This window comes from Pituophis catenifer, unplaced genomic scaffold (genome assembly GCF_029215685.1).
Source record: "Pituophis catenifer annectens isolate HBS135680 unplaced genomic scaffold, rPitCat1.0.hap2 SCAF_3, whole genome shotgun sequence".
In the NCBI taxonomy this organism is placed as follows: domain Eukaryota; kingdom Metazoa; phylum Chordata; class Lepidosauria; order Squamata; family Colubridae; genus Pituophis; species Pituophis catenifer.
The window spans coordinates 163,779,029-163,911,120 of NW_027256883.1; the positions used below are offsets into that span (position 1 = coordinate 163,779,029).

General features: G+C 38.3%; 2 protein-coding genes across 3 annotated transcripts in view; both read right to left on the bottom strand.

The window, feature by feature from the left end:
- Positions 1 to 7,414: 7,414 nt before the first annotated feature.
- Positions 7,415 to 102,347, bottom strand: TEAD3 (TEA domain transcription factor 3). Of its 2 annotated transcripts, XM_070941453.1 has the most exons (14): positions 102,193 to 102,347; positions 43,815 to 44,069; positions 26,682 to 26,746; positions 23,568 to 23,630; positions 23,377 to 23,439; positions 18,509 to 18,520; positions 17,893 to 18,030; positions 17,005 to 17,048; positions 16,023 to 16,084; positions 12,715 to 12,848; positions 12,027 to 12,200; positions 11,242 to 11,382; positions 10,964 to 11,116; positions 7,415 to 9,541 (listed from the first exon to the last, which is right to left on the bottom strand). In XM_070941453.1, exons 2-14 carry the CDS (start codon positions 43,948 to 43,950, stop codon positions 9,428 to 9,430), a joined length of 1,299 nt encoding a protein of 432 aa, XP_070797554.1. In that variant the 5' UTR covers positions 43,951 to 44,069; positions 102,193 to 102,347; the 3' UTR covers positions 7,415 to 9,427. The 2 variants fall into 2 exon arrangements, with proteins under 2 accessions (XP_070797554.1, XP_070797553.1); XM_070941452.1 differs by lacking the exon at positions 23,568 to 23,630.
- Positions 102,348 to 125,154: 22,807 nt separating this feature from the next.
- TULP1 (TUB like protein 1) overlaps positions 125,155 to 132,092 on the bottom strand; it is a 32,103-nt gene continuing 25,165 nt past the window's right edge. The window contains exons 10-12 of the mRNA XM_070941097.1: positions 129,988 to 130,006; positions 129,145 to 129,306; positions 125,155 to 125,288 (exon numbers count right to left, since the gene is read on the bottom strand). Coding sequence (XP_070797198.1) covers positions 125,155 to 125,288; positions 129,145 to 129,306; positions 129,988 to 130,006 — 315 coding nt within the window. The remainder of the gene's footprint in view (positions 125,289 to 129,144; positions 129,307 to 129,987; positions 130,007 to 132,092) is intronic.

Below are 132,092 nucleotides of genomic sequence, written 5' to 3' on the forward strand. Positions count from 1 at the left end.
CAGCTTTATATTTGTATTTGTCAACATAACCCCTAAATATGTCACCTTTTTCCTGACTTTTTATTCAATATATCATTATCCTAAGAAGACATATTCTTGGTCAGCATTATTTTTTTCTGCTTATTTATCTTGAAACCTGCCAGAGCCCCAAACTCATTCAATTTCCTCATCAAATATTCTATATTATAGAATATACTATATCCTGTAAAAATATAACCAAATCATCAGCAAATGTCCCCAATTTATAAGTTTTTTCTTAATATTTATACCCCTTATTTTATCATCTTGTCTAACACTTCTATTCAGGACTTCCAAAACCAAGGTAAACAGCAGAGGGGCAAAGGACACCCTTGTTGTGGACCCTTTTGAATTTCACATGAGTTAGTTAAGTCACCATTTACAACAATTTTGACATTCTGGGACATATAGATCACTTTAATTTCTTGGATAAAATTCAACCCTAAATCCATGAAGTAAGGATAATTTCGAAGGGGGAGGCACAGTGAATGATGTTGGTCTAAAGCAGATTAAGTTAGATTTCATTTTTCTTTAATCTCTGGTCTTTACTTTCTTTGACTTTCTAGTTATTTTGCTTTCCTGTGTTTTGCACATTGCTTATCCCAAAGGTTTTTTTTTGCTTTAATTTATATGCCGCCCTTCTCCGGAGACTCAGGGTGGCTTACAATGTGTTAAGCAATAGCCTTCATACTTTTGTATATTTATACAAAGTCAGTTTATTGCCCCCACAATCTGGGTCCTCATTTCACCTACTTTTGAAAGGATGGAAGGCTGAGTCAACCTTGAGCCTGGTGAGATTTGAACTTGCAGTAATTGCAAGCAGCAGATGTTAATCTGTTAATAACAGTGCTTTAGTCCACTGTACTACAGGCTCTGCAATAAGTTGATTTATAGGATGGGATGTCAAATTGAGGGCATAGACAAAACTGTGACTTGGAACCAGTGGTGAAATGTAAAATTTGTTACTACCGGTTCTGTGGGCGTGGCTTGGTGGTGGTGGGGTAATATGACTGAGTGGGCGTGGCCAACTTTTTTTTTTTTAACTTTTAAAACCATTTTTTCTACAACCTCTTCGGCTGAAGAGGTTGTAAAAAAAATGCTTTTAAAGCCTCTGACGATCTCAGCTGACTTGCCTGATTGGCAGAGGCTTTTTTTTCCCTTTAAAAACATTTTTTCTATAACCTCTTCGGCCGAAGAAGTTGTAGAAAAAATGCTTTTAAAAATTAAAAAAAAAGCCTCTGATGATTGCATGGCTCAGCTGGGCAGTGGGGGGGGGCCGGGATTTTTGCTACCGGTTCTCCGAACCACCCGCCTCCATCGCTACTGGATCGGGTGATCCGGTCCAAACCGGGAGTATTTCAACCCTGCTTGGAATGTGTTGCATTTCCTGAACCAATGTCAGCAATGATAATTCAAAATATGAAGAGAGCTGTCCCTCTAGGGAGGATTTATTTTGCTCATAATTTAGAAAAGAATATGTGGCATGGTGAATAATAATTTTTAACAACAGGTGCATTTCACTTTGTGATGCTGCTTGTAAGAGGGGTTTTATTAAAACCCCATCAAAGTGGAGCATTTTTTGCAAAGCTTTGCACAGACCAATCCTTGTAGAAAGGAATCCGTTGTTATCGTCAGCCATTAAGTCATGACCATCATATCTCCACCTCTCTTCCTCTTTCCTCCTCATCCCAGTTTAAATTCTACATCAGTCCAACTATTCTATGATGCATATGATGAATCTTAAATCTAACCTATCAAGACCTAGGGAGTTGTGCTTGACAGAAGAGTACAGTGAATGAATAGAGGGTATAGATATTAAAAAAAGCAGATTAAACTTGTCTACCCTGTGGAATATTTACTGAAGATAGGGAAATTAATGGAGAGCAATTAAGGTATGTGCTGTGCTGGTAGAAAGGTTTGGGTAGTGTGCTGTTTTTTGTCAGAAATGAACGCTTATCAAAGGAAGCTAGAATGGCTAGAATAGAATGTGTATAAGAATACTATATGGAAGATAGATTACAATTATGTTCCTATTTAATAATTGCAATATGTGAAAAACCCTTCTTGTCTGTTGAGACCTTTGAGATAGCATGAAAACCTTTTGATCTACTGCAGATAAGTCCAACTTTCATTCCCTGGTGCTGTTTTATTGAGATCTACAATAGATTGTCTCAGAAGACTAAAATACCCTAATGTTATTTTGACCTTGTTTCAAGTCCTTGACTTTTGTTGATTAATTCTTTTGGGTAAAGCTTGTCTCATTTGTCTTAGGTGGAATCCAGAGGGGTATTACTTGCAAAGGTGGGCATATATCACAGTACATACAGTACGGGAAGTACGGGAAGAACTTGTGAAGGCACCTTGAATCTTGCGTGAATACTTGTTGGGGCCTGCAGTGAGAACTACCTGTAAAAGTAGGATTACTTGTATTCTTATATAACGTTCTGAATTTATCAGAAAGAATACATTCAGGATTTATCCACTTGTTTAATTTTAAATCAGATTTTTATCTTTAATTCCATTCACTCTGCTTTGGGAACCTGGTTAAGCTGTTTTCAATTAAGTCAATAATATATTTATTTGTTCATTTATTTATTTGTTCAAGAGCCTTGGTAGTACAGGGGTTTAAGGCACCCTGTTATTAAGCTGGTTATTAAGACCAGCTGCCTGCAATTACTGCAGGGTTCGAATCTTGCCAAGGCTCAAGGTTGACTCAGCCTTCCATCCTTTCTAAGGTAGGTGAAATGAGGACCCAGTTTGTGGGGGCAATAAGCTGACTTTGTATAAATATACAAAAAGGATGAGCACATTGTAAGCCGCCCTGAGTCTTCGGAGAAGGGCGGCATATAAATCAAATTTAAAAAAAAAATAAATTGAAATTTCCATCAAAATTTCTCTGCATTATCTTTTAACTATATTTTTGCAATTATTTTTCGCTATGATGCAGTATCTTTTTCTAAATTTTGAACGTTCTTTTAAATGTATTTCTCCTCATGTAGATCTTCTTCATCAATCCACCAAGCATTTTTCATATTTCCAATTAGCAAATTTCCACATTTCTGTGACACTATGATATAATTATTACTATGTTCAAGTAGCTTCCATATTATCTTTTTCCTAGATCTATATGCTGTTCATTTCAAGGGAAGACAGATAATTTTTTGAGTATTTTTTCATTCAGAACTTGCACTTTCTCTTTCTTCAATTATTCAATCACTCTATTTTCATTCCATTCCTCCCAACTGTTTCTATGATCTATAGATAGTCCTTGACTCACAATCGCAAACGGAACTGGAATTTTGGTCACTAAGCGGTGCAGTCATTAAGTAAATTATATGATTGTTAACCAAATAACATAGTTATTAAGCAAAGCCAGCTTCTTGAATTGACTTTGTCAGAAGCCAGCTGGGAAGTCGCAAATCACGATCATGTGACTGCAGAAGGCTTCAATCTTTGTAAATGCGAGCTGGTTATCATCTACCCAAATTGCGATCATGTGACTGTCTTTTATTCGGTATAAAAGCAGGATTCAACCTGTTATAAAATTTTATTGGATAGCTTGCCCAAACCATGATTTGTGAATTCACAAGGTTAAATTATTAGACCATGAAACAATTAAGTTGCAGATGCCATGAGCAGAATGAACTGTGAAAGAGCATTTGAACGCAGTCTTTGGTATGGCTTTATCAACTTTGACTGAATACATAATGCAGAAATATATGCATTTATTTTACACCAGAATTTACAGAGTGGGCTGCAGCATGCCTATATGCGTTGCCCATTACCATTTCAAACAAACAAAAAAATGTGTCATACAGAACTTGAATTATGGCATACACTTTTATGGGCTGTCCCAAATGTGCTTTTCCAAATGACAACTGAAGAACTGAAGAAACTTTTTGAATGAGAAGTAAAATGTCTTCAAGGAAAAAAACCAAGGAAGTCCAATTGCCTTTTGGAAAAGCACCTTTTGGACAACTATGACCTGGATGATTTGACAATCTCCATATACTTTTACGGGCTCATTTATTAGCTTATCTTCTGCATGCTACATACAGTGTAGATTGTAGAAGGGCAAAATCTGAGATCAGAAATGACCACACTAAAATTGGCAAGTATTCCCATATGTAATGGTGATTCAGTCTCCAATTATTGAAGTAGTTTATGAATTAGCATAATTTTGATTGGGCCAGAACTGGATTCACTATTTGCCTTTAATGCAATTACCACTGTATTTTTGCTACAGGTAATAATTCCGTCATATACAAATGTGTGTATATGTGTGTGTGTGTGAAATTTCTTGCAACTGATGAAGTGATGCCATAATTAACACATTTATTGTAAAAACCTAAAATGTTAAAATATTCTTTGTTAGTTTTGCTGCAACAGATTAATGTAGCTACCCTTATGGAATATGTCAAAAATTCATCAGTGGTTCAGTATTGTATGTGTTCTTCTGTGCTCTGCTTCCTCTACTTGTCGGTTAAATTTTAAAGTAAAGAACATTTATTCAGTAATTGCCATATTAATAAAATAAGATTCAGAAACTTTAATAAAGTAAATTGCATTTGGTTTGAGAATCTGAGGATGGGCAGGAAATGAAACAATTACGATGTTTGTCAGCCAGTATTTTACTTTTGCAGCAAACTTCACAGACAATTTTGTCACAGCCTGATGCTGTTGTAAGGCTGCTTCCAGAGTTAAACAACTCTATGGCCAGAAAACGAAACCTTCACTTGAATATTGTAGCGATAATCTCTTCACACAAGTTTTCATATACATTTTTTGTTACAAGTAAATATTTACAAGAACTGAATTCTGAATGCAGTGCATTTTTTTCCCTTGTGCAGGAAATTGAAGCCTAAACGGGATACACACAGAATTTTACAGAATGTGCCTGGTAGAACATTATGGATAAAATAGTACGGTAGCTTGAGACTTACTTATATATAAAAGCAAACCCATTGAAATCAATGGAACATACAAAACACAAAGTTAAATTATGTTATGGCTAAATGTGGATCAAATCAAGAGTCAGACTAAAGCTGTTTCTTGAAAATATGCTGTGAACAAACAAGAAAGCAAAAATACAAATGCAAAAAGGTTTTTGAGCCAACCCATGAACAATAAGTTTAATAGTTTTCAGCAGACCATAGCTTTCTAGAAGCTCCACTGTCTCATCTAGTTGAAGATGGACATACAGTAAACACAATAATATATGATACAACCCATCACAACTGGATTAAAAAAAATACACAAAATATAATACATAAAAATGGTTTTACATTGTGGACTGACAGAGCTCTAAAAAAAGGTGACCATAACCCTGGTAGGTTTTACAAAGTCTTTAAAAAAATAAAACAGTACTTCATGTGAAATTCATAAATACATAGGATGTGGGGGAGAGTTGGTTGTTGAGATTTGTGGTATATCCAACTAAGAAACATTCATGAAGCATTCTTGACATTCTTTCCTTAAGCTTGCTGTCACTATCTGAGGATACCAAATAGGCACTTGTAAGTATAAATCTACCTGAAAGTTGAGGCCAGGGGTGGAGGGGAATCTGAAGAGGAAAGCTGAGGATAGAAAATCTAATATTATAGCATGGGAGGACTAAAAAGGAAGAGAAATGTAACAGTCTGGTTTAAGAGGAGGCCTATTTGAAAGGCTTTAGCTGATGATTGTCAGTGTAATACAAGAACCTGCGTTTACATAAAGACCTTTGTTCTCCCCACATCTTTTTTAACAGAAGATTATTTTATTATACATGAGCTAATGAGAATAGGGAAAGTTTAATCTTAATTCCTAGAATTTTTCATTTAGGAATGAAAAATGCTACATATAAATCAGCCAGCACTCCTGTCCTTATAGATGCTGAGGGCTGAAACAAAAAGGAATTCAACATCCCAGGCTCTATTGATTTTACCTTCTCCCATATTAGCTGTAATAGCTATTATTTGATACCAAGGATGCTGTACCTCTCTCCCCAAATGCTTGAGGAATCTCAAAACGTACCTGAATGTCAAAGCTGGCATTTATTGTCCAGTCAATTCTTCCTAAGGGTAACATTTAGGACTGGAAGGTTGTGGCATCACAGTGACCAGTTTGCCCAAACAACACATGAGGAACATTCAATTTACCAAGGACAGTGGAGCAGAATTAACATGAGGCGAGGAGGAAAGGAGAAACATGATTTCCACTTGGCATTGCTTGATATAATTTTCAGCACGTTATGTTGCTCATCTCTCCAGAACACAACACGTTGCAAAATAAGGCACAGTTCTGAGCAAATTGTGACTTGATTCTCTACAAATTCCATTTCTGTGTACCATTCCATTAGTGTGACCACCTTGGGAACTCCTTAATACAGAAAGGAGTGTTTGTTCTAACATTGTAATGGAGTTATCCAGAAGTTCTTGGGTGGAATCAATTACAATCAATTCATGGGGGGGAGACCCCACAATCTTACTTGAATTTAAAACATCCTTCAAAGGGTTGGGAAACGACTCTGTCAGTTTTTCTTACGTTGCCACCTTGGAGTTGCATGTGTAACTCAAACAACAGTCCAAAGGCTCTTAGGAACATTCTTACTCTTCTGATCAAACACTGAATTAGCCAGTGCCTTTGCACTGGTCCTTCCAGCAAAAGCTGACCATTCAGGTAGTGAAAATGGTACTAGATCAGTAATGTAGTGGTCATACAGGCCAATAGTGAAAACAAGGCCCACGTCAGTTATGAAAAAGAGATCATGATTTTATGAAAACAAATCTACTATCTACCCTCTCAGACAGACAGACAGACAGACAAACAGACAGACAAACAGACAGTGGCAAAAACAACACCTCCCCCCCAATCACAAAACCCCTTGAAAAAGAAGGAATAACCAATGTTAAGGCAGAAGTTTAACCTGAATATTATGTGACCCAGTGCCATGAACTAAATTCACAACTCATCTGTTTTAACGTATTTTTATTCTGAAATTTCCCATCTACTTTTCACAGTCTCTTTGGGGGCTGCCCTCCATACATGCTAATAATACTATGGTGAAAATAACATTTCATTGTGATGAAATGTCTCCTTACAGCACCTTAAAAAAAACCCAACCCTCCATTTAAAGTGGGACAGATACCCAAGCATGAAAAAATAATAGCGGCAGGCTTTGACCTGTGCATTCCAAATCGTTCTAGAAAGGAGTAACCTCCTGTGCTCCCTTTTCCAACAGCCACACCCTTGCCTTGCCTTGTAGTGTGCCCCTTTCCCAAGTACCTGCTTGGGAATTCCTCCATCAGAATTCTACTGGCTTTGAGAAAGTTCAATGGTCTAGGGCAGTGTTTCTCAACCTTGGTAGCTTGAAGATGGGTGGACTTCAACTCCCAGAATCCCCCAGCCAGCAACGCTGGCTGGGGGATTCTGGGAGTTGAAGTCCACCCATCTTCAAGCTTCCAAGGTTGAGAAACACTGGTCTAGGGGTTAGTCTTGCTAGGTTGATCAGAAGGAATTGGACAAGAAGAGGTGCTTTTTGTTTAAGTAAAAAAACAACAACCCGTAGAACAAGTTAGGAAAAGCTCAGTGATAGAGACTCAATGGTAGGGACAGGCAAAAATCATACATTCTGTTAAATCCTCTACTACTCAAAACTACATGCTAATAGTTTAGACAGGGTATAGTTGAAAGTTATGGGCCTCAGTCCAGGAGATGCCATGCATGATGATCTTGACGCTATTTCTGTAACAGAATTCCTAAAAGCACCAATCTAAATTAGAAGGCAACTATGTTAAACTCTATGTTTAAAATCAGAGGCCTGTGTTTAGACTTAAACGTCAGCATTTTCAGCAAGAAACAATACCGCTTTCAAGTGACGTGGGACTGCATTTAGTCTTTCAGTATCTCCTTAATTATTTTGATACTAGCAAACCATCCAAGGATTTGCCAGGGAAAGATATGTAATACAGAATAGGGAAAATGTACCTGGATAATTAGATTCTGCCCCTTTTTCTGTGACTAGCACAGAAGCAGAAGAGAAATTAATACCTCACCAGAATAATGCTTTGGTCTATGCTTTTCCCATAATGTTTTTGGCAAGGCAAATGTAAAAACAAAAAGAAAAGAGAAATAGCTTATGAGAGTTGTTAAATTCCCACAGACGTATCGAAATATGTCCAAATTACTCAGCCTTAGCCAGCCCAAACATTTCCCTAGACCATTATGCCAATGTTTCTCAACCTTGGCAACTTTAAGATGTGTGGACTTCAGCTCCCAGATTTCCCCAGCCAGTTGTTTGCAAAATCTTGAAAGTTGTTAAGGTTGAAAGACACTGCCTTAAGACAGCTATCTCGCAATTCCCCTAGCCTAGTCAGACTGTTAATTTCATGATTACCTGATCTGCTTTTCTCCCAGTGCCCTCCTTCTTCTAATACATACTCTAACTTATAATATCCCACAAATACTTTTAAGACCTTCTTTTGCTTGCTGGGGTTCTCGTTCTTTTTTTCCAAGTCAGTCAGTCAGTCAGTCAGTCAGTCAGTCAGTCAGTCAGTCAGTCAGTCAGTCAGTCTCTCTCTTGCAAATTCATACCCTTGCCTTCTTCCCCTCCCCCAATCTCATACTACCATTACTCATCTCTTCTATTCAAGCATCTGGGACAAAATTGCCACACTTTTTGTCATAATCATCAACAGAAGCCTTCCACCAGCTTCTCAGCTTGGGTGGGGAGGTGGGACGATGCAGTAATCCTGTATTTAAAATGCCCAGAGTATTGAGGGAATAAAGTTATTTCCTTATAATTAACCAACAACTCCCCATGTTGCCCCAACTCCCTATGTTGGCACTGCACACAGACTGAATCAAGAGATTTTTTTTTTTTTTAAAAATTCATTATCTTCCTCAGGGACTAGATTGGTTCAAAGGCAGCATCAGATTTCCCACCTTTCTTAGAACAAGCATCTTCAGCCTGCCCATGTTAATTGTTCTCGGTAGATCAAAGCCACTAGGACAGAATCTGGAATTTGGCATGGAAAACATAGGCACATATGGATATTAACAAGAGTCTCGTTTCACCAGATGCTGTTAGCATTCTGTTGCTGGGAAGGCATCAAGAGGTACCAGACCTTGGCACCGACATCTCCTGAAATACTGATGACCTAGCCCCCAAGATCCGTTCTTCCTGCTGCCTCCAGATACAATTCTCCTTTCACTTTATGCTTTCTTGTAATGCTTTTTTTCTGTTTGTTTGTTCAAAATGTTCCTAAGTAGAAAACATCTGTGATTGTGAAAGTCATTTTTTTGGCATTTTTTTTCTTTGTTCATTTTCAAAGGATGTGTGTCAAGGCATCCTATAGAGGTGGCTTCTCTGACAAGACTTCTCTTTCCTCCCTCTTCTTTAAATTGTCCAGTCAACCCAGAGGGGCCTTTAGTCTTTGACCAACTTGTACACATGATGCTGAGCTCCATGCTCACTGGTTGATACCTCGAAAACAAACGCTATGCAAAGTAATGTTTCCTGGGTATCTCTGTTTGTAACAACCTAGTTAAAAAAGAAACACATACAGGGAGATCAGAGAAAGTCAAACTGAATGGAAAGTCAAGTTATAAATCCAGAGAAAGGGTAACATATTTTGCATAAAAAACAACCACTGAAATTTATGCAGGAATTCCTCTATCCAACTCAATAAATTTAGATTAAGTTAGAGAACTCAATTTAAATGATAGCATTAGGATGATGTTTTCCACAATTTTACTAGACACTTATTTCTTATTCCTAGGATTTCATGTCCCTACAGTGCCATTTTATGTGGACAGGAACTTTTATTTGGGTTTCATGTTTTCTTGTGAACAGCTTAAGGCTTAATGTATATGGAAAATGCTAGAGTATAGTGGAACCATAATTATCCCTACTAACTAATCAATTTCCTGAACTGTTATCCATTTAGGACTGAGTATGAGGAGTTGTTTTATTTTAGGAATTGTTGCCAGAGTTTACTTTTTTTACTTTTTTCTGCCTGTCTTTGTCTCTTTTGAATGAAGTTTTTAAATTGTAAACTCACAGGCAGAGGCTGATTGGTATGAGTGGATGAGAAATAATATAATTTACAGAACAATCATGTGTGTTTCTAAGAAACCATAGATAGTTATAAGAGTTGCAGAGCTAGTGACTTTCATTAGATTAGCTATCACATAACAGATGCACACCTGCACTTTAAATGAGGGGAAAAAACTTAAAGAACTTGTTACCAATAAATTCATAACATCCTGTTTCAAACAGGGAAAAATGTTTCAGAACATATTAGGAGGTGCTGTCAGAGATCATGGGACTACTCCATCATGTCCTGAATCTCAATGGCTACATAGTCCTAGGAAGTAATCATGTAACTTGCCAATCATTAAGCCATCCTTTTTTTTAAACAAAAAATAAATAATGAGCACTACAAGAGGAAAACTCTTGAGTGGAAAAGAATGAAACTATTATTTATACTGGTAGTCCTTGACTTATAACTGTAATGGAGCTTGCCTGTTACAGTCGTAAACTGTGACAGTCATAAAATGGGTCATCCACATGGCTGACCTGATTTTACAATCTTTTTTACGGTGGCTATTAAAGCAAACATGGTGGTTATATAGTGAATGTCTAGGCCATTAAACAAACCCATTGTACGCTATAGAGTAGTTTTGCTGAAAACTGGAAGTAAACACTAGTTTTCAGTAAAAACATAGTAAATTGGGGTCATGTAAAATAGAGTCAAGGACTACCTGTAAACCAAGAACAAACCACTCTGATTCCCTAGAGAATTTAATTAATCTTGATGTGCTTCTTGTCTTTTTATAAAGATTAGTTTTAGTATCTGGACAGCAATAACACTGAAATGATTGAGAAATGCTTTATTGAGCATCAGTGAGAAATGAAGGGGCCAGCTAGGAAACAAAACAGAAGAAGGAAGAGATTCTTTACCTGTAGGATGGTGAAATTCTCCAGGACACTATTCATCATGTATTTTTCTGGAAGATGTTTCAGTTTATGGATGAAGTTGATCATATACTCGCACATGGGAGACCGATGGATTCGATACACACATCTTCCATTCTCCATCCGAGCAAATTCAGTCTGCAGAAAGACATGTAGAGATCGTGTAAGGCTATCAATGCTGAATCTGAGAATACCTACTCAGAATGGCAAAGATAATCAATGGATTATCTCTTCGTTCCCCATAGAGAAAGCATAGGACTCACCTCCACCTTTTCAACAACTTGTTTTCCAAAGGAGCACACTTTAGTGGAGACTGTGATGGTCATGTTTTCAGCACTGCTATATTGACTGCTTACACCATAAAAAGCACCAGGACCATCCTGTATAGTGCTGTTCAGATCCGCCTAGAATAGAGCAAGAGGTTCATGCAAATTAAACATGGATTAGAATGACTTATTGGCTCAGAATAGTGACCTAATTCATGCTAGTTAAAAGAGCATGTTGATCAGTTGGACAGGGGAAAAGGTGGCTGGGGTCCACCTTTCACCCAAATATAGATGTCAATTCTACCTAGCATACGAAAGGAATAAAACTATAGCCAAATTAAGATTGAGAGGTCCTTGATGCTCTTTGAGTTTGCTAGAGCACCAATGAGGTTACCTAGTTTGAGTAATGAAACAGCTGCAAGAAAACAAGCAAGCTCAGAGAGCACCAAGGACTCTCATTTCAACCCTGAGCTACAACTATTCTCCTTTATTGGTACCAAATTAAAATTATTTAATACTCCGTGGATACTACATTTGATACTGCTTTAATAAGGTATCTTCTCCTATCTAACTGTATATTACACCCCCAATTATATCAGCCTTCTTCAATGTTGGATGCCAGTTATGGGAATTGGTCCAACTTTCTGGAAGATTGAGGCTAGAAAAAACTTATTACAGGAATAGGCTAAGAAGAATAGCAAGATCATCTGCCATATTCTCATATAAAGAAATATTTAACAATCGCAGACACTGCTTAACTTCAATCTGCATGAAGTTCTTACCCAAAACTTGACAAGGAAAAAGGAGTTTTGGGGTCCTCTCTCATAGAGTTCTTTCAGGCCACCTTTTTTCTCAGGAAATTTGTCATAAATCTGGCGTATGTCCACTGCTTCCAGGAGTGGGTCACTGTATGAAGGATTCGTCTGTCCGATATGCACAAAAAGGTGTTTGCTATACTGTAATGGGAAAGAGAACAGAGGGCATCGTTACTCACTATGTAGGTTGAAACATTGCCAAAACAAAAATGGGATACCCTTGATGAATTTGCCCTGGATGACTCAAGTCTTTTTTTGCCAATTGCTACCATCTGAGCAAAAGCAGACCAAAAGGAGCCATAGTAGCATTTATATTTCACAAACCATTAAAAAGAATTTGGAACTCAAGTTCTGGGCATCACTTTTTCAAAAGACCAGATAAATGGAAGCTCAGACACTATGTAAGCATGAAATTATGATACAAATCTCTCAGGATACCGCTAGAGTGAAAACTCAGTTCTCTGGATCTTGATGCAATAGACCAAATTAACTTTGTGTGTTATGCCATTTGCGTAATAAAGCCATCACAGAAATTGGGATGGTATGGGAATAACAGATAAGTCTTAAAAATGACACTTCATTGCATTCTGTAGAATAAAGCAAGATCTATCGTTCTCTCCTCCCTCTTGTATGAATTTCCACTCTGAAGAGTTACCGTTTCAGGGTCACGCTGTACTTCCATGAATGCTGAATACTCAAGGAGCCGCAATTTGGCAGAGGCAATCGTTCGGTCCTGCCAGACTGGCACAGCTGAGGCAGAAGGTGGAAGAGGAGCCAAGGGCTCATAGCCTAGAAGAATGGACAGATAAAAACATTCTTGAACATTTTAGAACCAAATTTTAGTTGCAGGAGAAGAGTATGGAAAAAAACAATCTTTAACCACTGAGAAGAATAGGCAACTGGTCCAGTTTAGTTCAGTTTGGTTCATTTGTCAATCTTTCCAGGCTCATTGTTATTCTGATTACAATAATATTGCATTACATTATATTCTCTTAAACCAAGAGGTCTCCCCCCCCCCAATTTCTGGGCTGTCTATGGACTTAGGAGATAGCAACATGAAACACGTTATCTCTTAAACAATGAAGAGGCCATCATTAGACGTTTCCATTCTGGACAATTACCATTCAGTTTATTCGGGAAGGTTATGGAGAAGGTTCTCTCTATTATTTGCTGCCACCTTGTGGGTCGGAGGAAGCATGCCTTCTTTTTGCTGCCCTTTCCCTCTAGAACAGCAGTCCTCAAAGGATATGAATGGCCCCATGTTCTTGGGGTTCCAGAGAGTCCTTAAAATCTGCCTTAATCCCAAACCTGGGGTTAACGGGTTTACTGATGTATTTGTGAGAGCTCTGTTGTATCTATACATTTTATTGTTTTGGTTGTTTTAGTTTAAGCTGCCTAAACAGGGAGCTAAACAATGTGTCTGCAATTGTTAATTGTTTTTTTTATTATTAATCAATTGTATAATGCAACAAAGTGAGCAGCCACAACAAATTTAGTAAATTAAATTAAGGGAAGGTTATTCATGAACAAAATAGAGGTATTGATTAGAAATCTCAGACTTAAGAACAAACATGAAGAGTGCTATAACTTCCATGTATAAAACACAACTTAAATTCTCACTTACTGCTATAATAATACAAAAAGTCAGTGTTCTGCTTTTACTAAGTCCTTAGAGGATCATAGAACACAGAATAAAAAGGTTGTAAGGGACCTTGGAGGTCTTCTAATCCAACCCCCTGCTTGAGCGGGAGACCTTATGCCCTTCTGGACAAATCTCTTCTTGAAAACCTCCAGCAATGGAGCACCCACAATTTCTGGAGGTAAGCCATTCTGTTGATTGATTGTTCTCACAGTCAGGAAATTTCTCCTTACTTCTAGATTGAATCTTCCTTTAATGATCTTCCACCCATTATTTCCTGTCCTGCCCTCAGGTGCTTTGGAAAGTATATCAACCCCCTCTTCTCTGTGACAACACCTCAAGTACTGGAAGACTGGTATCATGTCACCCCTAGTCCCTCTTCATTAGGCTAGAGATACCTAGTTCTCTCAACCATTCATTATATGGTATAGCCTCCAGACCTCTTATCTTTATTGCTCTTCTTTGTACTCTTCCTAGGGTCTCAGCATTATTTTTTATCAGAACTGGACGCAATATTCCAAGTGGGGTCTCACCAGTGAAGTATAAAGCGGCACTATTACATTAAGTAATCTTCATATTATCCCTCTTTTGATGTAGATTGTTATGGATTACACCAGAGAGGATAAACGAATTTCGTTGTAATATGATGTACAATGACAATAAAGGTTATACTACTACTACTAGCCTAGGACTGCATTGACTTTTTTGGCAGCTGTAGTACATTGCTGGGTCATACTTACCGGTAAGTTCTAGTCCATTAGGATACCAAATCTTCTTCAGGTATACTGTAACCTATTGAGCCAGGTATAACCTATTCCAGTGATGGCTAACCTTTTTGCCATCGTGTGCCAGGAAGGGGGGGAGTGAGGGAGGTTCGCACGCGCACGTACCCACACCCATAATTCTATGCGCCCCGCCCTGCGCATGCACGTACAACCCTCCCTCCCACCCGCTCTCTAGGATTCTCTGGAGGCTGGGGACAGCAAAAAACGTCACTTCCTGTCCAACCGGGAGTTGGGAAATGGGCCGTTTCAGGCCTCCGGAGGGCCTCCAAGGGAGGGGGGAGGCTGTTTTCACCCTCCCCAGATGCTTAGAGAGGATCTGGAGCCAGGTGAGAAAGAAAAACGGGCCTTCCCCACCGCCCCAGGCCCTCCGGAGGCAAGAAACAGCCTGTTTCCCTACTTCTGGAGGGCCCAAAAGGCCCTAAAATCAGTTGGCCGGCATGCGCATGCATGCCACAGCTGAGCTGGCGTGCCCACTGATATGGCTATGCGTGCCACCTGTGACACGCGTGCCATAGGTTCGCCATCATGGACCTATTCTATACCTGTGCATTTGGGTTTTGTCACCTAAGTGTAGAACCTTAGTATTCTCACCACTAACGTGCATTTTATTGGAGAGGACCCAGTGTTCAAGTCTGTCAAGATCCTTCTGAAGCTTCAGTTTATCTTCCAAAGTGTTAGCTACTCCTCCTAGCTTGGTGTCATCTGAAAATTTAATGAGCTCCCCTTCTATTTCCACATCTTCATCATTTATGAAAATGTTGAAGAGTACTGGGCCTAAAGCAGAGCCTTGAGGTACTCCCTGTATGGAATGTTCTAAGAATCTAATAGCTGAATAAGTACTAAATAATATAAATTATTTTTTCTGTTGAATTGCATCACTTCCTTCTCTCAACCAGTTCATTTTACAGAAGAGTATCTATAGAATAAAACCAAGACATCAAAGTGCCACCTAGAAAAGTAATATAAAGACACACATAATAGGAAGCTTTTGTTCCAGCTGTCAAAACACAATTCTAGTCAAAGCCTGAGTATAACTATGGCCCTAAAGCATAATTCTGTAATTTCTTGACTTACTGGCTCAGCATTCCTTCAACATCAATTTGATTTTAGTGCAAAAAGTTATGTTTCCATATGTATAAGTGTATTATGAATGTCACTGTGAACATATTGTCTTACATGCTGATTCTGCTTTTATTTTGCCTACAGGTAAGTGAACTGAGGACAAGCAAAAACTCATTTTAGAGAACATGTAAATTGGATGAGCAGTCTGCATTCATATCTGCATATAAATTACAAAATACACAGCCTAGTGGCACTATCACTTTCATTAAGATGATAATTACTCCAATTAAATTCACTATTGCAGTTGGTTAAAAAAAAAGTTCTTGAGAGCAGCAATAGAAGAAGAGAGCTATACCGTGTAAACAAATATTTGAATCACATGCAGATGGTGGTAAAGGAGACAGGAGACAAAAAAAAAAAATTAGGTTGAGCATCAAGAGGGTAAATTGGAGAAATCAAAAGAGACAGACCACTTACTGGCTAGTGATGGAGGCATGGGTGGCTGAATGGGGTAGGCTGGTTGTGCAAAAGGTTTAATGCTGAAAAACAAAATAACATCGAATAGATTAAATTATTTTGACAAACCTTCCTCTAATCTGCATATCTCAGGTACAAGCTTTACTCTGAATACCAGATGCCAGGCAATACAAGCAATAGCAGAAGGTGCAAGGATGAGGGAAATGATGAAATGTGTGATGGTACCATAATATAAATATCATGTATCACATATTTACATCAGATGTTGGGGTACAGGTATAAAATTGCAGCATTTGTGTGACAATGTCTTTGGCTGCATGTCATTATTTTGCCAACATTGGGATTTGCTGCATATGTGACTGGGCAGAAAGGTGCTAGTTCATTCATATCGTTGGGCTTCTCATAGTCACAGGTCAGTCAATGTGGAAGCACAGTGCTGGACCTGATGGATCTTTTGATGTGATCCAGCATAATCCTGTGTTTCTGGGATTATATGTCTAAAAGTACTGACTCTCCAGTACTTCTATATCTATCGTAAATTTAATACAGTTGATAAGGAAATATTGGTGGGCTTTGCTAGGGCAGGGTTTCTTAAGTGGAACATTATCTAAACAATGGAAGAGTTCACACAATGTCTTCCACATTTGAGTTGGAGCAATCTCTGCGTGCAACTCGTAACCAGGATTCAATTATTCTGTTTTAGAAAAATAGAACCGTGTTCCCCCCAAAATAAGACAGTCTTATATTTTTTTGAACCCTGAAATAAGCGCTTGGCCTTATTGCCATGTGCTCAAAAGCCCAATTGGGCTTATTATAAGGGGATGTCTTATTTTTGGGGAAACAGGGTAACAAGTTTGTTTGAAAAACATAATCTTGCATCAGCACTAAAAATGTACCATTAGCATACAGTTCAAGCACCTACTTTACAAAAGTCATGTTCAAGACTATCCTATCCCATCCCATCCCATCCCTCCCTACTTACTCCTGAGAAGATCCAGACTGTCCTGGGATAGGCCCACTCCAAAACTGAGAAAGCAAAAAGGACAAAAAACATGAAGTTAAAGATATTCTCAATGGCTGATGTCATCACTCAATGATTCACAGCATGTTAAGGGTGAATATTTAATACATTTTCTACAAAATAGTTTGAAACTTCTGCCACCAGCAGTTAAAAACTGGGACTACATCAGTGGGGAACTCTACACAAAGCCAGAGGATTTTCTTAATTTTAGTAAAGTAACCGTTAGATAGAGGTAGGCCAACTGTGAAGGAATTAGTGGCTGTAACTGAGCTTCCAGATTTTTAGAAAAATCTTAGGAGCCCACCTGTTGGTTTAGCACAATCACTGAAGAAAATGAGACTGAAACTTATATCCATTTTGGGGGGATGGTGGGAGAAGGGATGAGAATGGAGGGGAGGCTTTTGAGGGGCAAACCAGTACTATTTACACCCTTAAAATTCATAATCTCAAAATTGCCATAGGTAGTCAGTCCTTGGTTAATGACCACTTGTTCAGCAACTGTCAGAAGTTATGACTCCCACAGTCATATGATCATGATCCTATGATGGTCGCAGTGTCATGTGGTCACATGATCACCATTTGCAACCTTCCTTGCCAGCTTCCCACGAGCAAAGTGAATGGGGAAGCCAGAAGAGAAGATCACAAGTCACTCCAGTAAGTAACTCCCATTCCTGCTGCTTTTTCTCCTGGGGAATCTGGCTATGGAGTATAAGATCCCAGGGATCCTATACCACTCTATAGCATGTGCCCACCTGCAGTCTGAAGTGCATGCCCAATCACCTGGCCATACTTGTGTGGTGCCTACCGACAAACCCTCCTGCACCAGCATTTCTGTAGGGCATTTCTTACCCTGGGAGCAGCAGAGAAGACAGCCTGAGGGAGTGGAGGAGGAGGACTCAGCTTGTTCTGCAGGACACTGGCAGATACAATCTGTGCCGAAGACATGGAAGCCATACTCTGCAAAGCCTTGTCCTTTGAGACTTGATCCTTCAAAATAGGATAAAAATGAAATAGAAGGAGGGCTTGCTAATCCATACCTTGAGAGCGCACAAAAATAACAAGCCACCTGAAATTAAGGGATAGTTTTTATAGTCTTTGTTAGTTACACTAAAACCATTTTCTGTCTGAGCTTCACCTACTGTACACTAACTATAAACCATTCATCCAAGTTGTTTCTGAAAAGTAATGAGATAGTCGCCACTACTTTTAGAAAGGAACTGTGTTAATCAGAGACAGTCAAACTTCTTTGGTTCTGTACAACTTAAGCAGAGTCAGAGAAGCAAACCACAGGCAGCTTCTTAGCACAATGTTCAAATTCTCCAAACAGCAGCTTCTAATTTTCTCTTTCTAGCAGTATCAGAAATCATTTCGGGTTTTACTGAGATTAAGGATTTTTAAAATCTTGTCAGGACCTATATGGTTATCTAAAACTAATGGAATAAAGACGGGTCTGGGTGGTACTTACCAGGTTCATAGCCTGCATGAAGGGAAAAAGAAAAAGAGAAATATGATTAGAACTCAGGTATGGGTGAAGGCTGAGGAAAATCTTCATAGTATCTATAATCATAATGGGATTTCAAGGTATTGCGATAATCTACCTTTACTTTGTCCCAAAGATGCTATTTCAAAAGGCAACTGGATTTTGTTTTTCCTTAAGCTTCCTATCCAAGAAGCTTCTTCAGTTCTCAAAGTTCTTCAGTTTCTTGGATGAGAAGCGAAACATCTTCAAGGAAAAACAAAATCCAATTGCTTTTTGAAAATCCTTTGGGACAACCATGACCTGGATGACTGAGAATCTCCATAGACAGCTACCTTTACTTTGTAAATAAATTATACCTGAGCAAGGCCAATTTCCAATGTATCCTACTTCACAGAATCCTGGGAACTTTGGCTAAAAAGGGAATGGGTGGAAAATCCCACCTGGCAGGATGCTGATCTCAGTGGATATCTTCTTCATGTTCACAAATGAAGTGAACAAGCAAGGTTTTTTTTAAAGTCAAAAATTGAGCAGGCTCTCCAGTTTTGCTCTTCTGCAAATTAGTCTAGGTCTACATATGGATGGTAACACTCTTTTGCACACTAGACAGATAACAAATGAAAAACAATGCTCAAGGCTCTCTTCTATCATGTCCTTGCACAATTATACAGAAAAGGTAAATTAGGACTATCATATCTAGACTGCAATAGTCTGGATGATCACTAGATGGCAGCACGAACATACAGAAAACTTATCCAGGATTTTTGCAGGCCATATATCCAACCTTAAGTAAGTACAGCACTGAAGTATAGATATAATTTTTATGCTATATATTAAAGAATAGCAATGTATTCTAGCATTAATATTTGGTATTTTTAAGAATACACTGCTTGCATGCAGACAATTGTGCGAATCATTAGGTCTTCTGCACTGTTTTTATATTTTCTTTGTCTCCCTCCTTAAAGTTTAAAGACTAACTGGCTGTGAAGCCATTTCTCCTTTCAGTCCCTCTTCTAAAGATGCCATGAAACATCTTTAGCAATCCAGAACTGAAGCTGAGAGAAGTTTATCAATACTGGACCAATCTCAAAATCTCAGTCCTGAATTTGCAGGGACAGAATTAAAGATCATCTCAAGTAGATTCCAATGTCACAATTTGGCTACAAAAGGAGGATTTATTTTCTGAGTATTCTCCCTCACCCCAAGGCACAAGTTGCTAGCAGTGGTGCCTAATGAGTTGGCTAATTCCAGAGTCTGAAAAAGGTCATTTTGTCATGAAGTAGAATATATACAGGGCTTCATTGTTAATCGCTTTGTAAGTCTGTTGCAAATGAATATACTTTTGTTCATCATATAACATTTCAAAACAAATCAGAAATGCAGTATTGTGGACAACTATCTATTAAAGCAGGCTACAAAAGCCATGTTTCGGTATAAGAATGCACACACAGCCCCAGTTACGGGCATACAAAGGCACATGCAGGAACAACATGGCTTAGCAATGTGACTGCACTGCTGCATACTCAAGGTCCAGCATTTTCTTCCAAGTATCCCCCTTATATCAAAATTAAAGTACCATCAACAACAGGATTAATTTGGGCATGCATCCTGTAAAAAAGCTGTCAAGTATATCTCAAACCTAAGGGTTACAACAGCAATTTTAAAAAAACCAATGAAGATACCAAATCTATTGTTCGATATGTATTCAAAAGATTAAATAATAATTATTATTATGAAGTAATGACATTAACTTCAAAATAATGTTGATAAGTGATTCTATTCTATTCTATTCTATTCTACTCTATTCTATTCTATTCTATTCTAGGTATGAATACACTTCCTATTTTATTCTTACAATAACGTGGGAGGCAGGCCAGATTCACGGTGTATACCCAGCTTGTCTTCTAATGAGCCACCTAGCATATCCACTCAGAAGCCAGTTGCACTGAGTTCAGTATAACCTACTCCCACATATGCCAGTATAACATCATGGAAGTATAACATGTAAGAGGTTTTGCCTCTGGTGACAACATTAGCTAAGGTTTACTCTGAATACGGAGCTTAAAGGGAAATTTGCCCTTTTCTTGCTTACAAATAAGAAAAAGTTAGATGTGCTGCACATAGTGGCATTTCTAGAGTATTTGACAAAAATATTCCTTGGCTTCAATTGACTAGCATGTCAACCTCATTTCTGTGGTAATGTATTTTCTAACTTTTGTGGAAGGTTTCCTACAGGGTCAGAATGAATGAAGATAAAGATGCTCTAGAGCAGGGGACTCCAACCTTGGCAACTTTAAGATTTGTGGACTTCAACTCCCAGAATTCCTGAGCCAGCAAAGCTAAAGTTGAAGTCCACAAGTCTAAAAGTTGCCAAGGTTGGAGACCCCTGCTCTAGAATTATATCCAATTACTGCATGCAATACACTTCTATATCTTTTTTTTACTGTTCTATGCCACTCTTCAACTGGAAGTATTTACTGAATTCTATGGAAAGCAGGGATTTGACAATAAATTTAGGCAATGTAGTCTGTTTGTAAATAGTCAAGATTTTCTTTCTTTTTGGGTCAAAAGATGGGGAGACAACCATTGACAACTTTCCCAATCCTTTAAATCCTATTTAAATATATATATATTCTACCTTGGGAAATCTAGAAAGGGAAGAGATAGGCAATTTGGTAATTTTTTGTTTCTTTCCAGGGCATATATTCACCAACAAAAATGAAAAGTTAATCCAGATCAGTTTAGAATACTCTCTGGCTTCCTTTAGAACCACCCCAACTCTCCGTGCTCCATCTTCAGACATTTTATTCAGCAAATCACAATACACAGAACACACAGAAGGGAAAGGGATCAAGTTAGTCAATCTCCAGTTACAGAATAAGGAGAAAAAAGCCAACCACAGAAGAAAAGGAAAGGCAATCACAGGATAAAGCTCTCCAGTTGCATCCTTGCCCAGTTTCCATAGTTCCTGGTTTCACGAACTTGTTCTACATATCCTGATCCAACCACAGATACAGTATCTTATGTCCCTTTCTGGTTCTGTGCATCTCGGTTGCAACCACTGCATAGGCCTCCTTGCCAAATAACTTACTCGATTCTTAAACACATCACACAATAGCTTCCGTAAGAGAGGCTAGGGTAACAACTGTTTCATTTGTTTCTTTCTGTACCTGGCTATGGTAACAAGTAAATTAACTCAAGCCTAACCCACTCGCACTAATAACTTAATAACCGCATATTGCCATTGTAGATAATTGTTATATAATTAATAATAATAGTACGCCTCCTATTTAACTTTAATATGCAATAGCTGGTTAAGATTATCCACTGTTTGGAATTGGGCATCATCAATATGCAGATGATGCTCAATTGTACATCCTGAACAGATGTACAATTGCTCTTGGTCACTTCGTCAGTGGATTACTGCAGTGTATTTTCTACTTGGAGATGTCCTTCCAGAAGCTACAGCTGGTCCAGAATACAGATAGCCCTCAACGTAAGACCACAATTGAGCCCAAAATTTCTATTGTTAAATGACATATTTATTGAGTTTTGCCCCCCACTTTATGACCTTTCTTGCCCCAGTTGTTAAGTGAATCACTGCAGTTGTTAAGTTAGTGAGAGGGTTGTTAACTGAATCTGGCTTCCCCATTGACTTTGCTTGTCAGAAGGACCCAAAAGGGGATCACATGACCCCAGGCCACTGCAGCTGTCAAAAAAAGTATCTGAATTCTGATCACATGACCTCAGGAACGCTACAATGGCCGTAAGTGTAAAAAAAACGGCCATAAGTCACTTTTTTTCAATGCCGCCGTAACTTTGAATGGTCACTAAATGAAAGGTTGTAAGTTGAGGACTATATGTATAGCAGTGTGGACAGTAAAGGAAGCGCTGTGTCATGCATGCATGATCTTGCTGCTTTGTGAGCTGCATTGGTTACCATTTGACTTCCAAGTGCAATTCAATGTGCTGGTTATCACCTACAGACCCCTCTACAGGTAGTCCTCGACTTACAACCGTTCATTTAGTGACTGTTCAAAGTTATAACGGCATTGAAAAAAGTGACTTATGACTGTTTTTCACACAATCCTTGCACCATCTCCATGGTCACATGATCAAAATCAACACTTGGCAACTGGAATGTATCTATGATGGTTGCAGTGTCTTGAGATCTTGTGATCCCCTTTTGCGGAACTTCTGACGAGCAAAGACAATGGGGAAGCCAGATTCACTTAACAACTGTGTTACTAACTTAACAATTGCAGTGATTCACTTAACAACTATGGAAAGAAAGGTTGTAAAATGGGGCAAAACTCACTTAACAACTATCTTGCTTTAGCAACAGAAATTTTGGGCTCAGTTGTGGTTGTAAGTTGAGGACTACCTGTGTGCGCTTGTCACACCACTTCATAGGCCATTATTCATTCTATACAGCTAGCTTTGTTAAGACTTTTAGGGTTATATAGTTAAGAGTTCAGGTGAAGGCATATTAACAAATGTCACCTGATAGGATTAACAATATTACTAGGTGTTTATGGAAAAACAACAGCCAGCTGTTGAAAGTCCAATCTGGAAAGTTCTTACTGGAAATTTTCTCTCCTGTTTTTCCACTGACCTGACACAAAATGAATTCTTTTAGACACACAGCCCTATTCAAATCCTGCCACCTAGAGATGCCCCATGACATCTACCAACCTTTTCTCTCTCTCTTCCAAGATTTCTAGCTTTGATCTGATCCCAGGATCAAAGGGAAAGGGGCAAGGACATAAAAGGAACAGAGTGGCAATAACAGAATGCAGTATGTTAGCTGCAGCATGGCCATGGCTTAAAGGTGAGAAAGCTGGGAAAGCGCGTACCTTCAGCTTGGACTGAATCTCACGAGATTTCCGTCTTGCTAGAACCTGCAAGTGGCTAGAGACCTGCAGAGAGAAAAGCAGAAGGAGAGGGGGAAAAACAGCAGAGCCGTCAACCAGAGGAAAGGAGAGGAAGGAGAGGGGGCTGCCCATGCTCACATACCATGGATGCATGGGCAGGGTCTCCAACGTACCTTTATGCCAACCTGGTACTCTCGCACCTTCTTCCGAGCTAGAACCTGTATATGGCTGGACACCTAGGCCCCGCCAAGTCATTCAAAAAGGAAAACACAAAAAGAATGAAGGTATGACCCCATATCGACAACAGTGCTTCAAGCACCCATGTGAAACACACTGGCCTCCTAAACCAGTTGAAGTTCTGACGGAATAATATCGGCTTGCAGAGTAAACCGCTTACTGGGTAATATCGGCTTGCAGGGTAATGCTTACTGAAAGAATCAGTTGAAGGAAGTTGCTGTAATCTTGCTGAATGAAACATTTGGAAATATTCCCAGGAAATACCATTTTTAGGTTTCTTGGCAGCAACAAGTACTTTCAATTTCAAATTTATTATTTCTCATGGACTTCTATACATTATTAATCTTAGTGGTTTCAGAAACTACTTGAATTCTGATTTACAAGTATTTTGCTGCTTCAGGCCCATGCACTCTCCTCAACTACGCAATCCCCTGTTTACTTATTTGATTTTTTCTTAATCAGGTAACTGAACTGCCTTTCACACAATCAAAACTATTTATGGGAAGGTTCTTCAAAATATTAGTTCTTGATACATATAAATATTGATACCTGGAAAATATGAAACATTTCTCAGCTCTTTGCAAAACTGCTTTTAGGCAGCAATACGGTAGATATGAGGTTCTTCTTCAGAATAGAAATGAGTTTATGGTTTGAAAACTGGTTCAATATTTTGGATAAAAATTAAATTTATGGTTGATTATAACTGACTAATGAAATAATCTTTTCAGGATGTCATAACGCATAGTTTTCCATTAACAAAATATTGGATATTATATACAAAGGACAGGCGAAGGAATTCATTACCTAAACAGCTACATTAACTTTAATCGGTGTTAAAAACAGACAATGGAAATGGCCTTTTTCTCACTCTATATACATTCATTCATTTATTTTATTTTAAACTTTACATTTCTGTACAGACACAGCTCTATACAGAGCACATCTCCAATGATTGGGAGAGCTGATGAAATAAAATAAGCCAGGCAATAGGGAAAACCCCCCAAAATAAATCTGTTCTGTTTTATAGTGACATACTTTGCAATCCATTCCAATCTCTCAAGACAGTTTGCAGTCCCATTAAATATGCTTAGAATTGTCTTATAAACCATTTCCTGGCTATATATGATTTCAGTTTCAGCAGAAAGTTATACACTTTCGGAGCTGAGAATCATATCTGTAAAGATAAACAGCTCAACATGAAAGATGTGCTTTCAGACAGTCCAATAAAGATGCCTAGAGAAATCAGCACAGATATAGGACTGGCATTTTCAATTTCATTGTACTGTGGAAGGACATAAACCACAGTTAAAATAGGAGGAATGGATTGGAACTCTAGAAACAATCATTTTCCTAGACAGCTTTCATTAATATGTCACGCACTGTAATCTAACATAGCTAACATTTCTTCCATTAAAGAATTCTGCTGCTCTCCACTAATGAACCCTAATTATTCTAAAAGCTACTCCTATATGTTTGAAGAGGAAGAAAATGGAAACAAAGTTAAACTGAAGTTTCATTCATGAAAAGCTTTTACAACACACATGACATGTCTGCCCTTTCTCGATTCATAAAAAAAATTACCTAGAAGACCATCGGATAGGTATACACATGGTACATTCCCCATCCCAATTGTTTTTTTATACTGTACTTCAATTTTTATTGAGAATGAAAGTTTCGGATTCAATTAGGGAGACTTAGCAAGTAATAACAGTCAAGATTCAGTAGTCATCTTGAGACTGTTCACAATGTGATATGCAATCTCACTTGGAAGGAAGAAGTACAGTCCAAGATTTGTTACTGTTTGTTCAAAATTTCTTACTAGCATAAATGCTCCCTCGCTAAAATAGAAAACCCCTTTAATCTTTCTCTTATATTTTCCATTCTTGTAGTTGTTTTTCTTTATTTATGGCTGTGAATTTCAAATGTTCACAATCCAGAACTTGGCTAGTCAGAACCCTTCCCTCCGCTCCTGTTTTTAAAAATTTCCATCAAGCTAAATTAATGAGGAAGAGTGATACTATGGGCAAAGGAATTAAGAATGAAAAAGTGAAATGAAATTAGTTTGGTAGAAGTACTTACATAAAACTTTAGCCTTTACTGAATTAAAATTTAATAATAATTGTTAATTTTTAATAAAACCCCTTCATTGTTTCACTGACATGTTTGCATTCAATTGTGTGCTAAACAGGTCTTCCGCTTGAGGATTCTTCCCAGCTTTGTTATAGGATCAAATGGTCCTTAAGTGGGCCTCCAAATCTGCCTAATCTAAAAGGAAGGTTTGCTAAAAACCAGTGTCATTTTTTATTGTGTGAAACAGTTTCCAAAACTCAGCAACTTCCAGATGTGTAGACTTCATCTCTAGAATATTCAGCAATAGCTGGCTGCAGAATTTAGAAAGCTGAAGGCCACATATCAGGAATTCACCTATTTTGGGAAAATTCTGACAAGTGACTTAGTAACTAGAATTGCCATTTTTAATTCCTAAACTTTAAGTTATACAATAAATAAAGTGTTTCTCAAACATAAATCCAGCTGTATGAAATCAAATGATTGAAGATATTCTATTTTTTTGTGTGAGATAAATAGCTGTCATCCATAGGAAACCTATGTTAAGAAAGATGAAACAGAAACCTCACAGGAGACCAGTGGCTGAGTCAAAATGAGAACTTAAAGATCACATATAGCAATAACACTTAGACTTATATACCGTTCACAGTGCTTTACAGCCCTCTCTAAACGGTTTACAGTCAGCCTATTGCCCCCAACAATCTGGGTCCTCATTTTATCCACGTCGGAAAGATGGAAGACTGAGTCAACCTTGAGCCTGATGAGATTCGAACTGCCAAATTGCAGTCAGCCGGCAGTCAGCAGAAGTAGTACTGCATTCTAACTTTGGCACAACTTTTGTCAGTTAAGATATCCACCATGTAAGTTAACAGTACACCAGATCACAGCACTGGAGCATGTATATATCAATATATATATATACAGATTAGTCTTTTTTCATTCGTCACACTTTTTAAAGGGACAAGCATGAAATGCATTTTTACCTGTTTTCTAGTCCTTGTCTTCCCTGTCCGTAGCTTGATGTATCTTGCTATCAGTTCATTGCGTCCTAAAGCAGAAAAGGAAAAGATGTAATGTGATGAATGCAGACCCTCTCTTGTCCCACTTCTTAGAAATAAAAGGCTGCCTTCTGATCTACCTTCCTTACATCCTTCAAGCTCACAAACAGCTGAATTCCTGCTCCTAACTCAGTGATGACATTTTACCAGAAGATGGCACTAATGTAACTCTTCTGTAATTGAACAAGATGGCCTGAAAAAAGCTCTGCTTGAGGCCCTGGTTGTTTATGCATTGAACCAGATATCCACAGCAGTCCATAGTGTTGTAAAAAACAAAACAAAAAAACCACAACCCTGGTGCTTAAGATGGACACTCAGAAAACAATGCAAACATGGGACACACAGAGATTTAGCTAGGAAGTCATTGTTCTCTTTAAATAAGTTATGGGATTTCTGAGGACCAGGATTTGTAGCCCAGACTGGGAACCCAGAATATGTCTTGCCCTATTCTGCCATGTTTAATTCAGCTATAACAGCATGCTTGGACCATCCCTCCCTCCTTCCTAGCTTCCATGCATGACTCCATGGAGTTTTCATAATACAGAAGAAAAGAGAATGTAAAAAAAAAAAAAAAGCTGTAAAATATGAAGGTATGGACGCTCAGAGTTTGAGGTCTGATATACGACAGTCAACAGGATGTGCAACCTACTGGGATGTTTTAAGTGGCACTGGCTTCTGAAAGGAGCCCTTCCCAACCTCCTCTTTGTCCTAATTTGAAGCAGAAGAGCTTTTGCTCCACATTTTACAGGCCAGCTGTGGCCAATCTAAATTCAAACATCAGAGCAGCTGGGAGCTTTCTTTTCCCTCATCTCCCTCCCCCCCCACCAACATGGAAGAAGAATAGTTTGGGGAAGCATGCCAGATTTATTTTGATGGACCAGATGGTATTGGCTAAAGCTGGCTGAAATGCCCTTGCAGCTAACTTAGAACAGAGAGAGACAGAGAAGGCTGAAGGCTGAAGCAAGTGTGGTTTTTCTGGCAAAGCCAGAGTTTGGTTTTCCTTTCAAGAAAAGCATTGGTTTTCAGCCTTGGGGACAGAAGTCTTAAATGAGGTCACATCGCAGTCCCTCAACCATGCCTCTTCTCTTCTCTTCTCTCCCCTCCCCACCACCATAGTTTTTTACAGACAAGACCAGGTGCTGCGCCCAGTCAAACAGCACCATGTGAGAGGGAAAAAGAAGGATGATACCGAATACTGGAGTAACAATACCATCATAAAAGCCATCTGGCTCAGCGCATATCCCTTGATATATGCAGTTCCTGACATTGATAAAAAATAAAATAAAATAACAGAAGACTAGCTCTATTTTATTTAGTGGCTGAGAAAGAAAGACAAAGTAGGACGACAGGTATTGTAAGAGTTGGTTCCCCCTTAGGAGTTGTGCGCATGCATACACATTTCTGTTGGGACCTATTCAAAGTTTTACATAGCATTCCCTAGCCTGGTATTTCTACTGTACTACACATGTACAGTTCTGTGAAAAAAATATTTGCCCCTTTTCCATTTTCTGATTTTTTTTGCCACTGAATATTATCATAGTTTAATGTTAGTTAGTTTTTTTTTTCAATTTATATACCGCCCTTCTCCCTGAGGACTCAGGGCGGTCCACAGCCAGAATTAAAAACATGAAATACAAATATTAAAAACAATTAAAATCTATATAAATTTGGCCCAAAATTTAAAAAACCACAAACCAATTAAACATTTAAAAATTTTAAAAAAATTTCTTCCTAAGCCAGCCCGGCTTGCTGGAAAAAGTGGGTTTTAAGGGCACGGCGGAAGGCACTGAGGTCTTGGATTCTCCTTATCTCTGGGGGCAGCTGATTCCAGAGGGTAGGTGCCCCCACAGAGAAGGTCCTCCCCCTGGGGGTCACCAGCCTACATTGTTTGGCTGATGGCACCCTTAAGTTCTCTTAATATATGAAGGGAATCTAAAAGAACAAATAGTTTTTGATGATATAAATGAAATTAAGTACTAAAGCCATCTAACGTGCAAAATGACAGTGTGGGGGAAAAAAAGAATTGCCTTCTTGGATTTAATGACTGGTTGTACCACTTTAGCTGCAATAACTGCAATCAAACGCTTCCTGTAATTATCAGTCCCTCACATTGTTGTGTAGGAATTTGGACCCATTCATCCATGATTACTTGTATCGATTCAATCATATTTGGATGTTTTCTAGGTTAACTGTTTATTTCAGGCCCTGACCTTATACCCCCATGGGGTTTTAAACCTGGACTTGCCTCTGGCCATTCCAAAACTACAATTCCCCTCCTGCCCCCACCCATTCCATAATGTTGCTTGTAAACCTGGGATCTTTTTCTTGCTGCATGTCCCACTTAATAGGAGAAAGGGTTTAATTCTCGCCTGAAGAATTGCATTATCTAACAGAATTCATGCTTCCTTCAACTATGGCAAGTCATCAGGGTCTTAACAAGCAAAGTTATGCTCATATCACAAAATTGCTGGGCTTGATATTAGCTTCTACAATATATCACAGTGTTTTGTTTTTGCTAGATATAGTCATCCACATAGCCACCAAAATCCACTTTTGATTCATTTCGCCAAAGGTCCATTGGAACATCCACATACTTTTTGGCAAACCTAAGATCAGCTTCACTGTTCTTCCTGGTTAGCCATGATTTCCACTTTGCTACTTTCCCATTTCTACTCAGTACTTTTCTGGCTGTGAGATCATGAATGCTTAATTTTAGCCAATATAAGAAATGATTGCAGATCCATGGATTATTTTATGTTGAACTTTTTAAGTGATTTTGACAAGACAGTTACTTTTGGGAACATTCACTATTGTCCCAACATATTTTCCATTTCAATATTGCATCTTACTATTATTGGAATCCCAAGCTTAAGAAATGACTTCGAAATAGTTTCCAGATTGATAGGCATTAATAACTTAGCATAAACTGCCTTGGAATCTGTGCAATGAAAACTCCACAACGATAAGGAGAACCACAGATTTATTTGGGCAGAGCTAACCCTGAAAATTTTCAATTATGTACTCTTCCAACTAACTAGCAGGGCAATTACTTTTTCACACTATGTTAGATTACTTTGTTCATGAAGTAAGTAATGAAACAAATGCCTAACTTTAATTTTATTTGTTCTCTCAGAACTTCTTGATATTTTACTAGGTACATAAAAAATTCTGCTAATATTCAGTGATAACATCTGAAACACAGCTATGCTATGAAATAAGCAAAGCAACTGTGTATGGCTACGGCAATTCTGTAGCAATTTTTACAATCCAAAGTTATCATCTGAAAATTGCACTGGTTCAAAAGGTTATGATTTTTAAATAAACATGTGACCTATTTAAAAATAGCCATTTACCATGACCCATCAGTTTCAGAAAACACAACTGTACTGCTTCTGCCCTTGAGTTTACCTGCAACTGGGCATTTTGTCTCGTGAAATAATACAGGCAGCAGAACTGGATAAGGCTTCCACCTTACTTCCAAGCCCTCCTGCTCTTTTTCAGTTGTGCTCACCTTGCTGCTGAGGCCTTCCTAACAAACAGCTTTGTAAAATAATCTCAAGTTGCAACTTCTTTGTCTGAGTAACATTCAACTGGCATTTCCCCCCCTGCTTATTTCCCTACACTATATACGCATGTTCACTAGCTGATCTTTAACCAGACATTTTCAAACAATCGCTTTCAACTGGCTGTCACCCACGTGGGATCTGACATCACAGTACATCAAATAAATGTTTCTTTTTGGGGAGGGGAGAAGTGCTTTAATTGACTCAGGATGTCCAGTTCCTGTACTGACTGAATCATTGTTTCCATGAATGTGAGCTGCATGCCCACCACCTGGGATAAAGAACTTATGACTTTCTAATGCTCTAACTTCTTTGATTTAGGCAACTTAATACTTTGTTTATGGAAAATTTGCCTCCTGGTTTATAACATTCAACATCTGAAAAATGTGCCAAGTCAGTATATTAGATGAAATCCCATGTCTGTCTATTTCGGTATCTTTTAAATATTCTTTTAAAATATGCCTCCAGTCATTCTATTATTCTATAAAAGTCTTACATTTCATATAACATAGATGTGCCAAAATCTGAGTTTGCATTGACTTTTTGGTAAGGAGATGGTTTCCTTCCTTTCTCAACAGACCATCCATGCTGTACGAAAGGATTATTCATTCCCATTTCTAACTTTCAGAAGATAAGAAAAAGGCATTTTTCCTTTCTGCAGAATTCATCCAGGGCAGTTGTGGGATGAATTTCTTGGCTCAGAATTTATTTTTTGATATTGTCTATAAGAGCGCTGCCAGCACATACTGCCTTGTTCATCCTTTGAAACCTTTCTCAATGTGGAGCCTTCTAAACATGTTAGTCCATCTATTCCATTATCCTCAACCAATACAAGTATGCTGGCTGAACATCATGGACATTTTAATCCAACACATCCGAAAGGCAGGGGTGAAATGCCAGTAGCAAAAATCCCTGCCCCCACCACCATGCCCAGCTGAGCCGCGCAATCATCAGAGGCTTTTTAAAAAAAATTAAAAAGCATTTTTTCTACAACCTCTTCGGCCAAAAAAAAAATGCTTTTAAAAGTAAAAAAAAAAAGCCTCTGATGATCGCGCGGCTCAGCTGGGATCGTCAGAGGCTTTTAAAAGAAAAAAAAAGCCTCTGACAATCAGGAAACTCAGCTGGGATCGTCAGAGGCTTTTAAAAGAAAAAAAAGCCTCTGACGATCAGGCAACTCAACTGGAATCGTCAGAGGCTTTTAAAAGCATTTTTTAACAACCTCTTCGGCTAAAGAGGTTGTAGAAAAAATGGTTTTAAAAGTTAAAAAAAAGTTGGCCACGCCCACTCAGTCACATTACCCCACCACCACCAAGCCACGCCCACAGAACCGGTAGTAACAAATTTTACATTTCACCACTGCCGAAAGGTGTTGGGTTAAAGAAGACTCTCGAATGTCATGGTCAAGATGTAACTTCTGAGTTAAAGATTGAAAGGAAGGAAATGAAGCTGACATTGTCAGTAAAACCGAGAACTGAACTGACGTTTAAATAGAAGGCTGTACTTCTCTGCTGTTGTGATTGATTTCCTAGTTTACTGCTGCTTCATTTCCTATTTCGTAGCTTCCTGATTTGCCAGAACAGCAGCAAAAGTAAACTGAGATTTGCACTTGTACTTCTTGAAAAATAAGATATCTTTGTGTTCCTGGTACATAGCCAAATACACACAGACACACAAACACACCCATCTTCAATCTTAATAAAAATCAAGACATGCAAAATGATTGACCATTTCACTAGATAAGAAGGTAGTGAGGGGCAAACAGATCTGATTATTATGAGACTTCTAGTTACAATTGTAGCATTATTCAGATATTGGAAAACAATCAGCAAAAGATAATAAAATGCCTCAGTAGCTGTAATAAGATGTACTCTAATACAAATGATGTTTCATTCTCATCCACTTACTGACTAAGTTCAGCGCATAGATAAGCTTCAGAATTACAAGAGAAGTGACCCTTGGAATGTAGGAGCCAGCTCACCAAAAAGAGACTAACAGAATAAAAGAGTTGGAAGGGACCTTGGAGGTCTTCTAGTCCAACCCCCTTTTCAGGCAGGAAGCCCTATACCATTTCAGACAAATTGTTGTCAAATCTCTTCTTAAAAACCACCAGTGTTGGAGCACCCACAACTTCTGGAGGCAAGTTGTTCCACTGATTAATTGTTCTAACTGTCAGGAAGTTTGTTCTCTCCTTGATTAGTTTCCATCCATTGCTTCTTGTCTTGCCTTCAGGTGCTTTGGAGAATAGGTTGACTCCCTGTACTTTGTGGCAATCCCTTAGATATTGGAATGCTGCTATCATGTCACTCATTCCTGGTCCTTCTTTTCATTAAACTATTTCAATTCCAGCAACCGTTCTTTATATGTTTTAGCCTCCAGTCCCCTACTCGTTTTTGTTGCTCTTCCACTGATGATTATCTACTGATCATCTACTGATGATCATTTACTACTGATCATATACACAGAAGTGGTCCTTCTATAGCAATAACAATAGCATTTAAGACTTATACACTGCTTTATAGCCCTATCTAAGCAGTTTTGCTCCCACAATCTGGGATCTCATTTTACTGACCTTGGAAGGATGGAAGGCTGAGTCAACCTTGAGCCTGTGAGAATCGAACTGCTGAACTGCTGGCAGTTGGCAGTCCACAGAATTAGCCTGCAATACTGCATTCTAATCACTGTGCCACCATGGTTATAGGTAACATACTTTGCTTGCCTCAGCTGATAGGTGCTGGAATATAGAATGACAGAAGCATCAGCATCTTCCGATTATTCCTTCAGACCTCCCATATTATTCACCTTCTGTTAAAGGACTGAACTGCCTACTCTGTACTGTATTTGGAATATGCAGGAGAACTGGCATAAGAGAGAACAATTCAAATGTAGAAGCAAACAACTATTTGAAAGGAAGAATAGATGTAATATTTATTACTTTCAGTACTTTTTAAAGGATTCACTGTCACAGTGAAAAACACTACAAAAATGTCACAGGATGAGATTTTCAGTATAGGAAATGTTAATCAAGAGGCAATAAGGAAAAAGACCTAAAATCCTGGCTAAAGGAAACAAAATATTTTAAAGCAGAATGCCTGCTATCTCCTTTAGTTGAAGGGAATATGTGCTCTAAAATATGTAGTTTAAGAACACTACAAGGATTATGCAGCATAAGAAAAACGATACACTGAGTCTCAAAGTCTCTCTTCTTGTCTGTTCTTTCACAACCATTAACATCCTAATACCAGAAGGTCCATTTCTTTAGAACTCTTATTAATCCAAACCATGATGTTTCTTGATAAACCTTGTCCCTGATCAAAGTTAACATCTTTGAATTAAAACTATGTTCCACACTGCTATGCACTGAATCCTAATTTCTTTAAATATGTGTGACTTAAGAAAGATTCAATGCATTTATTTCATGGTTCTATCTTTTCGTATTTGATTCCCTCCTCTGAACATCTTCAGATGGGACCACTAAGGACCCCACTGGAAATAGGTTAGTTTAAGTTGCTACAGGATATCAGAAATGACGGAATGTAAATTGTTGATTTCCGGCCTTCGTTATTTTTATAAAAAACTCAAGGTGCTGAACATATCCAACACACTTTTCTCCTCCTATTTTCTTCACAACACTGGGGAAACACTCAGTTTCCACACTGAGTTGGGCTGAGAGAGTGACTGGCCCAAGGTCACCCAGGTGGCTTTCATCCCTATGTTAGGAAAGTTTGAAAATGATAACAAATAAAAAGAATGAACATTTATCATGAATGCATGCCTCCAATCCACATGTAACTTTCTTACAAATCAAATCTGACCAGGTTTATTGAGAAAAGGTGCCCATGATTACATGATTTGATACAGGAAGTCCTGCAAAGAAAAGTTAACTCATTGTTCCTGAGCCTTAGGGATTTGTGAATACGAAACACGATGGTTGTCACCTGGGAAACATTTGCAGCCAACCGTTTAAAAAATGAAATATAGCTATAACAGACAGTAACTGAAAGAATAGAAACAGTTAAGAGCAAGGGAAGGGATAGCTTAACAATCCAAGGGCTAGGATTCCCCCCTTCAGTTGAGAGAAGAAGAGAATAACTTGCTGGCCAGATTTTGACTGAAACTAAACATTTGGAGGGGATGGAATTAACTAGCTATTTTCTCTTTTCCTGCTCTTTTGATTAACTACTAGCCTTCACTGACTGCTTTTCATTAAAACAATCAAGTACTGTGATCCTCAGACAACTTTTATGTTTTTTGGAATTGCTGTGGATCTACCAGCATAATATACCTCACAGGAATTGTTGCAAAGTAAACAATCTAAAAATGTTCGGCATTCCGCAGATCTAAAGTAAGATATCAAGAGGATTTTTCGAAAGGAAGAGTATTAAGATAGGACTGCAAGCACAGAAATACACCCTTGTGGAAATCCTCCCCCTCTCTAGGCTATCCAATATCCATTGTGCTGATGATAGTAAAAAGTGTCGGAGCAGCTCTTCCCTTTCCTGGGCACCTGCCATGGCTAACTGTCTTTTCCAGTTACCGGCAGGCAGACATTGCAGGCCTGCCTCTGCTCAGCTGTCCCAGTCCCGTGATTCACCAGAGGCTGTGCCATTCCCTCTCGGAGGGCACGTCCTCCTCCAAATTACTACATTCCGCAAATTCCTCTTCCCTGACACCACCATGTGAACCAGTTGGACAGCTCTGTTAAAAATAACCTAGTGGGGCAGCCTTCCAGCCAATCAGCTTTTAGTAGCATACCAGCCTTGGTGGTGCACAACTCAAGTTACACCTGCTGTCTGGGGCAAGTCAAGTGCAGAGCTAGTTTCCTGTGAGCTACCTAAACTCTCTGCCCCACCACAGGAGAAAGAAATGCCCCTTGCCATACACGGCCCAGACTCTCTCCCCACACTTGCACACTGGCCACCGTTCAAGGGCTCCAGGTTACCACAGGTCAGCAGCTCTCCCTCCTTCTCCTCCGTCACTCCTCACAGCAGCTGGGAGATCAGTTCCTGTGTCAATAGCTGGCCCACCCTTTAACCCTTTAGCCAAGTATGAGCCATTTATCGTAGGTATTTAGATAGTGGTCTGTGTAACAGTGTGATTCCTGAGGCATCCTACTTCTAGCATCTGCCCTGAATAAAGCTGTCTATGATTCTGCAGAAGCCCACTCTCCAACTTGCCTTCGGACCCACCCATGGCTAGAAAGTTATGGAAGGAAACGTCTCACCAAGTTCAATCTCTCTACAGCTAAGAGTGGTTTTCCAAGAACAGCATCATATAAAGTTTTACCAGTCAATTGTTAGGTGTTCAGCGCACAGTTCTGTGTATCTCCAACAAGCAACATGGGCTTGGTTGGAATTGCTGCAGGGTGGCTTTGCTGAGAACATCCAGGTGCAAACGGCGTTTTTTTGTTTTTGTTTTGGTAATGGACGAAATACTCAAGATTGGCATGCTGATATGCAAGGTTAGATATTCTATTTACAATTATTATAGAAGTACACCCAGTTTATTGTTTGCAGAGCCTAGTGTACACTTCCCACAGAAAGGAATTCACACTACAGCACCACTAGAGGATATTCCAGAACAATCCATGGTTATTTAGGCAGAGATTACATGCCTATGATGTATTGGCACACACTCTAAAACATGATCACCTGCCCTATATGTTTCTTCATATGAAAATACAGTTCTAGAATGCACTGAATCATCTCTTGAAAAATGAAATATTATTTCTAGCTTCACATAACTTCTTTTCTTCATCTGATCAGTTACAATATTCCTTGCTACATGACATCTAGAAATATAACATGTGAACTAAGGCTCAGCAACAATTTATGTGATTTAGGTCAGAGTTCCCCAACCTTTCTAGATTGGCGGCCTGGAAGTGGGATAGTTTAGTGGGAGGGGTTTTGTGGGCGGCCTGGATGGGATGGTTTTGTGGGAGGGGTGGGCACCTGTGTGCATGTCCACAAGCACCTGTTCTTTGCGCAAGTAGGGTTGAGAGCCTGCGACGCTCGTGCGACTGAGGACCTGAATGCCTCATGCGAATAGGTCAAGAGTGTCCGCGATTCTCGCATAAATGGGGTGCCAAGTGCCTGTGATGCTCGTGCGAATGGGGCTGAGCGCACGCATGCCTGCGCGCACTCCAGCCACCTCCTCAAACAGCCCACTGGTGAATAGGCTGCAGCCTGGTAGTAGGCCACAACAAGCAGGTTGGGGACCTCTGACTTAGCTGACACTTTTGCTATGCATTTATTTTATTTCAAGAAAGACTGCAATTGATTACTGGGCCACAGGTATTATATGAAATATCTTCATGTACTCTCATGCTCAGAAATTAAAATGTGAAATGAACTGTTTCTTGTGAAAGCATGTGAAATTGTGCATTGATTGTTGTTTCATATTTATTATTACTTGCATGTGAATAAGCAGCACACAAAACATAAAGACAATTAATTATCTTCACAGCATAATGCCCAATAAGCCTATTTTATACACCTGATAAACTGATACTAAATTGCATACTGTTTCCTTATCTTGAGGAAGTTTTATCTGCATCTACCCCCTTTTTTTTTAAAAAAAGAGGAACTTCTGTTTCTTAAAATCCAAGTATTAATAAATTAGCACGTGAAGCAGTTCAGAAAATGACAATATACCAGGCCTGTGAAAATGATTTATGAGCCATTGTGCAAAGCATCCTTCAAAATCCTCTATACCAAGGGTGTCAAACTGGAGGCCCACGGGCCGGATGCATCATGCACAGGCCACACCCAGCCCAGCTCCACAAAGTGGAAAAATGTCACAAAAGTCACATGACAGTGATATGACGCTACGAGTTTAACACCTGTGCTCTACACAAAAGTGAGAAGTAGCTGCAGCCTGTTTGCTTTGCATGGCTACTTCAAGGCATTCCTAAAATCTACTTCCCATTCATTTGTGTGTCAAGAAGCTACTTCTGCAGAGTAAAGAAGAAGTCTTTTCTGGTGAAGCCAAGATCTTCTAGATGTCTCTGTCCAGGACTCTATTCTGGTGGAATAGACCTCTGGACACACAAACACACACAAAACCCCTAGAAGATCTTGGATTGCCTCAAAGTAATCATTCTTTGAGTGATTGGATCTGTATCAAGGAATAGATCCAGAGAGGAGATCTCCTCATGGATGCCTGACCCAGGCCTATTGTGCCAAAGGTTTCTCTCACAACAGTGGAAGAGTAAAGACAAAACTATAAGGCATTTATTTTTTAAAGAGCACTTTTAGTCCATTAGCCAATCTGTCATTAAACTGGAAGGGTGCAAGAGATTCTGATGACTAATATGCAACTTTGTTATCCAAAAACATTTGCAGAGTAAGCTAACAGCTTCTGACGTGTTTAGTCTTCCTCAAACTGACAACCACTGCTGCCATATAAATCAAAGCTAAGCATAAAATTTGATGGACAGAAATCCTCAAACCCATTTCAGTCAGTACCTCAGCAATTGGTGCTGCCACTGTTGTTATTACAACCCACATTGTTCAAAACAGCACTGCAGTCTACTTGCTACAAAGGAGCAGCGCCAGGGGTGAAATGCTCCGGGTTCGGACCGGCTCGGGCAAGTAGGCAGAGATGGCGGCGGGCAGTTCGGAGAACCAGTAGCAAAAATCCCTGCCCCCGCCCCCCCCATGCCCAGCTGAGCCGCGCAATCATCAGAGGCTTTTTTTCTTTTAAATGCCTCTGACGATCCAAGCTCTGACAATCCCAGCTCTGACGATCCAAGCTGAGTTGCCTGCTAATCAGGCAACTCAGCTTGGATTGTCAGAGCCATTTAAAAGAAAAAAAGTTTTTTTCTTTTAAATGGCTCTGATGATCCTAGCTGAGTTGCCTAAACGGCAGAGGATTTTTTAAAAACCCTGTGATGATCAGGCAACTCAGCTGGGATCATCAGAGCCTTTTGAAAGCATTTTTTACATGGTTTTACATGTAAAAAATGGTTTTAAAAGTAAAAAAAAAAATTGACCACGCCCACCCAGTCACATTAACCCCCCCGCCAAGCCACGCCCACAGAACCGGTAGTAACAAATTTTAGATTTCACCACTGAGCAGCGCAGTACCCAAGGCCATATCTGGGAACCTTATCAGAATACTTAACAGAGTATCTATAGTGCAGGGGTATCAAACTGGCAGCCTGCGGGCCGGATATGTCACACGCAGGCCACAGCCACCCCAGCTCTGTGAATGGGGGAAACATCAAGAAACGTCATGTGATGGCAACGTGATGCTGCGAGTTTGACACCCATGATCTAGTGCTTCAAGCTTCCTTCTAATCAAAGAGATTAGGGACCCTCTTCCAAGGCAGCCTCTGGCAAACAGAACAGGGCTTAAAGAAACACGATGCCTAGACTGGAGCCCATTAATCAGGCATCTTCTCCCATCTTACATAAAAAGATAAGTGTATTAATTGAGTAGTTCCTTCCTCCAAATATTCTCGGAGGGTATCCAACAAGAAAGCATGACTCCATTCTACTTATCGCAAGCAAAGTATGGACTAAAGTGCTACTGAGTTAAAAAAAAAAAAAAAGGAGTTAGTATGAAGCAAAATCTAAAATACCAGTTCTTAAGTTGTCAAGTTAGAAAAGCAAAGGTAGAGCAGGGTTGCTGTTTCTTTAAGTGATTTCCAGATGCCTCCAAGTGGCTGGAAAAACCAGTTTGTACGCTTGGGTTTGAAGAACAAAGGGCAAACTTCCCAGCAGTACTCCAGATATTTCTGGAGAAATCTTTTTTAAAATGTCTGTTCAGAAATCTTCCATTCCTTTCAAGAGCTCTCAGAGTGTGTGGCCCTGCTAAATTGTGTACAGAGGAGTTGGCTAAAGGAAGCTAAGGTGCAATGTAGCAGCTTCTTAAGTTTATCTTAGTATGAAATAGAAAGGTCCAGTTTCTTTTCCAGTCTCTCTTCTTAATTACAGAATGATGCAAAGCAGGAGTACTTCAATCAGAAAAATAAGTCATTAAAAGAAATACCCGGGCCAGGTATCTAACCAATGTCTTTAGTTGGCCTTACAAGCAAATGAAATAAAACGAAGTATGTTTGCAACCTGATTAATTTCTGCAACATGGAAATTTATAGCCCATTTAGGGACAGGCTTTTCATGTAATAGCATTTTTACTTTTAGAGGATTAGCAGATCTGGACAGACAACTTCAAAGCAACAAATAGTTACAGTTACTATATAATGGTCATCAGTAGGGTAATCGCAGTATGGAAGCCCTCATCATGCTTATGAAATAACCATTAGAATAACAACCTACAGTGTAACTTAATATAAAGGGAGAGTTAAGTAAGCACCCGACTTTTGCCAATCGTTTTCAGCAGCCATATTTCATATCAGCATCCCAACCAACTACCTAGTTGAAGAGTGGCCTGGGATACTGACCCCATCTGGGTGGTCCCATTAAATGATCCCATCTGGGTAAGTCCTTCCCAAGAAATTGGCAATTGCCCTTCCATTCATAAAGGAAAGATTAATGTAACATGGCCTCATCTATGCTGTAAAGGTAAGGTAAAAGAGATATATCTTAGATTCTGGAAGTACCATAAAAATAGGGAAAAATATATGTACCCATTTTCATATGATCTTTTAACTCATAGCTGCTTATCTCCTATCCCCAAATTAAGGACTAAATAAGCTTGCATTATCAAAGAAAAAAAAACATTGTTATGCTTAAGGAAGCTCAGACCTTGACTTAAACAAGCTCAATTAAGCAGGCTTTGACGAAAACAATGTTGTGCTTAAAGCAACAGGCAGTTACCTCCCTATCCCTGATTCATTTGGCAAGATTATTAACTTGGTGTTTGCTAACAGAACAATCATTCCCATGGAAATATTTCTTTGAGGTCACAAGCGTAGGATTATGACATCACAAAAGGAACACGGTAGAACAGATAAGTGGGAAGGAGCAATGCAATGATTGTTTATACTTTATTGTATAGGATGTAATTCAGATGTATCCAGGATTAAAGCCTTCCAGAGAAAGAAAAACCAGATACCAGTACAAAGGGAAATCAGTTCATTCAAAAACAGTTCCAATAAGTAAATTTAGGATATGGAAGTATATCAATTTTTTACACTCAAACCAAATCAAAATGGGGGAACTTCATTTTCCCCTTCCTCTTTTTTTAAGTTTTAAAAATTTTATGGATTACATATGAAGAATTAACCAATGACAATAAAAGATCAAGGCAAAATATTGTAATTTTTTTCAACACCAGCTTTTTAAAAAAAACGAATGTAGGGAGTTTCAGATTCTGAGCGCTCTGTTTCATAGTATAAAAGATATGTTTGGCTGTCTTTCATGTTACAAATGTCTCGTGTTAATGTCTTATGTGTTATGCCTCATACTATCATGTCACAAGAGTAATTGATAAAATATTATCATTCCCCCACTGTGGAAGCCAAACCACTTTGAAGTTAGTGTTGGTTCTAATGAAGTGCATGGCCCAACATAAATGAAGTCCTATCTTTATGAGGCATACTATTTTGAGACATGGGAGTTTGTGATTTCCTGCATAATATGTACGCATCAAAAAGAAAACACAACCACGTAAGTTTTTTATAGCATTTTGAATAGGTTTAAGATTTGCATGTTATTGGTGTAAACAAACATAGCCGCCTTATCTCAGGGCCTGGCCACAATCAATGAGTTAGCCTTTACAGCAGCCTTTCTGAGTAGACTGGATGCCCTACTGAAGTTACAGACTTCCCCTTCCAGAATCCCATTCGTTAGCCTGGAGAACTCTGCTTTAAGATTTTAGAAAACATTTGGTTGTTTTAACTCAGTGTTTTTCAACCTTGGTAGCTTGAAGATGGGTGGACTTCAACTCCCAGAATCCCCCAGCCAGCGCTGCTGGCTGGGGGATTCTGGGAGTTGAAGTCCACCCATCTTCAAGCTTCCAAGGTTGAGAAACACTGTTTTAACTTAAGACACGTTTACTAGATCGATTAAAAAAAAAAAATTCAAGCCCATTCCTTACTGAGTTTTAAATGGTAATTCAAATCTGCTCCATAGTTAGAAGCAAGAAAAACAAAGATGTGGCAACAAAGAAAATTCAAATACAGGTACTGTAAATGGGTAGTGAGCAGACCTTGGAAAGAATGTGGTGTTTTGTTTGTGACCTGCATTAGAGGCCAGATATACCACCTTTCACACCCAAAGGCAGGTATGTGGGATCCTCAAGCAGACAAAAATCAATCTTCCTTTGACAGGAATGAACTTCCCAAACCAGTTCATCAAGTCAGGCAGAAAGAAGAGTGGGAGGGAGAAAAGAGGTGAGGCATAAGGGAGTGGGAGGGATATATAGTTTAAGGGAACTACAAAGGAAATATGAGTCACGGATCCAGCGAAGAAGAGTTCAGCACTGTGTTTATTCACTTCAATATGACCACCCCCACAAGCCGTAAGCCCTTCACAATATGGCTTCTGGAAGTCCATTGTCCTCACTACAACCCCCACTGACCAGGGAGATAAAATGTCGGCTGGCGGCCCCCAGGGGGAGAGCCTTCTCTGTGGGGGCACCCGCCCTGTGGAATGAGCTGCCTCCTGGAATACGATTGATCCCGGACCTCCGTACCTTCCGTAAAGCCCTGAAGATGTTTTTATTCCATCAAGCCGGCCTAGCCTAAATGGTTTTTAAATTGGGATTTTAAATTTTATGGATTTGGGGGGGGGTTTAAATTGGGAAGGTAGTGATTCAATTCTTTTTAATTATCTTAACTTTTGTATTTGTATGTTTTTTAATTTTGGCTGTTCACCGCCCTGAGTCCCTTCTGGGAGAAGGGCGGTATACAAATTAAATTAATAAAAATAATAATAATAAAATATATCAAGGGCCCAGTAATCCAGAAAGCAGCCAATTAAAGGGCCAGGAGCAAAATCCCATTTTTTGTTTTCGAGGTCTGCACATTAGGAGTACATGCTAATACATCAGAATGTTTATAAAAGGCAAATCCTTACTATCTCATTACACAATGGTGAATTTTTATGATGATTTAACACAGACTCGTGGTAAAAGGATGGTTATTGTGCCAGATTAAAGTGACACTGAAGCTAATACCACAGATAAAACTATCAAATTCAAGGAGAACTTTACAATATCTGACAAATAGATTTTCTGCAAAAGTTATCCTTCTGCAGCCTGCAAGTTTCATTGCATGACAAAGACAAAGGTAGTCCTTGGCTTATGACTCTTCATTTAATGACAGTTCAGAATTACAACAGCCATGGAATGTATGCTTTAAGGCCCATAAAGCTATTCTGAACTTTGCAAAATTCCACTCACACAATTGCAATCTAGGTGCTTGGCAACCTGTTTGTACTTATGACTGACTGGTAGCCAAGCACCTTGTGATCATGCAATTGCCATTGGCAAATTTCTCTGTTGCTTCCCTAGAAACTCAGCGCCAGAGCTGTAATTCCCCCCCCCCCATCGCAGACAGGCCTTTGAGAGCAAAAGGGCTGCCTGCCGAGTGGAGGGGAACTCCTTTGACAGGCTACAGAAACGGAGATCAGATCCCCAAAATCAGGAGTTCCGTTTGCCTACATGTCAGTATCATTCAATGAGCACAATCCCAGCACTTCCAATTGCGGTAGTTAAGCAGTCTTTTAGGTTGTTAAGCGGATGGAGCAAAAGAGCTGCCTGAAGAGTTTAGCTCCCTTCCGTGTGTGGAGGGGAACTCCTCTGAAGATCTGTTTGCACCATCCACTTAACAACCTAAAAGACTGCTTAACTACCACAATTGGGAGTGCTGGGATTGTGCTCATTGAATGATACTGTCATGTGGGCATTTTACTTAATGACAGCTTCCCTCAGCGACTGAGATTCTGTTCCCAATTTTAAGTCAAGAGCTATCTATACCTAATTTTCTATTTTTTCAAGTTAATATCCAGATCCACCTTACTATGTACTGGATTATTAGACTACAATGGTTGGCTGTCCTATTTAATTAAATCAGTGTACTTCCTGGATAAATATAGCCCCTTCTTTCTTTTCTTTCTAAACTTTAGCCACTGTGTTTCAGATTAAATTTAGAAAAATGCAAATCCTTGCTCAGGCATCAAGCTCCTCAGAAGATAGTTTCTCTTGGAGATGAGGGGCTAGAGTGATTATTGCTGGTTGTCTCTGTACTACATTTTTAACCTGTTATATATAATTTATTACCTATCACTATATTTTGTCACTGTACTTTTTAATCTACATGCTAGTTTTTGGAATTGCATTCCACAAAGAAGCATTTTGGAGCAGCATGTACGCTTCTGAAAATAAATTCAAAAAACCACTATTCAACTATGATGGTTGTGAGTATAGAAGGAGGGGGTGGCGTAGGTATATCTTGTTGACTTTTTTGAAGGAAGGTGGGAGATAAGTATGCTTAATTGAATAGTAAATAAAATCTATCAAGCTATTGCCCTTGGGTCTTGTCTGAAATCCAGCTTTTATTACGTAAGTCATAAAACCAAATCTCACTCACCATACATTTTGCCTTCATCTGAGAGGATAATCTTCCGCCGACCACAGGGCGGATATATTGCCAGTGCCTCCTGGAAGCTCTGTTCAATGTCTGGACTCCACACTCCTTCGGCATCATTGTCCAGACTTTTGTCCATTCCCTCTTGTCCATCTTCTCGCCCCTCCCCAGGGCTGCCGCTGGTGTTCCAGCTGTTGGACGCTATTGTGATGGCTGCTCTGGGCTCTGACCCTGAGCCCCAAAAGGCAATTCGTCAGCCTAAAACAAGCAAAGAGGGTTGATTAATGAACTGCTATTGAGCATAGATGGAATCTTAACCTCCAGATTGAAGTTAAAAACAAATTTCGAATCACATAAACATCAATATGGGTGAAGACCCGAATTTAAACTTTTGTTTCATAGTAAGTATTTTTAAACATACACATTAAACACTTTTACAGCTGATGTCCTAACTATTATACATTTGTTGGCCATAATTGTAGCAATGTTTCAATGCTTTTATATATCCCCTGCCTTGTTTAACACTTATCCAAAAAACCAAAAGGTATTTTCTCATATATATTGAATATTTAAATAGCTCTGACTCAAAAACCTATTTAAGCAATAGAACTTCTAACAAAATTGTATCAGAAATTTAATCCCTCCCATATATACCATTGTCCCACTTCCACATAACATGTAGCAAACACAGGGAATATGATCTTTAAGAAATAATTATTTAAATTATTTTCTAATTATCTTGGTTGTACTTTTGTTTACATTTAAGAAACAAATATTCAAATCTAAATCCATTCCATCATGATAAACTATACTGTGACTATTGGAGAAAGCCACTAAACATTTTTAACAGTGATGTGGTTTGGAAATATTTTCATCAGCACAATATACTTTTGTTTAAGAAAAACACTGTGTTATAAAATTAATTGATAACATAATGAATTAAGACAAATCAAACAATCCAATCAAGGATTTAATGTTCATCAAGTTGAACATCAAAACTATCATTTTTGTGTGTTGTAATAATCTGTAATGCATAGATTGTAATAAAAATATTATATTAACAGTTTTTAGTGCCTTCATTTTATTTTGATGTTTTATTTGTGTAATTTTAATTAGGCAGTGGAAATATTTCATTGAAACTATACTGCCTAAAGCATGTAAAAATTGTGTAAGTAAAACTTTTAGATGGAACATAACATCACAAAAGATAAAATTAATACAGTGTATTAAAGAATACACCTTTCTTAGAACTGAATCAGAAGCATCTATTAAATGCTGACAAAAACACTAAAGACTATGTGGTTGGAAGGATATTTTCTTATACTTCTTTTAATGTAATCCTCTCAACCCCGAAATTATGAAGCCTTCTTGAATGTGATTGAGTTGGGAAGAGGGAATTGGTCAAAAATACATTGCTTTATTACAGAGGTATCTAAATTTAACTTTGGTCAATTTCCTCCTTCAGACAATTTGGATGAGTCTCAGACAAATGTTTTTCAGAAGATGCAGAAAGGAACGAAGAGATAAAAAATGATTTGTTACAGTGAACAGCTCTTAAGGATCTTTTATATGTTATACCAAAAAAAAAAAAATTGAAGAAAGAAAAAAGCCTTTTGAATTTAAAAATTATAAACAGCAATGTCATCTACTGCAGACTTCTAACAGAAAAGGATTAGAGCAATGGGATTTTGTATCTTACATTTCTATATTTATTCCATATCTATTATTTGATGCACATTTTTCAAATACTCAGCACTGGTAGTGAGTAGTTAAATCCAAGCATTTACTTTCACATTTCCGTTTTCAGAGAAACACTATTTTGTTCAATAGCAGGCTGATAAATTTTACCTACAGCCTGGTGTAAGGCGTGCTTTATTTAGAAGTAAATCCTGCTTTGTCCAATTGATAAATTTTTTGTGTGCCACTGAACATGTTGATGTGCTTTTGAGAAAATGAATTGCTCAGCCAGAGAGGAAAGCAGAGACCCACCTTGTTTCCATGCTGATAAAAACTACCCAAAACTACATGATTAAAAATATTGAATTCTACTCCTAAATTATATAGAGTAGTTTTTGTGGCAAACCATACTGTCTCATTATAGTTTTAATGTTTAGAAGGAATACCTAAGTTTCTCAGTGATTTGAAATAATCTATTGAGACAATGGTTGGACATTGATTTGGAGAGAAAACTGGATATACATTCTTTCTTATGATGAGAGTTCTGATAAATCACAAGATTTCCCCCCCTATTTTTTAGAAATAATTTTCAGAAAGATTCTGCAGAACCCTGTTTGCAATTCAGCGGTATCTGTGAGCCTGGAAATTGTGCCTTCCTACACACAACTCCAAAGGCAGCTGGGTGTTTTGCAATAACTTGTTTGGGGGCTGCAGCACCACCACCAGCTGCTCATGGGGTGATGAGAGCAGAGAGGTGTCTTCTCCGGCAGGAGGCTTCCGGGAGAGAACACACAACTAAGGTGTCCAATGCAGATATCTCCTTTTAAAGAAACTGTAGAGACAACGGGCTGGCTTAATGTTTCATGTTCCTTTTTTTTTTTTAAAGGAACCTCTTCTCTGCTGCTCTATGATGTCACCCAATCTCCCTCTTGCTTCCCCCTCCCCTTTCACCCACCCCACCCCACCCCTTCTTTGGAAACAGCCTAGCCAAATAAGGAGATCAGAACTACAGCAACTAGCCAAAGAGAAGGGGAGGGGTGAAGGGGAGACTGCAGTCCACACAAGGCTCCAACACACGCTTATTCACTCTCAGTTTCTTTCCTACGCTTGTCCCCTCTCTGACACATACACACCATGCAACATGCACACAACTGTACCAAACTATCAGGGATCCTCAGACTCTCAGAGAACATTCTGACAGCATAGGATGCAACAAGAATGTCAAGAGCCGGATGTAAAAGTATGCTCACAGAACAACTTTCCAAGAGCCTATGAAGACATTAAGGAAGGGTGGGTCTGACTCTAATAATCTTGGATAAAAGCTACGTAGCAAAGTTGTTTTTTCTGAACATCAGCCTCTGTGTCTCTTTCACCCTCTTCCCTCAAATATACAAATAATATTGATAAGATTGAACACGTCCAGAGACAGGCAACAAAAATGGTGCATGGACTGAGGGACAAAAACATATCTGGAGATATTAGAGGAACTGAATATGTATAGCCTGGAGGACAGAAGGGAAAGGGACAACACAACTGACAACTCTGAACATATGAAGGGTGTGAATAAGATTCTAGAAGGCAATACATATTTTCAACATTAAGCAAAGATCAAGAACACAGGAGCATAACCTCAAACTTATAAGATGGAAGTTTAAAAGTAATGTTAGAAAGTATTACTGCACAAAAGCTTGGAATCAACTGTCAGCTGAGGTAATGAGTGGGTTAATCATCAGTAAATGAGTTTGAGCATGCTTGGGATAAACATGTGTTCACCATCTGACAAAAATTAAAAAATAATCCAAATTAAAATAAATAAATAAAAATAATAAAATAATTTTTAAAAAAGCTCAATGGATAGACTCAATGGACCACTAGGTCTTTTTCTGCTCTCAGTTTTCTATGTTTCTAGATAGTCCCCATCTTATTTTCCATCTCTTTCTCCCATACAGATGGACATCACAGATCTTAGATAAGGAGCACAACAAGAAACTTCTATTGCTACTCAGGGGAGAAACCAGCCAAAAGGGTGGGCTCCATGTTTGTATCCTTTCAAAGGAAGACATTCTTTTCTGTCTCTGAGCTCAATTCTTACTACTGCCCAGAGGAAGAAGGCAAGTTAGGGAAGGGCACTGGTAGTGACAGCTGCACTCTTGCCAGGCTCTTGCAACTGCCAGTTTACTCAGCTGTTCAAAAAAGGGAGAGAGACTGAGTGGATAAGCAATGGATGAAACAGCAACAAGATCAGGGAATTTCAATAAAGGGTCTTGAGCAGATGCCCAGCAACTCCAGCTGGCAGTATTGACTCTGCTGAGAAATCTTCTAACAGGGGCATTAAAATAGTAAGGAATTTTTCTCAAGCTGTGATCACTTCATGCAGTTCCCCACCTGAGATTCATCCTTCATTGAGAAAGGACACTGAAACATCTTGCTCTTGGCTCCAGAATCAAGAGTGTACCATGAAGAAAAATGATATTACTTATTTTTTACAAAAGACCATCTTCCCTGCCTTGCTTCGGTTTTCCAGAAATTCAGGAATGCCAATGGCAGTCAGGAAAACCATCAATAATGAAGAGCTATGGAAGCAATCAAATGTGAAAAGATGCTTTGCTAATTTTAGAACGCCTTTTCACATTTTAGAAATTTTAGAAATCTGTTCATGTTTCAAATCTTTTTTATTATCAACAGATTTGAAATGGCAATTGTTAGCCTAAAGAGCAGGTATCTTTTTCTTTCTGTCACACAGACATAGAATAAGTCATCTTCACTCAGCCTGTGACTCTCAGAATTCCCAATCAACAAGGCCATAGCCCTGCCAAAAGAAACTTCTGAGAGTTATGGTCCAATATATCCAACGCCACTATGCTGGAGAAGACTGATAAAGATCAGTGAAATCTATGACCCACATGATAAGTGGAATTTGGAAACAATTCTACAAAAATAGCAAAAACATTTATTTCCCATAGAAATGATCTTCTAGTTGAATTTAGTCCTATTCAAGAGTGCTTTTTCATCTGACCCAGATGAGTGAAAATCTCCATAGACATTTATTCAAGGGGGCATTGACTTTATGGATATTGTTGAAATCAAGAGAAATTGGAAGGAGAGAGACCTTGAACCTTTACTTGTATGCTTAGTTTTTTTATTATTATTATTATAATGGAAGGACCTTTCTTTGTAAACTTCAAGAATTGTGGCAGCATGGGAGGATGGTAGAAACTGGACGCAGAAGATCTACCTTCTCAGAATTTAACTTCTTCCAACAATTCATGTAAGAGAGCTCTTCCTTGGAATATTTTGTATTGCCCTGTTGAGATCAGAGATAGCAGAGAAATATTTCTAAGCACTATCGCTGATAATTAGCAAGATAAACTGTTAATCCAAAATTTTATATCCAATTGCTAGGAAATGACTCCTAAGAATCAGTCAGTCAGATGAGAGCTAAACCTGGCCTTAATATGGAGATTATGAGTGCTGAGGAAGGATTTTAAATTTGCAATTCTCAACCCAGAACAAGGCATAGCTACACAAATTAATACTAAAATAAAAAATAATACAGATTATATTACTAAATATTTTGATGCTTTGCTAAGTCAAACTACAATTCAGCTTTACAATTTCATTTTAACGTATGCTGATTAGTGTATATTCAAAGTGACAAAGTGACAATGAAGTATTCTATTCTATTCTATTCTATTCTTCTCTATTCAGTGTATCTTGCAAATACACTATTTGTAATAAATATATTCAGTTAAGCAACATGCATTGCCACTAAGCTTACTCCTATCTGCCAACTCAAATCCCATGACATAATTTTATTTTGGAATATGTATATTAAATATATATTCATATTCTCCTATTTCACAACAGTTACCAAAATGATAAACACTGAAACACAAAAGTAATAGCAAAACAAAGCCCAGTTTCTAATTATTTTTTTAACCAATGCTGAACTGAAATGCTCTCTGCCCATCCAGATCTAGGCAGAAAACTATTTGAAATGTGCTGTCCCTTTACTGATCCCTATCCTCTATTGCAGTGTTTTATAAATAATGGCTGAGGAACTCTGGGAGCTGAAGTCCACATGTTTTAAAATTGCCAAGTTTGAAAAACACTGCTCAATTGCATATGCAACCAATCACTGTAATAACATGGCTTCTCTCCAACATAATAGGTAACAAGGCCTAACAAACTTGAGGCTGCCCTTGGAGAGTATCAGAATAAGGGGGGAAATACTACTTTAATGCCCATATAGCCAAAGCCAGTTTAAGCCTTTCTCATTCATGGGGTTAGGAGAACAATATCAGGGAATATTGTAGAGCTAAAAAAAAATACAATTATACATGTCCATATATATGGATCCCTTTCTGTAAATTATTCCACATGAGCAAATAGTATCCCAGCTTTGCTCTGGCTAATTAATGGAATCAAAGCAACCAAATAAGCTACAGTCAGCTAACTCTGAGTGACACAATGGTATGAGGCCAAGTATGTCTGTGGAATGAGTTCTGAATAAATGTTATTAATATAAAACAGTTTTGTTGCCCTTGAATTGTTTGTACTTTACAAAACTATATATCCTACTGCAATGACACCTATTAGGAAAAAGACTTCTAACGCTGAACACTCAATAAATAGATAGGTTAACCAAACCTTCAAAGCAATTCCAATTAGGCTCCTAATAGCTTTCCAACAGTTCCTAGCACAAAAGATTAGTCTAATTAGCATCATATTATCATTATGCTAGATGCATATACTACATATCCTCTATTTTTCCATGAGTTTAAAAAAAAATCAGGACCTCAACCTTCAAACTTCCACAGAAGGGAAGATCTTAATGCTAAACCAAAAGTGCAAGCTTCCTTTTAATGAGAGATGCCACCAAATAAACCATCATTCTTGCAAAGCATGTGCTCTGAATAGTGAGCAATGGTTGAGCTCCTCCTATAATTAAGGGGTACGTGTAGAAAAATCACAGAGCAGTTTGGAACTTGTTGCAATTTCTGTACAATAGTCTTTCCCAATGTTAGAACCTTCCAGGTGTGCAGGATTCAAATTCCCCCTAATTATGATAGCTATGGATGATTGGATTTGTAGCAACATTATTGCCGACAGATACTTTGGACCAATTTTGGACCAACATTATTGCCCAACACATACTGTATGTTCTGTCAGGCAATATACATACAGTATCTGTCGGGCAATAATGTTGATCCAAAATTTCTGGTTTTTGTAGGGAGAGTACTAGCAAGCAGGCAAATCAGGAATTTGACTAAAAGTCTAATAGAGATTAACCCACAGCTACTCCACCCAACTTTTACAAAGCAACAACAGAAACCAAGATGGAAGCTAATAATGCTGGGCGGGTTTTGTTTCAACAGTAGAATGCTGACTATTTTTAAATCAATACAGAGCAAAACTACAGCCGCTTCTGAGGAATTTTTCAGCATTTCACTTAGCTTCAATATTCTGACATGCTAGATTTTATTCCACTGGGAATTGCAGCCCAGGGAAACTGACCACTTAATACAATATTCATATTCCATTCTCTTATGTATATCTATTTAATTTGTATGTGCACTAAAATGTACATTCCACACATTTCTTTTCAGAGATTTCCAAACTATTAATAAAAAATATAACATACAGCAAGATGTCAGGTTAAGGATGCACCAATTTAAGGACGATCCAACCTATTGCAGCAAATTTTGAGTTAAATGCATAATGATTCAAATACATAATGGTGATTGTTCGTTATACAATGCTAGTTATACAACAATACTGTTCCAATTTACATACAAATTCAATTTAAGGACAGATCTTGGGTTCAGAACTTGTTCTTAAATGGCGGACTAAATGTAGCTGGTGTTGGAGGAAAGGTAGATAAGAAGATGCAACTGTGAACTCATGAGGGTGAGTTTTTGTTACATGAAGCAAATCAGTGTTTTTCAAACTTGTTAACTTTTAAGATGTGTAAATTTAAACTCCCATAATGCGGCTGGGAATTCTGGGAGATGAAGTCCACATATCTTAAGAGTTCCAGGTTTGAAAAAACACTGTAGTACAGGGGTGTCAAACTCGTGTCATCGCAGCATCGTTACATGACGTATCGGGACATTTTACCCCTTTACTAAACCGGCGATGGGTATCCTACTGTAGTGAACAAAAATTACATAAATGGAGATTATAGTCCTACATTTCTCTTAATGAAGGTCTCTCTGAATCAAATGTTCATTTGGTTTGAATCTCTTAATTCAATTAAGTACAACCAGTAGTGGGTTCCATTTACCTTTGGTACCGGTTTGGAACTGTGAGCCCACATGCGGCCCTTCTGTGCATGCACAGAGCGTCCGTGATAACGGCCGCGTGGGTGGGCGGAGTCTCCCACTGCTGCCACTACCAGTTCACCTGAACTGGGGCGAACCAGTAGAAACCCACCACTCTTCCATAACCAAACCCTTGCAGCAGGGTCCTGTACACAGTTGTCTCTTCCAAGCTTCACAAAACTTCACAGGTTTTCTGTTCATTCTCATTCTCCTTGTTTCTTGTTCTACTTTCATCATTGTTACAACACATAACATTTCTCTGTTAATATACCATCCTTTAGACCAGGGGTGTCAAACTCATGTCATCACGGCAACGTCATGTGACGTATTGGGACTTTTTTCTCCTTCACCAAACCACGCGTGTGCATGGCCAGCATGTGACGCCCGTGGGCCAGGAGTTTGGCAGCCCTGCTTTAGACTTTAATAGAGAGATCAATTAATAGGATGAACTTTGCCTGCTGTATTTCAGTGAGCTAACTATGTAGGAAGCTGGAGGAATGTTCCTCCCCACCCAACAAACTCTTTTCATTTAAGTTAAGGGATCATGAAACTCTATCCGCCAGTCTGTCCACTTTCCAAAACAAACTATTTCTAAGGATGAAAGATCCAAATATACAAAGCAGTGCCATTATCAGCTCAGATTTACATCTAGACAAAAAATAAATTAAAGAGATTTTTTTCCCTCATATCTTCCAAATTATGTTATTGTATTCCTGCAGTGTATAAACCAGTTAATAACAGCTATAAACAGTTCAGACTTGAAAGCATACCACTAAGAATTTTTCTAAGTACCTTAAAACACGAATGCCAATGACAGCCACTTCAGTATAAGTTTTTTTCATGATGTTGATCCTGACTAGTCTTTGAGAGGCATACTAGAATGTTCCAAAAAGTAATGAAGATTAGGAAAACAAGAAAATATAACTTAAACTTTAGATAATACTTATGTATTTAATAATATTCTTATTTTGTCATTTAAAAAGTTACAGGTCAGAGGCATATTTTGATATGTCTATCTGACCAGCTAGCCACAGGACTCTGGGAAGTGCAAGCTGTCCTCATGCTATGCACTATTGCAGGGGTGGGCAAATGTGGCCCTTTTACCACCTGTGGACTTCAACTCCCAGAATTCCTGAGACAGCTTGTCTCAGGAATTCTGGGAGTTGAAGTCCACAGGTAGTAACAGGGCCATATTTGCCCACCCTTGCACTATTGGCATAGACAGGAAAACCAATATCTATCTATCTATCTATCTATCTATCTATCTATCTATCTATCTATCTATCTATCTATTTAATTAATTTATATCCCGCCCTTCTCCCCGAAGGGACTCAGGGCGGTGAACAGCCGAGAATTAAAATAACATGCAATATAAAAGTTAAAATAATTAAACATAAATTAAATTAAACGGCCGCCCCAATTTAAAACCCCTAGCAATACAATTAAAAACCCCTAAAACCTATTCAGGCCAGGCTGGTTTGCTGAAATAAAAACGTCTTCAAGGCCTAACGGAAGTGCAGAGATCCAGAATCAGCCGTATTCCGGGAGGTAGCTCGTTCCAGAGGGCGGGTGCTCCCACAGAGAAGGCCCTCCCCCTGGGGGCCACCAGCCGACATTGCTTGACCGACGGCACCCTGAGGAGGCCCTCTCTGTGAGAGCGTATTGGCCGGTGGGAGGTTATCGGTAGCAGCAGGCGGTCTCGTAAATACCCTGGCCCTAAGCCATGGAGCGCTTTAAAGGTGAGAACCAACACCTTGAAGCGCACCCGGAAGACCACCGGGAGCCAGTGCAGCTCGCGCAGGAGAGGTGTTATATGGGAGTGCCATGTCGCTCCCGTGATTACCCGCGTGGCCACATTCTGGACCAGTTGGAGCCTCCGGGTGCTCCTCAAGGGGAGCCCCATGTAGAGAGCGTTAGCGTAGTCCAGGCGAGAAGTGACGAGAGCATGAGTGACTGTGCATAAGGAATCCCGACTCAGAAGGGGGCGCAACTGGCATATCAGGCGAACCTGATAAAAAGCCCCCCTGGCCATGGCTGTCATATGCTCTTCTAAAGACAGCCGTGTGTCCAGGAGGACGCCCAAGTTGCGAGCCCCCTCTGTGGGGGTCAATGACTCGCCCCCAATAGCCAGCAATGGCGCCAGCTGGCTATATCGGGATGCCGGCATCCACAGCCACTCGGTCTTGGAAGGGTTGGGTCGAAGCCTGTTCCTCCCCATCCAGACCCGCACGGCCTCCAGACACTGGGACATCACTTCAAGGGCATCATTGGGGTGGAGATGTACAGCTGAGTGTCATCAGCGTACAGATGGCATCGCACCCCAAATCCACGGATGATCTCACCCAGCGACTTCACATAAATGTTGAACAGGAGTGGCGAGAGGACCGACCCTTGTGGCACCCCACAAACAAGGCGCCTCGAGGTCGACCTCTGCCCCCCTGCCAACACAGACTGTGACCGGTCGGAGAGATAGGAGAACCACCGCAACACGGTGCCTCCCACCCCCAATCCCTCCAGCCGGTGCAGCATGATACCATGGTCGATGGTATCAAAAGCCGCTGAGAGATCTAATAGGACCAGAACAGAGGAGCAACCCCTGTCCCGAGCCCTCCAGAGATCATCAACCAACGCGACCAATGCCGTTTCCGTGCTGTACCCAGCCTGAAGCCAGACTGGCACGGGTCTAGATAGACGGTTTCATGCGGAACCACACTTTCAACAACCTTTGCAATAAAGCGAAGGTTGGAGACAGGACGGTAGTTAGCCATAACAGCCGGATCCAGAGAAGGCTTCTTAAGGAGGGGCCTCACCACCGCCTCTTTCAAAGCAGGCAGCAGGAAACCTTCCCCCAAAGAAGCATTTATAATCCTCTGGAGCCAGCCTTGTGTAACCTCCCGGGTAGCCAGTACCAGCCAGGAGGGACACGGGTCCAGTAAACATGTGGTTGCGTTTAACCTCCCCAGAATCCTGTCCACGTGCTCAGGAGTCACAGGATCGAACTCATCCCAGATAACATTCTCAAGATCCGCCTCAGCCACCCCGCCGGAATCTACCCAGTCAGAGTCCAAGCCTTCCTGAATCTGAGTGATTTTATCGTGCAGATACTGTGCAAAATCCTCCGCCTGCCCTTGCAAGGGGTCCTCCCGCGCTCCCTGATGTAGGAGGGAGCGGGTCACTCTAAACAAGGCGGCTGGGCGGTTATCTGCCGATGCAATAAGAGCGGAAAAGTAATCACACTTTGCTGCTTTTATCGCCACTAAATAGGTCTTAATATGAGACCTAATTAGTGTTCGATCGGATTCGGAGCGACTGGCCCTCCAACAACTCTCTAGGCGTCTTTTCCAGCGTTTCATCCCCCTCAGCTCCTCGGTGAACCAAGGAGCTGGGCAGGTGCGACGCCGGGCCAGAGGCCGCAAAGGCACGACACGATCCAAAGCCCCGGCGGCCATCCTATCCCAGGCGGCCACCAGATCTTCAGTCGAGTCGTGAGCCAAAGCCTCAGGAAATGGCCCAAGCTCCCTCTAGAATCTCTCCGGATCCATCAGGCGCCTGGGGCGGAACCACCTAATCGGTTCCACCTCCCTGCGGTGGGGTGCAGCGGTCAGAAAGTCCAGCCTCAGGAGAGAATGGTCCGACCATGACAGGGGCTCAATAGCTATATCCCCTATAACCTGGCCATTCAACCACTGACCAGAGACAAAAACTAAGTCCAGAGTGTGTCCTCCCGTGTGAGTAGGGCCATGAATTAGTTGTGTCAGGTCCAAGGCCATCATGGAAGCCATGAACTCCCGGGCCACCTCAGACGCCTCACCAGCCGACGGCAGGTTGAAATCCCCCATGACCACCAGTCTGGGGGTATCAACTGCCACTCCGGCAATAACGTTGAGAAGCTCGAGCAGGGCCGCTGTCACGTGGCAGGGAGCCAGGTACGTGATCAGCAGGCCCATCTGCATCCCATGGCCCCACTTCACCAGGAGAGACTCACATCCGGCTATCTGTGGTACAGTGGTCTCCCTCGGATCAAGACTTTCCTTAATGACAACCCCCCCCACCCCTGCCCTGGCCCTCGGCTGATGAAATGCTTGGAAACCTGGTGGGCACATTTCTACAAGGGGGACCCCCCCCTCTTGGCCCAGCCAGGTCTCTGTAATACCCGCCAGGTCCACTCCCCCCCTCCTGAATTAACTTGCAGATGAGGGGGGCCTTATTAACCACGGACCTGGCGTTGCACAGCATCAGCTTAAGACCTGGGCTCTGAAGCTCTGGACAACCCGGGAAACGAGACAAGCCTTGGGGGCCGAGGCATGCCACTGCTTGAAGACAGCGGGTGCGTGCCCCCCTAACACGATATGGTCCCCTGCTCCCGCCGTATCTGCCCCTCCCAACCATGGTCCTGATGGAATCGCCCTCTTCCATACTTACACTAAGCCCCTCCACACCCGGCTCCACACCTCCCAGTTGTGCCCCTGTGCCAAGCCTGACCTATTACCCTCCCTCCCCACCCCTTACTCTTTCATATTGTATTAGATTTTTTTTTTTAAATTGATTTATATGCCGCCCTTCTCTGGAGACTCAGGGTGGCTTACAATGCGTTAAGCAATAGCCTTCATACTTTTGTATATTTATACAAAGTCAGCTTATTGCCCCCACAAACTGGGTCCTCATTTTACCTACCTTTGAAAGGATGGAAGGCTGAGTCAACCTGAGTCAAGATTTTTTGGGGGGGAGTTTCTCATTTGGTACCTGGAATAGCAAAAGTTGTAATTTTTGGAAATTTAAGTAATACACTCATCAGATAGCTGCAAGAAAACCTCTTTCACTAGAACTATGTTCATATGTGTGAAGACTTGTCATTTATCCCAGTTCTTTTTATTTTGCTTTGCACCCACTGACGCAGAACGAAAAATCAAGGAAGTGCTACATCATCTGACATGAACACCCAATGTTGCATCACTGTCTGCATCACTTCTGCATACCAGAAAGGTTTATTTACTTATGGTTTGTTTTAAGAGAAATATCTTCTTGTGGTTATCCTTTCTGACCATGTTCTGAAGTATTTTCCATATACACAAAAAGATGTATCTTCTCATCCTGCACACCCCATGGATACATGTGTTACATGATCTGGTTAATTACTTGACCAGAAAGGGCTGCTTAATTTCATATTTCACAATGTTCTAAATCAGTGTTGAAAAATAGTGCCCAGTATGTGTTCAAAGACATTTCTTAATTATGTTTCAATATTGAACCCCAACTTTCATTAAAACTGTACAGACACCCCAGATTTGTACTTGAGTGAACACTTGTTAGACATAAAAACCAATTCTGTGGAATAAAGTCAGTGTTTTGCAACATGCCGCTGAGCAGAATTAGTTGAGAAAGGAAGGAAGTAACATTTTTAATGTCCATTTAAACTTATCTTCCAGTTTAATACTGTCTGCGTTAGAATACTAAACCCATTTTGGCCTAAGCAATTAACTCCTGTTAGAGGATAAAAAAGGAGATGTGGCAATTCATGCAGAACATTTGAAGAAGTATCAGCAGCAGATTCGCTATAGCTGGTCTGAATTGATTTGCTTTCCAGGACTATAAAAAGAAGTATTTTCTAATCCTATCTGTAACTTCCAAGGACAGAACCTGGAAATGTGTTGAATGGAAAGTATTTATGTGATCATGTACATGTATGTGTTAAGTATGGTTTTCATTTGCCTGAGAGACTTATATATGAACTGTGAGTTATCAATCAAGTTAGTCCATACTTCAGTAAACCTGTTGGCAGCTTTATTCAGCTTCAATTATTCAGCAGGTAAAACTCATTGATCTTTCAACTTGTAACCTAGTGCAAGCTTCCTTAATGTAGGTAAAGGCTTAGGACTACACAAGATGGAATCTAAATCACTAAAATGTGAATTGAAAGTCATACAATTCAGAGAGAATAAAATTATCATTAATTCTATCATTATTTCTGAAGAAGTCATTTCATATGGCCTTAGACTAGGGGTGTCAACCTGGATTTCTTCGAGGGACGGATCAGCACTGTAGTTCTCCTCTGCGGGCCAGCCATGGGGGAGGGGGAAAGACAGGACTGACTCCTCCTGCAACACCCTGCTGGCCAAAACGGAAAGCAGGGGCCTTCACGCGGCCTCCCTGTGCCCCGTTTTGGCCAGCAAAGTGCTGCAGAAGGCTGTCCAGGCTGAAAACGGGGTGTGGGGGGCCTCACACGCTCACCCACACTCCGTTTTGGCTAGCAGGGTGCTGGAGGCCATCCAGGCCGAAAATGGGGCGTGGGGGGCAAGCATGCCCCCCACACCCCATTTTGGCTGCCAGAGGCACCGTAGGCTAATCCTTTGCTATTTTCAGGCCAGCTCCGCAGGCCAGATTCAAACACCCCGCTGGCCACATCTGGCCCACGGTCCTTGAGTTTGACATCCCTGCCTTAGACCATTCCAAAAGGAAAGAAAAAATAATATCAAAAGGCCTTATGTCCTTCATAGGTTACAACAAGGAAAAGCTGTAAGACTAAAAGCATCTGAATCACATGATCACCAGGTGGATTTGACATACAATATAAAGAAGCTTTCTTCAACAAACTATCCTCCAGACATGGGTTATTACTGCAATTCCTAAAACTGCGGCTTCTTTTGTAGATTCAAGCGGCAAACAATAGGATATCTAACAGGTAAGGGCTTGACATTTTCTGTACAGTACTCTTTGGTGGTTGTCCAGACTTTTGCAGTTCAGATCTGTTAAGCCTGTTCTTCTTAGCATCATAATCATGAGCCTCTGCCCATTATTTAAAAAAGATCTTTATTCTCATAGTGCCTGGTAATTGTCAAATGCTCCACCCACAAATATGCATACACAAACCTCCTTCAAGGAAAAAGACACAGAGGGAAAACATTTCTAGAATCACATTCTTGTGATTTTATTCATCCCAGTTTTCCGAAGTCTTGGTTTTGCAGCATCTAACCAATAACTAAGTGGAGCATAACTATTCTAAAAAAAAATTTCCCTTCTGCTTGATTGCATCCAATTCTTAGAGTTTGCCTAGATGAGTCCCTGCATTTTTCGTGGCAAGGTTTTTCAAAAGTAGTTTGCCATTGCCTCCTTCCTAGGGCTGAGAAAAAATCACTAAGCCAAGGCCACCCAGCTGGCTTTGTGCCCAAAGCAGAACTAGAATTCATGGTTTCGTGATTTCCAGATTGGTACCTTAACCACTACATCAAACTGCCTCTCATCCTGAAAGTAAGGGAAACAAATAAATCTTGCCAAGACTTTAAAAGAGGACGCAATCACTTATTAGTGGATTCCTTTTTAAAATCTTCAGCATAAAGGAAAAGGAATATCGACCAACAGGATGAAGACCATCAAGAATGAAAAACTAGCAACATTTTTCAATATGGTTTCAATAATTTAGCAGATGGTAGAGATTTATAATAAGTTTGGGGAAAGCAACAAGGGAAAGTAGTAGAGGATTGGTCTATGACTTAGGCAGGTAAACTAAAAAGAATATATCAAAGGCATCATTTTTTCTATACATGTGAAAAATCAGTTTTAATTCTAATGCCCTCAAACTCTCAAGAGAAACTCGATTCATGACTTGGCTCAAACTTGATTACTATATTATTTTAAGGAGACAGCTTCTTTAGGGGTGTTACATCACGGATTATTTGGTAGTGAAATGGAGTACTCCAAACCAGAGTTAAGTAGCATGAACAAGCATTCCTTTTAATAAGTCATCCAACATTCATTCTGAAATATTTCTCTTATTCAAAAATTGTGTACTATTTTGCATGGCAAGACTGAAGTAAAAGGAGGGGAGTGAAACGTTCTGTGTTTTATTACCACGTAAGATATTTGTCCAGAAGTCTGTCAAAAATACATGCACATGTTGAGCTAGCCTGTTTTCTAATTTTGAATCCAATTTTGAAATGAAAAGGCCATTTGAAGGTGTGTCTCAAATCAGTACTCTTATGTTACCTGTGATATAGTGTGTGCTAATTTCACTCTAAAATATGTTTATTACTTCTTGTGAAGATGCCCATTATGATTTCATCAGGATTTTTAAGCTTGAACATATGTGCTAAAATGTACATCCACATTCTCTGTAAATTTCTTATTGTGTGCATACTGACTGACATGGTTGAACACTATGGGAGAGTTAGAGAATATTATCTATCCAATCTATCCATTCAGACAAATATTGTCTCCCCAAATGGCTTAATTTAATTAAAACAATACATACGGTACTATCAAGCACAGAAACCATCCAACAAAAAGACTATATATATTTGAGGAGAGGAGAAAAGTAGAGACATCAGTTCTTCAAAGACAGATCGATGATTGAGCTAGAAGCAGATTTTCTACCTAATTATCGCCAGGATTATTTTTCCATTATGATTTTATTGGTTTAACATCTGTTCCTTTTATCGATGGATGGAACCAAAGTCATATTTCCTTCTCCTTTAAGAGTCTTAGAGCAAATTATCAGTTTAAGCCAATTGTTCGTTGTGACTTAAAGGAACAGGGAACAGATTCAAATGGTTCTTTTTTAGCCTTAAAGTTTAAGAAGTACTGAACTTTTAAAAAAATATTTGGTTAAAATGTAATTACAAAAATCCAGTCTTTCATTTCTTCCTCTCTTACTTCGTGGTTTTAGAAAAATTTATGCAATTACATCTAAGATACAGTACTAAACTTATTAAGAATTAACTATTCTAACCCCAAGAAAAAGACAATAGTAATCAGATTGACCATTTCTATTCATAGATATTTGGAATAACTGCTACTTTATAAAATAATTACAATTTAATACATTTTGATTTTTTTAAAAATAAAGGTTAGCTATAGCCATTATTTTTGTCTATGATTTATTGGATCTGTTCATACAAAATGGGTCAATTCACATACACATTATCATATTATGACTTAGTTTTCAAAAGAGAATTAGATTAATGTAAGTGCTACGCAAGACATTTTTCCTTGGGCTGAGAAAAATGAACGATACTTGTACTAATATTGCCACAGACAAATAGCTACAGATCAAGTATTATTTACAAGTTTAAGAGAAAAAAATAAATCAATTAATGTCTTACCCACACCCAGGTTCACCATGGCATTTTATAACTTGACTGTACGTGTATCACCTTGTTGGAAGTTAAAACCCACCCCTCCTAGAAAAATGAAATATTTTAGGATATACTAAAAAGGCAGAGTATTTCCCCTAAAAGGGAGGCAGAAACTCATTTCCCTCCACCTTTGTCAATGGGCCATTCAGGCCTCAGCATCCCATCTGCAATACAAAGGACCCATCTAGCAACAGAAACTCCCCACATGGCACCTGGGAAAATTACATCAGCCAGCAAGGCTAGCTAAGACCCCCACCCCCTGGGAGTCTGACAATCAATCAGGATACTCTTCCTGTGCCCCAGGAAGTTCAGAGCCCAGAGAGGACATAAAACCCAGGAACTCTTAGCATCTCTTCCCTTTTCTGCTCAGGAACTCAAACCATGTGATCCTGTCCACCATTAAACCATCTTTCCAAGCAGTCTCCATATTTCCAGTGTCTTTTTCCCCACTTGGAACTGAACCCAGAAGGACATTTCTTCCAACAACCTATTTCCACAGATACTGATGGGACATATTCTTCAAAAATAATACAATAATCATTTCTAGTCTACAAATTTAAGAAATTACTTTTCAAAGCCAATCGTTTACTTTTTAAAATGTAGTTATTGGGTATCTTGTAAACTGTGCTTTGAATTGTTTAACTAGTACAACTTGACAAAGATCAATGTGCAGAATAGCTATGATGTTTGCAAAATAACTACTGAAAGACATTTTTAATCTGAATTCAGAGGACTTTAAGGGATACTCTGTTGTTTGCTGTTTGATACTGGAAGTAAATTAATAACAGGTGCTACCTTATCATCCCTTCACCAGAAGACAGGTCAGAGTATAGGCAATATCGGATTACTGGAACTCTATTGTTATAAGGAATAACAACAGAATCTAGAAAGCCTGCCAGAGTTTCCTTCTGTCATTTCTTAAACCAAACAGAAACAAGCCAGAGTTATCCTGAGTTTCTTTCTCATTCCCTCTTCCTTCTGAGGACTGAATTAATATTTGCTTAATGATTCTTGCAATCCTTCAAAGTTTTCTCTGCACTCCTCTATATTCCTGTCTGACAACCACCCCTTAATCTTTGTCAATTGATAATGCAAATGGTTTAATCTGGATCGTCTTCCAACTCAAATTTTCTCTACAAAATTTATATTTGTTAGAGAAAAATGACAAAGAAAAAAGCAAAGAGAGGACAGAAATAACCAGTAGTCATCCAACAGAGTAGTTAATGGTTGTCTTAAAGGATTCTTTGAGAGTGGAATTTGAGTCAATGAATGGCAGTGCTAATTCTTTCTTCAGTGCCTCAGTGGCGGATCTACCAGACTGGATCAATTATTGCGAGCCCTATAGAGGCACTGGTCTTTCTCTTCTATCTCTTATCCCTGAAGCCTTTATCTGAAAAAGGATAAAGGTTCACCAACAAGCCTGAACAAGAGGTTGCTGCTTGGAGCTAAAGTAGCAAGCTAAGCCTCTCACCTGCAAAGTTGAAAAGTTTCAGTTTACAAATGGGTGTGATCTCCCCCAGCACAGATTTTTCTGCTCCAGACATCACTCACTGAGTGGGAGGAAGGAACAAAAGGAAAATCAAGGCGTAAATCCATGTTTACAGAAGTGTTTCAGTGCAGGGATTCTTGATTTTCCTAAGCATTACCCTAAAATTCCCACAGGAGAAAATTCTAGACCAAGTCAGAGTTCTGGTTCCAGGATACAACCTTCAGAACTGCATTCAAGTCTTATCAAGCTAATAATTGATAGTTATCCTTCCTGCTAATTTATGTGGAGACAAATGATAACGCCAAAAACAGCTTAGAACCATATCACTGAAGACTTTCAAGACATTGGAAGATAGCTCAAAAATCTGGATATTTCTTCCATTCTTATGACTCTTGTAAATTAGGAAGAAATAAAAATTTAATACAATATGGAAATAAAAGCCTTAAAAAAATCCAAAAGGGTAAAAGAATAAAATAGAACTGTTAACAAAAAATATCAACAGCATCAGCATTTCTGATTGAGATAGCAGGTTATAAAACTTTAGCTGCTCTATTTGCATCAACTAAATTTTGATTCTGCAAGTGGAGGCAAGTGGCATCGATCTCAAGATACAAAAAGGTAAAATTGGATTCAATTGATCAATAAAGAGACAGTGGATGAAAATATAGGTAAGGCCTTCAGGTTTGCTTGAACCACAAGGACAGAATTTACAAAAGGGATTTTTTTGGTATCTACCCTGTTTTTAGGTATATATTTATGCTCTGTAAGGGATGTATTGCCAGGATTGCCGGGAGAAGTATCAATATCAACAACCTCAGATATGCAGATGATACCATTCTAATGGCAGAAAGTGAAGAGGAACTAAAGCGCCTCTTGATGCGGGTGAAGGAGAGTGCAAAAATTGGCTTGAAACTCAACATTAAGAAAACTAAGATCATGGCATCCGGCCCTCTCAATTCCTGGCAAATATATGGGGAAGAAATGGAGGTAGTGACAGATTTTATTTTCCTGGACTCCAAGATCACCGCAGCCAAGAAATTAAAAGGCACTTGCCTTTATTATATTATATTGCATATTTTAATGGCAGCCAGAATTACTCTAGTGCAAATATGGAAGTCGACCAATACACCATCGGAAGAAACAATAATAAAGAAAATCCTCGAATACACCAAAATGGATAAATTTAATGATGGAGATCAAAAAAAGAGAAGACTCGGATTATTATAAAGTGTGGAATAGGTTTTATACATGGTTGGAAAACAGAAATCAAATTAAGAAATAAGAATTAAAAGAGCCTTGGTATACAGGGGTTTAAGGCACCCTGTTATTAAGCTGGTTATTAAGACCAGCTGCCTGCAATTACTGCAGGGTTCGAATCTCGCCAAGGCTCAAGGTTGACTCAGCCTTCCATCCTTTCTAAGGTAGGTAAATTGAGGACCCAGTTGTGGAGGCAATAAGCTGACTTTGTATAAATATACAAAAGGATGAAGGCTATTGCTGAGCACATTGTAAGCCGCCCTGAGTCTTCGGAGAAGGGCGGCATATAAATCAAATTAAAAAAAAAAAAATCTAAAGTGAAATTTGATATTAACATACTGGATATAAATGTAAATAATGATCCTGCTAACAAAACAGTTAATTATGAGTATTTAAAAATAAAGAGAAGGAGCATGAGGATAAAAGCTAAGAGTAAAGACAAAAGTCAATGCAGAAAGTTGTAAAATTGTATGTATCTGTTAGTATTGTCTGATGTGTGGGTTTTTTTTTTTTTTTTTTGTCTCTTGACTTCTTTTGCTATTGTGTGTTTGGTTTTAAAATGTAAAATACTCAATAAAAATTATTTTTTTTAAAAAAAATAAAAGGCCCTTGCTCCTGGGGAGGAAAGGTATGGCAAATCTAGACAGCATACTAAAAAGCAGAGACATCACCCTGCCAACAAAAGTGTGTATAGTCAAGGCTATGGTTTTCCCAGTTGCAATGTATGGCTGTGAAAGTTGGACCATAAGAAAGGCTGAACGTCAAAGAATTGAGGCCTTTGAACTATGGTGCTGGAGAAGACTCCTGCGAGTCCCTTGGACTGCAAGGTGATCAAACCAGTCAGTCCTAGAGGAGATCAACCCTGACTGCTCTTTAGAAGGCCAGATCCTGAAAATGAAACTCAAATACTTTGGCCAACTAATGAGAAGGAAGGACTCACTGGAAAAGAGCCTAATGCTGGGAAAGATTGAGAGCAAAAGAAGAATGGGATGGCAGAGAATGAGGTGGCTGAATGGAGTCACTGAAGCAGTAGGCATGAGTTTAAATGGTCTCCAGAGGATGGTAGAGGGCAGGAAGGCCTGGAGGAATGTTGTCCATGGGGTCGCGATGGGTCGGACACAACTTCGCAACTAACAACAACAAGGGATGAAACAAGATGAGATTGAACACTTGATGCAGGAAGGAAAAGATGACAATAGTTATAAGATGGCGTTCACCAACCTTTCTGCCTCTATAGTCCAGTGGCGATTGCAGCGGGGCGGGGCGGGGGGGAAGGGCATGGCTTTGCACATGTACATGCCACTTGCACAAATGCAGCTTCTCATGCATACATGCTCACCCACTGCTTGCACAGCCTGGTTCCCAATGGGCTGCGTCCTGGCACCGGGCCATGGCCCAGGGGTTGAAAACCCCTGGTATAAGGCACAGTGAAATGACTCTTGTGATCAGAATATTCAACAGCTACATTATGTTCAAAAGAAACATAAGTAATAGGAAAAGGGGAAGAAGCTGCATAAAATATTGAAGCATCCACACCTACTCAGAAATCCAAGCAAATGAACTTGGTGAAATAGTACTGTACAGTAAAGAGCTTCTGGGTTAAAGTACAGTAACTGTTTAATTCATTAGTTAATTGCACTGAAATGGTCTGACCTCAGGTGACAAAGGCCTATTGACCAACCCAGCAAAAATTTAACAGCTTTCAGTTTAGACATCCACATATGTAGAAACCCCAATGGGACTTGCTTCTCAAGGACATGACCACTAAACATAGCCTCTATGCAGTGGTGAAATCCAATTTTTTTTTACTACCAGTTCTGTGGGTGTGGCTTGGTGGGCATGGCAGGGGAAGAATACTGCAAAATCTCCATTCCCACCCCACTCTGGGGACAGCCAGAGATGATATTTGCCGGTTCTCCAAACTACTCAAAATTTCCACTACCGGTTCTCCGAACTGCTCAAAATTTCCACTACCGGTTCTCCAGAACCTGTCAGAACCTGCTGGATTTCACCCCTGCCTCTATGCTGATCTATGGCTCTGGTGTGAAAGAAGTCTATTCCCACTATTGTGGCAGAAGATCTCCTGTACAGACATTCTAGGGCATATGCAGGAGGATTCTTTGGAGGTCAGTGATCTGCTGAGCTCCAACTAGGTCTGCTGTGGGGCTGTTTATTTTTTCATTTCCATTTTAGCTCCTGTTGCAAGAGAGATGGACGCTTCACTTGTGCAGCATTTGGGGGGTTGGGGTTGACAGAAGGGAGTATTAATCTCAGGGAAGAACAAAGTCAGCTCTACTAAAATGTCGACATTCCTACCAGGGTAGATTTGATTTAAATCATGATTTAAATCACTAGTAAAAAGGCTTGATTTAAATCAACTTGATTTAAATCATAATTTTTAAAGACCAACTGTCATCTCTGTCCCTCAGCGGCTCCTCCTCTGACCCGCTGTTTACTCACCAACACTCCCAATATTGCAGAATATACAGCCTCACGCTACATAACTAGGCTCCATTTCATGCTGAATAAACTAAATTATTAATGTATCTTAAATAGAAAACTAGATAATTTTTACTCCAAAAACATTTTATTAAAATAAATTTGATAAAAATCAAACAATCTGATTTAAATTAAAAAATCAGATTTTTTAATATTTTTTTAAAAGAAACCATCAATTTTTATCCACCCTGATTCCTACTAGTAACAACAACAAAAATAATGTTTCACAGAAAGAGTTTGCTTTCTTCTGAATACAGGTTACAAGGTACAAACTGCAGTTGCCATTTGCGGAAGAACTTCCTTTATGAGCTTCATAAGTATGCTAATTGTATTCATGAAATATGAAATGAGTACATATTAACATAATGTGACATCATTCAAAACAGGAGGCAATCAGCACTCCGCAAAATATCTGCTTAAAAAATGTTACTAGCTCAAAATTTTGGAGCAGCTCTTCAAAAAAGTCTTTTGGACCTTATTTCTTTGGATTTTTTATTTCTCTCTCTTTTTTCTCTGAGCTAGAGGGACTGCTGCCAGTGATATGGCCCAACAAATCCATTTGGCAATTGCTGCACTTTTTCACTTGCTAAATAGACAGTAATATTCAGCTAAGAAAAACTGCAAAAAGTTGTTCATCTTAGAAAGCAGGGTAGACAGCCTGTTGTGTTGTGTTGTATTCAGGGATGAGGCTAATGGTAATGCAGACTGAATAGAGAACAAACCACAGAGAATCTATCAGTTATTGCCTTGAAAATAATGTGTGTTATATTTTCTTAGGGCAGCAACCGACATAATAAACATAGGCAGGGGATAGTGATTTTTATACCAAAAACTTTCCTCCCACCTTAAGGACAGGAGAAAGGCACATTACGATTGCTACATGGATTTGCCCAAATGATATTCTCTATATATCTTTCCAGTTTAGAAACTTGTTCTCATTTATTTTCATCTAGCCTCTTATCACATACAGGCATACCTTGTTTTATTGCACTTAGTTTTATTGTGCTTTGCAGATATTGTATTTTTTTTTTTACACATTGAAGGTTTGTGGCAACTTGCATCGACCAAATCCATTTTTCCAACATTATCAGTATTTTTGATAATAAAGTGTTTTTAAATTAAGTTATGTTCATTTTTTTCTTAGACATAATGCTATTACTTAATAGACCACAGTATAGTGTAAACATTACTTTTATATGCTCCAAAAAACTAAAAAAAACATGTTTGACTCTTGTGATATTTACTTTATTGCAATAGTCTAGAACCGAACTCACAATATCTCCGAGGTATGCCTCTATTTGCAATGTATGTTAAACAGATGCTAGGATAAGTTGCATCTTTCTCTCTCTGCCTTCCCTATTCAGAACCATTCTGTTTTCCCAAACCAAGATCTTGTCCACCATAAAGACTCCTCAGAAGAATAGTCAGGTGTTTTGGCATTTCTGTGATCAATATGTTCCAAATTCTAGCATTATGCACAATCAGAAATTAACTCCCCTTCTTGAATTCTCGTGATCATTGTCCTAACTGAGTTAGCTATCAGATCTCATATCATTTATCTTGCTTGTATATTTGGCATTTCTCTCAACATGTATGATGAAGAGGTATATAAGTCTAAGTGCTACTGCTATTGTTCCATTCTTCTGGTAAGATTTTAAGCATTTTTTTTTTTTGCATGAGAAATTAGTATAATGGTTCAATAATCTATATATCATCTTATACTTTCTTTTATATAATAACAGATATATACTAATCTATTTCAATATCTGTCACACTAACTTATTTCATATTTGCTGACAGAGTTGTTACTGTTTAACTGTCTCTTCTCCTTCTATTTGCCCCCTTATCTTCTCCTGCAGCTTTAAACAATTCAGTGCATACTTCATTTATTTCTAATAATTTTTTATTTAAGAATTCAACTACTGCCTCACATGACTCATTTTCCAGTGGAATCAATTCGTTAAGGTATTCTATGTACCAATATTTCTCTAATTTTATAATCCTACCATATTTGTAAAATGTTTCATTATAGTCCTCCCATCAATGATTTGCTTTTATAAGATTTTCCTTTACAGCTACTCCCATTAGCTGTAAAATTTTCAGTGAAATTTCACCTCTGAAAAACATCTCTTACCTTTCTCTATTGAGATTTATATTCAGGCATCTGTTCTTTCTTGCTTATATCGTATATCTACCTTCAACTATCTTACATACTTTTCTGTTCTCCAATTTTTATTCCTCTGTCTTTTTCTGTCTTATCAATGATAGCTTATTCTGAAAAAACACTTGGATCTCTTCTTTGAAATTTTGAGGGGAGGGACTATTGCTTCATGCTACTGCTTTTAATGTTTCTTATCACTTCCAATAGTTCTTCATGATTCCCTTTTGCACAGCCGAAGTATACTGAATCTATCTATAAACCTGACAGCAAGAATTCCATTTATTTGATCACCTGCATGTATCCATTTTCAGTTTCCTTAATCAATTTGATTCCAGTCTTATTCATCTGGTGATACCAGATATAGAATCTGTGTTCATACTGCTCAAAGTGGAGGTACCAATAAAAACTAGGGTTTTGGTGTTCACCAAAAAGATGATAGATTTTCTTTTCAAAAGCAAACTGCTTATCTTTTGAAGTAGCAATGATGGTGGTTTTCATTATTTTTAGGAACTCAGGGGCCTTTTTCAAGGAGGATAAATTGGGCATCCTTTTGAAGAATCTAAAGAGATACTATGTGAAATTTGAAATTAAAACTCAGCAAGAGGTAGGTAGAATTATTCATTTGAAATTCATCTCCTTGTGCTTCTTGATTAACATTTTTCCAAAAGCCAAAGAAACAGCCCTGACTGACCATCAATGTAAAATAATAATAATATTCCTTTCTTTGTTTCATCCAATCTTTTTTCCTTTGAAAAAAGGAAATAATGGGCATAAAGGGCATAAAGAAATATGACAAAAAAGAATGTCTAGAGGACCCATTCTAGAAGATGCAATTAGACCCTAATAATGATTCCAGGACCCTCTTCTCAGGGATCCTGTATTGCAGATATTTATAGCACAAGGGGACACAGTATTGAAGATAAACTGCCAAGTCCAGTTCTCTAATATAACTGCAATGGCCAGCATGCCTGGCAGCACTAATAATCACCCTGAGAAGATAGTGAATGTTGTCTACATCATGGACATAGACCATACTGGAGGACACTCTAAGAAGCCCAGAATAAAATTTCATCTGAAGCCTTCTTTCACCAAAAGGCCTACTAATTACTAGACCACAGAGCAACCAAACTCAAATTAAGACTGAGTTATTCATTGCCGAGAAGGTAGAAGCAGAGATTTAACAAGTAACTACTTCTATTATTTTTCAAAGGCAGTTAAGAGAGTAAGGTTTCAGTTCCCTTGTTGCACAAAAGTTTAGAAAGATTTCAAGTTTGGAATAGCCAGCTGTACATTAAGGTCAGATATTTCATATTGTTGAAAATGTTTTATTTTCAGAGTCACCTCCATTCCATCTGTGCAGCAGGCTATGTAACAGACTGCTGGACACTAATGTTCTTTTACAAGTGAAGACCACCAATGAGAGAGGTTCAAAAATAGCATATGGAAAGATGAGCTGGGTAAGTAAGCCAGCCAGCCCATTTGTCAAACTTGTATTGAAATAAAGAGCATACTTCTATCAGAGCTCTTGAAAATGCTACTGAAAATTGCTGTGAAAAGGAAACGTGGATGTGGAACCAGCAACTAAGCAGCACCCAGCAGTCAATGCAAAAGGTTATTTATCTTGTGATTTTTCTCATAAAACTACTGAAAACATAGTTCCTTTACTGAGATGTATCTGCATTTATACAAAATTTGTGAGACATTCCCCAGATTTTTCCCATTTATATATAATCAGTTGAAGTGAATGACAGTATGATCAAGGCCACTTAAAGGGTACAATTTAAAATATATCAAGACAAACTCTCAGTCCAGTGATTTAGTGTTTCTTAAAGTATGGTACAAAAATCCCTGGGGTTCTTCAAGACTTTTTTAGGGTCTGCAAAATCAAAATTATTTGCCAGATATTAAAAATATTTGAAAAAAATTAAAAAATATCATTCCTCTCATATTTATTTTTAAATATATATAGGCCTTTGTCATGAAAAATATTTTATTCATGTTAATATGTAATGGATTTCAGTTATTTTTACATGATTCAATAAATATTCTACAAATACATCAATTTTAATTTTTAATATGGTAAATATCAATAAATATAAACCAAACAAAAACTTTTGGGGGATTCTCCAGAATTTTTAAAAGTGGGAAGGGGTCCTGAGAGCAAAAAATTAAAAAATCTTGGTTTTGCCCAGAGTTTCTCAACCTCAACAACTTTTAAGATGTGTGGACTTCAACCCCCAAAATTCCCAGTTTAAAGTTGATGAAGTTGAGAAACGCTGAACTAACCAATGTATGATAACCAAATTCCAGTCTTCATCTATCATACAGTTCTATAAAGCATTCAGCAATGGGTCCATTTTAAAGACATGCAAATCTTCTGTCTTTTTCCCTCTGTACGAAGTTCTGCACTACCAGTTGAAAACCACATTTCTCATACAGACAAAACTACTACTCAGCAACCATTGTCAAAGATGTTTACAGATTTAACAGTACTGAATTACATATATTGCATAGAGAGGAACACATACATTTACGTGAAAAACATACTTTTCTTCTCCAAGAGAATCTATGGCATAATGGCTGCAAGGATTTTTTTAAAAGAGCTCTTTTCTCCGCTCAGCACTGATTTAGGCAAGAAAAATACGGTCTTGAAAGTAGGTTATAGACTTTAACACAAGGAATCAATTTGCAGGCATGCAAAGACCTTCAACAAAATGTGCTTCTAATTTTGGGAAGGAGTATGTTTGCCCAGGGCATTCTCCATGATGCTACATCCAACAGAGCATGACTTCTTTATGCTTACCCGCTCTCGCTCCTAGCTCATGCATGCTTGTTTTGTCTGTGTGCTAATATGTTTTCCATCTATGTTCATGGAAGCACTGTAGCATTGGTAAGGGAGCTCAAGAGGTCAAAAAGAAATGGTTGGGAAAGCATCTGTAAAAAGTAGCACATTTTCTGGGCACAGAATCAAGTACAGCTAGTCCAGCACACCAATTTCAGGGCAAACTGATGTTAAGGTTTCATATAATGTGTGAATGGGATCAATGAATAAGTCATGATTTGCTTTAGGGCAATAAAACAATTTGAAATTATGATTTGTTCGTGGTGATTGCAGAGTTGGGTGTGAAAGGGAGCACATGGCTTGATTGTAACTTTATAGTTTGTGTTCTGCCAAAATGTTTAACTAATAAATGGATAGCAAGAGTTGTTAAAATGTAAGAAAAACAAACCAAGATTTATAAAATAAACCATAATTAATGTGTGTCTATAAAGCCAAGGATGCTTATAAGCCATCTTTAAAATAAACCATTACTTGGACCCTTTTCCCTACAAAGCAGACAGACTGTTTGATTTATTTGCACTCTGAAATTCATAGGCTGTTTAATATTCCCGCAATGCCATATAGTTAAAACAGAAAATGTAAGAAACATCCCAGTTTGAGGAGCTGTCAGCAGCATGACCTTATAGATGGAACAGCTGCCCTGTTAGGAAGTGAGCTGATCATTTCATGCAAAATACAGCCTGGGAAAGCTCCTTATAATGACTCTCTTTAGTCATATAAAGTTGAATTCCAGCACTGGTGAAAAGTATAACTCCAAAAGGACATTCTTTGGATATCAAACGGTGCTGATCTTTGCATTATTTTGATTGCTAACTTCTCAAATATTAAAATGTTACCTACTATCCTTCAGTTAGGAATACAAACTAACAAGAAATAATGAAAATTATTGTACATTTAAAAATTCACTTTTAAGCTATTTGAATTGAAAACAAGACAGGTTCAAAATGTCTTATATAACCAATTCTTGAACTTGTGTTTACTTACAAATTCCAGATGTGAGAAACCGTGATTAGGCGTAATGACGAAATCTGCAATCAGACTCAGCTTTAAGGGGAACATTCTCTATCCTAACAACATCTTGATTGATTAAAAATCTTACTGAATGTAACTTATTCCTACAAGTGGAAAAAAAAATATTTAATTTTTAGAATTAACACCAAACCTATCAATGATTGCTATCTGCTGTATTTTGCAATTACCGGTATGTGGCAAGGCAAAGGCAAATCATTAATAACAATATAGACAACTTCATTTCCTTTAAGAGCTTGTTCCCCTGTTAGGTGTGCATACCGGCAATAGGCAAAATTCAAGCTACTCCATAATCATTGTTGCTTAAGTCATCATTTATTCAGGATTCAACTACAATAACCTCTGAGAAATGGCTGCCTGGCCTCTGCTTCCGCACCTCTCAAGGCAGTCTTTTCCAGTGCCAAACAGGTCTTTCTGGCCATTTCCACTCATTGGCCTTAAACATGTTCTTTGAAATAATAAGAGAACAAGAATGCTCATTTTCTGAGTGATCGTCCCCCCTCCCCATACAGGTACTTAAAAATTGTCATGTCATTCTTTCTTCTTTAGATTAAACAAACATGCAGAGCTATAACTGTTCTTGACACGATTTCTTTTCCAAATACTTCAATCGTCCTGGCTGATTTCTTTTGGACATGCCTCAGATTATCAGGTTCTTTCTTAAAATGAGATGCTCAGAAACAATGCACAGTACTCCAAAAATATATGACCCTAAATTAAAAAACAAGAACTCAACTCTAGATATAGATAGAATGTTTAAAAGTTTTGTCACTGACACTAATGACAAGTAATTAGGAATGAAATCTTATATTTGTATTAATTGCCTAGATTATTTTCCACCCACATCCTTAGCTTATTAAGACTAATGAACTGTCAATTTCACCTCTAAATTTATCTCACCACCCAAAACTGATTAAAAACTATACTTATCTTAATAATGAATATCAAGTGAATGAAGGGCATTCAGACATTTATAGAGCATTCAATGAAGTCTCTTTTCTGGTACAAAAAACATCAAATATAGAATGATCCCAGGGACTGCCCCCCCCTGCTCCCCCCTGTTCCCCCCAGCTGTTGAAAGCACACAAGAACCTGGCAATTAGATTTTATAACCTCTTGTGCAAGAGACCAGAAAGCACACTATCTCAGCTGAGCAAGCATGCAATTTCACACTTACTCAGGGAGAGATATATGGAGTATTGCATGAGATTTCCTGAAAGCAGCTGGGGCTGGAAATGATGGCCAATTCCAAAACTTTTGCTATGTATAAGTGTTATAATATTCACACAGCTCTTTAAGAATTAGAAAGCAGGTAAGTAACTGCAGCTTCAAAAAAGGGAGGGAAGGATGAGCTTCCATGTCTAACTTACAACTGAGTGGCAAAGGCTTTCTTGAGCGTTGGCTAATTGGAACATCTCCAATATATAAAACATATTATCTACTGTATATGTATGAACAATTTATCTTAAGAATTTCATTTTGGATTTAGTTTTTCAATTCTTTATCTGTTCAGAAAGAACTGTTCACAGTGAACTCGAGAATTCTCGGTTACATTTATCTAACAGTTTTCCTCTTGGACATCCTGAAAGCATTGTCCCTTCAATTAATTCTCTGAGTTGTTATTACTTTAGGGCTGGCATCATGAAAAAATGCTAATATTAGTTTTCCACTTGATACTAAAAAAACCCCAGAATGCTGTGCTTGAGATTACAATGACGAACTTCATCCTTTTTTAACTGACTTATTGGCAAGTGATTTGGGAGCCCATTTATAATATACCCAAAATAGTTAAAGTCATTTTTGCTCCCTTGGGTTAGATTCCAGAGGATTAGCTTTTGTCAGCTTCTTTCCAGCCAGCTATTATTTGGTTGCACAGTAGAAAGTGTCAACATTTACATCTATCCTAAAACTTTTAATCTTGAGAGAGATAATTAATAAAGTGTGCACTGAACCTTAAAGTGAATGGGGATAACCGAAGTTAATAGAAAATCAGAAGAAATATCATTAAAGAATATTTCTGTTCCCCAAATCCAATTACTGTTGTGCTTGGCAGAGGAAGAAATATAGCCTTTTAGAATTTTCAGGTGCATCCAGATAATTAGGCAATTGCAAAATCACAACCGCTAAATAAACACCTTGTTTACTACAGAAGTAAAATATCTCAGAAGAAGAAACAGTCTATTTATCAAGCATTACTTGAAATTCACTGGGTCCAGAATGCATGATCTCCCCTCTCTATTCCTGTTCAAGTGTAGATGGAAGAAATCCTGTTCTGAAGGAATGATGGAATCTGTAGCATCCTTCAGTTTGCCCAATCCTATACTCCCCTGTGTGTAGCCCTCTTTTAATTTCTCTTTCCTTTATCACTTCCTGTTGTTTCCGGCTTGGCGCAAAGCTCAGGAAGCAATCCAAATAAGAAAACCGCAAGAGGCCATGTGGCAGGAAAGCCACAAGAGACACTATAATACCAGATGATAGTCTTACAAGAATTGTTGACCAACATCCACCTAGAGAAAAGAGACCTAGCCTGAAAAAAACTTTCTGACACAAGGGAAACCGAGTAATTTCTACCTATATTAGCTGTAGACAAACTTTTTAAATGACAATGGCTGTCTTTGGGCATCAGCCCTTTGAGATAGGCCAGATCAGGAAATAGGCTCCAGTAGTCTGGTTGGAACAATTCTTTATTAACAACAGCACCTTCAGAGCATGACTGAATTTTCCTTATTCATTAGTGAATTAGGAAGGTGCCAGTCTTAAGAGAAAGTTTCCTGGGCTTAAAGTATGTTTTTGTGATTGTCATCCTTGTCTTGTTTCTCCAAGGTTATGTCCTTGGGTCTCTGTACAATTCAACTGCTTTATTTGGGTAAATAATTACTATATAAGTTTAGGTATTCTGCTCTAAATTGAAATCAAGAGTGAATTTGAAGCAAGGACAATGGGAATGCTACACTTCATTTATCCTACCCTTTAAACCAGTGGTTCTCAACCTATGGGTCACGACCCCTTTGGGGGTCGAACGACCCTTTCACATGGGTCGCCTAAGACCATCGGAAAACACATATTTTCGATGGTCTTAGGAATAATTTTATGGTTGGGGGTCACCACAACATGAGGAACTGTATTAAAGGGTCGCGGCATTAGGAAGGTTGAGAACCACTGCTTTAAACAATCTAATGTCTTGAAATTTACAGTATAAGAGACGGTAACTTCTATAAGACACAGCCATAATGATTAATGGCTGGAGTTATGGAAAATCTAATTGCAAACATTCAGCAGGTATCAGGTTACATACGTCTGTTTTACCCAAAGCGTAGGCGCCAATTCTATTTGCCATCAGTAAACAGAATAATAATTTATCTCTCTTAGTTACTTTAGCAATTGTAACTTCTGCTTCTTTTTACGGGGTATTTCTTTTCAGAACAGCTGACTAGGTGATGGCCAGTGGTGGGTGGAAATTTGAACTTACTGAAATGTTTGGCATCTAACCAAGTGTTTCCTCCAAGTTGTTAGGACATTTCTTCTCACTTTGCCCATTCAAAAGGGAAGGGCACATTCTTTCTGCTGAAGTGGGATCTGCAAAGGGCTCACCGTATCTTCCTCCTACCTCTCTTTACAAGTTATTTGGGAAAATAAAATTGCTTAATGTATAAAACACATACTCCTGTAAAGCATATCTGATCCCTGAATTAGGAGGGGAAAACATACTGCTTCACTCCAATACAGAAGCACATGGTTTCAAAAAGCAATTTTTTTAATAATAATAATAAAAAGAATGGCTAAAATCATAATCTTCTCATCTATATGTTGCATTTTACTATTTAACAAGCATTCTTATTTTTCTGCAAAATGGTATTAAAGTCTATATACTATAGCTATGGCCAAGTATAATTTTCTTTTTTACTTATCACAAATAATGATAAAAATTATTTTGTAATGGGCTTAGAAGTTGTATATGAAATTAGTTTTATAATAGGCTTTTGCCTAATAAATACCATAGCTTTTCTTGTCAGTAAATTATAAACAACTGAATTATAATCTATTACTTCTAGTGACTAAAATTATTATAACTTAAACAAGATTAAATATCAAAAACATGATCAACAAAATATAAATCATCACATAAAATTGAAAGCCACAATAACTGATAATCTTATGATTATTTAAATATATCATCAAATTGAAGAATGAACTCTATCCATTTTTTAAAAACTCCTTATTAGCAATTGTTTTTAAGCTTCCAGCTATTTTAACATTCAATGCTACCTCACCAAGCATGAGTTGAAAGAATAGTATAGGGTCTCCTGCTTGAGCAGAGTCCCTTCCAACTCTGTTATACTATTACTGTTACTGGAAACAGTAAAGTTCTTAGTTTGTCCTCCACCAAAATCATAAAAAGCTAATAAAAGAGGCTTTATCCTAAACACAGTAGGAGACTAAAGAAGGGAAGGGAGTAAAGTTCCATTTCTCTCATATTTCTACAGGTTTAAAGTTATTGTTAATTCAACATAAAGTATTGTATACTGAATATCTACGTATCTTTTCATGAAGAAATTGAGACTTTCATCTGATTTTTGGAGATGTGATGCTCAAAACATAACAGTGATCTAAAACAGGGGTGTCAAACTTGAGGCCCGTGGGCCGGATGCATCACGTACTGGCCCCACCCCCGCCCGGTTTAGCAAAGGGGAAAAAAGTCCCAATACGTCACGTGATGCCACCGTGATGCCGCGAGTTTGACACCCCTCTTCTAGAAGACCTTGGCTGCCTTCCGAATCCTAACTAGAGTGAAACCAGTGGAATACTTGTACAGAAGATCATCTGGGAATATCCAAGCTATAGTTAGATGCAGAAACTGAATAAACTATGCTGGAAGAAGGCACTGACAAGCCACTTCTGTACTGTTTCCAAGAAAATATATGGATGTGATTATGAAGTCACAAGGAACAGAACTTGACTCAAAAAGCTTTATTTTTATTTCATGCCACAAGGGCTCCCTTTTGCCTAGAAATTATCACATAAATTAACTTTGTTTTGGAAAGATTCATTGGCTTTTTGTAGACGCTTGTGTTGTTTTGAATTAAATACTAATGCTGTGGAAACTAACAAATTCAAAGGAAATGGACACTGTACATTCATGACTTCAGAAAAATAGAACTATAAAGGGTGGAAGGATAGCCATTGTTCATCATTTATACAACGGTCTGAAGAACTTTTCTTCTTTCTATATTTAAACGATCATTTTATTGCAGAGATGTTTCACCTAGAGGGCTTTAGAGATTTAATCTGCTCTACTACTTTTTATTTTTACTCTTACGTTTCTTTTTTCAGCTTTTAAAGTTATATGAATTGACATCATCATCAATGATATATATATATACAGGAGCTACTAATATTTAAATTAGAGACGGGGATGAATATGGTTTCCAATTATTGGAAGTGGAATTCCAGTGCCCAATATAGGTTTATGCCACTCTCCATTTAAGCAGCGATTATGAATAGATGTTGATATGTTCATGTCCTGTTTATGGACATGAGCATATCAGAACAGAACAATGTACTAGATTAGGCTTTGGTTTGAACCAGTATGGCTATTTCTGTTTTTATGAGCAGCTTCCCATTTACCATCCCTCCTTCACCACCCAGCAGGCTAAACGGATGCAGAAAAGACAGATTACTTATACAGTGGTACCTCAGTACTCATCATTAATTGGTTCCAGAAGGTGCGATGAGTATCAAAAAAGATGAATACCAAACAAATTTTTCCCATAAGGTCACAAGGCAGCTGACACCAAGGAGTTCTAGCTTGTGCATTGAGTACCAAATAAATGAGTACTGGGACAAGATTTTTGTGTCAAAATGCGTTGAGTACAAAATTCAATGAGTTTCAAAGCAATTGAGTAGCAAGGTACCACTGGATACACCAGATACCTGATCATTTGCAGAGTACTTTTGAAGGTAGGCCAAAGCCTGCATGAAATTACTCCAAAAGATTATTAATAATAATATCCCAGTAACTTAATAATACTAGAATATCTTAGTATCTCCTTCCCCACAATACTGCTCACTTAGTGGATTACCTACAGAAGCACTCTTGTTTTCAATTATGTATCAAGCTGAGCAGGAACACCAGAAGGAGTATCTCAGGTACAGTCTCAACCTTTGGATTTCCTGTTTTTCCCTGGCAGAGAATGAGGGGAAGATTGTCAGGTAACAATTAAGCAGAACTCTGTCCTACCCATATTTAAAAACTGTCCCACTAAAGCCAAAGCTCAGTTTCCTAAAAGTTATTTATTAATAATAATGCATAGGATGAAACTATATGGCAGCGCATTAATCTACAAAGCAAAGTGAAGTATCAGTCATTGTCCACCCTATTCTTGGTAGCCTTCATGAACATTACCTGGTTTAAGCTAATTTCTAAGCAGTATAACCACAAAGGTGGCTATATTATATATATTTCCAGTCTGAGACAGGTTTCTTCAACCGTATGTCCTCCAGATGTATTGGACTTCAATCTCATAATTTTCCAACCAACATTCAGTCATGCTGGCCGGAATTAAGTCCAACATATCTAGAAAGTGGCTGTTTGGAGAACACTAATTTAGGTAAATCTCTCATAAGCAAAGTTACATTAATTAATATAACATATCAAATAGTAAAACAATCAAAACAAACCCTGTAAACTAACAATTAAAATGGCACCAAAAAATCAAATTGACATCAATACAAGTAAAAACTAGGATTAAAACTATTAATGTTATCTGTGAAGGAATTGACTTTAAAAATGTGTAGACCATCCACTATTCAGAGAATATCACACTTTCATTCTATACTAGCTATAATTTTCAAATCACCTTAGGATAGATACCAACAGAACACCTTGCACTAATCAATTTGGGAGGAATCAGAGGACAGAATATTATGGCAGGCCATTCTTGTTCAGGAACAGTTGTGTATAATGCCACACAGCTAGCTAAATAAACTTCATGCCATGTGGATGCTCCCCTGCTCTTTGAACAACAGAGATGAATAACAGTACATCAAGGCTTCATACCTGGTCTTTCAGCAGAAGTGCAACTCCTTCCTTCCATGCTCTGAAACCTATACAATTCATAGTATCTCTGTCCTGTTGGGATTCAGTTCAGTTTATTGGCTCTCATCCAGCCTACTTCAAAGTCCAGGCATAGATCCAGTTACTCAAAAAGTCCCTGAGGTCTAGGAGATCAATATGGTTGTACTTCCACATTTTTGCTTGGAACAAGACATTAGTCAGGTGATCAAAGCAATGTTGGTGCCAAAACAATTCTGGACTGCAATGGTTCTCCATACCCTTCAGGAAGGTATGAAGCTGAATGGCTACCATTCTCTCAAACACCTTGCCTAAGAATGGGATAGCTGCAATTAAGCAACAGTTCGGATACAAGGATGCTCTCTTTAGGACCAGCCAACAATGTTGCCTCTTTTAAATAGAGGAAAACTCATCCTGATGACAAAAGAGATTTACCACACCCTGGATATAAGCTATCGTTGGATCATGAGAGCTTAATAGCCAATACAGGCAAGGATTGTGACTACATATGATGGGCCAAGCAGATGCAAGTATTTCACCCACATCCTCAGGCTTTAGAAACTGAAATTATTCCTAAAACAAAGCATGACCAGTCTGGACATTTTCCCAGATTCCCACAGCATACCATCCCACAGACAGATGCAAGCAACATTCTCCGCAAAGCACTTAGCAGACAACCAAAGATTAAAGAGTTACTGCTCAGAAACTGTACCTGAAACAGTTCTGCTGGGGGTGCAGGGCAGGAAAATGAATAAGAGTTTTGTGCATTTCTCATTGCAAGCTCAGTATATCATTTTCCATTGTAGTCTGCTGTATTCATCTTTAGGATTGTACTGCTGCACACTCTTGCTGTTTTATACCCCGTTCAGCACCCAAACATGCTCCGATGAGCAAGGTTCATTACAGCTTCCACAATACCATAAAGGGCATTTAGGGCAATCATGTCAGTATCCGTTTTCATCTCATAATTTCAAAAAATGAAAACAAAAAATGAAGCAATTCCATACTGTATTCAGAAACAAAACAATTCCATACTGCATAATTCCATAATGGGCCCTGCACTCATGGGAAATACTAGGATGAAGAACAAAGAAAATTCTCTTCCTGGCTCAACCAGTCAGGAAACCTCATAAGTATCAGGGGCAAACTATTTGAAGAGATCCCTTTCTGTATGGGAATGGTTAAAGGTAAAGGTAAAGGTTCCTCTCGCACATATGTGCTAGTCGTTCCTGACTCTAGGGGGCGGTGCTCATCTCCGTTTCAAAGCTGAAGAGCCAGCGTTGCCCGAAGACGTCTCTGTGGTCATGTGGCCAGCATGACTAAATGCCAAAGGTGCACAGAACACTGTTACCTTCCCACCAAAGGTGGTCCCTATTTTTCTACTAGCATTTTTTACATGTTTTCGAACTGCTAGGTTGGCAGAAGCTGGGACAAGTAACGGGAGCTCACCCTGTTATGCGGCACTAGGGATTCAAACTGCTGAACTGCCAACCTTTCGATCGACAAGCTCAGCGTCTTAGCCACTGAGCCACCGTGTCCCTTATAGGCAGTGGTGGGATTCAAATAATTTAACACCCGTTCTCTGCCCTAATGATTTCTTCCAACAACCAGTTCACCAAACTGCTCAGAAAGTTAACAACCGGTTCTCCCGAAGTGGTGCAAACTGGCTTAATCCCACCACTGCTTATAGGAATGGTTAGATGCTGTCAATCTTATCTTCAATCTTATTCTAATGAAGAAGTGATCTGTCCATAAACAAAAGTATCTTGAAACATGTGCACCGCAATACATTATCTTCTCTGTACTTGGTTACAAACATGAAGAGATGTTCAAGTCTCCTTTTCCAACACTTAACCACTCAATGCAGGAAGTTGCCAGGGAATGCAGTGAACAATAACCCTATATTATCTTTCTGGCCCCTTACTAAATTACATGCCCTCAAAATTTGTGCTACAGTAGAAAAGTTATCTCTTGAAGATGATATCTACTGCAATGTCTTTAGTAATAACACACTCTGATATGACAAGCAAACAATAATATACGCAAACAAAAAAGGACAACCCCATTTTGTGGCTATCTTGCGGTAGCATCCTGGAAGAAGGTATCTCAGAGATGTTGAACTACCACTGAATTTACAACTGCATGAGAATTTTGCTACCAGTTTATAATCATACAACAAAAATATTATTTAAATTTTTATTAAGTAGCTTATACATTGTGTTTGAACTAAGTTGAAGGCAAACTTGATATACAAACAGTGGGCTGGCTGATGTAATTAAAATTGGAGAGGAAAATAAAAGGACACAAATTGCTGCTAGGTCCAAAGTTTTTATTACTTGGAAGAGTCAATGGGCTAGAACAGGTTAAAAAGTATTTTTAATTCAAATTTAGATACGAATAACTAAATTAGAAAATCTAGGAGTACCATCTGAAAGAACAGAAAAATAATTGGCAGAATATTTGACATTATTATTTAAATTTATATGCTACCTGAATCCCATCAACTCTGGTCTAATATCTAAAGATTTCATTTTGAAAGAAAGTCAAGGAGGATTGCTACAAATAGTATTTTTAGATTGGTAGGATAAACATATTCAATACTGGGAGAAAAAATATTTACAGAGCTATAATCGGAACATTGTAGGCACTAAAAACGAATAATAGCGGAGTAAAGTAAAAAGCCAGCAAATAGTTACGACTTAGTCAAGACTTCTTCTCTTCTTAATTTATTACATTAAAATTTATTTTAATCTCCCTAAAAAGATATATCAACAATGAAATTACATTTCCAGAGTGAAGATACTTGGGATTAGCAGGAGAGACTTTATGTACATTGGGACTGCAAATTCCCTTTCATTCTGGGACTCAGAAATAAAATCCAGTTTCAAGAATTCTGTAAATGAACACCTATGTAGGAGGTTCCTTTTAAATAGTAGATCTTTGAATGAGAGAAGAAAACTAAAGAGAACTTGAAATGTCACAGCTATAGCACCTGTCAGAACAAAGTTGCCCATTCAGGAAGAGAAAGAAACATGACTCTTAAGAGTTACATTAACTCTGAGAAATCCCTATAGATCATTCATATTACCAGTTTTAATATTGGGATCACTGGTTTTCAGGACATTAATTCAAAATAAATTCCAGGCCTCTGATTTTGATTTAGCCTGGATTAAAACTCATACTCCATCTTTTAAAAGCTTTTATTCCACACCTTATTCTGTGAATAAATGCAGCCACATGCTCAAAACCACAGCATACCATTGTTCATTCTGAATAAATTCATTTAAACTGGCTTCACAATCCCCAGCACAGATTACACCATCCTTTCCAAGAAGGGAAAAGTCCAGTTTTTAACTATTTGTTAACCAACTAAATGAAAGAGGGGCTAAAATGTGTAAAAAAACCAAAACCTTTTAGTTTATTACAGTTGTCTTTCAAATGCTTCCCCATAATGCTTCACCCCAATTCCTTAGGAGGCTGGAAATAATTTCTGAGTAAAAGTGGAAAACCTGAAAACATTAACTCCTGATTACATGCAATGTTAGTGTTGTGCAGTCAGTTTAAAAAGCAATTATCAAAATATATTTTCCTTGCCTGCACACTCTCCCTATGAGGTGAAGATCTTTTGTTTTGGGCTCTGTGCTTTTTCTCCCTCCTTTTACACAAAACAACTGGATAATACGTATCTAAGGAACTGGGGTTTTTTTGCAAATCCTATCAAGGCTTGACAAGTAGGGCCGGTGAAAATCTAAACTAACCAGGATACTTAGTACTAGAATCTATAAAAGCCTATCTTAGATGAAACATAAACAAACAAGACACATGCTAGCAGAACACTATTGGAAGACTAACTGCAGCTATCGCTCTCCAAACAAACTTTCTCAATCACACAGCCTCAGCAACATTAGGACAGTTATCTACCCAGATTATATGGCATTTCCACCTCATTTTGCAACACCAGGACTCCTCTTCATATGGCTCAGTTATATGAATGCAAGCCCAAATCCAAATTCCAAAATTCCTTATTACATGTACAGAAATAACTCCCGTTTTAATTGGTATACCAAGTAATTGCATATATGATAACCTTTCACATACAATTCATACAAAACACTTTGCAGACTTAAAAAAAAACACCCATCACTGTATATAAAGTTTGATGTATCCATGTAGTGATACACCTAGTGAAAACTGTTGTGATATGGAAATCCCAAAAAGGGCACATCTTTTTTCACATGTGAACTGAGTTCCAATAGAGCAACTAATGTGAATATGTATTTCCATAAGACATAATTACATAATACATAATTTAGGTTCTAGCTTCCTAAAGGGGAATATTTTAAACAACATCCTTCATAACAAAGGTTCTAAAACAAGAAAGACAAATGTAACCTTGTTCAACGGTCCACGCTTTACCAACTGTGTATTGTGTCGGATATGCTTAAAGAGTCTTGGTGAGACTGGCATTTGTACTCCCACATATTCTAAAATATGCCTTCCAATTCATCTTCAAAGCATGCACAGTCCTAATATATAAGCCAATTTAATACATTCAGAATAGATTAAATGATAGGTGAAAGGACTAGTGGTCAGACAGTAGAAGATAGTATGTATTACCCACCCATATCGAGTCTCTTACTCACAAAGTATTACAAATGTGGCACAGTAGATTAAAGTGATGATCAGAACAGCTTTTTGTTATTTTTACCTTCTGCAAACAGATTCTATCTAATGAAAGTTGGGAGAAATTATTATGCAGCATGCACACTATTGGACTGCCCAATGATTTTTCAGCAATTTCAGAATAAAACAATTTACAAGATGGTGGAAGAACAGTGTGCCATTATTCCAAAATCTTGCTGACTCCCTATTGTCCTTAAGTGCTGGATTTAATTACTCCAGGAGTAATTATTCAAAAAATGCTCAGTCTCCTCCTGCTGCTGATTCCATATTTAATCTATTATGATTCAAAGCAAGAGCATTCTTCCTTATAGCTGGGATGTGCCAAATTCTGCAGTTCTATATTGCCATGACGGAAAACTAGCACAATGGCGGTTCTTATCTGATCAAGAGCTGAGCAAGGCTGATTTCCCTACCACCAATTTTCATTTACATTACTATGCTGTGTGAATTCATTTTATTTCTTTAGTTTCCCAGCACTCAGCTTTACTGGGTTGCATTAATAGATCAGAAGAAGAAAACATTCTTGAGGTAGCTTTTGGTACATCATTCATATGCTATATTCTCTATCAGTCTCATTCTAACTTGTTTTTCGAAATAACAAATGTATTTCAGTCATTTCAAAATGCCCACAGTTGGACATTTTCTTTATTAGGAGCAACCCAATGAGACAAAACAGTCATTTCTCAGAGTTTCTTCATTCAGCAAGTGAATGAAACAAAGATCAGATCAGTTCAGATCAATAAAACAATTATGAGAAACAGATGCAGCAGCAAACATCTCAATTTTAAATTTTAATATGGTAAAAATAAATAAATATAAACCATACAAACAAAAGCTATTTTGAGATCCTCCATAATTTTTAAAAGTAGATAGAGTCCCGAGAGTAAAAAGTTTGAGAAACACTGCTTTAAGTTATTTAAAGGAAAACACAGGCACAATTAAAACCCTCAGCAATCTTATTGCTTACATCCCTCCTTTTAAAAACTGTTTCCTCTCCCATTTCTGTTCTTTAACCAGTTACTGATTCATTGGAAGACATTTTATCTTGTGATTAAGTCAACTTGCAGTTTTTGTATTAGGGTTAGGTTTGTGTTTCTCTTTGTCCTTATCACTGAAGCAATTTTCTGAAAGCAAATTCTTTGATTTCCAAGGACCCTTCTTGACTCTCCTCAGTAACCACGATCTCATCTCTAGGGTTTGCGGTGCATTGCAGTAGACATTCTAATGAATGCTGTAATGGTCACTTAGAATAACCACAAAGCCTCATGACTTCCCTTTTCTGTTTTCTTTTTATTTATTCTCTGTTTTCTGGGTTAAATTTGTGACATTATCTTGGACTTTTTGGCAATGGTATAGCAGTGTTGCATCCACAGTCCTCATCCCTCTGGTCAGTTCTATGATTGACGATTTCATCATTTATAGCAATCCGCTTGCAGGAAGATCAGATCCCAAGTGTTTCTTTTGCAGGACATGCACAGTATGGGCAAAACATCATTTTCAGACAGTCTTTCAAGGAAGTTGTGTGTTGGGTGCGATGGATAAAATGGGTGCCTTATAGAAGCTTTAAGCTGTTCATTTCACCTCTTAAAACCTACCCAATCAGATACCCACTTCCTTCTGTAAAAAGCTTATTATTTTCCTTTGCATGGCTTTAAGGGAAAAATTTCAGACAGCATTTTAAAAAATTAAATGTAACCCTCTCCTCTTCTGATCTACAAATTTTACTTCTTTGACATAAGTACAACACATTTAGCCTGCTTTGTATGAGAGCAGATGAAAATCTCCCTCATCTGATCTCTCGAGGTGCCCTGGTAGGAGGATGATCTGTACTGTGTTTTCATAACTCAGTTGTTTCAGAGCTTGTAACTGCTACCCAGATGCAGGAAAAGAGTCCGCCTTGTCTGAGATTTCTAGTTTATTCAGCTCTATACTTTTCCTGCTTCTGGGAGGGGGGGGGAAAGTGGTTAGATGAGCTGGCACGCAAGTACGAGCCCATCCTCCATTAACTGGAAGTCATTCTAAGCCTGTGAACTTGGAGCATCTTTTCTGGAAATTAGTAACTATTGTGAACAGCTGGAACTAATTTGGAAAGAGGGGGGAGGAGACAGTCATCAAGAAACAATAATATATCTCTTTGTAAACTTTTAGAATTTGCAATGCTCCCCCTGAAAGACTGATGCTGGCACTGTTGCCTTCAAAAGGAAATTGAACCAAAGAAAGTTGATTGTCTCAACTCAGATTATATAAGGAAGATTGGAGACATTTTTGTACCTTGAAAAATAAAATCATTTATTTTATGTTCTCTCACCTGCCCATTCTATCACAGACTTGGTCACAGACTTATAACAAATAACAATGTTCAGGTAAAACTTACATCAGGAAAAATATAGACTGAAAATATTATGTTCTCAGTATATTTTGGCTAAAAATCCCAAAAGAGAGAAAGATAACTAACTTCCAGTCCCTCTACACAGACCAATAATGCTGTTAAGTCAGTCACGCTACAATGAAGTAGAACAAGCCTAGATTAAATCACCTCTGTCTAAGCAATGCATATGAAGAACAATTAGTTGATAAAAAAAGTAGCTTATAAAAGCAAACCAACCACAGAATTTACTGTTTGTTTAGCTTTCTAAACAGATTATATTATCAATGTGGCTCAAAAATATTATGAAATACTACATGTGAATACAGTTAACAATATGTGAAATTTAACTGAAACCTTTTTATTCACCATATTATTATTATTATTTTACTTTTAGATATTCTTGTGTTAAAACCTGGATAGCTCTGCAGACAAAAGCACTGTAATTTAACACCAGCTGTCTGCAATTAAAGTAAGATCGAATCTTGCCAGGCTCAAGGTCGACTCAGCCTTCCATCCTTTCTAAGGTAGGTAAATTGAGGACCCAGTTTGTGGGGGCAATAAGCTGACTTTGTATAAAATATACAAAAGTATGAAGGCTATTGCTTAACGCACTGTAAGCCGCCCTGAGTCTCCGGAGAAGGGCGGCATATAAATCAAATTAAAAATTAAAAAAAAAATATTTTTTTTTTTAAAAAAAACCCTGTTGCCTTGAAATCCTATAGAAATTTTAGAATACAGTACAGATAAGCCAGGACTTCTTGCCAAAAAACCTAAGCACAATTGTTTCTGGCACAATAACCCATAATTTGACTTCTGGCATTTTATTAATACATAAGGATATTTACATTTTGCAAGGTGACCTCTTTCACTCAGCTACAAACTGTTTGGCCAGGAAGAAATTTGTGAATGGCCAAGGAAAATGTAGAATGTTGTTACATGTGCTAATTTGTTTCATTCAATAAAAAGTAAATATAATCTATACTGATAATTGTGATATGCTATATTAAATAAATAATTCAATTGAGAAAAATTTGCCCTTCAACACAGTTTGCGAAAGACTGATTAACAGGGCAATGCATAATAAGCTATCCTTTGGGAATTTTTCCTTGCAGTTTCTGTAGTGTAAGTTTAAGCCTCAAGAATTGATCAAGCAAAACATGCTGGAAATATATATATATTTTTTCCTATGTAGCTAATCTTCCTAGTACTTGACACAATAGTAACATCCCACTGTTAGTACTCATGAAAGCAATCTGAACAGGGAACTGTAGGGGGGAAAAAGAGGGTAAAATTCGCTTCACAGTGAAATCTGTAACTGTTTCAAACTCGTGGGAATGGAGAAATACTGTAATACTGAAGAACATGTTACATAGTCCCACTTTAATCATAAAAGATGTCTGGGTAACTTTGGGCCAATCACTCATTCTCAGCCCAATTCACCTCATAGTGTTGTTGTGGGGGAAAAGAGGAGGAGAAAGGAGAATTTTTAGTGCCTTAAATTACTTAAAAAGTAATAAGTGGGAGGGGGGTATAAAAATAAACATACATACGTAATTACATAGGACATTTCTAGCATCTAATGAAGTTCATAATTTTACCAAAATCATAGATACGAGGAGGACCATATTGCAAGAAGGGCTAATGTGTTAATATCCTGAAACTGAAGTTTGTTATAAGGGTTTTATCTACATCTGTGATACAGACTAGAATTGAGAGATAGGGACTCACAGCAACTCTTAATAAAGACTTTGAGAATTGTCATCTGCTTTATGTGACAAGGCCTTGCAAATAGTTTTCACTGTATGTCAAAATGCAACTCACATAGGTTAATTAGCAAGATAAGGGTCAGCCTTTATAAAGGTTGTGATCTCAGATTTATTGAATACTAGCTGGATACCCGTGCTTTGTTACAAAACTATGTGATGGGGCTTGATAAATCGACACAGCTTGAAAATTAATGAGTAGTTACCATTGGCCTCTCCTCTCCCCTTCTCTCCCTCAGCCTTGCCCCACAGAAGCCTCCCCTATCCTATCCCCTTCTCTCTCTCAGGCTTGCCACACAGAAGCCTTCCCTATCCTATCCCCTGATTGCTGCTGTGAAAGTAAAACTGAAAGTGAAACTCCTCTCCTCTGCTTGAGTTTTGCATTTGGAACAGATTTCTTTTCAGGTGGGGAGGGGGAGTAGAACTCATTAGCATCACAGCGTGTTAATAATATAGGAAATACTAATATAGGAAATACCAATGCTCTGATGGTCATTTCAAAAAATCCTTTCTTAGTGAGCACCTAGAAGCCAAGTGGAACATACGTGGCAAATTTCATGTTTGTAGCTTTACAGTTCTGGAGATTTCATGATTACGGCATAAGTGGTTTTCGCTTTTATATATATAGGTAGCTTTTATTATCCTAAATGCCCAGGATGACTGAGGATAATATTTCAACACTCCTGGAAAACGCTGGGTTTGAGAAGTCTGATATAAACTGACAACAGAACAATTTTATTATTTACACAGCAGGCAAGTTTTAAAAAAATGATGATCTAATTGTTCAGTTCAATATAAATGCTTGTGATTGTATATCTAACTCACCTGAAAACAGTGCATGTGATACAACACTAACAAAACATTTTAAAATTTGCCTTGATGGAAATGAAATTTAATCAAATACTGTAATTAGTTTTATAATTATCCAAGTCATCCCTGAACTTTCTGGATAAATTTTCCTCTAAGGAAGAAAAGGGAACACAATAGCTCAAACATAGCAAGGGATGGGACACTGGGGCTGCCTTCAAGAAAACCTGGAGGAGGATACCTGACATCCAACATTATCAAACCTCCTGAAGCCTAGATGTCTGGAATGCAAAATCAAAGAACTGGCATATGAGGAAGTGCTTAGTATGTCTCAAAAGGAATACTTGAAAAGTCTGCAGTTTGGGTGGACTTCTGCTGATTAAATCATAGTGCTAACTGGCCTGGGAGTGCATCATTCCAGAGGTAGTTGACAGACTAGGTAAGACCCCCTCCCCCCTCATGTGCATTTTGCTCCCTTCCCTTCCCATCTTGTTAATTTTAAACTAATTTAATATTATTTAATGTTTTTATTGGTTTTAGTGTTTGTAAGCTACTTAGAGTTGCCTCTAGGCAAGATGTGCAATGTATAAATTGAAAAATAAATAAAATAAAAAATAAATAACATCTTTGGTTTGCAGCAGACTCAAACTAAATAATGTTGTAGTGGGTCAATTGTTCTAACCCTTTTATTTTGATCATGGATTTCGGGTGACTGAACCTTGGACTTTGATTTCCTATTGCTTGGACTCCTTTAGTCCATTAGCCTGGCTCTTGACCTGCTGTTTTATAAGTCACCTTGCTACGGTATCTCTCAAGATATGCTATAAATATATATTGTAAATATTCCTTTCAACATATATTATAAACAGAGATATAAACAGAGGCTGTAATTAAAACAAAGCAACGAAACCTTAGTACTCTAATTGCTAACTATGGTTAGGGGGATTATAAGAATTGAAATCCATTTAGAAGCACTTGGAAAAGAACGATTTGTAGGATAGTCATTTAAAGTTGCACCTCAATTAGAACAGGCACACAAATGCATTTTTAATTGATGGTAACTGGATGTTTAAAATCATATAATAGGTTTATTAGGTCTCTCTGGGACAGAAGTCATGCTATAATTGACATTAATTTCAACGCAACCCATCAAATCTTTGATGTCAGAATTATAAGGAAAGAGCCATGCCAATTTCACACCTTGGACTGCTTATTTTAGAAATAATGTATGAATTACCTTTACAATGAGAAGCAAAGGCTAAAAGTCATCTGGGATCTCACCATGATTGATACGCACTAGTTTAACTTTTATTTTCAATAGAACAGGCACACTTCTAAAAAAATACATGCCAGATTCCAAGAAATAAAACCTTTCAAAACAAAAGAGAGTGTTCTCAGTTTCTTGCTCTGGCATATCTGCACTTTGCTAATACCTTGCCCACATATGATGGTGTATGAAAATGCTTCTCTTAAATTTGGTTCTTAAATGGGGAAATATTTGGGGGGGGGCTATCGAAGGTGGGCCTGCCACTATCCGTTGGTAAAACAAGAGCCAAAAACTGAGTAGTGATTCACTCTCTTTGACATCCTTTTTTTTCTTTCTGAAAGCTCTCTTTCCTTTTTTTCTTTCACTTTTCTGGCACCTTCTAATTTTCCCAAGCAGAGACTCAGGAAACAGATAACTCTTACTGGAGGTCTGACCTGATTAGTTGCAGAAAGCATCTGAGATTAAGCTAAAACTACTTAAATATTATAGATGTCAGGCTTCATTTTTGATTAAGAGTTATCCTAGTACTCTTGCCCACATACACCAAGAGAAGCATTTAAATGTGACTACTAATGTGTAACATTACAAAATAATAGTAATTATTTTTCTTTTCTTTTCAGTTAGTCATAAAAAGGTAAAAGTTCCCCTCGCACATATGTGTTAACTGTTATGTGTTAGGGGGCGGTGCTCATCTCAGTTTCAAAGCTGAAGAGTCAGCGCTGTCCGAAGACATCTCCGTGGTCATGTGGCCAGCATGACTAACTGCCAAAGGCACACAGAATGCTGTTACCTTCCCACCAAAGGTGGTCCCTATTTTTCTACTTGCATTTTTTATGTGCTTTCGAACTGCTAGGTTGACAGAAGCTGGGACTAGTAACAGGAGCTCACCCTGTTATGCGGCACTAGGGATTCAAACCGCTGAACTGCCAAAATTTCGATCGATAAGCTCAGCGTGTTAGCCACTGAGCCACCCCATCCCTATTGTTAGTCATAAATGAATGCAAAAAGCAGTTACATTACAGTTATGTTTTACCAAATGTATAGAAATTTGTTGAAAAAATGTGATTAAATTCTTAAGTGCAGTTCTGGAAAAAAAATAGTAATTTGAGAAAAAGGTTTTAGTAAGGAAAGGTTTTAGTAAGCTTGAATTTTTGAGAGAAGAGAAAACAATAGTAAAATTCACAACTTAGAGGGAAATTAAATGCTCACTCTCTATTGGAATCACATTACTTTCATATTCTGTCATTCAATAAATGGTTTGGGGGGGAAAAAGAATAAAAATAAAGTGACAACATATTCTATTTTAAGGAGGCATTAAAGCTTTGTAGATGCTTTTGGAACTTTACCGAAAAACCTATCAACACTAGCTCTGCACAGGAAACATACAGGTAACAGTCAGAAAAGTGCATGTCAGAGCACCACTTGGAGATACCCAAAACTAGCCAGTGATGATGTGAATACAAATGAATACATGAACTCTTGAATATTTTGTCTTCCCTTGAATTTTCTCTTATGAAGTGACACACATACTGCAATGCTGAGAAGGGCAAAATAACTCTCTGGAAATAACAGCACTAAACAATCAACATGCTATGTGGTCAGAACTTCACTTAACTCTTAAATTGGCACTACAGATTTTCAGTAAGTGGAAAGGGGGAAAAAAACCGGCATTGGTAGAGGTGGAGAAGAATCAGCTGCTTTAGTATTAGAGGACTCTGAAAGGAAGCACTAGGTAAGTGTCGATGGAGGAAATGAATAAAATTGGGATAACTATCATTTCAGTAGAAGGATTTGAACTGAGAAGATGTAAAAGGTTACTAGTTACTAGTAACTAGGCTAAAGGCTAAAGTTACTATGCTAAAAGAAAGGAAGGGATATTTTTAAACAAATTACTCATTCTCCAGCTGGCATCCTGCCCTCCTATCAAAGTTCTGGAAGCAAATTTAAATAATAGAGTTTGTCCTTCTAATCAGTTTGGTATGACATTATTACCTTCAATTGTAATAAAAGTTCCAATAATTTCCCCCAAATGGCAAAGATCTATCAAATAAATTATGGAGATCTATTTTTAAAATCCCTAAAATGTTATTTATATCTGGATATTCTCCAATATTATACTATCATTTTCAGTCAACACACAACCTTCTTTTTAAAGATATATGGCAAATTCTTCGCAGTACTAGATAGGGCAAAACAAAATAGTTGCCTTATGAAATGCATATAATCTAAATCAAGTTTATAGACATTCCATCACTAGTTATGGCCAAATGCTTAATATCACATACTGACTGTTGGAGGGAGAGATCTACATCTTGCCTTATAATAATTCTCCTCTACAGGTGGTCCTTATTTAGTGACCACTTCATTTAGAGTCCTTTTGCAGTTAGGATGGTGATGAAAAAGTACCCCTGCAACTTTCATTATGACTTTCACAGGTCTGCAAATAAAAGGAAATCTGAAGTAAGATCATAAAATAATGAAGTTTCACTTAGCAGCTACTTTACTTACCAGCCAAGGTGCCAGTCCCAAATGGGGATGCTAAATGAGGATTACCTATAACTAATAACATATCACATTTCTTATCCAACAAAAGGCATCATTACTAATGAGTTGATGAAACTTACACAACTTTACATGCAAGCCAAATAGCATAGTTAAAAAATTATTTTTAATTATGTACATATAAATTTCTACAGAATCATCCTCTCTTTTGTAAGATTTGAACAGTGTTTCTCCTAAAATTGATCTGTGCAATTATCTGAATTATGCATAATTATACAAATATTGTAGGTGGAAGCTTGGTTAAAACAATCCACTGCAATTGTTTGATGGATTCAAATTCAGTTGGGGATTTTCCAGTTTCCTTGTTAGTAATGCTGAAACCTGGCCAATTTCTAGGATTAAACAATTGCCTGGACAGTAGATACCATCATCCTTCAGCATTATTCTGTTCATTGCAGTGTAAAACCAGTCATCTAGTTAAATAGGGAAATGAAGACTGAAGCAAATTGAGCAGTATCTTATGGCTAAATGGAGAAAATCTCACAGCAAATCACAACATGGCTTAAAGCCTACCTGGACTACTCTTCTGTGAGTGGAGCCATAAATTAATCAGACTTGGCCTCCAAAGTAAGGGAATGATGATGCAATAGTCATCCAATTTAGATTCTTTGTAACTTGTAAATATTGGGGATACAGATAGGATAAAGATAAAGAAGCAAGAGCTTCCCTCTTGTTTGATTAGATTGGAAAGAGTGAGACTGGCCCAATCAAAGGAGATCGTCCATTGCTGTGTGTTGCACAAGATGCTTAATTTTACAGGACAATATCTGTAAGTGTCCAGTGACTTAAATTGTTGCTGGGCTACTAAATCTGGCATCATAATGTGAACATATTATGCTTAGTGAATGATTTGCATAAGTCTCCAATTATTGTTTTGGTATAATTAAAGGTGTTGGTTTTCACCTTCAAAGCTTTAACACCCTATAGCTTGACTAATTTTATTCTATTCTTCAATGATTTTACTGTTTTATTTCTGAAGTTATCTACAGTGTCTTGAAAAGTTAAATTTTAGAACAAACAATTGGAAATCACAGATGACTAAATCAAATGTTAAGTCTGATTTTTTTTTTTCTTGGCTGTATGTAAGCCCTAGATATAGACATTGACAAAAGCTGTCCCACATTTAAAAATCCAAAACAAAAAAAATATTTTCCTTAAAACAGTCAGCCCTGGAAATCCAGGGAATTATAGTCCAGAATAATCCAGATACCACTATTGTATAAACTTGCAACATTTGTGTAAATGATACAGTATCACTTGTCCCTCCCACCCACTGTGGACATTATGGCTACAGCCCTTTCGAAAGGGTTCTTCTCTATTTAACCAAGGTTAGATAATTCTTGAGCTGATATATTCTCAAATAACAGCAGTTTCCAGAAACATAGCTTTGCTGGGTCTTTTGCACCAAAACTAATAGACTTGGAGCTCCTTGAACACTAATTTGTTACAAGAAACAAACAGAAATCTGTTTTACATACCTTGAATGGCATAAGTATATAGTTGCTGATATTTGAAAAAATTGTTAGCTATTTTAATGGTCCAGCTCTTATGTCTTTAAACCTAGTATGTAGACGAAGTGATAAGTCAGTAATGTCCATCTCCATGACATGAAAGGTTTTACCTGTTACTTCTACAGAACAAGGTGATCTTACAGGTTCAGGTTAGCTCAGGCCAGTTTGTTCCTGTTTCCAATCTCTTCCTTTATGTGGAAACTACACTGTAATTGAAGGATTTTGCAGACTGCTGCATAAGCCAGCAGTTTTAAATATTTTTAACATAACATGAGGCTGACAAGTGTCAAGCTTATACATCGAGTATTTTAAAAGTGCAGCTAATACTTATGTTCACTAATTACACTCCTCAAAGAACAATTACTTGCAGTAAACTAACAATAGAAAAGACATAACATCTAATAAGGCCAATAAATAATATTAAATACAATATATAAATAGTAACTATGTACCATCAAGTTGGTATTGACTCTTATAACCTTCTATTTTCTCTATATAAAAATTAGACTAGATTATATTATAATGTAGTCTCTCATTCTCCCTCAATAATTTGTGATACCTTTGTATATCACAGGCTTGAACAGGCTTGAACAGTAGTTTGTCAATAATACTCTTTTGTCCAATAGGTATACCTGTCATTGCTCAGCAATCCTCTGAAACAAGGTAAGAGGCCAAAATCTTGTAAAGCATATATCACAACCTGAGAAGCCACATTTGATAAATCTTGGTTAAGCTTTTGAATAGGCTCAATGAATTGAAGAGCAGGTAGCAGCTGCAGCTAGGAGAGCCTGTGTACACCTTCAGGTAGTGCTCCAGTTATGCCCATTCCTGAAATAGGAGGCCCTGCTCACTGTCATTCATTCCCTTGTAACTCCCCACTTAGATTACTATAATATTCTTTACATGGAACCCCTTGAAGAGCATTTGGAAACTTCAGTTGGTGCAAAATGCGACTGTATGGGTAATAAATGGTGCCAACTACACACACATTTAACACCATTACTCTGTGAGGTGCACTGGCTCCCAGCATGTGTCTGGGTGCAATTCAAGGTGCTCCTTGTCACCTTTAAAGCCCTACATGGCTTGGGACTGGGTTATCTAAGAGATTATCATTTTCCAAGAATTTCTTCCTGTCCAATCTGATCCAAGAGATTGGGTATGATGCAGATCTCATCAACCAAGGAATGTTGATTGGCGTGAACTGGAAGAGAAGGTTTTTCTGTCGTAGTTCCTGCCTTGTAAAATATTCTTCCCTCAGAAACTAGAATGGCCCCAACCCTATTGGCTTTTCGCAAATCTCTAAAACTTGGCTACATATTCAGGCCTGGGGTTTGAAAGTTGTTAAAGATTTTGTTACTTGGCTTTACCATTAGTTACCATTAATAATCTTCGGCTTTGAAATGGAGATGAGCACCGCCCCCTAGAGTCGGGAACAACTAGCACATATGTGCAAGGGGAACCTTTACCTTTACCTATTAATAATCATGGCTGCTGTTTATTTATTTTGTGGATGTTTTTATTGTTTTAATGTTTATAAATTGTTTTAATTGTTTTATAATTTTATAATTGTTTTATAATTTTATAATTGTTTTATAATTTTATAATTGTTTATAATTTCAGAATTGTAAGCCGCCCCGAGTCACTTGGTTGAGTCGCACAGCTATAGAAATTGAACGAATGAATGAAATTAATGTTCATATGACTTCAGCCATCCACAGCTAAACCACACCGAGCTCCACAAAACAATTTCAGTGCAATAAATTCCATTATTCAGATAAATCAGGAACTTTTGTTTTGCCAATATGGGAAACAGAATCTGAGCAACAACTCTGAATGCACTCTATATAACTACAGCCCATGTACACTCGAACAACCCAATGGAATGCATTCTTTACCAATTCAATAATTAGTAGATTTCTCTCACACAGAAATATGCATACACACATATATCCCAGAACAAATAAATTACGAAATCAATCACCATATATAATTGATATAACTAGACCATCAAATGCATTTTCTATGGTAGATTTCAGGACACTACATCAAAGAAACTGACAAATATCTGTACTATACATATACTGTAAAAACATCATAAGTACTTCAGTGTTTTCTCTTCTATATATATAAAGTGTGAACATCAAGCACACATTTGCAGGTATCTTTTTAAGATACATTTAAGATACAATGCACAAATTTACAAGCATCTTTCGTACATACATTTAAATTACTCATATCCAGATTTTAGTATACTTGTTCCAAGACAGATAATTCTTTTAGCCAGAAAATAATAAATCTATATTAAGAAATGTAGGGAAACTAGAAATCCCTGCTTTCTGTCATCTTACTATAGCTTGTAGTGGTTACTCTACCAATACTCACAATCAAAGAAACACCTGGCAGTATATGAAGAAAGCAGCAACTAATCTTTTAGCAACAATACTATAACAATGACAACATTTCTTATGTCAAACAGATTTAGTAATAGCAGCAATACCAAGCAGGAGCAAATTACAATACATTTTGGTCTTATATGCACCCCTCTCTGAGAAGAGGACCTTCAAAATTTGTATTCAACTACTGTATTTGCTATCTCATTAGATACTAGAATTCTTGTTAAATCTCTTGATGAGTTTAAACATGAAAAACTATTATGTGAAGTTAGTGTATTTTAAATTAGCCACAGATAATATTAAATCAGTCGATCAGTTAGAGTAGACCAAAAATAGCACATGATCAGAAGTAGGTGAAAATTTGCAACCACCGTCTTCAAATACAGCAGGAGGAAGATACAACTTTGTGACTCACTTCAGCTCATTTACATTGCCACGCCAGCAGAATAGTCTGATATTTGTAAGCCCAACAGATCTGCTGCACCAAACTATGAATTAGTGCATAGGTGCAAACCTTGACTGTAGGCCAAAGCTTTCTAAATATTTCCACTAAAAACTGAGCCAATTCAGTTTTTTTCTAGCCCTTTCTAGTGTTCTATCACTAATATGGCCCATGGCACAGAAATGGCTGCTATGCTAGTTTAGCACAGTTGTGCAAATTGTTTTTAGCAATTGCAACTTCAATGTACTAATGCTGGTGACCATGCTCAAACTGCAGAAATGGTCATATTGCTGGTTCCTTCTAGAAGCATCTGCAACTAATAACCACAGATATTATACAGCATGATATTTTGTTTTGTTTTAAACTTGGGCGAACCAAACATTCTGGCTTACTCTTTCTAGAAAGAAGCCATGAATTCATTAGGAAGCACTGAGAAAATGTTTCCACCTGATATTTCGTAATATGCAAACCCAACAAAATGGTACGCCTGATCACTATTCTATACTGAAACTGCAAATAATAAACTACTGTTACCGTCAGTAGGGCTGATGATTTCTGCAAGACAAGCATAAGTTCCATAAAGAAAATGAACCAAAAACTGTCAAACTTGTTTCACAAAAGCTATCTGATTGTAACAACTGCCATTATGTTTACCTCAGCTTCAAGTCAGTCCAGCCTACTAAAGAAGTACGCAGAACTTGAAATCAAGGTCTCTTAATATGGTCACATCACATTTTAAATGTTTGCATATAGATTACACTTTTAAATTTGGAAAAAGTTAAAGCTAAATCCTTTGCAAAGTTTCCTGAAAATTATCCTTGCTGAATATAATTATTTTCAGTAAAATAGTACTGGATTCTGTATGGATAAATGGAGATTTGAAACTCAAATTTTAATTCATATTTTATACCACACTAAAAGAAGAAGAAAAAACAATGATAGCATGGGCGAAAAATTTTGGATATACAACAGTTAGATAAATGGCAGCAATTATGGGAAAGAAACTACAAATTAACAATGGCTACAGCATATAAAGAGAATTTGTATAAAATGTTTTATAGATGGCACATGTCACCAGAAATATTGGCAAAAATGTTTAAAGACAAATCAACTAAATGTTGGAAATGCCACCAGACACTGGGATCATACTATCATAAACCGGAGCTGTTTCTATTGGGTATCTTATCGGAGAAATTTAGTAAAGAAAGCGTATATTTGATCATACATGTAATAACTGCAGTGAGAATCGTATTTGCACAAAATTGGAAAGCAGAAAAAATTCCCACAAAGGGTGAGGTAATTAAGAAAATATTAGAATGTAAATAGACTAACAATGGCAATTAAAGGGAAGGAAGAATCGAAATATTACAATACATGGGGGAAATTTTACCAATGGATCGAGATTGAATAAAGAAAATAAGCAGTATAAAATTTAAGAAATCTGGAAAGAACATGTTGTAATAAATTAAAATGTAAAAGCAAACATGTATATGTATTAAGAAAGTGGTGGTAAACGTTGAATATGACACAAAAATTTTGTACACACTGATGTGTACAAAATGACACACTGATTGAATAACGATGTACCATTTGTTTAAAAATAAAAAACTTTATTTAAAAAAGTAAAAGAAAAAAGGATGTTTTTCTTTTGAAAATATAAAACTAATAGTATTTGATATTATTTCTGTAGCAGAATGGAAATGAAGATTAATTTTAGACAGTATGCTACATTGTGTTACAATTATCATCTAGCAAAACATGAGCCTTTTGATCCAATTGTATGTATTAAATACAACTGAAGTGAAAGCATTCAAACAGAAAATATATTTGACTATGTAACATTTTGGATTTGAAGCTAAAAAGACACTTCAGAGCCCATGAGGGCATGAACGTAGAACCTATCTACAACTGTGAACCAAATATGTCATTCCTAGGAAGATATATTTAATTTAAAGTGTTGCAGTCTGTTGCTATGTGAGAGGACTTTTACTATCATGCACTCTGAAGTACCTTTTTGCTTCCAACTCCAAAGTCTTGCAAATCCTATATGAAAAACCATATGCATATTTCATGCCTGCAGATTTAATAACTGCACCAAAGTCATTTTCACAATATTAAACACTTTTATTCACTGAATGTAAAAGAGGTCCTGCATCCCAGAAAATCTGCAATCATCTGTTCGAAAATTGGACTTCAATGGAAATCTGACAGATTTTGAACCCAAGCAAGTTATTAACCTCCCATTTAGAGCAACTTGTTAGGAATGCAAATGCACGTGTATCCTTATGAAGACCGGACCTATTCTAACTAGATATTCAAGCATATAAAAATAGGACTGGTAAATAATCCAATAATAGGGCCTGGTGGCTCAGCAGACTAAAAACATTGTGATTAACACCAGCTGTCTGCAATTACTGTAAATTCGAATCTCATCAGGCTCAAGGTTGACTCAGCCTTCCATCCTTTCTAAGGTAAGTTAAATGAGGACCCAGTTTGTGGGGGCAATAAGCTGACTTTGTATAAATATACAAAAGTATGAAGGCTATTGCTTAACGCATTGTAAGCTGCCCTGAGTCTCCGGAGAAGGGCGGCATATAAATCAAATAAAAAATAATAATAATAAAAAAATTATACACATATTCACATACAGATATCATTAAACTGAGGACAAAGCTAGACATAGCATACCAGAATGGGTTGACATCACATTTAAATTATTAAACGGAAACAATAAGAAATGGATTACAAACTTATTCTTCTCAAATTAACTTTGGTTTAGATGGTATCTAAGGAACACTTTCTTCCACAATACAATTCTTTTCTATAATACCGCCAAGCTTAATTACTCTTTAGAACAGTGTCATGAGAATTGGTAAGTGATATGTGCGTATCATTGAAATTTTTATTACTGGCCCACTTCAGTGCAATGTGAAACAGTGTATGTTTATAAAAATTCCCATTGTGCACAATATGATTTACTCCCAAATGAATGTGTAAACTCATTCTCAGAATTAAAATCTGCGAATTTCTGGATTGATTTTGAAGAAAGTTAAGATCTATAGAACAATACTTAAATTTCTTGTTTCTAGCTTTTCAGTGTGCTCTACTGGATCATCGTTAATACACTGAAACTATATCCATCAATTTCCCCATATGCAATTAACAAAAAGTAAACCTGAAAGTAAAGCTGCACTATTTTTACATTTGGCTGTGATTCAAATTTAACTTATTTAGACAGCATCTAAAACTATTTCTTCAAAGAAGGAGATCTTCATTTGAAAGGTCAGGTGTTCTTCAGCAATACAACATGCAATCCAGGTGCTATTTTCTAGACAGATATTTCCTCAAACAGTGCATTTTCATGTATGGGCATGTACAATCAATCAGATATCCAACCCTGCAAACTGTGATCAAACAACAACCCTCCCGAGAGGGTCCACTATGAGAAAATGGTCTTCAGGACAAAGTCAATTTCCCTAAGAATTCCATATCTGAAGTCTGTCAATAACATCCGGTTGTAGTGGTAACATGGTACATTATCTAGAAAAAGTATTTTCCGCTTTAACTATTTTCCAGTATATCTGTATTCAGCTTCCCATATAATAAATAAAAGCTAGGCTTCAAAACATTTCCTTTTGGAAAATCCATCAAGAGAAGGGAGAAGTTTGTCTCGATCCTATCCTAATGTAACTCTCAATGTATTATGGTCTTATTCTTGAAAAACAATAGGACACCGTTCTGGAATCTCATTTTTAGATCTTTGCTCTTTAGTTTCATAGTCTTGTACTCTTTGTTGATTCATTAACACTGGAGGTCAACTGCCCAGAACTAATCAGCTCACCACCATACTCCTGCTTATGATTGGTACATGGTGAATTCATCATCTTGTTTCCTTAATTTTAAAAGATTAAAAAACTCTGATCTTCTCCTTTCCCAAAGCCGCTAGTGCTTGTCCTCCCATTCACACAGAAATATAACCACCTGAATGATACAATGTCAATTATAACTTGGGTTAGAACTGTATAATTTACCTACACACTAGATTTACAAAAGCACTTATTTTTGTGCATGTGACCCAGGAGTGAGAGATATGGCATTATGCCAATAACACACAAAGGTAATTAATTGAGGAAATGTGTTTATGCAATTGGTGAGTTGTCAACACTGCCCCTATGGCCTATCTACAAGCTGCCAGCACACAGTCACGCAGGAAGCAAAACTGTTTTGATTTTTTAAAAATCTTCTCAAATCTGAATAATGATAAAAAAAATAATCTTAACGCGCACTTCCACCAAACTCTCTATAAGGCCAAACCCTCTATATAAACCCACCAAACCCTCTATATAAGGAGAAAAATAAGGCCACCTGAGAAATAAGGGAAAAATACATACTGTACCACAATATTTGTATACATAAAATATGCTTTACTGTAATCTCAAGAATATACAATCTAGTTCACAAGAAAACCGTCTCAAGAAATGCATGGGCTATCACCACAGCTACAACCAACTGGGATGGACAAAGGTAGGTAAAAAATTAATCTAAATCAGTTACACACTAAATTTTCAAAACTTAAAAGCACAGAGAGGCGATCGGGGCAGAAAGTAAGGAATCTTAGCAGACATCACTGGCCGCCTTCCAAGGGAAAACTGGAGGTTTTTGTTTTAAAGTCCTTTAATTGCCCCCCCGCCCCCCCCTCCGACGTTTGCTGAGCAGACCGAAACTTGAGGAAGGAGTTGCCCAAAAGAACCCGTGAATAAAGGCCCGGAGAGTCCCCTTCTCCAAAAGAAAAACCACAACCCAGCAGCAACCAGGAGGGGGAGATGATGGGGGGGGGGGGTGTAAAATGAAAAAGGGGCTTCCCCTTAGCCTTCCCCTCTTTCTGTCTACCATTATGGGCGGGAGAAAGAAGGGCTGGGGTTTTAGTCGGGGGGGGGAGGAAAAGAGGGGAAGGGACAGAAGGCGGAGAAACTGGGCCGTGCAGCCTCCCTCCGCACCGGCCGGGACAGCCAGGGGGGCGCAACAGAGACGAGCGAATCGTTTTCCTCTTCCGAAGGAAAAGAGTTTCCAGGGCCGGAGCGGGAGCGCTCGCTGACCGCTTTACTTACTCAGTCCTCCGTCCGGGAAAGGGTGGGTGCCAATCCCCCCCGCCGCTGCCGCCGCCGCTTTGAAGGTCCGGTTCGGTCCGCGGGGTGGACGTGACAAGAGCAGCGGGGCAGGGTCGAAGCGACGGGCTTGGCAGGCTAAACGAATCCGCCGCGTACCCGAGAGGAGCGAGCCGGGAGCCGAGCAAGAGCGACGGGAAAGTTTGTGAGAAGGAGGGAGGAGCAGAAACTTGGAAAGAGAGCAAGAGGAGGGAGGGAAGGAGAATAGGAGTCAGCCCCCGCCCTTGTCGCAGATGGACAGCCTCCGCCACCACAGTCGCTGGGGGAGGAGGAGACCTCCTCCTCCTCCTCCTTTGGTGGAGGAGTCTCGCTTGGAGACGGAGGGGGGTGTTGTTTCAGCCTCAGGCAGGACGGAAAGGGGGCTGGGAGGATACTGGATGGATTTACTGGAAAAGGCTGGGTCGTTAACAAACTAACTTCTAGTGAAGAGGAAGAGGGCAAGGGAGGGGGAGATCTGCTTGCAGAAGGGAAGGCTATGCATGGAGTACATGAAAAGTTTGATGGAGTCAAAGAGTTTCATCCATCTTCTTTGAGGGGGATAGCAAGCCTGCAAAAGGCGGTGTACATAAAACAACGCGCCTTGTATCTTTTTGTTATTCTGGCCCAAAAATCTAACCAGGGGAAGACTGACTTCAAATCCTTGATTAATCACTACAAAACCTCAAACCGGTTGCTTATCTCACTCCACAGGTTGAGATTTAAAAAAAAAACAACATTGTAGTCGGGGAGGCCCATTGGACGAAAAAACCCCCCAAATCTATAGTCGGGTAATGTCTTTATTACCTAGTCTAACCAATTTGCTCAAAAGATTGTGCAAGCTTTTCAGTATTCCGGAACCCTTCTACTTAGTCTCTAGGTAAAATGTTAGCAATAAATATTTTTTTTAAAAAAAAGCATGGGATTGGGAAGTAGCAAAGCGAATCATAAACACTAATCAGATTTGTTAGGTAGGCAGGCGAAAGCCTGTTTTGCCAAAAGACGATATGAAGACTTCCTTGACAGCCCTATGAAATGAATTCCGCCGCGTCTGCTTCATTATAAACAGGCCTGGGATATCCATGGGGAGGCGGGATAAAATGAACATTTTTTGTACTTGAGGTCAATAAACGGTGCAGTAAAGTTGTATTGCTACAGGTAATATTTCTAAAGCGATCAGATTTAGATTGCTGAGATTGTGTTCTCTGGAGACAGTTGATTCAGGACTTTGGGCACGGAGGTCCCACCTGGGCAGGTAGATTAACCTGTCTGGAACAGGTTGGACGGGTGGCCATTTTCTTATGTCTCCAATCCAAGATATATGAGAAAGAGGTGAAGGTTAAACAACAACAACAACAAAAACCCGCCGGTCTATGTTGGAGAAGAAACGGGACAAACTAGCAGGCACTGAGCTCCAGAGAAGGTGTACGGTCCACTCTCCGCTCAGTCTGCTCCGAAATCTCAGCTCCTTACTCTGAAGCTGACGTCACAGTCTCTAAGGAGCGGCCGCACTCGTTTCCTGTCTCGTTACAAAGCCTTCCAGCCCCCGCGCTGAGCCTCCTGCTGCAGCGCCACCTATAGATCTTTGTCGCGCAGCTTACATTTTGTTCGAAACCACTTAATTGCAATCAAGCAAGCCACAGTCAACAATAGAGGAAGTCGGTCAGACATTTGAAATCTTATTTTCTTCCACCCTTCCTCCCAGGGTGGGCTGGAGGAAACGGATCCGACAACACCAAAAAGTTGCCTCTCGCGCTCTTGCCGCTAGTTTTTTTTTTTAAACCTAAAAGGGAAATCAAGTACAGTACCGAAAAGAAAAGAATCTGATTCTGCATCACACCCAGATTTTTAAAAGAAGATCCCACAAAAATTCTTACTTAATCTCTTAAAAGTCAGGCTAAACCCCTGGTTTTATAAATATCTGGAACATACTTGAGTGAATCTCTGATACTCATGCCACATAGAAATAGCTGTATATGAACATGAAAAGGAATTCCTGAGGTTTTGCTTTAATATGCATTCTCCCCATGACTTGATCTTCCTATATAATTCCCTTCAATTGTCATAAATACTCCTTTTTGTGTGTGCGTCTTCCTGCATCTCCTTTTCTCCTCTCGCCAATGTATGGAACCTCGTGTGCCCTTCCTTCAGAGATGCATGCATTAGAGCATTTATTTCATTTTTGTGCAACTGTAGACAAAAACACTGTTAATATATAATTAAATTCTAAAAACATTGGAAGAGTTATGTTAGAGAAGGCTAATATATACCTTTAGAAGTCCCATCATTTGGATCAGTTGATATTCTCTACCTACAGAACAAATGTAACAAAGCAGTGCCAGTAATGTATATGAAATAATATGTGGAGCAAATAGATCCACATGATATTTCTTTTTTTAAAAAAAAAATCTGCTCATAGATCTGTAATTTGTAGTCCTTGAATGACACTGATGGACAACAGATTCAGAGCAAAAGAATGTATTTGCCACATAACATAGAATTAACTTCTAGAATATGCAATGTATAACGAGTATTCACATAACCTTATCCCCCAAGGTCAAAACAAATAAAATCTATTTAATTATGGTCATAACCAGCAAAATAAATAAAAATCTTAAGTGGTAATGACCAAATGTAAACAAGACAGTTTAGCAATCTTATAAAATCTAAAAACTAGATCAAAGAAAGGGGGAAATCGAATAAAAATACACTAAAACAAATAAAATAGAAATACTGTAGATCATTTCTCAGGGGGATGAATTGCATTTTTATTAGATATGGAATGATGACATAAATTATGCTAACAGTAACATATCTTCTCCGGATTTATGTAATTGATGACTGAATGTTGAGACATATTTTTCGGGGTTGTTACTGTATATTCATGTTTTCTCTTGCCTTATACAATATTAAAAGTGAAAAATAAATCTTTTAAAAACATACAGAATTGTTGCACTGTTTGAGAAAGGACTATGTTTTTCAATTACACATTACTGAGCTTTGAATTCTTAGCTTTCTCCAGTTTGCAATTTCCAGATGTGCCAGGAATGCAACTCCCAGACAAGGCATGATGGTGGGACTGTAAGGAGCTGCAGATCATCAGGCTAGGAAAGGCTGCTTCTCAGTGCATCTGAGTGACAGTACTCCTGATCTCAACAATACAGAATAAATGAGAAACACTTGTACATTTGGTATGTTCAGGAGTGGGAACACCATCTGGCTGAAAAACCCTCACAGTCCCAAATGGGTGGGAGGAGATTTACCAGTCAGACAGACTGAAAATAAATCTTTATTTTGCTTGTTGGTCATCTGCAATACTGCATCTGCATTAGCAATAGCACTTAGACTTATATATCGCTTCACAGTGCTTTTCAGCCCTCTTTAAGTAGTGTAGTTTACAGAGACAGCATATTGCCCCCAACATTCTGGATCCTCATTTTACTGACTTCGGAAGGATGGAAGGCTGTGTCAACCTTGAGCCATCAGGACTGAACTCCTGGAAGTGAGCAGAGTCAGCCTGCAATACTCCATTCTAACGACTGTGCTATTGTGGCTCTTTTATGGTCAGGCAAGTAGAAGCATTATACTTGTCTTTTCTTTTGAGAACCCAACTTTGCTTGATTTCATACAGCATACTAAACTCAAATCAAGTTATGGTTGATTTGAGTTTAGGTATAAAAGGTATGAACCCATCCATTCCAGTTAGTAAACCATAGTTTTGGAAATCCAAATGTGGAAATCTGGCTTATAGTTTAGGGAATCATGGCTTACTACAGTGTATGAATCGTCAATGTGTTTAATATGATTTTAATATGCCGTCTGAATGCAAAAGCAGTTGATAGCAGTTTTTGTCCTTGTGGAAAATTTAGCAAGAGCTTTGAAATTAGAAGCTTTGAGATTCTTGTAAAAACAGAAGTGGCATCAAAACTGCAATGAGTGAGTGAAAGAGAAGGTGTGGCTAGGTGAGACATGAGCACAACAAGGTGAGAGAAGAAACCAGGTCAGCCCTATTGTCAGCTTGTAAGAATAAAGATATGCAAAGTAGATAGACTGAAACCTGAAATAGGATTGCCATCTCAACTAACTGAGTGCCTAAAACAATCTGTAAGGTTTAAAGCAACTAAAATCAAAGAAAAAAGTGAGGGTTTTTAAAATACTTTTAACATCTAAAAACAATATAGTAAACGAGGCAGAAAAAATAGTAATAACTGAGTTTCAAAGGGAACAAATAGATGTTCTATTTTTTTTATGGTTTTCAAATCCCCCCTCCCATAGAATAGGAAGTTACTGTAGTTTAAAACAGGGGTCACCAACCTTTTGGACCTCAGGGACCACTAAAATCATAATTTTAAATCCCGCGGACCACTAATATGAACTGCCTAATGATTGGCTAAGTGGGCATGTGACTGGGAAGGCATGGCCAACTCGATGTCACTCATTGAGTGACATCGAGTTGCCTTTACTTGCCCCTCTCCTCCCAGCCATTCCTCCCCTCCCCACCCAGGCTCCTTAGGCCCCCAACAGGAAGCAGTTGTTGGAGCTAAGTAGCCACCACAAGAAAGAGTTGGCAAAACAGCTGGCTCAGTTCAAATTGGATCTGGCCGAGAAGGAGGCTCAGCAGAAGCACCTAACTGAGGACTATAAGCATAGTCTTTCCAAGCAGACGGAAGACCTATGAAAGTGCAAAGCCAGATACTGGTGCCTGCAGGCTCAGTGGGCTGAATGGTCAGCCAGTTCAAGGTCATGATGCAGTCCCACTGGAATGAGGCCTTCTAGCTCTTTGCCACCAGCAGTACTTCCCTCCCGCCTTCGTCCAAAGCCCCGAACCAAGAGGCTGAAGCAGACCCCAAGTCAGAATTTCTGCCCCCTCTGACCTACACAAAAAGACCCCGAAGGGGGAGATTCTCTGCAGCAACACAAATGTTCATTGCACATATCCGGCCCAGGGGCCGCAGTTTGAGGACCCCTAATTTAGTGCAATATAAAAAATGCAAATAATTTTTCTGCGGACCACCAAAATTTTCTCATGGACCACCAGTGTTCCATGGACCACCAGTTGGTGACCGTTGGTTTAAAAGGTCAAGCAATTACCTTATTGGAGTTTTGTTTGTTTGTTTTGCGCCTGACTTTATGTGAGCATCACTTCTAATTTAGATAGCTGTATGTGCTTGTTCCACTATAGTTCAAGATGACCAACAGCAATTTAGGTCAAGCAACATTACAAAGGTCAGGAAATCTAAGAGAAATTAAGCTAATAACACCAGGTGATGTTCCAAGAAGGATTAGGTCTAGGAGATCAGGAACAAAGGAATCCAAACAGTAGAAGCTGAGCAACAGCAAAGTAGCTTGGCTGAAATCAGATACTGTTCCATGATTCATTGGATCAGTGGCATTTTAAAATGGGTCATCGCTTTCGCTAGAAAGTTAATATAACAAAAAAATTAAAATGAAAGATATTTATGTGTATATCATTGCTTATCAATTTCCTCTGAAATTATTTTTGTCTTAATTATTCAGAATGGATATTTAAAATATGAACATTTAAAAAGTTTGTATTTCTGCTTAAGATCACATATGCATCTATTGAAGAAAGAATACAAAAAGCAAAACAATTAAGAGTTAAAAAGAAAAACAAAATAGGAACAAAAACAAAAGAAAAAAAGAGGAGCTACTCAGGATATATACGTATGTACAGATACTATATTTTAAGTCCAATAGATGGAGTGGGATGAAGAAGATAGATAGATAGATAGATAGATAGATAGATAGATAGATAGATAGATAGCTCTACCTATCTATAGATAGTAATGCTCTCAGTTTCAAGGCTATATGCTCCAATTTCCTCTGTAATCATCAAGAATTAATCAGTCAGAAATGCTACTCAGAAGTTATTCCTGAAGAGATCTATTACTTTCAATAAGGACTAGAAGAATACATCCATGAACACCAACTAGTAGTCATTAGTCATGATGAAAACCCCTTAATTTCACAACACATGAACAGATTTAACCATAGTTTCAAATGGGAAACTGTGAGCATTGTAGACCAAGCCAAGTCCAAAAATGCTAGATAATTCCTGGAAGCCTGGCACTCAGACAAATTGGCCACATAGAGATAAACAACATCTACATACCATTCAAAAGTGACACTCAAAAAGCCAAAAAGGAAACAAAAAGATCAAAATACCTCCCCACCAGCAATCAACACCCAGATGAGCAGAGATTAACATTAGACCAACAATCAAGAAGCAAACAATACCCCAATCAAGGAACTACCAACTCAGACAAACAAGCTAACAGTAAACCACATCCCAAATCAAGGAACAACCAAGACCACTGCCACCAACACTGACAGGGCAAGCCACTAGTATATAAAATGAAAGCAAGCCTTACTTGCTTCTAGCATTGATGATATTACATAGTTTGGTAACTATATGTCTGCAAACAACCAAGTTCAGGGAGCACCAAGGATCCCAGACTTTTAATAAAGTTTTACTTGCAAACAATCATCCCCAATCCCCTGGCTCTAGATCTTCAGTTATCTGTGATTAGGTAATTCTTGGTTTTGATGAGATTATGACTGAGATCTGAAGTTAATGAGTATTTAAGGTTTGACTCCTTTCTCATCAAAAGACACCCCAACAAGGAATTACAACAAGGAATTTCAGATGAAAACATTATCAGGCTGGCAAATGCAAATATATATTGACAATATTGACAATTATTGACAATTAATATTGACAATTATTGTCAATAATATTGACAATCACTATCAATCATGGTTGATAGTGAAAAAGCTATCAAGGTCAGACCTGTTTGATATTTGGATCAGAAACCAGTATACCATATGGATGTCTCCCTGCTATAGTGTCATGAAATTGAGCTTAATTTAAGGGGGACTTTGTTTTAAAGTTTTGTATAGAAGAAGGAAAAAGGATCGTGGGACGTACTTTTCTTTTTGATTTGTCTTTATTAAAAATTGAGATTCACCACCCAAACTAAAGTCTGCATAGAAAAATATTGTTTTCAGTGCTCAATTGACCAAAGCTCTCTCTTCTTTCACACCAAGACCATTTGGGATGACTGATTGTCAAAAAATTTTGCTGGTTGATTACAATACATTCAGAAATCTACCAGTAAATATAGATTCTTCTTTTAGCCTAGCCCAGAAAAATAAAGATAGTTTGTGGTGACTTGATATTAATACTAATGAAAAGTCAAACATTTCTTTCTGTTGCAAATACTTTCTTCCAAAAATAATACACAAAGCCCTATTGTCAGACTTGGAGATTACCACTAACATGGGCAAAATTATATATTTTGCATTTGTGGCAGAATCTTCATTATCATCTTAATCAGAAAATCGTGATTTAGTAACCACTTATCTAATTCTAAACTTTTTCTGAGGCAAAACATCCTGTACTTAAATATATCACAAATAGCTTTTTTCTAATCTTTCCAAAAGCCCTCAAGAAAGGAAATTACCCAATCTCTATAATGACATAGTGTCAGAGCTTGGCTTAGGCCAGTGTTGGCGAACCTTTTTGGCACCGCGTGCAGAAACTGGAGTGTGTGAGCACGGGCACGCGTGTGCCAGAAACCAGAAGAGCAGCCACCCGGCGTGTACATCACAGGCTTAGGGTAATCACCAAAAACTCACAGGACAAGAATTATAACCCACAATGGTGCAATTCAGAAACCACTTGAACAGTGGTAGGTTGCCCCCGGTTCGCACCTGTTCTATAGAACCGGTAGTAAAACCGGCGGGAGGCTCCGCCCACCGACCCCGATGTCATCAAAATGCACTTGCACAGAAGAGTGCGCATGCGTGCAAGCGAGGCAAGCATGTGTGGCCCCATTCCAAACCGGTAGTAAAAGTAAGTAGAACCCACCCCTGCACTTGAACTCAAAACCGAAAGTTTGCCAAACAAAAGTTCTTAATTTCTGGCCCGGAGAAGCTAACAAACAGCTTGCATAGGTGACATCAATTCCAATGCATAGAAGCCTTTCACTCTTCAGGTATGGCAATGCTTATAAAACATTTTATGCTAAAGCAGGGGTCCTCAACCTTTTTGGTTCTGTGGACTGGTGGCAGCAGTTAACTGGCTTTGGCGACAGGGAGAGAATAGTTTTGCTCACACAATCTAAATCACAGCCTCACCTGCCGCTTCAGTAGCCTAGTTCCTAACAGGCCGCCACACAATAGCAGGCTGTGGCCCGGAGGTTAGGGCCCCCTATGTTAAAGTATAGATGGCTGGTTTGTAGCTCAATACATTGTACAAACCCAGACAGTTATACTTGATTTAAATAACTGAGTTACCATAGGTTAGGTAAATGTGAACATAACCTTGTAGTGAACAGATCCGTGAACTTCCAGTTTTACTTCTGTTAAGCAATGAAATAACTGCCATTACAATGAACCTGATACATTTGGTTTGACCGAATTTGGTTTTATCTTTATTTTTTAATGTTTTCCTACACACTCAGAGAGGCCTCAGAGACAGTCCAACCTACAGTGGCATTGTGTAAAATGCGGTCAGGAACAGCATACACTGAAGCAAGTAACTGGCACTATATATAGGAACATCTGCACAATGAATGGGCTAGATCTTCTCAAATCCAGATGAGAGAATCCACAAGAGGCCATAGAGAATAACAGGATTAAGATTTTATAGGACTTCCAGATCCAGATCATCAGGCAGGTATTGGCCAATAAGTCAGACATTGTGGAAGTAGAGAACGACTAGAAGACAGCAGTGATGATAGATGTAGTGATGCAGAAAGAAGGAATATGGGAAGCTGAAAAAGTACCAGGTCTTGAAGGAGTAACTAGAGAGGATGTGGAAAGAAAATACTAAAGTGGTGGTAGGAGCACTCAGGGCTATGACCTCTAAGCTGGGAGAGTGGCCCAACAGATCCCAGGAACCACATCAAAGCTCTTTGTCCAGAAAAGTTCAATGTTAGGAATAGCTAAGACACTGCACAGAACCTTCAAATTCCCAGGCCTCTAGTAGAGGACCAGAGATTGAGGAAGTCACATACCACCCACAGGGGTGAGAAGGGATTTTTTTAAACCATAAATTTAATTGAAGGGATCTGGAGAGCATTTGCTCAGTTTGAACACACCGGACAAGCAGAAACAACTGGAGACAGGCAGCTGGTCAGGACTGAACTCCTAGCAGACAGCAGAATTAGCCTGCAATACTGCATTCTAACCACTGCGCCACCATGGCTCCTAATTTATCTACCATATGCACATTTCTCTGTCTAAAACAGCTGCAGATATAATTCTGCATCATTTAAATTATGTTCAGTTCAAACTTCAGCTTCAGTTAGGATTTTTGTCAATATAACCGATGCTGATTTTATGTTTACTGTAGTTTTTGTATGGTACATTGTTAACATCACTTATATATTTTGGCAATTTCTTTAAAAAAAATTTTTTTTTGTATTGAAGTAGGCAAATTCCAGACTTTATTTTCTCTGATCGTTACAGGAATGCTGTTGCTGTTTTTATTGGCAATTTCAGATGCTTACTTGATTATCTTGATTATCTAATGTTTCTAGTACATTTATTTAATAAGTAAATCAACATTTGATTCCTAAATGTGCTTAGAATTACCATCAGCAAGCTCACTCACACATTCTCCCTGCCTTGGCTCAAGGATGGCCCACTTATGGATTCTGGAGGATATGAATGTACCATGCTATCCTTCGTCTTCCCCTAAAAGGTAAAGGTTCCCCTCACACATATGTGCTAGCCGTTCCCGACTCTAGGGGGCAGTGCTCATCTCCGTTTCAAAGCCAAAGAGCCAACACTGTCCAAAGATCTCTCCGTGGTCATGTGGCCGGCATGACTAAACACCAAAGGCGCACAGAACGCTGTTACCTTCCCACCAAAGGTGGTCCCTATTTTTCTACTTGCATTTTTTACGTGCTTTCGAACTGCTAGGTTGGTAGAAGCTGGGACAAGTAACGGGATCCCATCCCACATGGCACTAGGGATTTGAACTGCTGAACTGCCGACCTTTCAATCGACAAGCTCAACATCTTAGCCACTGAGCCACCGTGTCCCTATTTGTCTTCCCCTAGTCTGTCATAAAGGCAAATTTCTGCCTATTTTTTTTTTCCCTGCGGAACATCAAAAGTCCAGCCTTTGGAACCATAAGCAATGCTGTACTTCATTTCACTGGAGATAGAGTCAGCACTTCCATTGACTAGTGTGTGTGTGATGAGTATGCCCACTTTCCTCCAGTTATTGGTCACTGCCCTCTATAGAGCAGTGCTGGCCTGATGACCTTGAACCACTTTTTTCTTGCTTTAAAAGAAAACAAGTAGTTTCTCTTCTCTTCTCTTCCCTCCCCTCCCCTCCCCTTTTCTCTTTCTTTCCATTTTAAACTGGCCAGTGGAGAATTAAAACTAAGAACAGAGAGGAGAGACAGGAACAGTGGTGAAAATGAGCCGGTTCTATCCAGCTCAGGAGAACCGGTAGTGCTGACGGTGGGAGGCTCTGCCTACCTGCCTGGATGTTATCACGTCCCATTTTTTACCCTCTGCGCATGCGTGGAGGAGGTGTGTGGGCTCACATTTGTGAACCGGTAGTGGAGGTAAGTAAATTACACCCCTGGATAGGAAGCTAGGAGTGTCTGGTGGGGTGAGGAAGGCTGCAAGAAGAAAAGGTGAAAGAGGGAAGTGTGTGTGTGTGTTTGTGCGCGCACACATTCAAACAGGTGAGAACAACAAAGAAGCAAGTAAACTGCTAATTCTTCCTGGTAATTATAAAGAAATTGAAAATATAAAAACTCACTTCCCTCTTCTCCTCCAATACAACTATGCTTCTTAGTCCAAGTGCCACACCAGCCTGGACTCAAATTCAATAATATCTCTGGCTTTTATTGAAGCTGTCCTGGTGGATCTTGCAAACTCAACTGCTAGGGTGCATTTCTCAGAGATAGATTTGCTGGTTTCCCCTTTTTTGTTCAAGGGAGAACAATAATTATGACATTATGGGAGGGGGGGGCAGAGGATGTTTTTTCCCCAAGTCCAACTGTGAACTGGTAAATTGCTCACTGTGAATGAGCAACACATGCATTGAAGAAGAGGTTGGATGAAATGAACTCTGCACGATCGTGTAATTGTGTCCTCAAAGGCCTCCTCACCGAAAGGAACTGGCAGAGGAGGGAGGAGTAAAGAAGCTGAAGAATCCACCAATCAGGAGCCATAGTAACCACCATCTGCATAGAATTACCTCGCCAGCACTGTTGCCAAAGCTTGAAATCTGGGCACCAGTGTCTTATGCCAACTTCATTTCCAGATTATATAAGAAGCTTAAGGGCTGCTATGAATAAATGCCCTAAGACTTCAATTCTAAATACTCTTAGTAGAGGGTGATCCCTAATAGACAAAGCGGTGTTTATGTAAATATACACATTTTGCACTGTATTTTGTAATGAGTCATAATACATTGCTGTACTATGATGTTAGTGCTTAAGGACAGAAGGGAAATTACTAACTGAAGTAAACATATGCTTTATATTAGTATAGGAAGAGGGATTCAAAGGTACCACATTAGAAACATTTGAATGGCTTGTGAATCAACAAAGACTATCTTGTTCCCTACTGTCAATGGCAACACACCTGGACCAACATCTTTGTTGGCCTTTTTGCATATCAAACCTCTTATACATAATTTGGCAAATTATGTTAATGAATGGAATATGGAGGAAGAGATTTTGCTATCTTGTGAATGAATTCATACGTACCCTCCTAGGCCACTTTAAGGGAACACATTTAATCACCTTAATTTTGCTTAAGATGCAGGTTGTATTTGGGTTGTACATTTTTCTGTGCATCAGCATAAATGTGATGTACAAAAACTTAGTTCAGCTTGTATCAACCTAGAGCTCTTTGGATGGACTGGACTGTTGCTAGTTTTAACAGCTTGCACTGGATCCAGAAATCATCACCTTAAGTCTTAGGCTGAGCCACTTAATTGAGTGGGCTGGAGGTGTCATAATAACAGGTTTCTGGTGACTGTTCTCAGAGTCATCGATTTGTTACTGGTCCAAAAACACATAGGCATCCTTTTGCCCCTTTGACAGAGACACTAAAAAAAATAAATCTCATCATTTATTTTTAACCTTTTTCTTAAGGGCTGTTTTACCTAGATTGATTTTCTATACCAACAGCATTTCCATCTAATTATCCTGTTGAATGTCTGTTAATTTCCAATGCAGTTAGGGTTTCTATTATTTACCGTAATACTTTTCTGAGTTTGTTTATTTAATTTGTATCCCGCATTTATAATGTTTACAACTAACTCAAGGTGGAGAACATATCCAACATATCTTCCTCCTATTTTTCCCACAACAACCACCATGTGAGATGGGTTGGGCTGTGAGAGACTGAGTGACTGGTCCAAAGTTACCCAACTGGCTTTCATGGCTAAGGTGGGACTTGAACTCATGGTGTCCTGCTTTCCAGCTTGGTGCCTTAACCACTAGACCAAACTGGTTCTATATATCACATCTATGTCATCAATGGAATCTTTTTGCTATAAGTACATACAATGAAATCATTAAACATGGTTTCTTGCGATATACAGTATGACAAAACGTAAAATTTTCAAATTTTGTTGATTTTTCTGGACTACTTGTGCTTCCAGTACCATTGACCATGACATCATTCTGAGGAGATTTCTAATTTAGAATAGATAGAACAGTGATGTAAACAGTATTTCTAATCATGTTCATGTAGAAAACTGCTTTTTTCAGAAATCGGAAATGATAGGTTTCTGTTCAATTACTATGGGATTATGGTGGAATATACTCTGAAATAGTACAATAACAATTATTGGAGCACTGGTTTAGTCTTGTACCATAGGACATTCAACATCTAAAATATCTGAATGAGTTTATTCAAATATTATGCGCAGTGTCATCAGCTGTCATGCTTTTTCATCATATTTTTTGGCCATGGTTATGTGTTGATGAAGGTCAGTAAATAAAAGCTCAGTCTTCATGAGATAGGAGTATGGGGGTGGGGGAGGAATATATCTGTATGATAGTGCTATGTTTCCTTCCCGCTCAAATATTTGATATGTGTTTTTAGAGACTCCAGTCTCTTCTGTTGCACAGAAGATCAACATAAATCTATTCAGAGCCATTTATTTATTTATTTATTTATTTATTTATTTATTTATTTATTTATTTATTTATTTTATTTTATTTTTATTTCTATACCGCCTTTCTCCCGCAGGACTCAGGGCGGTGCACAGCCAAAATAAAACATCGTATACAAAATTTAAAAAACAATTTAAAAACAATTAAATAATTTTGGCCCAAATAATTTAAAACAACCCAAATTAAAACCAAATCAATTAAAACTGAGAGGACGGGATCAAGCCAGCCCAGCTAGATGGAATAAGTGTGTTTTTAGGGCCCGACGAAAAGTCCGGAGGTCTGATATCGTGCGTATCTCAGGGGTAGGTCGTTCCAGAGGGCTGGTGCCGCCACAGAGAAGGCTCTCCCCCTGGGGGTCGCCAGCCGGCACTGTCTGGTCAACGGCACTCTGAGGAGGCCCTCTCTGTGCGAGCGAACCAGCCGGTGGGAGTCTATTGGCAGCAGAAGGCGGTCTCGCAAATACCCCGGCCATGATCTATTAATGTCCAGTTTATATTATTATTTATATTTTAATGTCCAGTTTATATTACTTTAATACAAAGATTCCCAAATTTTCTCTTCATGGCGTTGTATTTCCATGGATTGTGCAAGTGTGATGTGTAAGAGTGTGTGTTAATGAAACTGTGATAATTATTGATACCATATATTCTTTTTAATTAAAAAAAAAACCACATCTAGACTTGCTGAACAGAATAAAGTGATCCTGAGAACTCAACAATCAAAGGAACCAAATTTAGTTTTTGTTTCCTGTATTTATTACGTGGCCTGTGTATATACTTCACTGTTACCCTTACATAAGCATTAATTACTGAACTATGTAATGTTTTATTCTATATATACTGGTCATAGTCACTGTGTGGGATATTTAACAACATGTGTTCTTCTTCCTTGCTTGCTTCTCACTTGATAAATTAAACACATTTTGTCCGTGTCTGCTAATTCAAAGACTTTGCAGGCAAAGATGTAGTATGTATTTCTGCCTGAGTAAGTTCATGTTGTCCGAGAGCAAGAATTTTCTTGTCCTTGTTTCTTATGTGGCTCTTCACCCTCAAGGTTCCTGTTGCCCCTGCAATCTTGGGTTGTTGCTGGGAGTTTTGAAACTGCCATCTGCAGGGAGTGGGGGAAGTACCGTAGCTTCCAGGATGCCAGGAGATCAGATATGCAGAGTGGGCTATAAAAGGAAAGGAAGCACTCTTATTCTCTTCTGTTACTTTCATTCTGGCTTTCAGAAAAGTTTTCATTTGGTTGTTGTTTGCTCTTCAGAAAACTTGCCCTCCCAACTTCTTGGGTTATTACCAGAAATTTTATTACCATATTTGTTTGTGTGAACCAAAGTTTGTGAAGAGATCCAGCTAGATTTATCACTGTTAATCACCATTAAAGGCTGGGTGGCTCTCATGGTATCAGACATGAGGAAAGATATTTTAATTGCAGGGAGATTTAGTGAACACTATTGAAGCTATATTGCTGAATGAACTTAAAAGTAAACAGTAAGAAAAGAAAAAAAAATCTCTTTTATCATTTATTGATCAAGATTTTGATGCCTCTTCAACCATTGCAACTCTGTTTGCAATTTCTGCAAACCTACGTGTACCTGTGTTGCAGTGGTGGGATTCAAGTAATTTAACAACCGGTTCTCTGCCCTAATGATTTCTTCCAACCACCAGTTTGCCAAACTGTTCAGAAAGTTAACAACCGGTTCTTCCGAAGTGGTGCAGACTGGCTGAATCCCGCCACTGCTGTGTTGTCAGTATAGAACAGGTATCATTTTTAGAGATGGTTGGATGTATTTCTTTGCCATGCATAAGCCTAATATGCTTACTTCATGTATCTAATGGAACATTCTTATCTGAAGGACACGACATCGTTTCAAACTATTTTAATATATTCTCAGGGTTGTTCGGTTTGACAAACCTTTTTTGTCCTAACACTTAAGTAAAGGTGAAAAAACTATACTAGACAAATAGATTATCTCCACTGCACTCATTTGAGGAGAGAAGACATAACAGAAAACTAGGAGTATTTAGGACTGATTGGATCTTGAGTTCCTCCTGGCAAACCTTTGCAATATCCTTTTAAGATTTTACAAGGACAGAATCTGCTTCTGCCTTTGTTCTAAGAACGTTTCTCTAAGAAATGCTTTCATCAGAGGGAAGATGAGCTGTGGCACATGTTCACAGAAAGAGTTGCTTGACAATGATCACTGATCATATAAGCCCCAAAGAGATTAATCTGCAATAATTCAGGTACCAGGTAAACATGATAAAACTTACTCATTTTAATGTGTATACTGTGATATGTTTGGAAAGGTTTTAACCTTTTTGACTTATGATTTTAAAATTTATTATGGCTTGTTGCATAGTTAGCCAGATGTCTAGATTGGATTTGGCATTTTTATGCACCTATTGAGTCCTTCCCAGAACCTGGGATAGGCAGATGTTTGACATGTTGTTATATCATTGTATGATGTAAGCTGTTCCATATAAAGTGCCTTTTGTAATTGATTGATGGTGATGTTGTCAATGCTCATTGTGTTCAAGTTATTACCATTATTGTTATTCAAGTTTTTTATGGCCATCTGCTCCAGTAGACTCTGAGCAGCTTATAAAATACAGGTAGTCCTCAACTTGAGCCCAACATTTATGTTGCTAAGTGAGACATTTGTTAAGTGAATTTTGCCCCATTTTATGACCTTTCTTGCCACAGTTGTTAAGTGAATCGCTGCAGTTGGTAAGGTAGCAACACCGTTGTTAAGTGAATCTGGCTTCCCCATTAACTTTGCTTCTCAGAATGTTGCAAAAGGTAATCACATGACCCCAGGACATTGCAACCGTCATAAATATCAAGTCAGTTGCCAAGCATCTGAATTTTGATCACATGATCATAGGGATGCCACAACGGTCGTAAGTGTGAAAAACAGTCATAACTCACTAAACAAACTGTTGTAAGTTGAGGACTACCTGTACAAATATAGAGAAAAATGGGTAATATATCAAGACTTGCTAACACAGGAAGGAGGCGAATTTAAGACAAAGTCAAGAGAACAAATGACAGCAGGGGAATATACTTTCCAATGGTTTTCATGTGCACAATTAAGAAAAATATGTAATATTTATTTATTTATTTATTTATTTATTTATTTATTGATTGATTGATTGCGATTTATATGCCGTATAGGTAAAAGGTAACTGGACTTGATCAATGTAAGACCAAAATCGAAACTGAATTATACACAAATGATGAACATGTGATTTAAAAAGTGTACAAGCTTTTATTAAGGTTGAAACTGATAAAGAACAAGCTAAGTATTACAATTACATAATAAAAAGGATTATGAATTTTGGTTATACAAATGGATATTGGATATATTGGTTATACAAATTGGATATTGATGGGAGAGAATATAGATAAATGGAGTAACATTCACAGTTTGTTATAATTGAAGAGACTTTTTTTATAAAACTGTATTACTGGTATATGACACCAGGGAAACTATCAAAGTTATACAGTATCAAGGTACCTCAAATCAATGTTGGAAATGCTAAAACCATGAAGGGACATTTTATTAAGCATGGTGGATTTATGAAAAAGCTAGAAAATTCTGGATACAAATACATACAATGATATAAAAAGTCATAAAAGTTAATAATTGAAAAATATTGAGAAAAAGCCAGATGTTTTCCTGTTGGAATTTATAGACAGTCAGCTAGAAAAATTCACAGAAGACTGATTTCACACATGGTTACTCCAGCAAGACTATTATCTGCACAACAGGGGAGGAATACTGAAATTCCCACAATGGAGAAATGAGTTGTGAAGATGTTGGAATTGTCAGAAAATTCAAAACTGACCTGTTTACTCAGAATAAAACAATAAGTACTTAAAAAAAAAAAGACTGGAAACCTTTTATGGATTTTTTTGCTGAAAACAGAGAAAGGTACAGTGATGATTTATAGATTTAATTATTGGAAAAGACTAAAGGGGCTGGGGGATTTTTGTAATTTGAGGGAGGCTGGATATTAAATTTGTTAATTTCTGTTGCAAAGAAGGTTGGAAGTCATTCTTTTTTTCTACGTTTAGTTTTTTTATCTTTTCTTTTTTTGTTCTTTTGTTTTCTGCTCTTTTTATCTTCATTTATTTTTTCTTTTCAACTTGTCTTGTATTGCTTGAAAAACTCTTTCATAAACATTTAAAAAAAAAAACCCAAATACCCAGAATACCACACACTATCCATGAGAAATCAATTAACATTCTTTTCACCTTTGCAGGAAATTTCAAAAGCAAATCCAATTTTATCAAATTGAACGAGAACTTCTGGAGAAAAGAACTGCTGAAGAATTTGTGTTCATGGCACTATTGGTGGTAATAAAATTATTGTTGGGCAACTTCAAGGTTTGTAGGGGACAGAGTACCAGAATCTGGGGGTAGTATTAAAAGAACTAAGAATCTCTACATTGCCATAAGCAAACTACGTCCAACAAACTAAGTCATGTCCCCCCCCTTTGAATTCTGTTGGCTCTTATCTAACTCCTGTTAGGTGCTAACTATTAGTTGAGAATATTCCTGCGCATAGGCATAAGTAGCAATAAATCAATTTAATTGGACTTTCACAGTGTGTACCTGATCTTTCACATCTGACAAGGTTCTCTTCCAATGGTTCTCTTTTGATAAATTATGTCAGATTGAAGAGAGCTAATCATGTTATTAATGATGGACCACTACAGTGTCTGACTATGAAGAAGCTAATTCACAAGAGGACATATTTTTCATTGATTTTTCATCTTTTGCTTTTAATTATCATGGAGTTTGAAAAATGCTTTCTCCATTGTGTCAATCTCTTGTTTTTGATGTGGCCTTAAAATGTGATAATGTTTTTAAAAAATTACATAACAGATGGTTTCAAAAGTAATTGCTTATGGGGACTAATGACCCAAGGCAAATGTACTTATCTAATACTTCATTACAAAGAAGAGAATATAAGTAGCTTAGGGTTGAAGTACGGAGCCTTTGGTACTCTCTGAACTTGCTTGTTTGTTTTCAGACATTTCATTACTCAAATAGGTACCATCATCAGTGCTAGTGAGTGTGGGCTTTGCTCCCTGTTTATATACAGTGGAGGGCGTATGGTTTTCTCCTTGGTAATTTCTTGATTATGGCATTGTTTTTTGCTTCTTTGTCTGATGTTAATGGAGGGGATAAAATCTGGTGATTTTGGTTTCCTTCTTAACTTTTTATTATTTCTTTTGAATGGAGTGTAAATGTGATTTTTCTCTGTGTCTATTGATGGCTGATTTGTCTGAATGTCAAGCTTTAAGGAATCTAACCTTTTGGATTTAGCTTCATCTAGGATGCTCACAGTTCCCCAGTTAAACTACGGTTGAGTCTGTCCATGTGTTGTGAAGTTAAAGAGTTTTCATTATGTCTTCTGGTTGCTGTTTGGATCCACTGTGCTCGTCTTCTGCTTCTCTGCCCTACATAGTGGTTACTACAGCTCTTACACAGTATGTTGTGGGTGACTCTTGATTTTTGTTCTTGGGCTACTGGGTCTTTTGGTTTGCTTAAGAAGTTTTGGAGAGTTTTAGTTGGTTTGTATGCTACAGTAATGCCATGTAGTTGCAATAGTCTGTAGTTCTTTCTGAGATGTTTTTGATGTATGGTAGCATTATCCATTTCATAGCTTGTGTTGGTTGTGCTGTAGTGGTTGAGTGAGCAGGCATTTTTTTTATAAAGTTGTGAGAGTATCCATTTTGTTGGCAGATGTTGTATAGGTGATCTGTTTTCTTTTTGTGTTGCTGCAGTACATTTGTACTTGTCTTACACTCCTCTTGTAGGAGGTCATCACAAACTGTAACAAACTTTGACTGTAACATTGCATTTTTCAGCCTGGAGCTCACTGGTGCCTTTGTTTCTCTATCCAGATATAAATTGCCCTTTCCTGGCATAGTGTTTTCCAAATGTGTCATGCTAAGGGCTGGCTGAGGATGATAGGAGTTATAGCCTAATATATCTGGAGGAAACCAGGTTGGGAAAGGCTTCTGTATTATTATAACAATGGTTAATATTAAATAATGGAGGGGGAAGGGAAAAACATTCAGAAACCACCAAGATTTATATGTGTCTTTCCTTTTACAATTAATCAGAATAACAATAACAATTAATTACAGCTCACATGTACAAAACATCTCCCAGCCTTCCTTCCACACCTACATGTATGATTCATTGTGACTTGGAAGGCATCATCCTACATCCCACAGTAATAACCGTGAATGTCACATGAGGACAGGAAGTGAAGGCTCTCACTCTACCTAACTGAACCCTGGATGAAACAAGAGTTCTGTTGATGGCTTAAGCACCTTTGATGTCCTACTCAAAGTTAAGCACATCCATTTTCAGGCAAATCCACCAAATGAGCCACCCGAGGAAGGCAAGGCTCATGCGAAGGCTTCAGAAAAGAAAAAGCAAGCATAACACCCCTCATCGATACTCTTGTAAAGTGCCACATTGTGATTCACAAAGAGAGCCACACCTTTTGAGTCATTGTTACTAAGTACTTCCTGCAACAACTTAGCCGTCCACTGGAGCTTTCTGCTGCTTTTGACTGTCTAGTTCAATGAAGAAATAGTTTGGTCTGAGGGTGTTCAGATTTTAGGATGGAAGTTATCAGTTATGCATTAAACAACAGGTGGCTAAATAGTGAGGGAGACTTCCCTACTCCCAAATGATGTATAATGCATCTGCAGTACTATGCTCTCCTCTTGACATTCTTGGAAAGCAAGGTGGAATAATAACTAAAAATACATTTGCAACTAAACTTAAATAAGGTTAAAAGCATTTACCTGAATACCTCCCTGTGCTTTCACCACTTGATAAATTTGATTGAGATCTGCTAATTTATTTTGTAAAATACACTCCTTCCTTCCTTCCTTCCTTCCTTCCTTCCTTCCTTCCTTCCTTCCTTCCTTCCTTCCCAGTATTATATTTGTATAGAAGTAGCTTGGTCCTAACTTGTTTAAAATTACAGTATAACATTGATAATAAAGATAGCAGACTGGTTTTTTTAAAAAGTGGATGTTAACACCCTGACAATGATACTATGGGGAAATGATACTAATGGATAGAGTTGAAATTACCATTCAAATAAATTCAGGAATATCCAGTTAAAGAAATAATACTCACAGAATATTGAAGATATTTGACAAATAATTACCAATTTCGTCTAAATTCTCTTAGCCAAATCATACATTCTCATGGGTCCATTAATGACTACTAGAGTAGTTTCTGATCAAAATACTCTCTGAGCTTCTAGGTGGTTTCTGTGTTTCCTGTAGGATCAAGAGATTTCTCAAGGAACAATAAATAAAAATAAAAATATTTCTGATATATTCAGTTACAGTATTTCCATGCTGCAGGCTTAAGATTCTGTGTATAAATAGGCTAGAAATGAAGCTGGATAAGAACTCCCTTTCTGAACTTCAATTTTCTTCTCTGCTTTGGCCATGGCAATGGTCTGAGTTTCTGATTAGGTTTTGCTTACCACAGCTCCTACTTGGTGGACCGACGGACACACCCACACACACGGTCTTCTTTTTCATACTTGGAAAGCAAGTACCAACATCCTTCTCTTCTGTGGATGAGTCTTTGAGAACAGTGGTTTCCTTTGTTAGAATTTTTGTATGAAGTCCCCTCTGTGGACTCTCTTTGTACTTGATAGGTTTCTGACTGGTACATCCATCAGTGGGGAAGGAAGGAAGGAAGGAAGGAAGGAAGGAAGGAAGGAAGGAAGGAAGGAAGGAAGGAAGGACCAACCATTTTTCATGGCTCAGTCAGTGAACTTAAAAAAAGTTGAACCTTTCACTTTTGATCAGTGAAATAATCAACTAACTGTTTTTTTTTTTATTATTGTAGCAACAAGGGTCACTTCCTCTTGGTTTTGGTTTTTTTCCACCAAATTGTTGAGATGCAGTTACAACACAAGGAGGCAGGTGAACAGAGTGGAAACTAGGGGAAGTGGTAGGCACAAAAAATCTAAAGCAAACCTGAAAAAGTTCACCACTTCGCGGGTCCACTGGTGAAACCAAGAAGCAAACAAGTTCATCAACTGAGATCCATCATAAGATGTCAGGCATTCTGGCTTTTCCTTTTCTTCCTAGTATTTTCCCACGAGTGCAGGGTCTGCTTTTTTCAGATCAACCAAGAGTTGATTCCAGAACAAAATGCCAACTGGAAGGGAAGGGAATGACTGGAAGGAAAAGGTTTTCCCACCGTTGTCCATGATAGCTAATTGGAGTGGAGATCTTTCTCTATACAGAAATGAAGCACGGCATTAGGAAAAACATCATTTTTAGTTCATGACAGGAAAGGAGAGTAGAGTCGGTCTTCCTGGTGGGCTGGGGGTGGATAGAAGTTGCCATCAGAGAAATGGTTAGTAGGACAACCTGGTCATACAGATTAACCTTAATTGCTGGGCATGCTGAGAAAGAGGGTGGAACTGGATCCTGCCAAGCAAGTTTGGGCCAGACATATTTGTTGCTAATAAGTTAAGGTGATAATTTGCAACCTTTTCAAATCACCTTCTTCAGAATGATAAGGTAATGCTCAGGAATGTTCTGGAAGAGCAGTAGTACTAATTTGAAAACATGAGCATGTCTGTTCCCTGGCTGAGGAAATGTCATTGAAGCTGGGGACAAAGAAGAAAACAACAACAGGGAGAAAAAAACCAGACAGAATGCATTATTTGTAGAAATACATTATATTGCAGCTCTCTACAATGCTTAAATTTTATAAATAGCCCCATTCCAAAATAATTTCTGTTTATCTAAACACCAAAATCTCCCTACTCATTGAGGCGTGCATAATTTATATATATTGTTCCTACTATATTAAATTAGTTTATTTAATATAGTATTTAAAGAAAGGTCTTCAGACCCCAATTTGCAAACTTAACTCTAATCCATTAGTTGCTCTTCCCTCATAAGTAATTTATATTTTTATAACCAACAAATTTACACATTCATCTATGTTCCTGTGACTAACAGGCAAGCCATGATTTTGGAAAAGATAAAGTAGACCTTGCCCCATCCATTGTTTTTCAATTGATCATTATCATTTCAGGAAAACAGTTTCCTTTCCCCATGTCAATTTTAAGTAACCAAACAAAACCACCCACTCACCCCGCAGCCCAGCAAATTACCTAAACTAGTGTTTTTCAAACTCCGCAACTTTAAGATACGTGGACTTCAACTTCCAGAATTCCTCCACCAGCATCCAAGCCCACACATCTTAAATCTGCTGAGATTGAGAAACACTTATCTAAACACTCAAATCTTCTTGAGATTCAAACTAGCATACAACAAATCACTGACAGCCTGAGATGAGCAGCTGGTTCCAAATCCCTTAGGAGTGGGTAACTTAACAATATCCACAACCAAGATGTTTTCAGTCTTTATGAAAGACTGAAATGTTCGGCTTCAAATGTTCACAGGCAGATGCTAAAGACAAATATGTGCATATGGTATTACTAGCTAACATGACACTACACTAATAAGCACTCAGAATTCTGCCAGATTTTCCCCAGTAGTATTTGGTGATGCTTAACAATACCAACTGAGCTTTCATTCCCCTTCATATCATCCCTGCTGGCTTTCATTGTCAGGCATATTTGTGCTTGCACTGTTAGACCAAACAGAGAGGATTTGACCTGGCAGGTCCAGACCTGGTACAAACCTTGGCATGATGGCATTGTAGACATGCTATTCACAGGCCAGTTTCCCATCAAAGCTTGAGAGGGCAATGGCAAAAGCCTGCACAGCACAAAGTGGGTAATTGTAGTCCATGGTAAAAACATCATCAGCCACTCGGCCAAACTGCAAGACAATGTATTCAGCTGCAGGAAAGAAAGATGTCATTTATTGGGTGAGAAGATAAGGACCATGGAAACCTTTGGTCCTCTGCAGAATGCATGACAGGACAAATTGAACAAAGGTGGATGTAGGTGGATTATTATTAATAAAGGTGACCAAGGAGATGTTTTCCTTTACTTTTTTGGGTCTATTTTAGCATTGTTCATTCTAAAAGGAAAGGCATAAGAGAGTTTGGGAGCATGGATGTTCACAGAACAGGGTCAAAAAAGTCAGGATGGCGGTTGTAATCGTGCAACTAAATCTTTACCTGGTTTTTTTTATGTGTGTCATAGAGCTGTTATCACACGTCATGATAGGCATCTAAACTTTTCTTGACCACACCCTACAGATACCTTTGGCATGGGAGAATCCTGGATACAGACTCTTATGCCGCCTATGTACGTTCTGCAATTATATTATATCCAGCCCAAAGAGATTGGTAGCAAACCCACATGAGGTAAATAGTGTCATTAGATAATTTGCACAGCAATCAGTTGCACTGAAAGAAGTCTTCTAATCTGAGTTGGGGAAAAGAATTTGGGGAAACAAAGCTGAGTCTGTGACCTATTGCCCAAGAAAGAAGGAGGATACAATAGAAAGAGCAATTCCCAGAGCAATAAAAAGAGTTGAATGAAACTCCCATTTTCCCACAACAACACATGTACCTCATCAAAATCCTTGATGAGTTTCTGGACTACGACACTCAATTTAAAAGTAAGATAATTATTATAACATAACTGCTACAATTGTCAAGACACTGTAATCTGAATCTGATTGCCGTATATTGTCCCTCAAAACAGTACTTGGTTTATAGTTTGGAATGTAATGTTTTTGAGTGGAAATCTTCTAGCATTACAAATACACAAGCATTGCATAGCTATTTCATCTTCTCCACATTCATGAATAATAGAGTAAGAGTAAGAAAGATTACCTTGACAGAGATACACACGACCTGCTGTCTATGCAAAAGGAACTTAAGTAAAAAAAAAAAAAAAAAAAAAGTCCAGAATGTCCAGATAATGTTTGGAAGCAATTCAGACAGACCCTTCCCTGATTCACTGAATTTTAAGAAGGAGGAGGAGGAGGAGATGCAGCACAATCAGAATTGCAAGATTGATATCAGCTTCACTATAGAGACCAGATCATGAGATTAATTCCACATGATGGTTAAAACTACTTTTATTAGAACTGGCTATAATAAGAGAAACTTGCAAGAAGGATATAGAAAATGTGCCTTCTCTGCTGCAATGCTTGCCATATGGCAACCCCATTCTCATGAATTCTGAATGTCCCTTATCCTGTCAACCTTCTGTTAAAGCTTTTAAGATTTGACTTTTCCAGCAGGCATTAAGCACAGATGACCTCAGGTGCACTCAATTTGATTGCTATTATAACCGTTTTTAATTATTTTGGATTGCTGCTGTTTCAGTTCTTAACTTGCGTTAGCCTCCCATATCCCATTTGCCACATAAATTGTTTTTTTTAAAGAAAGAAAGAAATGTCCATGGCTCAGGCAAGGGAACTGTGCAATCAAAGACTCACTCCCTGGATCTCTTTTTCCAGTAAGGATAAAGGTAAAGGTTTTCCTGTCCAGTCATGTCTGATTCTAGGGCGCATTGTTCATATGTCCCCAATATATGCTCATCTAGAGCATAGTGCTCAGCTTGGTCAAGGGAGCCAGCATTGTTCGAAGACATTTTCTGTGGCCATGTAGCCAATATGGCTATACACCAAAGGCTCGTGGAACCCTATTACCTTCCTATTTATCTACTCACATTTGATGCTTTCAAACTGCTAGGTGGGCAGGAGCTGGGGAAGGAACGAGAGCTCACCCTGTTGCACAGTGCTAGGATCTCAAACCTGGGCTGTCAGCTTTCCAGTTGACAAGCTCAGCGTCTTTAACCACTGAGGCTGAAGATCATATGCAGCAAAACAAAAATATTCAGATGCTAAGGGAATGAGTGCATAATGGGACAGAGGAGAACCCAGAAGGTTTAGAAATTGACTGATCACCTGTTGGGCAATGAATGGCTGATGTCTCTTCAACAGAGTTACTAAGCAAGCCCTTTTCTTTTTTCCAGCTAAATGGACAGAGAATAAAAACAGGTTTATGCCCCCTCCAAAAGATGTGCTCTTTCGCCAGACCTGTGTGTGTGTGTGTGGCCTTCTAAAGGCCTCTCTGATTCCTTGTTTTGATCGTGACTCCCTTTGTTTGCAGCGAGAGCAGCAAGAAATCTGTAAAAATAACTGGGGCCCTGAGCAGGTTCTTTCTATCCTGTAATCCTACACCCCCGGATAGTAACATCTTCTGATTGGGCTGGACAGGTGACAAGCAGACAAGTCACACAGGCTGAAAATTGCTCAGTGGCTGCTGTTTACTGTTCTGATGTAGATTGCAGAGTGTGCCTATGTCCCCAATATATACACAAAGTGGAAGGAAATACGATTGTGATAATATTTGGTCCCCCTTATGCATCAACATCAAAATAATCGCTTTGACCGAGCACCAAAAGAATAAGATAACATCATAAAAACCTAAAAACTAGGATCTCATTGACTACACAAAACACACTTTTAAATTCCTAGATCCCATTTATGTGAACTCAACATATTGAGTTCATATCAAGATTAATCCATAGAAACGACTTGTGGTCAATATCATCCATGTGCTTTCAAAGGAAGAGCACAATGAAGATCAAGTCCCATCATATAATTAGAATCTGAATGAATGGATTCTTACAAGTAAATAGATATAGGATTCTTTATTTGGATCAAATCCATGGCAGATAAAGTATAGGGATTATGACCTTTTCTATACATGCCATCCAATCTTGATTGGCCTTTGGTGTCTTCAATTTGCACTGGAAGAAAAATTTCCACTGGGCATTATTTTTGCCAATGAATATCAGTTATGGATGGCCTGACTGAAACTGGACAGTAATGGTGATTGTAGATACCGGTATATAATTCACCCAGAATTACCCGGAGGTAAAATGGGCGACCAATACATTTTATAAATAAATATACTGTGTGTATAGGGTATATAGGATCATCCTTATACCTAGCCAGACACTCTACTCTTATTTGAATAGAATAACAGAGTTGGAAGGGACCTTGGAAGTCTTCTAGTCCAACCCCCTGCTTAGGCAGGAAACCCTATACCACTTCAGATGAATGGTTATCCTACCTCTTCTTAAAAACTTCCAGTGTTTCACAACTTCTGGAGGCAAGTTGTTCCACTGATTAATTGTTTTAACTGTCAGGAAATTTCTCCTTAGTTTTAAGTTGCTTCTTTCCTTGATTAGTTTCCACCCGTTGCTTCTTGTCCTGCCCTCAAGTGCTTTGGAGAATAGCTTGACTCCCTCTTCTTTGTGGCAGCCCCTGAGATATTGGAACGCTGCTATCATGTCTCCCCTAGTCCTTCTTTTCATTAAACTAGACGTACCCAGTTCCTGCAACCATTCTTCATAGGTTTTAGCCTCCAGTCCCCTAATCATCTTTGTTGCTCTTCTTTGCACTCTTTCTAGAGTCTCAAACCTCTTTTTTACACCGTTTATTTTTAAAACCACACACAGTTGTTAATTTTGTGAGTGGAATCTTCAGGTTTATATCTATACTTTTTACATAATTTCTTTTACAGTAATGTATACTATTTACTAAGTAATACCTATTAACTTTCAATACAGTTTCACTTTTCCTGACAGATGTGGATCTAAATGAGCTTCTCTTCTCTGTTTTATACGTTCGTGAAATGGAATGGAGGTTAAAAGTCAAAAGCTTCTGGAGAACCAGGGGCTCTGCCATTCCCATCTTTTCATCCTGAGATTAGAGATAACATACTTGTTATCTCTGAGGGCTGTCCATAGTTCAGCAGAGAAATCTGTGAATGGCCCTTGTGATCAGCAACAGAACATTGATATGACTTGATTTGAAACTCTGGATCCATATCTCTCTTGACTATAGTAACCACATTTTCTTGGGGAAAAAGAATAAAGGACAAACCTGAAAAAGGGAGAAATCTGAAAGAAGTTCATAAAGATTATTTAAAAAATTAATTGTTCATGTTAATGACTTTGATTTACAAAAAAAAAAATTCAAGACCAAAACAAAAAAGTTAAATAAATTTAAAGGGCAGCTTTCTGAAATAAAGGACTGTCCTTTATAATAATGGATATGGGGTCACTGAATTCTTGACTGACAAAGAATGTACCAGAAACATTCTTTGGCATTTTGCCATCCCCAAAATATTTCTTACCACCAGCAAATTTAGAGAAGTTTTCTTGAATCAGAGATTACAAATCAAGTGCAGTAAATTCTCAAATTATGCCATTACAACTGTTCTGGGTGTACCTTATCCAATTCTGGAAGTTTGTGACTTTTTGGAAAACACCTGGCACGTTCTTTAACGTTTACCAGAGTTGTATGAGTTTATGCTCAATTGTGTGGACGGTACTGCAAGTGAGCAAAAGAAAATAAAGCTTGCTTTTTGGATGACTCAAACCATTCAAAACATTACTCTAGTCAGCCTCTTATAATGCTCCCTCTAGTGGACTGTTACTATATTCCATGCCCTACTATCCAGGACAATTGAATTTTTCCCTGTTCAGACCTGATTGCAAAATTCACCTCGTGTCCCTGGAATCACGATAAATTATAGATTTCACAGAAGCCATTCTGAATTACCATTTGGAAATCGAGCATTCTAATGCAATATGAAAAAAACTTATTCTGAAACAAGTATGCCTTACAATTTCTTTGTTAACAAGTATGTCTAACATCAATTTCTTTGCTGTTGCTCTAAGCACTCTAAATACCATAACCAGGTTCAAGAGAACAAACAGCCTTATATCTCTTGAGACATACTCAGACTGAAATTACCCTAAGATAGTGGTTCTCAACCTATGGCTATGGACCCCTGGGGGGGGGCAATGTCATCACAGGGGGTCCTCGAAGACTCGAAGGAATGTTATGATTTAAATCTTGAGTTCAATCTTGGGCATCCATTGCCATGGTTCATGGCCACAAAAAATATTTAAAAGGGGGGGGGTATCTGTGGGGAAGAAAAGGTTGAGAACCATTGCCCTAAGCAATTAGAGGGCTAATCTCCAAGATCTGCTTTGGTTTTGGTTTGAGCGATTCATTTATGTATTTTTCAACAGTTACCAAAAGCATTTCATATAGCCACCTCCATATAGAACTCTGAAAAATCTTATGTGAGTGTGGAGATATTCATCATCTCTGATTCAGACAACTTGCTAAAGTTAAATGGATTGAGGACTTGCCAGCACTTGGATGGGAGACCCCTTGGAATTCTTTTAAACGTTGACTAGACTTTTGTGATGAAAATAAAAAAGATGGAACAAAATGGAAAAGAAATGAACTAATTGTTTTTCAATTAGATCTTAGAAACAACTGCTTTTTATACAGATGCAGTTTCAAATGGCTCCCATGTCTCAGATTGTATGCATGTATCCGTTTGGTCTGATTCTGAGCATGTCATCATAAATCAAGGTTCCACTTTATAAGTCAAGGCAAACATTTAAAGCTAACTTTGTAGATTCCCCAAAGAACTGTGAATTAGTTCACATATTCCATTGAACCAAATGTTATGTTTTGAGTGCATTTTATGAACCCAGCCAATTATGGTTTTTTTCCCAGCAAATCATGGTTAAACAAATCAGCTTTGAATCCAATCTTGTCTGTCAGAATAAAAGAAAACACTGGTCTGGTCACTCTGCCCCAAATTTTGATTGGATTCCTGTTTTCAGTAATGATTCCTGAGATTAACTGGAGTGGGATTTTCATTGGAACCATGTTGGGGGAAATAGAGATAAATGTATCCTCCTGCTAGGTCAATCTTAATTTCAATACTGTTTCCATGGCATACGTTTCAGTATTTGAAATTGTATATGTTAATTAATCATGAGAACCAGTTTGGTGTAGTGGTTAAGGCACCAGGTTAGAAATTGGGAGACTGTGAGTTGTAGTCCTGCCTAAGTGACAAAGCCAGCTGAGTGATCTTGGTCCAGTCATTTCTCTCTACCCTAATAAGGAGGCAATGGCAAACCACTTCTGAAAAACCTGCAGAAGCTGAAGCAGTTTTTCTAGCCCAGACAGTCACTAACAATCAATACTGACTTGAAGAGAAGTACATACAAAATTAACCATACCTATCTTACACCATATCTAATTTGTTCCTGTCTATGACAGGAAAGGGGGGACCCATCCATGTGGAGAAAAATCAGCCACATAGAAATGCTTTTCCCTGCTCCACTGTCAGATTTAGACTTGGTGAGGCCCTAAGCTTGGAGGCTTTATTGTTATAAAGTTACACCAGAAGGTCTCAGAAAGGTTGTGTAATGAAAGAGGACATTGGGTTGCCACAAAAGCATCTAATTATTTCATAGCAAAGCATTTAAAGAAACAAATACAAATTAGTTTCAAATGAATGTACAGTATATAGTGATTAGATGCTTATCGTTTGTCTTGATCTCTCTCACAGATTATAATAGTATATCCTGGAAACAATACTTAAACCTGAATTTTTGAAACAAACTCCCCCCCAAAAAACCAAAACCTACCCTGAAATTTTGTGAGGACCTGCATATTGTGAAGCCCTAAACTGTACCTTGTTTTAGGAAAAGGTAAAGGTTCCCCTTGCACATATGTGCTAGTCGTTCCTGACTCTAGGGGGCGGTGCTTATCTCCGTTTCAAAGATGAAGAGCCAGCGCTGTCTGAAGACATCTCCGTGGTCATGTGGCCAGCAGGACTCAACGCCACTCAACGG

What these genes read in the sequence shown, in the direction of transcription:
- TEAD3 (XM_070941453.1), bottom strand. Translation starts at nt 43,950, where the DNA reads ATGGACAAAAGTCTGGACAATGATGCCGAAGGAGTGTGGAGTCCAGAC. An exon ending in AGACAAGGACTAGAAAACAG is followed by an intron (nt 23,631 to 26,681) that starts GTAAAAATGCAT and finishes GGCGGGGCCTAG; the next exon opens with GTGTCCAGCCATATACAGGT. An exon ending in CAGTCTGGATCTTCTCAGGA is followed by an intron (nt 16,085 to 17,004) that starts GTAAGTAGGGAG and finishes TTTGTTTTTCAG; the next exon opens with CATTAAACCTTTTGCACAAC.